The 111,095-nt window shown below is 22.3% G+C and overlaps 6 protein-coding genes across 8 annotated transcripts in view; 5 read left to right on the top strand and 1 right to left on the bottom strand.

The window, feature by feature from the left end:
• The first annotated feature begins 6,363 nt into the window (after window positions 1–6,363).
• On the top strand, window positions 6,364–35,277 carry LOC105368157 (Kinesin heavy chain 73). Of its 2 annotated transcripts, XM_011507097.1 has the most exons (25): window positions 6,364–6,679; window positions 9,930–10,017; window positions 13,140–13,303; window positions 13,383–13,651; window positions 13,730–13,977; window positions 14,072–14,186; window positions 17,219–17,431; window positions 18,668–18,931; window positions 18,989–19,381; window positions 20,551–20,898; window positions 22,567–22,722; window positions 22,812–23,334; window positions 23,421–23,645; window positions 23,724–23,990; window positions 24,928–25,302; window positions 25,378–25,671; window positions 26,258–26,400; window positions 26,590–26,761; window positions 28,577–28,651; window positions 29,408–29,550; window positions 31,780–32,352; window positions 32,420–32,606; window positions 34,330–34,503; window positions 34,584–34,760; window positions 34,822–35,277. In XM_011507097.1, exons 1-25 carry the CDS (start codon window positions 6,625–6,627, stop codon window positions 34,860–34,862), a joined length of 5,682 nt encoding a protein of 1,893 aa, XP_011505399.1. In that variant the 5' UTR covers window positions 6,364–6,624; the 3' UTR covers window positions 34,863–35,277. The 2 variants fall into 2 exon arrangements, 1 of the variants encoding a protein (XP_011505399.1); XR_913097.1 differs by lacking the exons at window positions 31,780–32,352; window positions 32,420–32,606; window positions 34,330–34,503; window positions 34,584–34,760; window positions 34,822–35,277 and having other exon boundaries at window positions 28,581–28,651; window positions 29,408–29,422.
• Window positions 35,278–45,085: 9,808 nt separating this feature from the next.
• Window positions 45,086–55,227, top strand: Vps50 (vacuolar protein sorting 50). The gene is made up of 11 exons (XM_011507479.1): window positions 45,086–45,122; window positions 47,030–47,548; window positions 47,642–48,106; window positions 48,185–48,315; window positions 48,381–48,576; window positions 48,652–48,756; window positions 50,808–51,095; window positions 52,665–53,138; window positions 53,212–53,333; window positions 53,395–53,584; window positions 55,104–55,227. Exons 2-11 carry the CDS (start codon window positions 47,042–47,044, stop codon window positions 55,209–55,211), a joined length of 2,586 nt encoding a protein of 861 aa, XP_011505781.1. The 5' UTR covers window positions 45,086–45,122; window positions 47,030–47,041; the 3' UTR covers window positions 55,212–55,227.
• A 1,552-nt stretch (window positions 55,228–56,779) lies between these two features.
• LOC105368466 (transmembrane protein 242) lies at window positions 56,780–60,533 on the bottom strand. Its single transcript, XM_011507478.1, has 2 exons — window positions 60,464–60,533; window positions 56,780–57,097 (listed from the first exon to the last, which is right to left on the bottom strand). The coding sequence occupies exons 1-2, from the start codon at window positions 60,531–60,533 to the stop codon at window positions 56,790–56,792; spliced, it is 378 nt and encodes a 125-aa protein (XP_011505780.1). The 3' UTR covers window positions 56,780–56,789.
• Window positions 60,534–68,058: 7,525 nt separating this feature from the next.
• LOC105368465 (SNF-related serine/threonine-protein kinase-like) lies at window positions 68,059–85,416 on the top strand. The gene is made up of 6 exons (XM_011507477.1): window positions 68,059–68,210; window positions 70,896–71,086; window positions 78,418–78,570; window positions 81,605–81,851; window positions 84,683–85,034; window positions 85,236–85,416. The coding sequence occupies exons 2-6, from the start codon at window positions 70,904–70,906 to the stop codon at window positions 85,414–85,416; spliced, it is 1,116 nt and encodes a 371-aa protein (XP_011505779.1). The 5' UTR covers window positions 68,059–68,210; window positions 70,896–70,903.
• A 5,975-nt stretch (window positions 85,417–91,391) lies between these two features.
• Window positions 91,392–98,801, top strand: LOC105368155 (uncharacterized). Of its 2 annotated transcripts, none has more exons than XM_011507096.1 (3): window positions 91,392–91,467; window positions 91,533–91,761; window positions 98,723–98,801. In XM_011507096.1, the coding sequence occupies exons 1-3, from the start codon at window positions 91,402–91,404 to the stop codon at window positions 98,734–98,736; spliced, it is 309 nt and encodes a 102-aa protein (XP_011505398.1). In that variant the 5' UTR covers window positions 91,392–91,401; the 3' UTR covers window positions 98,737–98,801. The 2 variants fall into 2 exon arrangements, with proteins under 2 accessions (XP_011505398.1, XP_011505397.1); XM_011507095.1 differs by having other exon boundaries at window positions 91,533–91,800.
• A 6,881-nt stretch (window positions 98,802–105,682) lies between these two features.
• dlg1 (MAGUK family member discs large 1) overlaps window positions 105,683–111,095 on the top strand; it is a 47,777-nt gene continuing 42,364 nt past the window's right edge. The window contains exons 1-2 of the mRNA XM_011507476.1: window positions 105,683–105,772; window positions 107,403–107,534. Of these exons, the coding sequence (XP_011505778.1) occupies window positions 105,736–105,772; window positions 107,403–107,534 (169 nt within the window). The 5' untranslated portion in view covers window positions 105,683–105,735. The remainder of the gene's footprint in view (window positions 105,773–107,402; window positions 107,535–111,095) is intronic.

Genomic DNA, 111,095 nt, shown 5'->3' with positions numbered 1-111,095 from the left:
CATCATTCGCTTAAAGTGAATTTTTAAAAACTTTTAATAATGATTTTAAAACACTTTGATTATTATTAATATTAAATATAACATACACTCACACACTTCTCATTTACTTTCTCGCTCACTCATTCATACACACGCACGCGCGCGCGCGCACACACACACACACGCAGATGCATACATACATACACACACAAAAATATTTACATATTGAAAAAAATTATCAGGTCAAAATTTTATTATATATGATTTACCTAAATACAACTATTGGAAATATAGTATTTATATTTATATTAATTTTTACATGTTTATTATATTTCTAGTAAAGTTATCAAAATTATATTTCATTAAAATATTTTTAAAATATAATTTATAGTAATAGTGCAATGGCAGAATAATGAATAAGAAAATTATGAAAATAAAACAAGACTGAATTTTTTTATATTATGAAGATAAAATGAATAATAACAGATGAATTTTAATGTGTCTAATTCAATATGTTTAAGTTAATCGATTTATTATTACAATAATTCCTTAAATTTATTAAATAAATTCATTAGATAATAATTTACGTATTAATATAAATTCATTTAATCATATGGTCTCGATTTATATATTATTAAGAGGAAATTTTGTATATTGTACATTATACAATGAAACGAAAAATAGAATATTTATCAGTTAAGTTACTAAATATTTACTATATTTTTAATTAATTATTATTGAATAATAATTGTCAAATATTCTTGTAATTTTTAACAGATACACAACCTGTATATTTATTTTAACAAATTATTTTATTTTAATATTTTATAATTAAAACACAAATTTATGAATTATTGATTTCGATCTGTACATGCGTGTTCGAGACTATCAAATAAATGTGAAAAACATATTAAATATCTTAATAAAGACATAATTTTATATATTTTATAAGCTAATTTTTTCACTTTTATATTTGATATTATTTTTACTTCAGCGAGTAAAAATCTTTTTTTTTATGTTATATTTCTATTATATTTAATAAGTCAATTCAAGCATAAATACAAAATTACATTGATTTCAAAGAAAATTTTTTTTATAAATCTAAAAAATTAAAAATTTTTGATATTTTAAAATTATATTTGATATTAATACAAAAATTCCATAGATATAGAATTATATTTTACTAGTTTATGTTTTTCTAAAAATTATTAAAAAATAATTTTTACAAACATGCTTTTTTATTGTAATATATTTAAAAAATATAATACTCGACAAAAATTTTATGTTAATAAAAATACTATTTAATTTTAATAAATTGCACTATATTTTATATTGAAATCGAAATGTTATATAGAAAGTTTCACACGAAACTTATAATGAAAAACGATAAATAAATAAAAAAAAAATTAAACTATAATAATAATCAGAAATTAAGCCAAGTATTAGTTGGTATACATAAATTTTAAAGTAATAAATATATGTGTGGTTATAGAATAAAATTGATAATGATATTAATTATAAGCAATAATTATAATAAAATAAACACATTATTAAATACACTCGCACATACATATAATATATTAATTATTAAATATACTTATTATCTTTTGTACTTATAATATCAGAATTATTACTCTTGAATTGTACTAAAGTCTATGCGATTTTTTTTGTTTGGAGTATGATAAAATGACATAAATGTATATTTTTGTTTAAAAAAATGCACTATATAATTTAATAAAGTTTATAACTTTACCATTGTTTTATTTAGTTTGCTTTAAAGATTCATTTTTCTTTCGATGAGATATATCATTCTGACGTTTTTTATGTACTAAGTTTAGAAGCAGAATTACGCGAACATAAATAATTAAATAAAATTCCTCTAAGATATCCCGAATTATCTTGATGCCCACTCCTTAAACTTGATCATACTAAGTTTAGTGAAATCATAAGAAAATCTATAAGTAGTATAAGCAGAACTATATTATTCAATGAAATATACTTCTCATAATTCAGTTCAAATAGATTAACTCCACATAACATAACATGGTAGACTTGTAAACCAAAAAATTAATAATTAGAATAAAATTAGGCATATATCAATAGGTACTAGTTGAAAAATTACTCTTTCTAAATTCTGCTTATTCTTTTATGTTAATAGAATTTTTATGAAATTGTGCAGAAATCTTGTAAAGAACTCACGCATGCCATCAATCTACCACATATTTATGTCTTCTATATTTCTACATAAATCATTTCTGCATCCATTTTGTATTATTCTGTTTTTTTTTACATTCCCGAACAACGTTTCATAATCAATAAAACAACGTTGATAAAAATTCCAATAAATTAAAATGTCTATAATTAAGGACTTTAAGTAAATAATTATTAAAATTCATTTATATGGTATATAGTACAAAATATATAATTACAAATACATTATATTAATATAACAACACTAAATTTGTTTATAATATTACGTTTAATTTAGCGAGACATTAGATGTTTTTGAAACAAATTAAACTAGTCAGTTAAAATTATTATAAAATTAAATTAAATTTAACAAAATTAAATTGAACTTTATTAAGATCACTTAAATAATATAATAAGTTATGTTAATCAAATATTTTTTGCATACAAATAGAGAATTAATATTACTCATCTATGAATCTAAAAATAATTTAATTTAATTTCTACAATACTAATTTTAAATCGATTGTAATTTAAAATAGAAGCTACGGACGATTTGTCCTAAATAATTTGATTATCATATATTCTAACTTTATAAATTCTTGAAAAATTAAATATTGTATAATAAACAGTTAATTTACATAGAAGCTTGTGTCCTTCCTTTTATCATCGAAAAACAAATATTATTGCACGATATTGTACATTGTTTTCCAATTATATATAAGTAGACATTTATTATCTCTTCAATTTCATTAGTCTTATAACTTTTCTTCCTCCGTAGACGATTATTATTGAAATAATTGTAAAATAAATTATAATTTTCAACCATTTTAGAATGAATATTAGAACCAAATACATTTTATCCTAGTATAAACTTAGGTATTAATATTCACCGTCTTCAGAACGAATATACGCTGTTAACCTTACCTGCTTTTCTTAAAGTACCTCTGTTTATTTCTCAACATTATTGTATCAGAAACTACCATCGTGAAAGAGCACCAGTTCTATAGCATTTCTTCAATATAATTTATAAAATACATTTAAAAAAGTACCTCGATATAATTAATAAAGAAAATTGTCTTATGATTTAATATCCATTTATTCTTATATCAAATATACAATTGAATATAGTTAAAAGTAGTCAAGCACCTGAATTTATTAACTGTAAAAGATACAAGAAAATAAAAATTTTTCATTCATAAATCTATTTTCCAAAATTTTATACAATTTTTATCAGTTGTTCTAACTTTGAAAAGCAATTTATAGTAGCAAATGGCAAATGAAAGTTATTCAAACGAATAAATAATCTTGTTTATTAAATAAATATTAAATATATTATTTAACTACAAAATAATAAAATAACTGAATTTAAACATGCATCAAACACATACTACATTGGATATTTAAGATTCGAAGCTACCACCAATCTGGTATTAATTACATTGGGTACGGCATTGTACCGTTCAACTATACAAGTGGCACTTGAATTACTTGAGATACCAGTATAGTATTAAATCGGTAAAATTTTGAATAAATGAAATAAAAATTTAAAATAGATTGTAAACTATCTCGTGTAATTTTAAAGTAGCATTCATTTTTTTAATATTTAAGATTTTAACTAATTTCATAACATGTTTAACTTTAAAATTCCATATATATCTGCTAATAAAATGAAATTATTTCTAACCTTTCGATCAAATTATCTCACTTTTCTCAATTTTTATCTTGTATTTAATTTGTATATTCTATATTTATATATTCACTTTTTATATATTCACCTAATAATAAATATAGTCTGTTACAATTTTAACTGTATACTTAATTCATGGCTTAATTCTCTTCAATGCATTCTCCTCAAGCATTAACGTTAGTAGCAACTTCACGTACATCCTTTAAAAACGGTTTTATTATAGTCCAAGATACTTAATTTTCTTATAGGTATATGATATACAATCTTCATCTAAATGTGAGTCTCAATTCTTACATACGTTAGAAAAAAGAATAACGTGGCTACCATATACTCGTACATCTTCCTACATACATCTAAATATTTCAATAGTCCTCCTCGTGGTAGAAGGTAACTCCTGGACTGATTTAATATCAACTCTTTAATTTACAATAATTCTTTATTATTATTTCGTTCTATTATTTATTTAGCAGTTTTCAAAGCTATGCAAGAACTCATTGATTTCCTTGTATCGACATCATGTACAGTATGTTTGTCTCATCTTTCAATCTAACACATACTCTATTCTATTCTATTTTTAAATTATATCTATTGAATGTGTACATCTATTTTAAGTATATATTATATATTTATTTGTTTATTTATTTATTCACTTATAAAAACTTAAATATTTCAGGACAAATTTAATAAAGAAATGAGAGGTGTATATATTATTTAATCAAATTCTATAGCGATTTGTCATAAAATTAATTTTTTATTATTTATAAGTTAAACACTACAAATTTAATGAATTTATTATTAATTAAATAAATTGAAATCAATATATTTCATTGGTTTAATTTAAAATATTATTCTGTTCAATGAAATTTAAATAATTTACAAAATATTTTGATAAAAGCAGTCAAGAGTGCTGATTGCAGTTCATGAGTGAATATTAAATAAGAAGCGCACCACCTACGTACTCGTTACACAAGTGGGGAAGACATTGAAACTTCTGTATTAAAACTTGAAAACTTCTGTGTTGAAACCTGAAACTTGAAACTTGAAACTTCTGTGTTGAAATTTGAAACTTCTATAATTAATCATCGCTGTATTCGGAGATGTTCCCTGGATTCAAACACGAAGACGTTACTGATCGGAGCTGTACTGTGGATTAAAGGTTATACGTTGCACTATACAAGGAGTGTCAAGGATTTACGCCTTTGCACTTCTCAGTGTGGTAATTTCCATCAAGCACGCTTCACCAAAAGGATCTGGAGCTTTACAACTTCCAACCTCGGATTGCAGTGTACACTATCTCTATGTGAATCCCACCAGGGAACGGAAAATCTCACAGATTTTCAACAAAATCTTAGAATCATATTTATTGTGTAGTCTGTAAATAAATAAATAAAGAGAAAAGATGCCAAGAGACGCTATGTGTTAAATATTGAATAAACACGCCATCCGCTTCCACTTGTCAGCAATCCTCCCAACGAAAACCACTGGGAGTTGTTAGGTCTAATCCTAGACATTTTAGTGAATTATTTTTCTCTTCTATCTAATTTCAATTGTTAAACTTTCTGTTGCCTTAGCTATTGAACCAAAAATGTACCAATTATTTTTAAGATAATATATTTGCACTGACCAAAGTTATCTTCTCCGAATCTGTGCTTTTCAGGAAATATGGAAACCAAAAGAAAATAAATTCTAGGTTGTAAATGAAATTGATTCATATTGAAATATTAATATTAACATTCATAGAATGATATATAATGTACTAATAATATATACTTTATTTTTTATTTTTTATCGTTTATTTTATTTTTTAATTTATTAAAATGTAAAAATTTGAATAATTTAAATAATAATTAAAACTTGTAAACTATATGACAAAAATAATAATAATAATATAAATATTTAATGATGCACTTGACAATAGAAATAAAATACGTGTAATATAAAATGCATCCGCAAATGCATACATATATGTATTATATATATATATTGTTTTTTTCTATTTTTTTTTTTTTATATATATAAGAATATCTAAAGGACAGGTCATTTTTAAGAATAGGTTATACAAATTTATATTATATAAACTTGTTTTATGAATAATAATAAATAGTAATAAATATAAATAGAAATAATAAATAATAATAAATGGGTGATAATAAATTAATATCATACCATTCAAATATTTCGTCCATTTTCATGAATATATTTATATATTTTTATTTTATTATTAAGGAATTAGTGCTTTCGTTTACGATTAAATATATTTGAGTCACAATATTTCATTATAATAAGTTTATTAAATATAAAAATGAATTTTTAGAATAAAGATATCTTTTTCTTATATTTCTACTTCTTAAAATATATTTTGTCATAGTTATGCATACATACATAACTAGAATTTCATATTATGCACTTCTTTAAGGACCAATAAACTTATATCTCTATTGCGCATGCTTATAAAAATGCATTCTATATTTTCATTGTATAGTAAAGGCCTCTAATATATTGGAAAAGTTAAAGAGAAGGTAGTTACTTATAGGTTGTAACTTCATTCTGTTACATATCGTATACGAGATGATTAATTTGCATTATTTTGTAAGATGATCAACTATGTTGATCAGTCGTGTCATGTAAGTCTTCATTGAAACGCAATAGTTTGATTTAGATTATTTTTGTGTAGAGTGTTATGGGTTGAGGAGAAGTAAATAAGTTTAAGCCGTCAGGCGCGGCAAATTTTCATCCTACTATTTTTATAGTTATAAGTTTTAAACAACATGGCCACGGATAAAATAAAAGTTGCTGTGAGGGTTCGACCCTTTAATCGTAGAGGTCAGTTTTTTAATCATTACATTTTCATATTGTTCAATTCTTACTACTTAAAAATGCTTTTAAAAATGTTGATCTCATTTATAAATAAATTGAATATATTTATCATCAATTAAATGTTATAGTCATTGAATGTTCACTTTATCGATCTCGTAAAATTTACCGAGTTCTCAAAAAAAATCACATGCTTGAATTTAGGCCAAGGATTTCAGGATACAGTTATTCAAGAACTTTAAAAAATGTTTAAATATAATTAAAAATTTATTATAAATTCTATAACTATTTTTATACTTTTCTTATATTGTTTAATATGTATTAAATATAAATTTTAAAAATGTATTAACCAAGTATTTATTAAATAAAAGAAAAAAAGTAAATTCTGTTATTTTCTTAAAAATTATTAAAAATTTAATTGAATGTACTTATATTTAGTGCTGTATATATATATATATATATATATATATATATATATATATATGCATGATGCATGCATATATGCTTGAATGCATGTATGAATAAAACTATTATAAAGTTGTTCAAATTTTTTAGATTATTTTTAATATAATTATTTTACACATACGTATAATTAAAATATTATACAGTAGATCCAGTAAATAATTTTAGGAATTTTTTATTTCATCTTCTAGAAAATCATGATTTTATATTTTATTGATTTTGCTGCAAAAATCATTTGTGTACCAGATAGAATAAAGATATATTATATTTATTAAATCTTATTAATCTCCTTACTTGTAATAAAAATATTGAATTCTATTAAATATAAACATAAAATTAATTTTATTGCAGTAATAAAATGTCATATTCAATTGGTTCGAAAAATAAATTTGATAAATAAAATGTAAAAATATTATTATTATTATTATTATTACGGTATTTTGTCTGGAATTTATAAACTTTAAAATTATCTCAATTAATATGTATTTGTATAGCTAATGATTTAGCTTCAACTCTAACTTGTAAATTCAAAAAGTTTAAATTTAAGATTGTTTTGTTATTGTATTAAATTTCATACAAATAAAATATTTGAATTATTAAAAATTATTTGTATGAAATATAAACAAAATTAATTTTATTTTAATATATATTTTTTTATGATATTGCTATTATTATTATTATTAAGTTTATCTTTATTTTTTTAATTATTTTTTCTAATGATCAATTGAATACTTCTAATTGTATAGCATGTAATAAATACAAGGCTTTATTGTAAAGATGATTTTTAAGTCACCTTCATGGTTTAATCAGAGATTGAATTCATCTTTATAGTTTTGAAAATAGTTTAAATATATTTTTTTAATCATTTATAATACTCTTCTATATAACTTTATATTTGTCTCTGCATCTAGTTTATTTATTTATTGAATAGCATATTCAACAACATGAAATTCAATTTTTCATTACTGCTTTTACACATTCCTTTTCTCTGAAACTTATATCTTCATATACTAAAGAATATTTTAATTTAATTTTAATCATTAATTTTTTATTCTATTTATATATTTGTAAATCTTTATTCTTCAAGCTAGAAATATTTAATATGGTAAAAATAGTAAATGTCATCCTTTGACATTTGTCATCCTTTCAATTATTGTGATTGAGTCTATATGTACTTAGGAATGTAAATCTTTTAACTTATCCTGATTGCCTTGATAGTCCTTCTAAGCTAAATTTTGTTTTTTTTTTATGTAATTTTGTAATTTTTTTATGTATTCTAATTATAACTTTTCTTTGTAGTATTATAAAATATTATATATATATATATATATATATATATATATATATATATATATCATTATAGTATTTTATTGTTAATTTTTAACATGAAAATTTATAATAATTATAAATAATATGAGATTAAAGTGTTTTTGTATATATTATTATGTATTTTGAATATTATTATTCAACTATTCTAAACATATAGAGGAATACATATGTCTTAAACAACCTCTTGCTAATATTTCACATAATAATCTCGATAATTTGTTTTATTAACTTTATTAAATTGTAATTTTAATTGAAACAAATATTTTTCAAAACTTGTAAAAGACTAATTTTATACGATAAAAATTTGATGTAATATATTTTATCATTTAAACCCATTTGTACAAATATTTATACTTTTATAAAGAAATATTTATTTTAATTTTTCCTGAAACTCAAGTTTCATAATACATATTTCGGTTGATTGGATCACTTAGTGTATAACTATAAAGTATTTTATTAAAGGCTAATATTTAACGATACTGAAAAAATTGTTGATTAATTATATATTTTCAAACAAATTTTAAGTAAAAATACAATTTGAAAATTTTATTATTTTAAATATTATGTATTCTTTATATATAGCAAAATAAATCTTTTATAAATTACAAATATTATTGCTTATGGATAAAGTTATAATTTTGTTTATATTAAAATAAATAAGTACATACACATAGTATTGTTACATTAAAGAGAATATTTTCATTATTTTGTGTTTTTGTCAAATGCATGAATTCCTTTAAGAATGAAAGAAATTCGTTAGACAGCATTAGATAATTATTTATACAAATCCTTATAAATGAACTCAAACATAAAATGGAATTTTATTAACAACTGTATGTATTTCATAAATGAACTGTAAAATTAAAATAAAAAAGAATAAAAACTAATTTGAGTATCAGAGAACGGGGTATCCCAATTACAATAGAAACAAATTAAAGAGTTGTTCTGTTGAAAAAATACAAAGTAACAAGTGAAAGAGAAGGTACTGAAAAGAGAGAAAGTATAAGAACAAAAAGTACAATACTGTATTAATTTTTTATTATTGTACACTAAATCAATTCGTGGTAAAATTTACAAGTATTTATGACTATTGACTATTTGTCTCATAATGTATACTAAATAAGGACAAATATTTAACTGTATATTTGAAGTGAATAAAATATTTGTTAAAAAACTAATGTACCTCTATTACTATGAACTTGCTACAATATCCATAACTTTATGTATAGCAACAGAAACATCATATATATTAGAAAATATTATAAATACCTTTGTTAATATAACAAAAGAAAAAATTATATACTACAATGGAATTTTGTAAATCAAAGACAACAATACAAAATAGTATATTGTACTATGAATAATTTTTTATCAGAAATTGATTATTTTAGGCTATTAATAGTTATTTATTTAATTAAAAGTACTTTTGTATTTTGATATTTATTAAATTGTTATTTTGGTATTTTAGAATTGGAACTTGGTACAGAATGTATTGTAGAAATGACGAAGAATCAAACTCTTCTCTATTATCCTGCATGTTTGGAAAAAGTAGAACGGTAAGTTTATTGTAAATTTTATTATATTTGTTTGCAATACTTTTTTTCAAGATATTAAAATAAGTTAAAAATAATATTTTGTTCTTCTAAAAAATCTATCTTTATTAGTTTCTTATTATATATTACAATATAAAGAATAAATATAATTTAGTAATTATAATAATATTTTAAATATGAACATAATTTTTAATGCACTCGTTAATAGGTAAATAGTTGTTAAACATAATTATCATTCATAACTGGCTTTGATTACATCCAATTCATTTTATAATTTATTTTTTTAGATTTGTGTTAAATATATATTTTTAATGTTTTTTTTTATAATCTCTCTTATTATAAAAACCGACTTCTTTTCTAATATTTTATTAAAAACATATTTTTACTATTGCTTTATTATTTCAATGAAATAATAGTATAAAATTTATGTAGTTTTAAACTTAGGTCAACATCAATATAAAATTGAATTTTAAATGGGTTGTTTCCATGGTCATAGTTGGGTCAAGGTCATAGTTATACCAATACCCTTATATCTAAGGATATTTTATTTTTGTGTAAATAATTGTATGTTATATTTTGAGAAGGTGTGATATACTAAATTTAATTTAACAGTTTCATAATTAACCAATGATTGCGAATATCTTTAAGTCACTACAATAAAAAAAACCTGATAAATAATAATGATTGCAAGAATATTACACGGAAAATTTTAGTTTATGTAACGTGGCCACTTCGATTGAGATCTTCTCAATTAAAAATACAATATAGATTTATGCTTTGCATCTAGAATAATGGCAAATACACGTATCAGTACAATATTACTGTATAAATATTGCTGATATCTTTACGATTACAAACAGCGTCAGGAATTTGAAAAGAGGAAAAGCTGTAACGAGTAAAATAATAATGAAAATTTCGCTTCGTTTATAAGCATTGTGCGTGTTCATATTAAAACGATAATAAGTATAAAATCAAAGAGAATGCAACGAAAATAATTTTTAAATAAACATGATAATCGTAATTCGAATGAATAAACAACAAGTAACTGAATAAGTAAATAAAATTTTATAAGAAGCTTCTGTGTTTTCTTATATAATTGTTACAATTTGGAGATCCTAAGATATATATCTATAGTTTGAAAATAGAAAAAATATTTCCGTATAGGTCACAAAGTACTACTGTTTTATTACTTTTTTAATATTAAATACACACTTCGAAAAAATAATTTTTGTAAAATATTAAAAGTTAAATTAAAAATTAAAGATTAATGTGCATTAGAAAACTAAATCAAATTTTATTTTATTTTATTATTTCTAGTTACCCTTACTGGCGATACATTTTATATAATTAATATAACAATTATATAGGTTCTATATTATCATCACTATTATATTATATTCACATCTTTGTAAAAGTTTTTTTTTTTTTTTAATACTATTTCATATATACTTAATTCGGTGTTAGGAATTAAAAATGTTATGTACTATGGTTAAACGTGAACTCTGTAAATTACTGTAGAATAAACACGCATCCATACCTTTTGTTTTTTATAATAGAGAACATATTTAAATATAAATATAAAAGGCGTAGATTTAATGAGAAAAACAAAAGAATACGATAATTCATCTAAGTAATCATAATTGATAATAGTTTAAAGTACCTATTGCTCTTAATTCGAACATAATGGTAAAATTAAGAATTATATTTTAAAATAAATTTACAATATTTAGATGTCTCTTTTAATTTTTCAATAAATTAATATACTATTATATCCTAAGCAAAAAATACTTAATCTTAAAATAATATCAGATAAAGCCTACTGCTTGAAACATTACTATACTGATGTAGTTTATGAATTATATTAAGGATAATACATAATTATTTGGCAACACAATTTTTTCTATTTAATAAATAGCGAATTTATGTCTAGGTTTGTAATAATAGAAATTTTAGTATTACTTGAATTTTTCTTAAATACACGACCTAGGTGATATATTATGAAAGATTGAATTGCCAGCAAATTATAATTTGTTGAGGTGTGAATGTGTGGAAAAGGCAATATATTTAAATGTTCATTTATTTAATGAGCTTCATTACATTGTATATTATAAAAGCGGTGTAAAATACAGTAAATTATCATTTTTATTATATATTCGATATTGCTTAAATTTATAAATTATCATGCAAAGTTGAGTAGACTCCTAAGCTATTTTTACCACGATATTTGTTATGAATAGATACTTTGAAAAAAGTCTGTTGTACATTGACTATGAAGTAACTTGATTATTTATTCTGATTATATATTTTTTATAATATATTGTATATAACTTACCATTATTCTGATTTTTATCTTTGTAAATATTTATTGCAATAGTTGACAAAATGAAACTAATATAATCACCAACTTATTAAAAACGGATAACAGTACAAATTTACAAAATATTTTATTAACACTACGTACTATTTGTCTATAGTTCTCTAGATACATTGTTTTATAAGAGGTTGCTGTGCTAAACCAAACAATGTCTTTAGAAGTTTGTAGTGCTACATCGAATTAAGATTTTTCAATTGAAAATTTTTAATCATTTCTATCATCAAATCATAAATTCATACATTCGATTAAGAAGTACTTAATTCTGTAACATTTAAAGCGTTTAGAAATTACTATAATTCTCACAGATTAATAAATAATTATTAATAGTAAATATTAAAAATTTACAAATATTTGTTACTTTTTATTAGATCGAAAATATTATTAAATTTATATTAGATTTAATTAATATAGTAATAATAACAAAATTATATAAAAATAAAAATCTTTTAATACTCTTTATCATTATTGAATTATATTATTATTCTACTTTATTTGTAAAATAAATTAGGTTTGGTGACTTGTATAATATGAATATATAACTATTAATGTTAATTCAATTTAAATTTATTTGTCATTAAAAAATAAATAAGATTAAAAAAATTTATAATTCTTTTAGTTAATTTGACTAATATTTATAGATATTCATTCTTTTATATGAATATTATAAACATTATATAATACTCTACAATACAAACATGTATATACGTCTAGTATCATTGAATATATTAATAGAACCACAATTTTATTACAGAATTAAGGGCAAGTCATTTGCATTTGATCATTGCTTTTATTCTGTGAATCCATTAACGGAAAATTTTGCTAGCCAAGATATAGTTTTTGAAGCTTTAGGTCTGGATATTTTAGATAATGCATTTCAAGGATATAATGCATGCATTTTTGCATATGGACAGACAGGTTCTAACATTGTTTGAATTTTATGAATATTTATAGTTATTAATATAGATATATTCAATCAATATGAATTAATTTACAGGTTCCGGAAAATCTTATACGATGATGGGAAATAGAGAAAATTTAGGTATAATTCCACGATTATGTGGGCATCTCTTCGATATGATTTCTAAACAGGAGAGTTCAGAGCTTACATATAAAGTAGAAGTTTCATATATGGAAATTTACAATGAAAAAGTACACGATCTTCTTGATCCTAAACCGAATAAACAATCGTTAAAAGTTCGAGAGCATAATGTTCTCGGCCCTTATGTTGATGGTCTCAGTCAACTTGCTGTTACAGATTTTCAGGTCAGTGAATATATAATTACAAACATGACTTATCTACGATATAATGCACTGTAATATTATTAATTTTGAAATACGCAGGATATAGACAATCTTATGGTTGAAGGAAATAAATCCAGAACAGTAGCTGCTACCAATATGAATTCAGAAAGTTCACGATCTCATGCTGTATTTTCTGTTATACTTACACAAACACTAACTGATTCAAAAACTGGTGTCAGCGGTGAAAAAGTTTCACGTATGAGCCTTGTTGATCTTGCTGGTAGTGAAAGAGCTGTTAAAACTGGAGCTGTTGGAGAAAGATTAAAAGAAGGAAGCAATATCAATAAGTAAAGTTTTCTAAATGTTTGATTAAATGGAGTTTAAACATGAACAAGGCGTTGCTAAGTTTTTCATTTATCATTTTATCTTTATTTATATTAGATCCTTAACAACACTAGGTCTAGTCATTTCAAAACTGGCAGATCAAAATTCAAGTGGAAAAAATCGAGATAAATTTGTACCATATAGAGATTCTGTTCTTACATGGCTGTTAAAGGTATTCAAATTAATGTTTTTGTGTTCAATTGATGATTTATAAATATTCTAATTTATATAAAAATTTTAGATAAAAGCTTATATCATTAGTTCAAGTATAATTTTTTTTAATTTGATTGCAAAATTTTACATTTAATCAAATAAAAACATTCGAATAATTTGTAAATAATGATGTGAATATAAAAAATTTGGCAAAAATGAAATAATTATAAAAATCTTCATATTGATGAATATATTTTCGGACTAACGTAACTTCATACATTTTATATTTGCAATTCAATCACAATTTCATAAAAGCAATCTATGAGTAGTGTACATAATTTTTTTTGTATTATTTACCCTATCCATTTATATTACAGTTTTATAATTTAACATATCAAAAGTTAGATATATATGAATTCCTAAAACTACAAAGATATTAAAATAGATCTGACAATCCAAAAGTTGTTGAATGGAAAACAAATTGTATAAACCTTATAATAAAAAAATTTTATGTGCGTGTTTTAATAATCAAAAAAGAAGAAAAATGGTGTCATGACGTAAACTTAAATAATTTAACGACCTTGATAAAGCAATGCCGCACATTACGTGAATGATGATTAATAGTTTTAAACTAGTGAAGCAATTCAGACATCAAAAAATTAAAAATCTTAGTAAGATCTGAAACAATAAATTTTAATTGTTTTATTAACTACCAAAATTCATTCGACACTTTCATTCTGTAATTATTAATTCTTTACAAAATACAATATTGAATAGAAAATTTATACTTGTCTATGTTAAAGAAGTCGATGAAGTCCTTTCGATATAGATACATTTTTTAACCATTGTTTGAGCTTTAAAACTAATTTCAATTTTTTTATTATTTATCAATATCATTACATCAGACTTAGATATAAACCAAAATTATGTTATGATTCAAACATCAATATTAAAGTACATTAATATTTTTAAATTATAATTTTAGGAAAAAATGGTTTTTGCAATTTGATAATGTGAAATATTTCCTAATGTCACTTAATGCTATATGCATTTTTTATACTATTTGTTAGAGACTATGTTAATTATAAATATATTCAGATAAAACAATTCCCTGATGTTTTTTATTAACTAATATAGTATTTTTGAAGTTATTTATCTGTATTATAATTTTAACTTTTTGTTAGTTTCGTAACTATGATGTTTTTTCTCATAATTTGTTTTTATTTCACGTATGATTTCATTAGTTTGTAATTTTTTTAAATCAAAGAATTATCCTAAACAAGCTTAGTATTTTATTTAATTATTGTTCTCTTACTATTAAATATGTGATATTATATAAGTAGTTATTAACATTTGATTAATTGCCCATTAAATTGGGTAATTTCTAAACTAGCAGATCAAAATTCTAAAATAAATTTGTCATAGAAATTGTCTTATGGTTACTGAAAATATTCAAATATTTGTTTTATAAATTAAAAGTAGATTAGTACAAGATTATAATAAATAAATATACAAAGATTTTCTAATCTTTGTTGACATTAGGCTGTTCGCAAACCGAATACAACTTTATTTTTATATTTGTCATTCTCGATAGTATAACTTTTACTTTAATCATTTTCATTTTTTTATCACTATAATTTTCACATTTTAATCATCAACCTTTTTGAACACATAATAAAATATCACTATTATTTATCAATGCGACTCCATTTATGTGATATACAAAGAGAATAATAAATTCAGCTTCTAGTTAAATTACTATATGACCTATTCAAAATGAAAATATAATTTAAATGGATAAATCCTAAAAATGTAGTAAATGTATAATGTATTATGAAAAGTCTATTAGTTAATAATTCTATTATATCATTGAAGTGTTATGTATTTCTCCATGATACTGATTTGATCAATGATTAATGAAATTTAAATAAATCTTAAAATATGAAAAAAATAGATTTGAATATTACATTTTAATCAGTTTAATGAGAGCAAAATTTTGCTTATAGAACAGTTACTGATTAAAATAAATACACTTATATATAAATGTAACAAATCCTTTATTTAGCTAATTAAATTAAACAATAAACTAAATAGGTACATCTAATTAATAAAAACATTTTTTAATTATTTGTTCCTGTAACGATTTATTTTCTTTCCATAAAACTAGATGTCAACATTAGTGCATTTTTGTTTATTATAAAATAATTGTTACTATGAATGTGAAAATTTATAATTTAGAAGATATCCATTCATTAGTGTTGTTGAATACAGTGTATAAAAATGAACTAATATGCACGAAGTAAAATGACTGAAAAAGGATTATTATTAAAAAACATAACAATTAATTTCATAACAGATTATTACGCCAAAAGGTTTAAAGTGAGATATATATATATATATATATATATACTTATAAATATACTTATAAATATGCAATTTCTACTTATTGTGGTAACATCCAGCTTTTTGTAAATAGTTTTGCAAGAAACAATAAGTAAATAAATGAATATTTTGTATTTAATAAAGACAAGCACTAATATTTATTAATATATTTTCAATGAGAAAAATAAATAAAGAAAGAAAACTATTATTGAATAATAAACATGATCAACCTAAAATATACATGTGTTCTATTTGCTACTTAATGTATTTATGGTCCTAAATAAGTAGTTAAATATTTCAAATGATTATTTCCTAAACAATTTTGTCAATGATTAGTTTATCTTATATCGATATGCAATAATATTGATTGTTAATAATTTCTGGTGCTTGTGCTAACAATTAGTATAATATAATAATTAATGAATATGTAATATATTTGTTTAATTTTGTTTTAACGAATTGTTTATTTCTAATATTTTCATAACTGTTTTTTTTTTTATATATAAAAATGTTGTCTTCCAACGATTTCATTTTTCTTGAAATTACCTATATAATCTGTAGATAAAACAATCTCTGGAATATAGAAAAAAATCAATAAACAAATATACTTTGTTTAAATGATATTCTTTTAAATTTCATGTATTTAAAATTTTTCTAATTGATTTGCAGGATAATCTTGGAGGTAATAGTAAAACAGTTATGGTTGCTACAATATCACCCGCAGCTGATAATTATGAAGAAACATTGTCTACATTGCGCTATGCCGATAGAGCAAAACGTATCGTAAATTACGCTATTGTTAATGAAGATCCAAATGCGAGAATCATCAGAGAATTACGTCAGGAAGTTGAAACGCTAAAGGAAATGCTTCTTCATGCAACGGTATATTTATCTTCGAATTTTTTTTTACTTGTACATTATTATTATAAAAACATTTCCTATCATTGAAAGTTTTTTACAGTTTTAAATATATACTATGCAGTTGTATTATTCTATCTATTATCCATTTACCACATTTCAGTAATTAGTTATAATTCAAAAAAGTTTGTGTAATAAATGTTAATTTGTTTTTACACTAGAATTTAAATTATATATAATAAATATGAAAAATACCATTATATATTCATTTATAAAATCTAATTACTAAAAAATTCACAATTTCCGCCTTTTTATTTATTTTATATCTATTTATTAATTAATCAGTTTTCCGAATTTATTAAAATATTTTTTGCCATTTTATTCTAATTTGTTTAATATATAGAGAATTTTGTTACCAAACTAAGATTTATAGGATTATTTATATTTAATTAAGTCTATTCAATAAATCAACTCGTATCTTGTAACAATTTCTTAAATAAAGTACTAAACAGTTAGCTGAGTACAATAATAGAATAAAAATCTTTCAATATTAATAAAATTTTACAATATGCATTATTCTCTGTATTACATTCTGAATTAGTTAAGGACAATTGAAATACGTAAATTCATATAATCTGCATTTGTTTGAACGTACAATTAAAAACAAAGTTGTTGCAGTCTATATAATATTATTATAATATGTACGTTACGCTACGTTAACGCTATATAGTTATTACAATATGTAATTTGAATGTAAAATTCTGTATCTTCAGTACAGTAAAAGCATATTTATCCACATGTATGGATAATTAAAATTACAATTTTTAGCTTAAAAATAGATTATTTATATTTTTCAGTTTATTAATTAAATAACAGTATGTACCTTAAAAGCCATTAAAATTTTAAAGTCAAATGTAACAAGAATATTAATATTTAGGTGACGAAAATATTATAGACTTCCAAGATAAAATAGTAAAATATAATTGTATTTTATTCGTAAAAAAATCATCGATACGAATTTTAAATTAATTTAAATCTTGTTAAGATATTATGCTTAAGATTATCAAGAATCTGATAAATTTATATTTTATGGTTCAAAATTTAATAATACAATTACTATAAAGTATAACTATTTATTTATTCATTTAAACTATTTATTCCTTCCAGTAAATTTAATATTAAATGTAAAGTTTTCCATCACATTATTATTATTTTTTTTTAATAACTTTATTGTAAAATAATAATATTTTTATCGATAAGGGTCAAGGTTCTGTATTGGGTCAGCAAAGAACAGATATCACAGAAAAAATTACTGAGTCAGAAAAACTTATGAAAGAAATGTCACAAACCTGGGAAGAAAAACTTGTTAAAACCGAAAGATTACAGCACGAAAGACAACAAGCATTAGAAAAAATGGGAATTAGTGTTCAAGCTTCAGGAATACAAGTTCAAAAAAATAAATATTATTTGGTTAACCTTAATGATGATCCTAGTTTAAATGAGCTTTTAGTATATTATTTGAAGGTATGCATTTTTATTAATATTATAATAGTTGGTACAGTTAATTTTATTATTGTTTAGGAGAAAACGTTAGTTGGTGGTCGTTCATCAAAAATTGAACAAGATATTCAATTACATGGGCTTGGTATTTTACCAGAACATTGTATTATTACTATCGAAGAAAATGGACTTTATATGATACCACTTTTAAGTGCTAGATGTTTTGTAAACGGTACACAAGTGATTGAAAAAACGTTACTTCAGCATGGTGATAGGATTGTTTGGGGTAATCATCATTTTTTTCGAGTTAATTGTCCAAGAAGTACTCAGACACATACTACCGATCCTCAAACACCTGCTCCTAATATAGATTATAATTTTGCTCGAGAAGAATTAATGTTAAATGAATTATCTAATGATCCTATACAAAGAGCTATAGCAAGATTAGAAAAACAACATGAAGAAGATAAGCAGGTTAGTCAAAAGAAAATTTATTCTATAACATGAAAAAATTTTTAAATTATTTATAAAATGTAATGATGTCCAAGCACTATCATATTTTTAAATTCTTACAAAATTTATGAAAATTGATATTTACTATTATAGTTTTTTTTAAGAAGTAAAAATTACATTATGATTGTTAAACAAGTATGAATAATTTTGAAATATAAATTCATTTTACATTCAATATGATTTATAAAATTGTGATCGATTGGTTAACATCCTTATATAAATTTACATTCTTTTACACATATGTATATACATTATTCCAAACATTTTAGTAATAAATCTTAATTTTTTAATTTGTATTTACCATTTTACATTTTTTATGATTATTTATTACGAGTGTTTCTATTGTAACATATTCACTATTAAATATATATCCGACTAATCTGATATTAAAGTGAAAAATCAATTTAAGATTATAAATAATTGTAAATCTCTTAAGAAAATGTTTTTATCACGATCATGATTAATGTTGTAAATGATATATTTCAAAAATATATTAATAGTTTAAAAATAATATATACTGCCAAATATATAAAAATTTTACGTATATTTATAAATATGTTTCTGGGAAGTATTTATTTTTTTAGTAAAATTAGGGCTTAGTTATTATTCTATAAATTTTCACATGTTTATGAATACAAAATTATGTATTTGAAATTGACTGAAGTTTATAAGTCAATGGACTTATAAATATATAAAATAGCTTTCAAAAAATTTTTATTTAATAAACATATTAATACTTCATTTTGAAATACAGAATTAACAAAAATCACTCTTCTAGTTAAATTTTTACTCCATCGTTTATTATATTATATATTACTCTCTTCCCTTTATATAGTACTACCTATCACTTACATTTTATCACATTATTGCAATACAATAATTGAAATATTAATAAAGCTTATTAGTATAATAATAAAGGTTATATAATTAATAATATGGTAAAAGAAAAATAATACATGAAAATTATAAATATAATAAATTATATTACCATGTATTTCTATACATTTTGTTTTAATAAGTTTTGTATCCTGTTGCTCAAATAATTAAAATAATAAATTATTTTTTATAATTACTTTAATATTTAAATGTTAATATAACTATAAATGTATAATGAATTTAATTATTTTAAGGTCGCTTTAGAAAAACAAAGATTGGAATATGAAAGACAATTCCAACAGCTTAGAAATATTCTTTCACCTTCTACTCCGTACATGCCATATTTTCCGTGCGATTCAATTCGTGGAAATCAAGGAAGTAAAATATTACCTTGCACTCCTACAACACAAATGAGAGTAGAAAAATGGGCACATGAACGTGATGAAATGTTTAAACGTAGCCTTGGCCAATTAAAAGCAGACATTTTAAAAGCTAATGCTCTTGTTCAAGAGGCAAATTTTCTTGCAGAAGAAATGAATAAACAAACTAAATTTAGTGTTACATTACGGATTCCACCGAATAATCTTAGTCCAAATAGAAAAGTAAGTTTTTTTTTTTAATATCATAGTTATAAATTATTTATTTTCTAAATTATCACTATTTCTGAATAACCAGTTAACAAAACATTTTAAAAAAAAATTTCAAATTCCATTGTTTAGTTCTAATTATTTTCAATGTTTCTCAATTTTGTATTAAATAATTGGTTGAATGACTTACATATTTGATAATCGATAACATAATGGTTAAAAAAAACTCAAAACAACTCATATGAAATTACTTAAATAAAATTTTTCGTTCAAGCAATGCTTTTATAAAAGAACAATCAAAGAATAAATATAATATTAAAATTATTTTATTTTATCTTATAAAAAAATAAAATTGTATAATTTGAACAAATTGAATAATTTTCGTATACAATGATAAAAACATTTATGGCTAAATCAGACGTATATATAAACAATGTACATAGTGTTACATAAAAACTATTATTCAAATAATGTATTATATATTAACTGTATTTTACTCTCATATATAAGATTAATAAGATGAGAAGGCGGTTAATTTATAGCTAATAATTCGATTTTTCTGATAAATCCATAACAATTAAAATATGTTTCCGATGTTCCCTAATTCTTCATTATCATAAAAAATATATTACTAGTTAACAAATAGCCTTCTATAGAAATGATTAATTATTACATAATGCTTTAGATTTTATTTTTAAAAGTATATATTTTATAAATATATACTTTTAAAAATCTTACAAAAACATTTGTATTTATTAATTGAAAGAATTTGATAAATAGTTTTTAAAATAAATTTATTAAAGTTTAAATTTTTTAACGTCGTATGTCAAATGGTACAATATGCGATTTGTTTATATAATATTCATAGCGACATATAACAATTTATTACAGAGCAAATGAAATAACATATGGTATTTAAAGGCAATAAATAATTTCCTTCTTTGGGCGTTTATTGGCCATAATGGTTCTACTTTAATTTACATACTTTAATCTATCCATATTTATTTCTAATTACTTATTGAAAATTGGGCTTCAATTTTTTATTAGACAATCAACAAATTAAGAAATAATTTGAATAATCTATATATTTGCTAAACAAATTAAAACACATTGATTCCATTAAAATAGTTATCGAAAATTTTTTTCATATTTTAGTACATTATAAAGTACATAGAATTACCGTTGTTTTCTGCATTTATAGTAAAAATAATTTATAAATCAGGATAAAATAAAATAAACCACATTCGCTAAAAAGATTAATCATAATGTTTTTGACATAAATGAAGCATTTGAATAAGAATTCTATATGTATACATATAATATTATACGTTTCTAATACTCCTAGATTACAGTTTTCGAAGATTCAATTCATTGATTCGATTCAGTTTATATGTTTCTTAATATTAATGGATTAAATATCTTTTGTACAATAGTCCATATCATCTTATGATACATATATGTAATTATAAGTTTTTAACAGTAATTTATTTATATATTCTATACGATCAATACAGTTTCAGTACTAATTTCTGAATTTATATATATATATTTCATTTTTATAATTTAATTTTAAATTATTATTTGAATATAATGTCTTGAAAGAATTTATTGTATTTTTAATTTTAAAATAATGTAAAAAATTTTGTTTTAACTGATATATACATATAAAGTATTTTTTTTCAGCGTGGAGCTTTTGTCAGTGAACCAGCGATTCTTGTAAAAAGAGTAAATATGGGTAGTCAAGTATGGTCGATGGAAAAACTTGAAAATAAATTAGTAGATATGCGTGATATGTTTGAAGAACGAAAAGATTCGAACTGCTCCCGTTCAGCGATTAAGGTACAAATGTAATTTTAACGTATGATAAAATAATTTAATTTAAATACATAATAAATTAAATTATTTAAGTAAAATATATTATGATACAGGATGAAGGAATTGGTAAAATACAAGATCCTTTCTACGAATCTCAAGAAAGTCATAATTTGATAGGTGTAGCAAATGTATTCTTAGAAATTCTTTTTCACGATGTTAGACTTGATTATCATACACCAATTATTAGTCAGCAAGGTGAAGTTGCTGGTCGACTACAAATAGAAATAAGTCGTATATCAGGACAATTTCCACAAGATCGTATATGTGAAGCTACATCGGAGTCTTCTAGCGATTCAACTTCATCAGAAATAGAAGATTATTCAAGTACAAGACATATCGCATGTCGTGTAACAATTAAACAAGCTAGTGGATTACCACTTTCTCTTAGTCATTTTGTTTTCTGTCAATATATGTTCTGGGGTCATCCTGAACCAATAGTTGTCCCACCTATAATCAATACTGAATTTCCATTATTAAATTCCATCAATAATCAAAAAGATTCACTTGCGTTCAAATTTAACCATACTAACGATTTTACTGTACCAATAACCGAAGAATTTATGGAACATTGTTCTGGTAAGTTGAAAAATACTTCAAATAATTATTTATTATAATTGTTATTAATAAGTAATAAAAAAATTTGTTTTATTGTGAACAATTAGAAGGTGCTTTAAGTATAGAAGTTTGGGGTCATAGAAGTGCTGGTTTTTCTAAAAGTAAACCTGGTTGGGATGTAGAACAAAAGCAATTAGCTAAAGCACGATCGCTTGCTGATCGATGGTCAGAACTAACTAGAAAAATTGAACTGTGGGTAGAAATACAAGAACTTAATGAACAAGGCGAATATTCACCAGTAGAAGTATTAATGAAACCTGATATGTTAAGTGGTTAGTGCTAATAATTAGTTTAATGACATAATATTTTCATTATAAAGTAATTTTTTAGTAAACTAAAAATTGTTTTAGGTGGGATTTATCAATTACGCCAAGGGCAACAACGACGAATACAAGTACGAATAAAACCTGTGCAAAACTCTGGCACACTGCCAATTATTTGTCAGTCGATTATAAGTATTGCTGTAGGTAGTGTTGTCGGTAGAAGTCGACTTCAAACTCCTATGGATAGTTATCAGGACGAAGATCTACATGTGCTTCGAGAAAAATGGAGCGATGCTTTAATGCGAAGAAGACAATATTTAGATGAACAAATACAAAAAATTATTAATAAAAAAGGTAAAACTCGTTTCAATAGCTATAAAATTATTGAATATAAAAACTTTAACTAAATTAATTAATTTTAATACCAATAAATCAAATATTTTTTAAGTAAAATCTCAAAATTATATATTAATTTATTATCACAATTAACATATTTAGCTCGTAGACACAAAGTTTTTAATGTTTATTTTATTTTTATTTTTTTCGAAAAGAATGTTTATGTATAGAATTTCACGAATGTGTGTGTATCTAACGGATACTATACATGTCTTTTCAAGATATTACAAGATAAAATATATCAAATAATACAAGCAATTCATTTTATAAAAAATCTACAAAGAATTCCATAAGGTTTATGTAGAATACTTATAGGACTAACAAGTGACACAATAACAATGAATGCAATACAATCACATTTTTCTACCATAATAATTAAAATTAAATTTCATTTTAAACATGAATATACTATACTGACCAAAATATGTTCTATAATAAACTATAATAGTAAATGTAATATTAATTATTCAATAAAATATTAAGCAAATTAAGATAAATATATACTTTTTGTTCAATTATTAAATTAGTTATGACTTATACGTAATATTTTGAAAGATTATTTCTCAACAATAAAGTCATTTCAAGTTAGTAATTAAATAAAATATACTGACTCGAATTCATTATAATATATAGATTGAAGCATTCAAGTATTAACTTTAATATTTATACTACTAATCCCAATTAAAAATTTCTTCTTATATTTGAATGGCATTTAAATTATTGTTTAATAATGTCGCAAACAAACATTTAATATATCATATATACATTATTATGAATATTATTATACTTAAATACGATTTTATACATCATATATAAATTTAAATATACTTCTATAATATATTATTACACAATAAATGATTTTAATAAGAAATATATTGATGGAAATTTTTTCCAGATAAAACAGAGCAAGATCTTGAACGTGAACAGAGTTTAGTTGATCAATGGGTGTGTCTTACAGAAGAAAGAAATGCTGTTCTAGTGCCAGCAGCTGGATCTGGGTTTCCAGGAGCTCCTGCTGATTGGAATCCACCTCCTGGAATGGAACAACATGTTCCGGTATTGTTTCTTGATCTTAATGCTGATGATTTATCTACTCATCAATTGGGCGAAGAAGTAACAATTGCAGGACTAAATTCTATTTTACCTAAAGAACATGGTCATAAATTTTATAATTTACCCGTTATTAAACATTTGGATAAAGATGTATGTGCTATTGCTGCTTGGGACTCAAGTATACACGATGATATAAATTTAAATAAAATTACAGATGGTAAAAAAATATGATTTTATTTAATTTGTTTTAATTATATAGCAATTTAATATATATATATATATATACATTTAGCTAATGAAAGGGTGTACCTGATACTCAAATCAACCGTGCGTTTGTCTCATCCTGTTACTATGGATCTTGTATTAAGGAAAAGATTAGCTATTAATATTTATAAAAGACAGAGTATTACAAACAGAATATTAAAAAAAATTGTACGAATAGATTTAATTACACAAACTGGAGTTACATATGAAGTAGTTTCTAATATACCAAAAGCTAGTGAAGAATTGGAAGATCGAGAAAGTCTTGCACAGATTGCAGCTAGTGGAGAAGACTGCAGTTTATGTGATGGAGAAACATATATTGGTTCGTAAAATTTCCAAGAAATGTAATATATATATATATCTGTGTATAATACTAATATCTATGATGCTATATGTAAATCTTGTATTTTAAACTATTAAGATCATTTCTTGAGATATAATAAATAATTTGCAAATGTCACTTCATTGTTTATTATGGTTTTTTTTTTTAATATAAAATGGATAAGTTTGTGAATATATAATGGCAAATCAAATACATATTGGTTATAAAAATGAAATTTGTATAATTTAAAGGAAATATTAAACTTGAAAATATTTTAAAAAAATGCAGTGTACATTTTAAATATAAATAATGTACATAATGTTTTATGCAAATTATGTTCGTGAATTTTAAAAATATATTAAAAACAATTTTCTTTAAATTTTAATTTCAAAATACAACTAAATGTATGAATATAAATGTATAACTTAAACAATTAATGTGTTTGTTAATGTGCATATTTTTATACGCGCGCATATATATATATATATATATATATATATATAAATATAATAAAAAATAATTTACTATTATATCATCATGTGCAGCACACATATATATTAATTAAATTATCTTTAATTTTTAACAGAAAAATATACACGTGGTGTTTCCGCTGTTGATAATATTTTAACTTTGGATCGATTAAGACAAAATGTTGCAGTAAAAGAATTATTACAAGCACAGGGTCAGCCCTCAATAAGAAAAACTGCTAGCGTTCCTAATTTTTCACAGGTATTGCTTTATCGAAACTTGTAAGTGTTTAAATAATATTTAAATTTAAATATTAAAAGTAAAAAGATATATATTTGTTTCTGAAACGATATAAATAAGTAAATTTATTATGAGAATTAAATTAAGTAAATATTCAACTATGTATATATGTATAAGTACCTATATATTGTTTTGTTTCTTGTCCTTTAGATAATGCGATTCGATAGTTCAATAGACTCATTAAAAGTTACGCGTTCAGAAAGTGTCGCTGATCTAAACTCTGATTTGAATAATTTGCCTAATTATATCCATAGATCAAACATTAATCACTTAAGATCCGAAGAAAATTTTCTTGCATCTCAGCCTAAACCTCTTGGAATAGGTAAATATATAAATACAAAATAAAATTTCATTAAATAAATTTATCATAAATTTTATAAGAATGTAACGAAATATAAATATTTCTTACGAAAAACAGGATTTTATTTATCTAAGTTTATCGAAACACTCAATAATGTAGAACAGTTTGAGATTCTTATTTGTTTTGTATGACATAAAAAATTTAAAGTTATCTTTCTTTTAAAAATTTGTTTTCTTTCAATCTCAATTATTGCTTATTTCCTCAACCGATATTTATATTTTAGTTTATGCACTGTAATACGATTAGATACTGATTCCGTTTATCACCAATGTTTGTGCCATCTTCAACATGATATCATTTGTCTTGTTATCAGTACACAATCGTTTATAATCCACTATCTTAGAGACAGTTAATTAATTAATACTGCTGATAATAAATTATCTGTATATAATAGAAATTTTGGGGAAATACATATTTTTTTTAGAAATATCTTTTAAATTATTTCTTATTTATCTTGAAAAATCGAGTATCTATACATATTTACTTCAATTTCTTTACGATCCACGTATCGATGCATTACACTATTCAATTAGCAATTGCTGCCATTCGAGTGTAGTAAAATTTTCGTTATCACTTTTCAACTTATTTATATTAAAATTTAAGCAGGTCAGGAATATTTAAAAAGATAATGTGTACTAGAAATTTCACAACTAGAAAATACAAAAATGGCTAATACCTATAAATTTTAGTGTGATTGAATTCGTGGTATTTTTTCACATAATAGAAATAAGATAGATCGCAATATATTTATTGTACATATTAACTATTACCATTTACTGTATCATTATAACCCATTTCTTTATGGATGATAAATCTTAAATGCAATCTACTTTAACATATAAAAGTTGAATAAGAGCAATATTTATGTATTGCAGAACAATCATTAAATTAAGATAAATTATCCATATGATCGTTCAACAAACAAGCATCCTAAATAAATATTTCAATAATATAATGTTATAATTTCTACCTATTCAATCTATAACAATCAAAAGAAAAATTAATGACCTACATCTTGTAACTTTTAATAATTAAATTTTCTCAAACTTTTCAATAGTAACCAATCTAGTAAAAAATTAATATTGAAAAATATTTATTGTTTGTTAAAAAACTAATCTTGTTAAAATATTTATCAATTTTTTACACCTTTATAATTAAAAAAAAAAGACTTGCTATTTAAGACATACATTTTAAAGATCTAAACTTCTTAAAATTTAAAAACTATATAAAGTAGATTTTTATATGAAACAGACAAAATCAGTAATAAACAAAAATTATAAATAACTCAGAACATTATTTGTTACATACTAATGGTGATGAAACTATAGAAACTCTTATTATTTGTATACTTAAAATGAAATACTTAAAAAATAATATTAGTAACATAAAGAAATACTTCAAATCAATTTATTTCATCTGTAACATTATTATGTATTTACTTAAAATATTTGTAGCAATATAAGACTTAAATTGATGGTTTATTATTCTCGCATGATAAAAAGAATAGAAGTTCTAGTATGACACTATGATAAAAGAATACTATTTAATTACGTTTACAAATTTCAATATTAATTCACCATAATGGTAATATAATTTTGATTAATACTACTTTATATTTTAGTAAAAGAAATTTTTTACTTTATAGATAAATTTGTAAAAATATTAATATTGGACAAAATTCTATTGATCTAAGCATAAATATAAATTTAGTTATTAATAACAATATTATAACAAATAATGATATATGAGATCGTAATGAATATTCCCTTGTTTCAGCCAGACCAACATTTCTGAATCTGAATCTCAATCTCAACTCATTGGCTCGTTTACAACAGTCTACAAATGTGAAATGTATGTATATGTAATATGAACTTACTATTTTACAAATTAATTACTATTCGAATATTAAGTATTTTAAAATCTTCAAATTACAAAACTTTAAAAATAACATACTTTGATTATGAACATATTATGATAAACAGTATTTATCATTTAAATTTAACAAATATTTCAAATTAATGTTTAACTTATTTATGAAATACATAAATACCTGACTATTACTTTTAAATGCATGTAAAAATATTCATTAGACATAAGATATTTGATATATACATAAATTACTACATTCTTTTTATGCAAATTTCTTGAAATCTCTCTGGTTCGTAGCATGAAAAGCAAAGAAATGTCTAGAAAACCGCCCCTTAAAAAATATTTTTAATTTTATGTTTGAAAAATCAAATGTATAATTTAATGATAAAAATAAATTAATATTTCTTGTTTTTTAATCAATTCAATGCTAATTAAAAAAATAATACTTGGGATTAAATAATTAAAATCAAAATTAAATCTAGAATTTCAAAATATAATAAATATTAAGTATTTTATTTTTATAAAATTTCCAAAATATTTATTTTATTTTGGAAAAAATTCATTTATAATTTGACTTTATTATGTAATTTTTGTATGTTTATATTTTTTAAACTGTTACGGCAATTGTATGTATAATTTATTTATCCTTTTTTATTAATATATTTTTGTCATTTTTAAATTTTGCTTAAGAATTTGAAATTCTTGGGGTATGTGTAATGTACTTTTACATAATTTTAGTATCGCCAAATGTAGTAACTGGAAAAATAAGCTTAAGAATGAGTACTCTACACGAAGAAACGTCTAATATATCAAATAACTCACCTAGCAGTAATCAAAAAGATAAAAAAGAAGGTGACTGTTATAATTATGAATCTTATCAGGTAAGATTTATGTTTAGACTTCATTTACGTGTACATATGTGTGTAAGTTGTTGTTTTTTTGTATTTTTTTAATTTTTATATTGTGTAAAAATTTACAATTATTTATCCCATATATTAGGGAATATAATTGTAAACATTTATACCTTATAAATATAATTACCATTACTTTATAAAAAACAATTTAACTAAATTATGTAACAAAATTATTAAATTCAAATAAATCATCATACAAGTATGAAATAGTTTTGGTCATAAATTAATATTAGATAAAACTTTATTTATTGAATAAATTACAGATTTTGCAAAAATGTGTATTATTTTTATTTTATATAAATATGGACAACATTATTTAGATATTGATTTTAAGGTTAATTTTTTTTTTAGTAAATATATTTGATACAAGCAGTGCTATGATTTTATAAGAATTAAAAAATGGGTACTTTGGTCCTCATAGTACAATCTATCACTATCGGTAAAAGCTTAAATTCAGTCAAATTTCTCTTACAACTGGTGATGAGAGAATACAACTAACTTCTATATTACTAAATTTTATTTCTTTTAATTATATATACCCATACTTTTTTTGTAGAATATTTGTGTGAATGCACGTAAGCATTGCTTCAGACTACTACGACGATGTTATAATCTTTGCTATTATATTTTACACGAATGTAATATTAAATTTTGTTTGCTAAAAACTAAATCGAATTTTTCGTATGGTATATAATTAAACATAATGAAAAACAAGCAAATATTTATATTTAAAAAGAAAATGTTTATTTACACGAGATAATATTTGTTATAGTTGCATATGTTTAAATATTGTTAGGGAATTATAAGAGTTATAGTACATACAAAATAAATAAAACGCAGACATCATTCGTTTAATTTATAAATGGATATATTTATAAATTTGTTTTATTGATTATTATATTTATATACATGTAATATAAGTAATAATATTTATTTTTACTATAATATCAATACTTCAATATAAACAGTTACGATCAAACATTATTGTATAAATAGTATTAATTTTTTTAAAGTTATTTAAAATTAAGCTTTATATTAATTCCAATTTTTTAACTTTAATTGCATCATTAACTATTATACTGTTTAATTTTTGACAAATATTTTTAATGTAAATAATGTTTATAAAACTAAATAATATTTTCTATTTTTATGTTTTTAAATATAAATAATACTAATAATTTATGCATATTTATAATTATTATATAAATTATTAATGATATTTTGATTAAATAATTGAACTTCGTGAAAACAAATTTTCTAGAGGATATATATATTTATGGCTCATTAAAAATTATAATATTTATATAGATTAAAAATTAATAATTTAATCTTTCATTGAAATTGTATTCAACACATATTTTTATCATTAAGTTATAATCTTTGTTTATTTTTTCTACAATTGTTAAATCTTCTAAAATATGAAGTCTCGCGAGCAAGTTTAATTTCCATTAATGGTAAAAAAAACTACTAATAAAATATAAAAAAAGATGTAATTTCAGATACGATGACATCCTGAACATTAACGAATTATTTATAAATTTAAAAAAATTATATATAAAATAATTATAATTACAAAATTCCACATTTTTATGATGTAGTTGAAAGCTAATATTATTTTATTTTAAAAATATATAAAATTGTAATTAAGCTATTAAATATTTATAAAATTCAATCAATACAAAATAACAGAATGTTTACGTCATTTAAAAAACATGAAAGAAAATAGTAAATTATTAGTTTTTGAACGCAATGAAACGCAATGAAAAATATATTTTTTTAAATCCTCATGTATTTCATATCTAGTAAAGAATAGACGAGAATGATTTTTAAGTATTGAATTATATATTGTTATTTATTAGAATATTATTGTGTCTTGTTCTATTTATTATTTTTCTTTTAAGCAAATACTGAAGAAACTAATTTTCTTAACATCAGTACTAATGCTTTCCTTTATTATAATTTTGATACAAAAATTATATATTTTACTACAAAAACATATATCGACTTTCCTTTTTGTTAACGTAAATAACTATTTTTTAATCAACATAAAACACTATATAACTCTGATGCCATTTATTGAGGATTCAATCAATGTTTTTATTTAAACGGCAATCATTTGTAGTGTTTATGTAATCATAATTTAAGTAAAATCATTGAAAATATATTTATTGTTTATGTATAAATATTAATTTTTAGATTTCATCTATGCCAATGAAGTCATTAACTGCTTCACGAACTTTAGATTCACTCGTTGAATTACAATCAACAAAAATGAATACACCAAGTATGAGTAGCAGTGGCTATGGATCTCAAGCTGTATCTACAACTAACTTAACTTCTGATGATTGCATTTCGGTAAAATCAATTAGTGTAGATGAAACGCCAGATTTAGAATACAAATATCTAATGGATAGTAGAAAATGTGAAAAACAGGATACCTCTTTAATCGAAGAAACTTTTAAAGATTACTTACAAAATGCAAACTCAAATGCAGAAAGTATACTGATAACTCAAGATGCATGTTCAAAGAAGAATAATCAAAAAATCAATATTTCAGAATTTATAGAAAATTACAATATTAATTTACCAAAAATTGAAGCTACTAATAATCAAAATTTAGAATCAAGTTTCAAATTACAGGATAAATCATTTTTTGAATTAAACAATTATAAAAAATATCAAACAACATTTAGTCAGGTAACAAATTCAGTTGATGAGCATTCTTTTGACGATTCCTCATGTACTTTTAGTAAACATTCATCTGAAAAGGTATATAAGTCCATAAATATCAACTTCAACATTTAATTTATTTAAACCAATTAATATGTTGTTTTAGATTATTCGAAGAAAAAAATCATTACTTGGGACAACATATAGAAATTCTAATTCTCAATACAGAGCATCTTTTCCCATTATACGTTCACATGTATCAGATACAATAATGAATAATACTTCAGATACATTGATACAACGGTCTGCATCCTTTGAGAAAAATAGAACAAACTCTTTAGAAAGATTTAATGGTATGTATAATATGTAGATATGTGCTTCTTTAATTAAAGTACATAAATTTGCATACAAATTTATTTATATTTACTTTATTTTTAAATGATATAACAATAATCGGAACAACAGTTAATCAGGAATCTTTAACTATTATAAATTATCAAAATTGTAGGGTCGAGTTTTAAAAGCTACTTTTTCTCTACTTCAACATTCAATTACATTAATCAATTTCTTACTATAAATTATCCAGCTTATTAATTATTATTATGGTGTAATTATTTAGTAGTGTTCTTCTTGTCTAATAATCTAGTAATCTTTACGCATTAAAAACATTTGGCTAAAGTCTACGATATTCTTCAGTTTTTAATTTTGAATTCATAAATGGCTTGATTTCGAAATTTGAAATTGTAAGGAAACAGATTGTGGAATAAATCTATATTTTATAATGAATGAATACCATCAAAATAAAATTTAGCTTATTATAATTCCAACAATGGATTAAAATCAATGTTATCTGGAGCATGTGTAAATAAATAATCACAATAAATTTCAATATTTTTATTATAATTTACACTATTAATATATCAAGTTACGTAAAAAGAATAGTTTTAGATTTAATTAAATTATTTTATTTAAAAGGTAATAAATGTACAAAATTACGTAAATCAATCGATGCGTAAGGTATTTCGTTAACACGTAATGAAATTTGAGCTCTTAAACTTCATTACAAAATCAAGTAAATTAAAAAATATTCAAATAGCCTTTTCAATATTTTTGTTATCAATGTGTTTAATATTAAAATATGAAATATAAATTAAAATTATAAGATCATGTTATATCATTGAAATAAATTTGTTTCTTTAAAAAAAATTTTGTATACAATTATTTAGATATTTATATTTTTAACATTAGTCCAGCTCAAAGCTCAATATTTAATTATCTAGGTCAATTTAATTTGACTAATTAAACAATAAATTAATAAGATATCGTCAATATCTTTTTCTAAATTACATTGCTTCTTAAACATAATTATAGACACTATTGACCATTTTAAAAAATGATATATTAATACTACGAGCTATTGAATGGTAATATTCAAATTTAAAAGTGGAGAAAATTTATATAAATTTTACATTGTTTTTTTAAATAATTGTTAGTTATATTCCTTAAATTCTTTAAATGAAAACAATTTTTAATACGTTTTAAATTAGAAATTAAATAATTATTAATTTAAAACAATAAATTCTAAGCTTTCTGAATTTAGTAATACGTTTTATTGTATTTTGTTAATTTTATTTTTTTAATTATGTAAAAGATACAAAAGTTTTTATTTAATTTAGTAATTTAATAAAATTTAGTAATTTGATTATAAATTCATGATAAATAGTAATTTTTACATTTTTGTGAATTAATTTGAAAGTTGAAGTTGAAAGAATTAATTTAAGAGTATAGCATGTTTATTACATAATACGTAAAAATAAGATAAATTTTATTTTAATATCGCAAATTTAAATATAAATCTATTTAATAATTCATTAATTATACTTATAACAATAAATTATATTCCCATCGCATAATTATTATAATTGCAAATGCTAGAATTTACTTAGATTATAAATATGAATGCCATTCAAATTTAAACATACAGTAAAATTAAATAATATATATATATATGTGGGGGGGGGGTAATTTTAATTATTTATAATTATAGAAACTATAAGCGATCATATTTTATTGCAGACGATGTCAGCAACAAATGTTCAAATTTTGTCTTGAAATCTGATTTGATGAAAATTGAGATAGGCGAGTCAGTTTTAGTTAGACCGTATAGTTACTCTGGAGTTGTTGCGTATATTGGACCTACAGAATTTGCAACAGGTATTTGGATAGGAGTAGAGCTTGATACACCAACTGGTAATTTACTATAATTTATTATACAAATAATTTTTTGAATGATTTATTAAATTCTCATTAAAAAATATAAAATTTTGTAGGAAAAAATGATGGAACAATTAACGGTCGTCGATATTTTTCATGTCCTAATAAATGTGGAATATTCGTAAAAATTGATAAATTGATTCAAGATAGACGTGGTCGAACTTTAAGAAATTATACAAAACATGAAAATTTACCCTTGCCTTCTACAATAGTTCATAGAAGTACAAGTAAAGGTATATTAAATTTTTAATTTAATAAAATATTTGATATTTACAGATAAATATTTTATTTTAGGAGAAGATCTTCAGTCACTACATCGTAATCGACATCGTTGAGAAGACCTTCCAATCAATGGAATACGATTTATGTTTAAGATTAAGTAAAAATTATATAGATAATAGTTACCTTAATTCGATTTTAAAAATGTCTATTGTCATGTACTAACATTTTTAACAGTCCTTTAGCATTTAGAACAGTTATTAATTGTTCATGCATATAATTACAGTTGCAGGATTTTGAAGTTAATATAATATATATATCTTAGTGTTATACTTCGAAAAATAAAAAATGTGCTTATAAATCGATAAAGGGTAATGAAATATAGGGAAGAAATATGCCACAAAACACTTCGTATGCATTCTGTAATCTATTTTAGTTGAATGACAAATGAGTGAGTGCTTAGTTTGTTTATTGTAGGAATTAGTTTTCTTAATTTTTAAACTTTTCCTGTTTAGACAATCAAAATTTAATTTCTTCAAGTATATATTAGCAATATTTTAGAATTGTTGATTTTTAGTAATATCTAACATTCTTATAATACTACTAATATATAATTTACATGTATATTACAAAAACATTCCATTTAAAAATTTTGTTTTAAATTAATTTTTTTATATTGTATTTTTGAATCTTAGATATCATTATAAAATATTTATATTGTATTATTATTTTTGTATTAATTATTTGAACATGCAATAATAACAATTTTATCTTTTATTATTTAAATAAACTCTTTAAATTATTATTAGTGATATTACATTATGAAAGATTATATAATTACCATGTAATATAAGTAAATTATAGATATTGATATAAATTAGATATATTTTTATGAATATATGTATTGTACAATTATATTTTAAACTACTCTGTACCCGTTCTGTACACAAGGCCATAAGACAAATTGCATATTGCTTATTTTTGTTTATAATTATTTTATTATATGTTCACTTGATACTTATTCCAATACATATAAGTAATTTTTATTAACAGACATGTTTGTTTGACATATCAGTTTTTTTATTATAGTCTAAAAGACTAGATTTGTATATATTTTTATTTTTAGAGAATAATTCTATATTTAATATACTAAATTATTTGCTGTATATATATATATATATATATATATATATGTGTGTGTGTATATACTGCAAATGATTAAATAAATATTTATGAAAATGTTTTTTAATATGATATGACATTTGATTATAAAATTTAAATAGATTGTAGTATTAATTTTTTATATAATATCTTTTATATAAAAACAATATATTTTTAAAATTAGTATATTCAAAAATAAAATGTATAGTAAGCATATAACTTCAAATCTATAATCAATGTCAGTTTTTACATTACAACTTTCATTAAGTCTGAAATTTAGTTGTCAGTACAATTATTTTAAAATGTCAACAAATTATAGAATTTTACTCTAATTTTGATGCTGTAATTAATTCTGATTGTTATTTAACTTTTGAAAATACAAATGGATTTGAGAATTGTAATTCGATGATATTCTATATCAACATAACAATTTTAAAGTTATGTAAATTGCATTATTAAATTGTATATTACAATACATTGATAAAAAATTACATTTTCACTTATTCATATTTATAGCAGTATATTTAACTATATTTCTTTTTATTTGTATTTTCCTGCATTATCTTTTATCTACTTTTTCAAATACATAAATTATTTGTTTTGTTTTCAGTTATATAAAAAATATGGTGTTTTTACAATTTTCTAAATTACTGTTTGATAATCTTTTAGTATATAAAGTTATATGAATTTAACGTTTATAATAAAGTTAAATGAAATTTAAATAAAATTTAAGTAACTCTTATCTATAACTAATATATGCTGAATATACATTTTACAAGTTTATACATAAATAATTCATTACACTTTGATCAATTTTGTTTTAAGTATTAAAAGATTAAAAAAAAATATTATTTACATATATGAAATTAATAATAATTTAATTAAAATATGTAAAATATATTCATATTTTAAGCTATTTAAAATTTTATCAAATGTACATATTTTACTAAATTAAATATGATAGATCAATATTCAAAAATATATTAAATTTGTCATAGGATTTTCCATATTTACATGGTATTCATACTAATGTTATAATCGTTTACTTGTATTTTAATTATATATAATATATAATATTACATATTACCAGTGTATTAAATTATATTATTAATGTACATTAAATTTTTCGTCTATGTTACACATAATATATACTTTCAATTTCTATTGAAACTGTAAAATTAATTTATTGTTATAAAAAATGTAGTCTTAAAAATATAATTTTAATAATTGATTTTAAATTTCAATAAATTGTATTATCTTGTAAATCATTGACCTTCAATATACTTCCTTATTCGTTACTAATTTCTTAAAATGTGCAGTGATATTAACTCAAACTAGCATGTTACAAGGTCAGTTATACATTATAATATAAACAGAACTTAATTTTGGAAATAACATCCAGAAAGTAGCATAAAGAGAGAAACATTTGATTAAATTATCTATTGTACTTTGTTTATTATGATATAAATAATGAATATATTATAAAATAATCACAAAATATAAGTAAGTAAAATAACTGACTTTTTTATTATTGATCGATATTAAAAGATTATTTTCAATAGTTGTGTTTATATTTTTTATAAAATACCTGATAAATATTTTTAAATATCTTTAATTGAATCAATGAATCTTCAATATTTTAATTTAAAAAATATGTAAAAAAATCATTTTTTTCGTGTAACTGTTTGGTACCATATTACATAAATTTATCATAATTATCGTATTAAAGAATTAATAACCTTAAAAAAATTAAGTATCAAATAATTTTAGATATGTTCATGTCGAAAATTTATAAGTTATTATATTTATTATCATTAATTTTATATTTTATGATACATTCATTATAATCTTAATAAAAAATATTTTGTTACACATAATAGTTAAAACCATTTTTAAAGTCATTCTAGCACTAGCATAGGAAACCAACAAAATGAGAATACTTGGGAAAAAGATTCATATTTAAAAGTCCCTAAAATAAGTTTTATATGAGAAATGGAATCAACATTTAATTTTGTATATTATCTGGTGTTCTATGAATAAGGACAATAATCAAATTAATTAAATATCATTACACTCGATTAGTTAATTAATGTTATCAATTATAATAATAATTTTAGTAATAACAATGATTTAAAATTGTAAGGTATATGATGGCCATAATTTAAACATCTAGTGCATAATTCATATTATTATATTACATAATACTTATATTCATAAACATTTTTAATATATAGAATTCATGTATACATGAAAAATTCCAATATAAAATTATATATTTTTATATATATAATACACTTTCTAAGTATGTCCACCATAAAATTATTAATAAAATTAATAAAAACCTTATTAATACTTATTAACTTAAAACTTGTCAAAAAATATTTATATCTTCAAGTCTAAAATTTTATTGTAACTGGGTGTATTTGATCACAATGATCTCAAACTATTCAAAATAAAAAGGCAAATTGAACTTAATATTTCATTTCATAGAATCATTTGCTAAATTTATTGTAAAGTGACTAAATATTTTTTATTAAATTAATTAAACTAGCCTGCAGAATGTAAAAGTAAAATTAGGTAATAGAAATTGATCATTATTATTATAGATTACTATAGAAATTGATTATTACGTAAGAAAAGCTAAAAAACTATTAACCTTATCAGATTAGATTTAAATTAACATAGACAGTCCATATTCATATTCAATTTTCGAACTGAATAACCAATTGAAAATTATTGGTCACAAAATACTAAATTTGAAAGAAATTTTATTTTTTAAATATTTATTTTAATAGTTAACAAATTCCATTTGAAATAAGCAAACTAAGTTTACTTGCTTTTTCTACTAAAAATTCTACTAAAATAAATACTTTATTTTACAGAAATTAATATAGTTAATAATCTATGATAAATATAAAGTATGTCAAGAGATATAGTTGTGTAAGAATGTATCAATTATGGAAGTGGTTCATGCGTGGAGTGATACACAATTCTATCTCTCCTCTCAGCTCCTTTCGTGTTTGTGGTATATACCACTGAAAATATGGTCAAAAACTACTACTGTACAAGTCCGTCTTCTCATTGACACAGGCTGTGAACTTTCATTCGTCAACGAGAACTTCATCAGATAACTCAACATCCTTAGAAAACGTTCCATCATTTACATTCATTGAATTGGGGGAGCTTAAGTAACTCAGACAAAAGGTGTTGCTGTACAGGCTCATATTCTTAAGATATTAACATCGGTAATTCCTTCTTTCGAACCAACTTTACATGATTGGCTACACTTGAAAAACTTAACATTGGTCGATCCGAAATATCTTACACCTCGATCAGTAGACATTATTCTTGGAGTAGAAATGTATGGGCAGATCATTAAGCTCCACGTCATCACTCGTTGTCCATCCATGCCAATGACGCAACTATCCATTTTTGGATGGCTCCTGCTAGGATCTGTCAATTCGGAAGTTTTTGGTTTAGGAAGAAGTACAATAAGCGATGCTCACAAGTATATACTTGAAGAACAGCAGTGCGAGGAACACTTCAAGAGCACTCACTCACGTGATTAAACCAGGAAGCACATGGTTCGGATTTCTCTAAACACATCTAACAACCGCCTCGGCAATTCACTAAACACTGACCGTCGTTGCTTATAGAGCCTATTAAGAAAATTTTCGACAGACGAGGAATATCACCGCCAATATCAACAGTTCATGAAGGAATATGAGGATCTTGACCACACGACGAAGGAATTAGTGTCCAAGCATCAAATTCAATATTGTCTGCCACATCACGGTATGCTTAAACCAGATAGCATGACAACCAAATTAAGAGTGGTATTTAATAGCTCCAATACATCAACATCAGGTCTGTCAATCAACGACTTCATGCATGCTGGACCCAATCTGAATAAAAAAATATCTGACGTCTTAATTTGGATTAGAAGGCAAAGGCATTTGTTTGCCACCGACATAACAAAAATGTATAGGGAGGTAAAAATCCACAAAGATGATTGGGAACTTCAGACAACCCTGTAGATAGACGAACAACAGGCAAAAGTGCCATACCATTTGACAACAGTCACCTATGGAACAAAGGCTGCCACGTTTCTGGCAGTCAGAACATTACTGCAACTAGTGGAGGATAAGTAAACCAAATTTCTTCTTGCCGTTTCATCCATCGCCTATGGCAAATAGTTCGACGACATCTTCGGAAGTTCTCGACACCTCAGAACAGCTACTAATGTCGCACTCCAATTACGAGACCTCTGTATGGCGGGTCGTTTTCCGGTGGCAAAATGATATGTAACACATCCAGACGTTATCACCGTACTCAACGCGGATCAAAATAACACCTCAATCAAGTTCGACGATTGCCCTACCAAAATACTTGAATGTTAACATGGCCTTCGAAGCAAGACAAATTCACATTCACGACAGGAAAGAATTCGGTGGAAATTAATAATTTTACTAATAACTCATTTTATCTGATGTAGCTCAGATATTCATGCAAGAGCTGTGGTTACACATGCTCCAATGGGACGAGGCACTGCCATCGCAGATTTCATCATAATGGTTAATCATCAGAAAAGATCTCGTCAACTTGATCGAAATATCAATACCACGTTAACTCAATACTAAGATGACCTCATCCATAGAGCTACATGGGTTTTCTGATGCATCCCAATTAGCCATATCAACAGTCATATACATCTCCGTCCATGAATCAGATAGCATTATGACCTCCTTGGTCTGCTCTAAAACTAAGGTGGTGCTCCTCAAATCATTATACCAAGTTTGGAACTAGTTGCATCATTACTCCTATCAAAACTAATGCATTACATCTGTAACACATCTGTGGACAGAGTCACGGGTAACACACACATGGATAATATCCCATCCATCAAGATGGAAGGAATTTGTGAAACCAGGACTTCAATCATTTAGCATCTCACTCCAGATGCTGCCTGGAGATATGTTCCTGGCACATCGAACCCAGTGGATCACGCCTCACGAGGCACAAATGCATCCCAACTTCAAGAACATTCATACAATGGTACTTGTTCGAGAATGCGAGAACGTTTTCTTGCTACGACTTCCCACGGTCGCTGGACATTCGAAATGGTCAATACATCTGGAAAACTCAAGCTTATTTATTCTTGCTTATCTAAAAACGTGCTCATGCCTTTCCTGTGCAGTAAAAACTAATATGTTGTGTACTGTTAAGAAGACGTAGATTCTGATAGAGTATCAGATATACGTAAAAGTACCGATTACTTACAGTTCCTAAAATTCGCTGCAACCCAAAACCCCGCACGTGCGCACACGGCTTTTTAAGACAATGCTTGCTTTGTTCTTAACTATGCCGCATCTAGTCGATCGCAATGGAAGATCGACCACGCCGAATAGGACCCTTCGTCTACCCAAGTCCCAGAGAAGGGAGAGGCTACCAAAGAGAGGTGACCAAGAGTAAAACCTCCCCACTTTCCCGATTAGTATATTCGGGACTGAGCCCGGATGGAAATGGAAATGAAGGCGTGCATAATCCATTGTGCTGCCCAAGGTCAACCTCTGATTGGATAATTAAAAGAAGAAGGAATCCCAAGTGGAATTGGGTCAGTGAACTATTTAAGACGGGCAATGTAATGTACCACCACTTATTCTTATTCTTACTCATTCTTCTTACTCTTCTCTTGATTGAATTGGATAAGTCACGACTTACTCTCACGGAGGAGGACCACAGACAAAGTCGTTCAGCTGAGTCTAGTAAAAGTTCTTTCTACGACTGTGAATCAATATATATTCAACATTGATCTCATCAAGATTAGATTGCATAGGATAGGCCTTTGTAATCTCACTTGGAGACAAGGAAGGAACTTAAGAGCTACAATTATTGAAAGGGAACTTCACATCAAGCCAACGAAGAGAGACTGGAAAATTCACGATCCACTGCAAGTAAGTCCTTACCGCTAGTATTGTGGAAGAATCACGCTACATTGCAAGTAAGTCATTACTGCTAGTACCGATTTTATATCTCTCGGGTTTACTCTGAAAACGGACGGCTGAAGTCCGATTAGTGAAGATTCCTAAACATAGTCTAAAAAAAAGACCAGCAATAGACGCCACACTGTGGCTTTTCATTTCCTCCAACAAACAGCTATTCGCGCCACGCTGTAACGGCACATCGTCAACAACGATCAGTTGTTGACGCCACAGGTGGCCCACAGCATCGCATAAACTCTAATCTTAGGTTCTTACAGGACTCATTGTTTAGAGGCAACTGCACACGTGTTAGGTCAAAACATAATAAAATTGTAGTGTTCGTTCAGGGCACTACAAGGATCATAACCTGAGAAAGTGATAATATTCAATAGATTATAACATATTTCTTTTTACAGTAAATCATAATCTCACCGGTATATGCAGAGAATAAGAAATTGATTATCCTCTAGTTCTCCAATAAAGGGATATATCTCAAGCCAGAAGAGTATTAAGAAATATAAGGGTCATTTGTAATTTCATCATGGTTAATGATTCCAACTTGGAATTAAAGTAAAATAAATGGAATAAACAGCAATAATAAAGATATGTTGATAATTATTGAATCGGTTCATTAACCCTTTACTTGCCCAACAATCCCACACAACATCAGGTGGTTTTTTTGTTCTAAGTTGATTTTGCACTTTTGGCTGACGAGTCAGATCTGCGGAATTATTTTTTGAACAGGTAGCATGTACTACATGTCCACATAGCAGGTTGTAAATCTATGGATCCTTTTGATGTAATGCGATTGGTGGTGGGTTACTATACTGAGAAGTGAGAGGTCGTAAATTTTGTTATACCTCTTAGTGTTGTGCTACTTGGTGGTGTCTTGTTGCGAGGCTTTTCTTGATGTATTGTGGAGTGGTCTGGTTCAACCAATGGCTTCATATTATACATACAAACGATTCACAGCTCTTCGAGGAATTACTAACACATTGTATTCGGATTGTGGTACGACCTACATAGGGGCTGATACAGTGCTGAAAAGACTATTCGCTCAAGGTACCCTCGAACATCAACAGATAGTAAATATGCTCTCACAAGAAATTTGTATAAACAGTAAAAAAACAGTGATGGATTGGCAATCTTTGCTTATCTAATTCATTGCATTTTTTTACTGTTAGATTCCTAGAAGCTGAGTACAAATTAGATTCTACTTATACTTCTATTTATGCATTGAGTGACAATTTCTTATTGGGCCCTTCTATATTTTTCTATATTCATCTAAAGACAGACATGCTGAAAATGTAAATAAGAATAAATACTTAAATTTCCAATACATAATTGGATACAAATATGAATTTCCGTAAACCAATGCTTAATTATTGTTAAAAAATGTTTATTTTCAGGATTCAAAATAGAATAATCCTGAAAAAAACTTATAATTTGATATTTTATACTAAAAACTAATATACAATATTAAATGGTTTGAATTAATCAGTAATATATATTTTAATTATCAGAATTTAACATTTGTCAATGTTATTCTCCTATGGTATTTGATGTTTATATCTTATAATTTTAAGGTATAAATTTTATAATCTTATAACATTAGAAATAGTACTTTTAGCAGTATGAGATCAAATGCAATGATATGAAAATAATAGTTTAATGTTTAAATTAAAAATGTAATAATAATGCATAAATTGCAATTTGTATTATTTATATAATTTTTTAGGCATTTAATAAGCGATGTTTTGACTTTTATTATAACTTTATTACGGAATTTCCTCATTCCTCGGAAGTAAAATAAATTAAGATACTTATAATTTTGTATGCCTGGCTTTTTGTTAATACACGTACTTGTTCTACAGAAATTTGTATACGAAATTTTACTTTTACTAATTAATAGAAATAGCCTTTTTTAATAAATGATAAGTATATTTAATGTAATAAGATTTAAAAGATATCAATTTTCTTATCGATAATGTTAAAGATGAAGTAATAAAATTAAATAATACAACAAAATATTTAAGTCAGATGAAATTTGGCAAAATCCTGATTTCATACAATATTTATTTAGTAGATTTGTTAGATAGCAATAATTAAATATTTTCTACAACTAAAGTGATGTGCCTTAAAAAGTAAGAAGTCCGTAAGTCATATTTTATATAGATCATATTTTATATGGATTTATATAAATTTTTATAAACACGTGTATAAATTATATTTTATTTGTATAATGTTAATAATTACCGTTTTTTAAATGTATTAATTACAATATAAATTATAATATATTTACTTCTTCTGAGTGCATGTGTGTAAGATGTAATATTAGTAATATAAAATCCGAACTCAACTAATAAAATAAAATATAATTATAATTATCTATTTATTGGAAATCTTGTAATTTAAAATAGATTAATTAAAATATTTTTAAATCAAATAACACACAAATAATAATAATAATATTCAAAGATACTTATACAAAATATATACACGAAAGTAACAAATATATTATATTTATGTGATTTTAATTTAATTCAAATAAAAAATAATTCGAGAATATTAATTAAAATATGATCTTAAAAATTAATTCAAAACGTGTTTTTATTATATTACATAATGTATTATTAAACAATATGGTTTCAAATAATAAAAATAATCAATATATAAATATTGATTATTGTAGATATATAATATATAATAATATACTATGCATATAGACATAGAATTATATTAATATACATTGTATTTTGATTATTAAAAGTATATTAGTAATACTGCATAAAATATTAACTTTATGTTATAGTTTATATATTTCTAAAATAATTAATACAATATTTTATTATAAATTTTAAATGAAATATTTGACACATTGATTCAATGACATTTAAATTGAATTTTGTTTGAAAGACTATTTTTTATGCTTGTTAGAACATTATATAAAACTTCATATTAAAATTCGTGCATTTGTAGAAGCTAAGAAGCTTAAATAGTTATTTCGCATACTTTAAATTTGTTATCTTTAGTTTCGTTTGTACGAATTGAACGTGGGAAGAGTTAAAATATACTCCACTTAATGCACTCCCAGGATTGTGAATTACTGGGCACCTATAGATATACAGATGCGTGTGCGTGTGCGCGCGCGTATATCAGAAAATGAACAATTTTGTTAAATAGTATATTCATTATGAGAAATATTATTTCATAACATTTTATTTGTGATAATAGGTAACTAAAATAACATTATTAATTTGAAATAATAATTATTGTATATTACAGTTTTATTATTAAAAGTGCACAATTTTATCAATGATAAATAACCTTTATTGCAATATTCAAAAACAAGAACGAAAAACATTCATATACTTTGTAATCATTCCCTAATTATAACAAAGTATATTTAATTTCACGTATAATTTATTTGTGATATAATAGCTAAACTGATATATTAAATAAATTCGTAATTAATTGTGATATAAATGATATGGTAAATTATTAAAATTATGTTTTACATTTTATATTCATCTTTTCATAATATGTAAAAGATAACAATACATAATTAGGTAAAACTAAGTTCACAATATATGCATTATTTACATTTTGTATAGTAGACTCAAACAATTTACAAAAATAAAAGTGAAATCATTTAAAAATATTTTATTAAATTAGTAAAAATGGTATTCAACTATATAGAAGTCATATTTGATATACTTTGAATAACTTTCTAACAAAAATTGGTTTATAATTCTAAATTCTATGTTACATAAGCTATTATAGAAAATTATATGGAAAAATATTTCCATATAAATTTGTTTTATAAATTTGTTTTCTAAATTTACTTTATATACAATTTATTATATTTTAATTTACTTTAATTTATAAAATAAATTAATAAAAGTTTTGATTTTTTAATATATATTTATTTGTATAAAATATTTTAACGAATGTATGGAAAATATATGAAATATAATAAAATTATCCTTGTAATTAAGTAAGGAATTATTATTATATGATATGTATAAAATATACATTAAAAATAAATAAATCTATATTGAAAGTTATTAAATAGTTAAGTTAAATACATTTATTTGATCGAAAAGAATTTAAATAAATAATTTCATATAAACCAATAGTGATACATTATTAATAAATCAAGCAAAATTTTATAATTAAATTTATTTATATTTCTACATACAGTATTTGTTACTCGATATATCTGGATCATTAAAAGTATTTAATAAAATATTTAAATGCATATTGGAATATATTCTTATAAAATAAAGATAATAGTAATTAATAATATTATAATAACTGGAGCTAATATTATTTAGTTTTACAAAAAACAATGATAGAGGTGAAATTTATATTAAATTGATATTAAATTACAAAATGAAAATAAACTTGCGTTTTTTTATAGTATTCTAAATAAGTAACGATAAGTTAGTTCATTAAGAAACGTTATAAGGAATGTAATCCATATTACATATAAATATATATAAATACATATAAAGAAATAAATATTAATTAGTATAAATTATATATAATATGCAAATAACATAAATAATTTGTTTTATATATATAAACAAAAAGCGATTGTAGTTAACAATAGTTAACAAACAAACAACAGTAAAGGAACAAAATGCAAAATTATAAACGGTTTATAATGTAATCACATCACCCTATTTTTCAGTAGTACTAGTTATTGCTTGTTACTTTTAGATTAAATAGTTATCATTTGATGACATCAATATAACTTCAATCAATTATTAATGTTTAAGAGACTTTTAAAAATATTTATTAAGCATTCCAATTAATATATAAAAAAATAGTGTCCAACCAATAAACATTTAGTATTCAATTTGAAGCTCTATTAAAAAAGAATAGTTGTAAAATTGAAAATGCAACTTATTTTTCAATATATAATACTTTTCTTTAATTTTAATATTACTTATTTTTACTAATACCTGCATAATTAATTTTTTAATATAATATTATTGTATTAAGTTATACTCCATTTATTAATAAATATAATATTAACTAATTTAAAGATTAAGCTGTAATATTAATTGAAAGTTCTTTTAAATACAATTATTATTTATTACCATTCATTTAAATAAATTAATTTTAAATTTCAGAATGTATGAAATATGTCTTTCTCAAACAAAAATTCAGTTAAGGTTACAAAAAAACTTGATCATTTAAACCCAATTAACCAAATACTATTTGAATCAAATATATTGGAAGTCGATTTAGTTCCTGATCGAGATATGTTTGAGTCCATTCAAAGAGAATATTTTGATGTAGTAGGAAAATTTGATATATGTGGACTTGAGCTAAGCAAAATACCTAAATCATTTAACTCAAATGATATAACTGAACATTGCAAACATTTAATACAACAGCATTATATTGTATCAAAGAAAGTCTTGTTACTTGTTTTACAAAAACAGTCAAAATGTAAAGAAATATTTGATAAAATTGTAGAAATAGAAAAATATTTAACAAATACTGTCAAAATATGTAAAATGTGCAGAAATGATTTAAATTTAGCCACTCATCAATTTATATCTTCAAGTTTACACATTTTATATCATTTTAGAAAACAAAAAATTCTTGAAAGCATATTAAATGTGCTATACAGTATTAAAACATTGGTAAGTATTTATAATGAAACAGTTTTATTCAATTGTTTTATTTGAAATTTGTTTAATCATAAAACTTATTAATTTAAAATACATTATATATAGTATCAAACAAAAGACAGACTTCAACAATTTCTTAATGAAGAAAATTATCCAAAAGTAATTTCATTAATATCAGAATGTCAAAAAGCTGCTATAACTTACAACAAGTATCACTGTGTTATTTCCTTGTATAGTAATTTAAGTGATATTCTTGAGCAAGTTGAAGAAAATCTAGATTTATCATTGTCTAAAATTTGCACCAATTTTGATATTAATAATTATTCGTCTATTCAAGTTGCATATAATTTTTTGGGTAAATCACAAACAGCAATGGACCAATTACATATGCATTTTACTGCTGCAGTTCATAATACAGCTTTTAATTCAATTCTTAAATATTCCCAAGAAAATGAAAAAAAACAGTATAATTACATATGCAACTCTATTTCATTATCTAATTTTTTACCTTGTTTGATAGAGCTTTGTAGATCATTATTAGTTATTTTACAGTCTTATTATCTTATTGTAAATTGGCATAATAAAAAATGTATTCAAGCTAATGGAAATAAACAAATGATAATAAATTATGAACAACAATATATTTTAGATAAACTTAGAAATGGTATTATAAAAGTGTTTAATGAAGTAGAAAATAAAATAACAGTATATCTTGATGGATTTGATTTAATTCCACTTAAATTTGAAGAGTTTATAGAAGCTCTGGGTATAATTGATAGGTATTGGAATGTTTTTTTAAATATACAAAACTTTAGTAACAATATAATATATTTGTATATTTTAGGGTGTCAGCAATAGGAAATAAAATTTTTGAAAGGAATATGACAAAATTATATATTTGTATCAAAGACAAATTTATAAATTATTTCAATTTTTATCATACTTCTAGATTAGATGAATTAAAAATATTTTTAGAAAATGATGGATGGAAATTATGTCCTGTTAAATCTAATTTTAATATTACACAACTATTAGAATTTAAAACATTTAAATATATTTTCAATTCATCCGAAGGTAATAAAAATATACTTGAAAATTTAATGGAATATACAAATTATGAAACAAATGTATGGACTCAAGATTTTATTAATGGTATTGCATTACCTTTTAATGTAATTATGGATGAATCTACAAAAGAAGATTTTCTTCAAACTACGGGAGTAAGTTAATTTATTTAAAATAAACTAGGTTTCAGTTATAATTATACAACTAAAAATGATCATGCATCAAATATGAGAATATGACATCTTACATCACTACATATATGCTAAAGATTTCATCTAGTCAAATATTTTCTTCAATTTTATTATTTTTTACTCAATTGATCTAATTAATCCTATAGTTATCACTTTTAAGAACTAGTTTAGTAACTCAATCATATAGAAAAATTGGTGTGTGTATGCTTTAAAATGTTTCATACTTTTTTATAGAAGTAGATGATAAATTTGTACAGTATTATAAATTATCAAAAGAGAAAATCTTAGTGATACCTTAAATATTTTACTATTATTACATTCTTATACATTAAAATATGTATCTTACAATAATTTAATCTACAAAACAAATTCTCGGTAGAAATTAAAAAATATTAATGAAATTATAAAAATATTTTTGACAATTTTTTTTTTAATCTGGATGTTTTTATTCATCATTTTACAACGAATAATATCAAAATTTCAACAAAATTCTATAATTTACATTTTCTTATTCAGTTTACATAATTAATAATTAAAAAATCTTTTAATTTAATAACAAATATGTTCATTATGGACAATAATATTAAGCATTGTATTTTCTCACCTTAAATAGTATTTGAAGAATAAAAATATTTGTTCAAGAAAACTAGAAATCTATTAATTAAGAAAATATTTCATATATCTTCAAATATCTTAATAAGAATAGTCTACTATGTGGATTGTATATTATTACAAAAATTTAAAAACTTGATAGATTCTTAATACCATCGCGATTTTTGTATTTAAAAGTAAAAATTTTTATTTTATTTTAGTATAAATATAAGGTTAAATATATATTTAATTGTTGAATATAATTTAATGAATATTTTATTATTTTTAAATGCGTATATTCTATAATCTATAAAAAAAATGTTTCAATGAAAAAGCTTTTATAATTATATGATTTTTTCTATATAAGTAATTTTATTTAAAATTAGTAATAAATTGTAAATATAAATTTCATACATTATAAATATATTATTATATAGAATAGTACCCAATTTTATCAATAAAATTTGTAATACTAATAATTGTTTGAAAAAGATATGAAAGGATAATTTGATATGAAATTAATAAAAATAATATTTGTTCCTTTTAATTAACAAATTGAAATAAAAATTATTAAAAATTTTGTTATAAATTCAATATAAATTTAATTATTGTTTTATTTGTTAATATTTATTTGTAGCTTTTCATTTTATAAATCTACAATAAAAGAAACGATTATTTTAAATTCCAATAGATTGAACAAAACTATATACCTAATACAGAATACTATAAACAAATTAGAGATCAATGAAACAGGAATTGCTGCGTTGCAATACATTATATAATATAATTATGAGATACGAATTACAAATAATAATTTAATGATCTAAAAATTTTGATTAAGATGATGCAAGTAATAGATTGGATTAATGCAAATAATATTGTAATTTAATTGGAATAATTGATCAAATATATTATCAAGTTATATATTTTTCAATTCAAATGTCTTGTATTTATTATTTATTATCCACTTTATTTAAAATAATAATTCTAATAATTAATATAAGGAATAACATTTAAAATACAATAGAAATCACATGTATTTATCTATGTTTGCAAGATAGTAATTAATTATATCACTTTTAAAAGTATAATTAAAAGGAATTCTTAAGATTTACCTATTCCTTTAAATGATAATATAATTTATAATAAATTTATAATTAATTTATAATTATTCACTGTTAAATTTACTAAAAAATGGTAAATTATAATTGCTTTGAAATTGAATATTTTTTGTTAAATGTCTATGATAAGTAAATATTTATGAAATATAATATCAGGTTTAAATTAATTTTAATGTAAAATAAAATTAAATAACGTAAAAGTTCTTGAACATTTTATTTTCAAAACATATCTATGATTTAAAAATATGTACATATAGTATTATTAGAATAAATTTTGTATTTTTCGTATAATCATTATTTCAGGATTGTCCTTTAAAAGATTTGTTCGAATATTCAGATGATGACGAGATCCCTGAGGAATTAAAGTATGATTTTGTAGATGAAATAAATAAGGAAAGTACTATAAAAAAAAAAAGGAAACATATTGGTCCTATTATAACCAATACAACATTGAGTGTTCTTAGAATTTGTGGAAAATATTTACAAGTTACAAGACTTTTTAAAGATGAAACTAAAATCGTTATTCAATATATGATTCAAATGTTTGAGTTGTATTTATATGCAGTGTATAGTTTTTTTGCTACTGACCTTGTAAGTACATTTTAGATATAATTAATAATTTTGTGTATAAAATATTAAATTTTCACTAATGATTTATATTATATATATTATATAATAACGTATTATATTATGTTGAATATATAATGAAAGTACAGATATAGATAATAAAACGGTTAAAAAGAACATATTTAATTTTTATATAATTCAATATAAAATGTTCTTATATTAATTAATATACTCATATTTTCAAAATTTACCTAATTTTTAAAAAAATATTTACCTTTCGTTTAAATGTTTTATGTTCTATGTTTCAGAGTATAGGTGTTTTTAATATTTATCTTTCTGTTATTATTTAGAATTTAATAAATACATTGAAATAAACAATTTATTTAAAATATATTAATCTCATTCATGTTATGAACTTTAAAGAAATGAACTAATAATAAGAAATTCCACATGAATACAATTATTGATATAAAATAAGATATAAGTAAGCACAGTATTATGGTAGGAATAAAAGGTAAAGCAAATTCAAAGTAGATGATTTAGTAAAGAAAAAAATATCAATTACTATAAATATTGTGTATATTAAAAATATATCACTAAATAGAACATAATTTTGTAACCAAAGTATAAAGATAACTAAAAAATAAATTAATTATTTTAAAAATATGTCACGTAGAAATTAATGCTAAATAAATAAAAAAAGATAAATCATGTGAATAATTAAAAAAATTAGAATAACCATAGAAAACAAGAGCAAAATATACAAATGAAATTAGAGAAATATATTGAAAAAAATATAGATTATTAACACTTATATACTTTATGCAAAAAGTAAAAATCGAAAGGTTATAAAGATTAAAGCTAATTAAAAAAATAGAGAATATTAAAAATTTCTAAAATTGTGAGTTTCGGAAACGTGGGAAAAAAAACAGAAGAAAAAATAAATGTAGCTATGTCATAACAAGAAGAACGCAATAATAAGATATTCAATAAACAATATATTTAAAGTATTGAACAAAGGATGAAAAATAAGTTTTATACTAGAAACATTTAAAAAAATTAAAAATAAACGTTACCTTATTAATAAATATTTATCAGTTGCTAGTTAAAATATAGGTAACATAATAAATAATAACATAATAATAAAAAAATTTTATTTCTTATTTTTTCACTATATTTAGTGTAAATATTTTTTATATTTTTCATTTTTAAAATATTCAATTTTGTTAATTTTTTTACATATTTTAAATAGCTATAAATAAAATAATTATAATATTTTAATAATTGATATGAATTAAGTCAATGCATTTGATTTATTATAATTTAATAAATAACTGTAATTATTTTAATGCATTACAATTAATAATATACATAACGAGGTTTTTATAATGATATGCTAATATTCTTATATTAGTTTAATTATAATTGAATTATTATATAATGTAATTAAAAAATATTTAAAAATACTAATCAATATTAAGGCAGGTGCATTATATTATTTTATTTAACATTTAAAATTGTGTATATAATTTTTAATTTATCTAATATAATATTACTGTATAATACATTCTAACATTGTGTGTATTTCTACAGCAAGTAAGCAGCGATTTTGGTGCAATGTACGGTACTAACTTAAAACGAACGATTTCACGTATAAAAGATAGTTTAATTATTGATACTACAGATATTTCAAGCGATGTGTTTTCTGATCGAAAAATTCATCAACCATATTTGTCATCTATCATTGATTTGAATGATTCGAGTAAACTATTTTGTATGCTCGAACGGTTTGTCGCAGTAGAATCTTTAATATTTTTAGGGCAACAATATGAATCCTTTAAATTTTATTTGGATTCTATTATATTTCATAAAGAAGATCAAAGATATTTAAATCAATTTTATCTTCAGACTGTTACATCAACTACAGCATTAAGAAAACCTGTTTACATGGCAGCAATTTCTAAAGCTTTTGATGTGTCCAATATTTTAATTTTAATGAATAAAGTAGATTGGGAACTGAAGGATGTTATATCTCAACATAGTGAATATATTGATTATACCATACAAGTGAAAATCCTTTATACATAATTTATAGTATGAAATAATTTTTAACTTATCTAAAAAATTTTATCATTTATAGGAGATTGTTTCGATTAAAACAAAATTTTTGGAAATTCAGAATCATGTACCTTTATCTAAAGATGTTTATCAATCATTATGGGAAAGTATAGCTCATTTGATTACTCATACATTTGTTGAAGGGTAAGTATTGATATTAACACTATGAAAAGCATTTTATTATTTTTTTTTGTAATACCTATAGATTTTCTAATGCTAAGAAGTGTTCAAATGGCGGTAGAGCTCTAATGCAACTTGATTTTACCCAATTAATTTCAAAATTTGAAACGATAACCTCATTAAGGCCTATGCCTTATCAAGAATATGTAGCATCATATATTAAGGCATATTATTTACCAGAATCCGGTATGGAGGCATGGATAAAAACACATACCGTAAGTGACATCTATTTGACATTTACATTGATCAATTTTTATGAAATAATTAATAAAACAAAAATAAAAATATTTATCAGCAGTGTTTTCAAGAGATAAATGAATTAATACATGTATTGCAATTAATAACTAGCATTTAATAATTATAATAAGTGTTTTGTACCAAGTTATTTTAGGTGTCCAATAACAGATTTTATTCTTCGTAAATTCAGTTGTTTTTTTTTTAACTACATACAAACACGTATTATGAATGTAATTCACGTACAATTTAAATACGATTTGATTTCATTAAAGACCAAATACGAAGTGCAGACTCAAGTTAAGACGTTCGATTAAGTCTTTGTCTATAGATTGATTGTTAATTCGTTAAACTTAATTGGGATTTCTTAGAAAAAATAATGTGAATATTTAGAATTTATTATCACGTAATAAATATAAAATTGATATTTCACATAGATATGATTTTGTGAACACTACACAGTGATCAATAATTTTAATATTGGATTTAAGTAATACCAATAATTCTATCAAAAGATCGAAGAATTATAATTAATTACTAATTATTATCTGAATTGAGTAAGAAGAATGTCTATTTTGCAGTAACGTAGGGGATAGTAAATAATTACCTAATCATATCTTATCGTACATTGTGATTATACATATGTAGTATTCGTATATTATTATGATTATAATATAATTAACTGGATTTGACATATTCCAGAGTTATATCATATCTACATTGAAGGAAATTTTAAAGATCAATAGATTTGTATTAAACATAGATTAATATACGCGCCCTCATGCACAAACACACACATAAAATACATATATACTGAAATCGTATATTTCATAAAAGTCTGCTGTCTAATATTTTATCTATACTGTTTTATACATTTATACATCCTGAGAGTTGAACGTAAATATATATATATGCAACGTAAGTTAAACAACCGAATGGATTATCTGCTGAATTATATTATTATCAATACATATTCTGCTTCTGCGCTCGTATGAAGTCTACTAGAAGCTTGATAATAATCGACATGTTTATGCCAGACCAGTTTCCAACCAAAAATTCGAAATTATAGCTATTAATGATTATGCAATACAAGCTTTAGTCATATGTTGTAATACACAGTATAATATCCGTTTCGTTAAGAAATTATAATTTAATAATGATGCAGTTTTTTTGTACTACATTGTTAGATAATTTTTTTTTTTAAATAAATTAATTCAAATAAAATTTTTATGAAAAAAAGCTTAATGAAAAACCGCCATAATTTAAAAAAACTACTTTGAGCTTTTTTAGATTTAATTTAGAAGTTCTATTTGTTCATATCTATTTTTTTTCCTATAAATCATTACTTTAGTGTATTCTGCATGTAAGATTGTAATATGTATTTTGATATATATCGAAAAGTTCACCGAAAGAATATTGTCATTACCATGTATTAGCATATATATATATATATTTATCATATTTAAATTTATTCTAATTTTTATTAAACTTTTATTTCAGGAGTATTCTGCTAAACATGTTATTGGATTAATCTCATGTATGTATCAAAATAGAAAAGTAAAACAAAGATTATTGACCTTTATTGAAGATCAACGCCTTACTAGATAATGTGCCTATCCAACGATTCATTAACAAAGGAAAACGATATAATTTCAAATGATTTTTATATTCAATATAATATAATGTTTATAATAGTTTCAGAATTTTAATATAATTTTTAATTGTAATTTATTAATTTTTGTACATAGATTTTTTAAATTTCTAACTTGTATAAATTCTCTGATAAATCTTTTAAATCAATTTCAAATATAACAATGCGTATTTATTTTTATTATTTTTGCTTTATTCATTTATTTGATATTTTGAAATTAAAATAAAATAATACAATAATCTCTTTAAGTTTGTAACTGCTACAATTTATTCAATGATTATTCTTAGCAGTCATTTTCAAGTCATGTTTTCTGTTATATTCAGACCATGATCTCCACCAAAATATATCTGACTGTATAATTAGTTTATTCAATTATTCTATCAATAATTAAAGTTATTTATGTAATAATCATTTATAGTTAATAATACAATTTTATAATTTATACAAATTTAATGTTTGTTAGAATTTTAAATATTTCTTTCACTTAATTTTATCCAGTTAATAAATCAACACCTAGGATCAAAAATAAATATAGACTGAAATCTTACATGTTGCAAAATGATCTAAATATAAAACAAAATTATTAAATTATTTTTATTAATTTTTATATCTGTTTTAGCTTTTTAAATAATTAGTCATTCAGATTAAGTTTAAAAAATAACAGTTTATATGTAATTTTGCAACTTTACATTTTAATGCTTTAATAATTACAGTATTTATAAATTATAATCAAGTAATAATTTTAATACAAATAATGTATGATAGTTAATTAGTTATTATCATTAATGAAAGTACATTCTAACAAAGATTTTAGAAGTACAAGACTGACTATACATTCCACATTTATAACCCATTTTTTAAAAATTGTTTTGATGTAAATTACTTATTTTATAACATATTTAATTAATAGAATGTTACATATTTATAGTATTGTCATAAAAGCATTATATGTTTTTAAACTAGTCAAAACATTTATATTTTGTATTATTTATATTGAATATGATTACAATCTTGATGCCTATATTTTTTCCTGCTTAGCCAAGATGAAAAATGAATGAGGCTTCATTAAGTTAAAGATATTTTTTAATAAAAATATTAGTGTTAATATATAACAATATTTTTAAAACCATTTTTTCTAAACAGTTGCATAATATGTGCAAATAAAATGGAGTATGTTACACTTATGCAATATTATTAATCTTACTAAAAATAGAAAGTGATTAAATGCTTAGAATACTTAATTGGAATTTACCGAATTAAAAAACACAGTATTTATAAATGGAATATTTTATTTATAATTATATAACTATAACTGAATAGTGATATACTACTATTTTCCATATTTACAGATATTTTGATGAAATTTTTCTAAATAAATTGTTTGGAAACAAAAGTAAATTAGCTGTACAGTAATTATTATCATTGAGAATGATTAAAATGATCTTTAAAAAGTATAAAAACCATTATTTTAATAAATGTGTTGATATATATGTATCTTCTGTAAACATACACTTATAAAGTAAACAAGTGTTGTCTTATAAAGATGAATTCTTTTTAGAAACTGGTGGCAAAAGTTTTTCTACTTTTTGTCGAAATTCTAGAACAGAAATGATTCCAGACATTTTCCAAATACCATAAAATAAAATACTACAAGTTGTAATAGAATAAAAGGTACCCCATCCCAGTGCCCTTAATGCTAATTCCATTCCTGTATCATTATACTTGTTATTTACTGTTGAAGATTTCATAAATAATTTTGGACTTTTTTTCTTCAAAGTCGATAATGCACTGCCAAACCCACTAAGCAGAAAGATTCCTGCTATTCCAGTAAGATAAACTGCACCTGAAAAATATGCAATGAGAACATTGATAAAAGAAAATGAGTAAATAAATATTATATTAAAAAATTAAAATGAGTTATCAATTTAATTTAAAAAATTTCTTTCTAACTTATGTAAAAATAATATCTAAAATTCTATGATAAATTTTTCAAAATGAATTTATTTTAAATTTTTATATTAAATTAGAGATTGATAATATGATTAATTTATATTTAGAAATTATTATTTTTTGAAGTATGAACATTCTTATGATGAACAAAAATTCTTTTTTAATTTAAATTATGGTTGAATTTCAATATTTGAACCTCATCAATATATTATTAGCAAAATATAATTGACGATGAAATAAATACAATTAGTTAAGTTGCATTGAAAGTATTTTATTTATTGATATGTAAATTATTCATAAATTTGGTATATATAATATTAGGATACACTGGAAGACTAGGATGCATATTTAAAAACCTTATGTATCCTAATTATTGAGTATACTATTATCCAGCATATAAATAAAAAAATTAAAAAATATTTTTGATCACAATTTTTATTTATATATTAGTTTTAAGTAATTCAATAAATATATATTTTAATTAATACTTTTATAATATTATGATAAAATTATCAATTCAAATTTATATAATAATTTATCATATTTATTCTATCAAATATAGAAATATAATTTATAAATATAATGATTAAACAATGATTTTATAACATTTAACAATGAAATCTAAAGACTTATATCAATTTAGTATTATATATAAAATTGAACCATTGAATAAAATCATAGTCAACAGTTTTTAAACAAATAATATAATCAAACTATTGATATAAATTATATAATACTCTAGAAATAGAATATTATTTCCTATTGTGATACAAAAATAAAACTATATACAGTTCTGGAAGATTACACCATATTATATATAATTATAAATTAAAAACGAACCTTTTAATTTTGTATTTATATCTCTGTTATATCCATTTTTTATTGTAGCTCTATCTGCAGGATTTTCACAAGTATCGATTACCATTGTATATTGTAATTATCAAGCTTATTTAATTGACATAAAATCAGTTTTTAGATTTATTTTTTTATTAATTACTTTATATTATGGCGTACAAAAATAAGTTTGCCCTCATCTTAGGCATGCTTAATACAAGATAGACTTCAATTTAGCTCTTTTAAATACGTAACATTTCAATATGTCGCATTATTTAAACAATTACAAATGATACTAGTACATTATTTGAAGAAAAATAAATTTTGCATTATTTCTAAGTTTATTAATATACAAAATATTTTTAATATTTAATGATTAAATCTAAAAAAAACTAATATTCTCTAAAAATAATTATTAGTTCTATGTAATTGTTTTAATATTTTTCCATAAACATGGAACTCATTAATATCATTATTTTTAGTTAAATATAATTTAAACTGTACTTTATATTATAACATGTACAACAAAGTTTTTCATGTTATATCTGTACTACGTACATTCAATACACCAATAAGAATTGATATACTTAAAATTTGTTTATTCCAAAATAAAAGTATATCAAATATCTAAATAAATATAAATATAAAAATATAAAACAGGTAATATAAATATAATATAAATATTACAAATAAACAACATAAATATAAAATAAGAAATATAAATATAAAATAAATATTATCAATAAACAATATATATATCTATATTTACGTACATATTTATAATCAATTTATCTATCTAAATGTAATTACTATCGCATGCGCAATAGCGTATTATGTTTGCTGATATAATAGGATTGACAAACATTTCAATATATTTGAATAAGGATTATAACTACTTCTCAATAATTAGATAATTCTTTTTTTTAAAAAAACTAAAACAATTACTTCAAAATGTTTTTACCTATATTATTATTTTATAAATATAACAATATTTAAGTATTCTTGCAAATACTTTAAAATTAAATTTGTCAGATTGTCATATGTTTCACTACTAGTACCTGTCACATCCTGTATGAACTTTGAATATTTGAATGTATATCAATTGTTATAGTACAGCTGGAATAATTATTCATTGTGGACTGATAATTTTTATTCAATTCATATACATCTGTTACCTTTTTAAACCAAATTAATAAGTAACTCATAAAGTATTGTTATCTTTAGCAGAAACTTTATAAATCTCAATGTTATTCAGAAAACTTTCAACTTTTATATCTTAAATCATTTCAAATTATACTACAATTTTTCAGTCTCTGTTACGATGAGGTTATTATAGAAAATCATTAGGCAATACATTTTTAACGAATCTATCCAAAAAAGATAATATTTTTAAAAATGTTTATAAAATATTTTGAAACTGTTAAAGATAGGATTATTTCAAGGAAATAAAGATACAATTAATACGATAATATTTTTAGTTATAGGTATTATTTCTATAAATATTGACCGAATGAACGTATTATTGAAACACTAGATAAGCATATGTTTGTTCACATTGAAATTTTATATTGTTTTTTTTATTTTATATACTATTTGTTTAGTCTAAAGTTTAATATTTATCTAGATTTTCTATTCATTACATACATTTTTTCATAATATTACATTGAAAATGAAAAAGGTAGAACAAGGAATCCCCTAACGAGAAACACTATTTTTAACACTTTGAAAATGTTGTTACTTATTTATTATCATGTATTAAATGTATGACTTTATTTTACCAACCGATGCTAATAGTAAATAGCTACAGTAATTCCTTCGCAAAAATTAAAGAAGAAAAAATACTTTATAATAAAATGTATAAAATACTTTATAATAAGATTTATCATATATTCAAATAATTACTAAAAATAGTTAACTAATATGGTTGTTTGATAAGTTAGTCTATTAAATAATATTAATAAGAATATGAGATGAAATATAAAGAAAGAATTAAGAATATATTCTCTAATAGCATTTAAAAGTAAAGGAAAGTTCTCAGAGCCTTAGGTAATTTTATTTATAATTTATGGTATATAGATTTGCTTTTAGAATTACTATAAATAAGTTGTGCAAAAACAAATAAATAAATAAAGACAGTAATTGTTAAAATGTTCCTTATAATAAATCAATTAAACTACAATTTATATTAGCAGATTTAAGTAACACAAATATAAAACGAGAAAACTTCCAAATAATCCACGTTAGTATAATTTACGATATTACAGTATGATATAATATCAGTTTATATATAATATTAATTTACATGCATAATATAATGATATATTATAATATTAATTATAAAAAGAAAAATATTTTCATTGAATCTCCTTTTACAGATGTCAAAAAATTTGAATTTAGCGCTGTTTAAAAAAATAGATATACTTACGTTTATTTTTCGACGTTCCTTTAATTTCTGACAGAAATGTAAACCTTAATAAACCTTCGACCAGTGTCATTTACCTAATATTAATTTATTGTACTAACATCTGATTATAATATGAACTTACAGGAATATAAGTTTACAAAGATGATTTCCGTACCAATGACATTTTATATTTAAATAAATTTGAATTTTTGTTTATAGCTTTTATTATTGACGTAAATATAATTATGAGAATTTTAAGCAGATTATGTGAAAGGTATTCAAATTAGAAATAAATTTATGACAGTTATGTGAAAGACGATAATAAATTTATGTTTGCAATTCTTAGCCTTGATAATTTAAAATTTTGTTTTTCCATGCTTCAGTTTTATGCATGAATTACGTACGCTAAAAATACTTAAAATTGTGATATTAATTTTATATTATTTGAATTTTTAAATTTAGCTTATAATTGAATAAATTGTAATATGATTTAAGCAACAGTTATTTAAAAAGATTTTCGTGATTATATATCAGTCATTTCATTTAATTCAGAAAAATATATCATTGATAATACTATCATATTTTAATTTACTATTAATTGTTTCTTACAACTACATGAAATTTAATAAATCTACAATAAAAACAACATTTGTAATTTGAACAATTTATTAGTTAATCAATTACTTATGATTTATATATTTACCAAATATAATATATTTTTTTAGTATTATATTGTTTATATTATTCTTATATAGAATTAAATAATTCATTAGCTGAAAGTATATAAAATAAAATTATATTCAAAGAATATAAACTTGATCAATCATTTTTTTAATTGTCATTATCAATGTAATATTAAATTAAAAAATTTCCTTTATATTTAACTTAAAATTTATAATATTTTTTATGGTTCGTATTATAAAATTAGGTAAGTTATATTTTTCAATTTGTTTATTCAATGTTTACATTTATAATGAAAAAGTTTTTGCTTTTTAGATTTAAACATTTTTATGCAATTTACAATAACTTTATGATAAAGTATTATCCAAAAGATTATTTTCAATTGAAATTTTTTAAATTCTATTTACATTTATAAAGTTATTGCTTTTACTAGTCATTAATTTTTAAAATAAAATCTTTAATAAACAATTTTAATATTTATTTTTATGTACAATTTAAATTAAATAATGATATTAGATTAATATTTAATATGCTCTTATTACGCATATTACCAAATTATTTTAGGTAAATTTTATGTATTTATTAGTATATTAATTATAATCTCTTGGGTAATAATAAAAAATTACTTTTTTTTTTAATTTTTATTGGATAAACTAAATCTAGACATTTAATAATGTAAGAAATCATTTTCTTTTGTACAAATATATATATTTAATGTAGTCTTGAATGATAGAAACATTCATTATTATTTTATTGTTGAAGCAACTATATTTACAAAATGTTGAAGTTCATAATATACTTTTATCAAATATGAATAAATATATGTAGTATGATATTTTACTTGTTATATGATAAAAAATTTTTTATATCAATGTACTTATTCACAAGTATGAGTTGTAATTTCATAAAAAAAAGTATAAGTTGACATATTAATTTTAATAAAAAAATAATATATTATGTGTTGCAAATACTTTAAATTAATGAAATTTAGTATTAATAAAGTTATTCTGATAAAGTAATTATGATCCGATAGTATGCATCTTATTAATTCTAATTAATAGGGATTCTAATTTAATAAATTTAAATAATGAAATTCGATATTTGATGTGTATGTATACATATAAATATAATTTATGAAATGAAGTATTCTATGTATGGTTACGTAAAATTTTATTTTTTTCAAAAAACATTACCTATATTATATTGCTTTTATTAGGCAGTTTATAATAATTTTAATGTAGTAACAATTTTTTTAGTAGTATATTTTATGAAAAAAATTATTCCTGCTAAATTACAATAAACTGCTTAATTTTGGGAATCTCTTGAAGCATATTTTATTAATATTTTTATTGATATATTTTTATTCTTCATGTCAATAATGTATTTAAATAAATATGTTCTTAATTTATTCAAATTATTAATTTACTAATATGCATGCGCTAATATGTGTGCATATATTATACATGTACAAAATAAATGTTTAAATGTATAAATATACTATTTTAAAAACTATATTTTTAACACTAGCAATATAAATACTTATATAGTATAATATAAATGAAACAAACAATTAAATATATAAATATGTAAATGTAAATTAAATTTTTTTAGAAGATTATAAATGTAGTATTAATATTGGTTTTTAATAAAAAATAAAATAATATTTAATAACTACATATTATATTTCAAATGAAAAAATTTAATTTGTAAAATGCATTGTTTAATTAAATATTTAATTACATTGTTTAAAATTAATTTATAATGGGTAAAAATTGAGTTAAAGAAGTTATACTTTTGTTTATCTCACAAACAATACATCTGTACTTTCTAAAGAACTAAAACTTCATGTTATAATTTAAAAATAAAGTCATCCCATGGTTTGTAATATATTTCATGTTTGTGTTTAAATATATAAATAAAAAAAGTACTAATTCAGTAACAACTAAGATATTTTTTATTTTATAAGTTCCATATATTAGTTATATAGTAATAATATATTCTGTATAGTTGTTCTTCATAACTATTTTTATTTATAAATATTTTATTTATGAATAGAAAATTTTGAGAAAATAACAATATTTGTCTTCAAATTTTCATATACATAAATATATAATATTTCTATCCAATTTTTAATTTTACAATTGTATAAATTATTATATAAGTTGTAAATTGTTTCGTAAATTAGACATGTCAACAGTAAAACATATTCTAGAAACTGAACTTATACATAAATTATATCGCTGACTTAGTAAATAACATTGATAGATAGAATGCTGCTTTTTAAAAATATTTTTAAATTATTAAAATTATGCCATTATTTTAAGTAAAAAATTTAACAAAAGTTTATTTAATTTATTATTAATTTTATTTTTAATTACAGAATTATTGAACGGAATTAAAATATTTTAATATTGTAAATATTTATAATTATTTGGTATCGATTTAATTAACTAAAAGTTTTTTATTTAAACATACACAATATTGTGATTATGTTTATTACAATAATGTGAAAATAAACGTTAAAGGTTAAATATTAGTCTTAATATAATAGTTATTACGGTATTTCTTTTTACAATTAATTAACATAAATTATATAATATTATTCTATGATAAATTACATTGAAATATAAACATCATAATAAAAGTTAGTATAAAAAAATGATAAGCTTTTATAGTATTAATAATTTACACTATTTATTTGAAAGTAACAGTGCTACTTTTATACAAATCTGTGTACTACATATTTGTCTGCATTCTGAATAATACTTAAATCAAGAAATTTATTATTTTATATATGCCATATTTATTGAAAATTTTAACAAATAGATTCAGCAACAATTAGAATTAGTATATAATTTTAGAATTTTCATATTGAGAAATTAAAAGCTAAATATCATTATCCTAAATAATAGTAAGATATTAATTTACGTTTAAATAAAATGTTTTATGTCTCAAATGAAATTGGTAATTTAAATGACTATCGATTATTTTTTTGAGTTATAATTTAACCTAATCTAACATGATTTACCCAAGTTCTAATATTTTACTATATATTTTAATTTTTTAAATCAAATCTTTATCCAATTAAGATAACTTTGATTTTGCAAATTATGCAATAGTACATCAATATTTTCAAATAAATTATCATTAAACAAAATAAAAAATAAAATTTTAAATTAATCTAATAAAACTAGAATAAGAAGTTTATGCTGCAGTATGCAGAAATGCTTTATATATAACACGATTGAAAGTTTTCTCATTAATTTAAATATAAAATTCAACTCTTAAACTAAGTAAGTTTTAAATTCTATAGTATATTTCATCATATAATGAACACTAATTATTTTTCAATCAAAATTACTTTGGATTTTCACCATTTTACACAAAATTAAAATTTAGTAAAATACTTAGTAATTAATCTAATGTTTTGTTAGATAATTCTGGTATATGTGGTCTTGATAAAAATTATTAAAAAAATATATTAAAGTACTAAACTCATTTATGCTAATATTGACATAAAATATTTAAATATTTTTAATATAAATTATTTTAAATGAATATGTAACTTTTGGTTATTCAAATCTAGATTAATTTATCTAATTTTCACTTGCATCTAGATAAAAAATATCGACAGTTGTTTATATTATTGAGTTTAATTACAATGAATATAATTCATAAATAAAAAAAGTATGGTTGAAATTCATGTGTATATATTACAGATTTTTTTAATTATGTGATTTAGGTACACTATTCGGATTCAAATCAATTCTCTCACCTTCAAAATATTGATAATATATGATTTTTATTTGTTTATATTATAATTAATAATATAAAATAATAGTTATTAAACGGTTTAAAAACGTTATTTTAATAATTTAGATATTTAAATTTTACGTATTACGATGTGATCACTTTATGATTTTATTATAATAAGTACAAATTTCATTTTTTGTAAATTTTGTTTTTTTTTATTATTGAACATGTTCAGTCTTTTAAAAAAATATTCATGATTATCATTAATCCAGTATGGATTTAATAATTGCATAAAAAATATTTTTTGTCTTTCCCATCTGATTAAATCCAAATTCTTATAATAAATAAAATAATTTTTTGATATTATATTGCATATTTTTAATATAATAATTATTATAAAATTTATAATATTTAATCAATTTATATATATTAATATTTATTCAATGAAATTAGTTTGGTAATTAAATTGCACATTTACTATTTTTTTAAAAATTTTTTATAATAAACAGATCGTCTGATTTTAAAATATATAAATAAAATATAAATATTGTTTTAAAATATATTTTTCTGATTCATATGTTTCTTGATATATATTACGTTGTAATTCATAATTATTTGTAAATAAACATTATTTTGTCCTCAGTCTGTTATACAGTAAATTAATGTCAGTCTCTTTGTAATAAAAGATTATAATTTTTAAATTATAATAAGAAAATATAATTAAATATAATTCAAATAATTTCATATTTAGTGATTAAAGTGACTACCCAACATTTGTGATTTCAGAAATTTGTTAAAAAATATAGGAAATAAATCGCTATATTATATAAAAACATTGGGTGTGCTAGAAATTTTACAAAACGTCGATAAAACACATCCACATTTTATATGAATACTATTTGTAAGTAAAACTTTTACTTGATGTTGGGTTGTTACATCATTATCGATCGTAAGTTTTTGCAACTATTACTAACTAGTATTTTTATAAAAACCTACATATACAACAAAATAAAATAATTGATGAAAAGGCTAAAGCAGATATTGAAGTAATTGCAAAGATGGCTTTCATTATTTTATAATTATATATCTTATATTTTATTTAATTATTTGAAAATATGGTATTGGAGATAGTTATTTTAAAAATGAAGAAATTAATGGCAGTAATAATATTATAATATTAATAGCAATTATAATTAAAAAAAAGTTTTAATAAAATTCGAAATATAAAATTTTAATCGTGCACATTTGAATGTGGATCATTTATAATATCAAATAATAGATAAAACTTGTGTTTAGGAGAAGATAATTTAAATTATTATAAATCACCGTATAATTTTATAATGATAATTGCATAATTGATGACGCTATACAACAGTGGATAAAAGTAGTTAGTAATTCCAATAATTTTTTTTATAATAAACAAAATTAATGTGCTTTACATAATTTATTGTTTTATTTAATAATTCTTTCTCATAACACATAATATTGAATTAGCTTTGTTTTATTTCATACCAAATATGAATGTAACTTGAAACAAATTTATAGATATTATAATCAACATCATTGAAGTATAATTAACATATATTATTTAAAATTCTATTTAAAATTAGACGATATAATATTTTCAGTGATAATAAAATTGCAAAAGATTTTATACGTATTAATTATTTAGTATTTTAATTAAATTCTTATTTTACTAAAACTATTTAAAATAAAGAAATTATTTACATATCTTTCAACAAACTATTTCTAGATGTTTAAATATTTTATAGATCTTTCTAATTCAATATTTGAATATAATTATTTTATTTTAATAATTTTGTAAAAAAACATTTTATTGAAGATTATAACAAATTATTTATTAAATCATATTATGTGATTAGTTTCTTATATAAAGTTGTTTGACATATAGGATGTAATATTTTTAACTAATATACAGACAAACTTTTTTAGTCAAATACTATTTTATTATTTCTTTACTGTAATTTAATTATCATCAAATTTCAGCTTTTTATTATAAAAGTAGTATAAACAATTAAAATGTATATTTATCACCCTATCTGTTTTGTATTTATCATAAATTATAGCAATATATTTATATTAATAGTTAGAAAGTATGTATTGAAAAAATAGTATAACTGAACGGAATCTACACCTTATTGAATTCGTACCAAATATTGTACTAGTTGAGCTATTGATAATTTTTCTCTTTTTTTAGTATTATTAATATAATTTTTTTCTATATTTAGTAATATTTGTAATACTATTATTTATACTATCTATAATGTTTTTCGTCCATGCAATTTCGATAATGAACACAGCGCATAAACTATTCTTAAAATATTACGGTATTTATAAATGCAAATTTATCATGATTTTATAATTATCATTTGAATAAAGATGAAGTAAATATAATTACAGTTTAGACTTTATCCATTACCAGCTACATAATAAATAATTCATAGAATTATTGTTAAAAAATAAATGTTGTTTGTTTTTTTCGTATCACAGTAGTGAAAACGAACTAGATTTATATGCAATGAATTATCTTTTTTAAAGCTTTTAATTATGTGAATCATTAATGTCCAATATATTGAAAAATCTACAATTTATAAAATACTTAATCACTAATATGAAGTGTATTATTTTTTTCATTAATTCAATTTTATTATTTCAAAGATTTATATATAATAGTATCGTCTATATTTTAAATCTAGGATTATTTAAGATAAATTAATTAAAAAAAATTTATTTTAGAGTTTTCAATTTATAAAATTATTCTCTAAGAAATATTTATAATAATAATTATTATATATCACAGTATATAAGGTATTATATGTTTAGTACTATAAATGTATCTTCTAATACAATATATTATATATGCAGTAATTAAAATCGCTTATAAACAGAAAATATAAGTATAACATTTAATATTACATATTAAACAAATATATGTAATGTGACCTAACCTATCAAAGGAATACGACAAATTTAGGAGTTTTACTACGATATGTTAAAAAAAATTTATTGGTACATTTGTAATTGTATACGAATACTGTTTAATTGTAAAAATTTCAATTTTTTTAATGACGATAAATAATTTTATATTTACAGATTCATCATAAATAAAAATGCACTTATATTTGAAATATATTATTAAAAACTATTACTGTTATAAATAACTTACATAGATAAATAATATGTGATGAAGGATAATGTAATATGAAGTTTATAAACCAAAATATCCTATACTAAATAAAATAGTTAATAATTATTATTAATATTAACCAGGAAATAGCTTTACACCTAAAAGATCTGTTATTAACTTCAAAAGGTATTCATAATTCAAGTATATGATTTCATTTTTAAATTAGTTTTACTATAAAAAATTATTAATATAATATTTAAATGTTATTTTAATTTTAAATTTATTCTCCTAAAAATATTCATTATAATTAATAATATAATAATGCTTAGTTTTACTTATTTAATTAATTTTATTGTGCATAATGATAATATAGAATCCAAGATTTAATTAAAAACAAATATTTGCAAGGAGATAATTCGTAGTGTCTCACGTAATAGTAACACAACAGATTCTTAAAATTACGGCAAATTAAAAGTAATTAAAACCTAGTAGTTCCAATCATAATTTATTAATAAGAGAATAAAAGAATTATTTTTGCAAAACACGCTTATCTTTATTTTATACCTTTTCTCTACACCCGTATTGTTTACTTACAAATATTACGAGATTAATATTAATATTCACATTTATGTTTTATTTATATATTCTATTTATATTCCTATTCTTATCATACATCTTTATCTGTATTCATTTGAAATTTTTAAGAGAATACATATGGAACACTTGAGAATATTAGAAAACTTCAAATATAAATTATAAAATATTTTAAAAAGCAATTGTGTGATTTTAACTTTTGTAGAACGAACCTTTATTTGCAATTTATGAAAATATATCGGCTGGATTAACTTAATCAATGTATATTCTTCTTTATTGCATGAACTAATTAATTATTAATGATTGGCTTAAAATTTTCTTTAAAATAATGATTGATTTGTATTGAATCACTTGTACAATTATAGTGTTGTTTAAATTTAGCAATGCTGTTTACGTGAACCTATACCATCTTTTAAAACAAATATTATATATTGTCATTTATATGCTGCAATACATATTATAAAGTATTATCACTATTTATAGTAGAGTATATAGAAAATTTACTTTTACATGGGCTTTAATGTATTCCACTGTAATGTAGACATTTCTGTGTTTAATTTTATTCTCTTCGGGTACTATTTCATTTTTTATGTCGTATTTAAATTTTATTTAGAGATATTCGTTTTTATATTCTTATCTCTTATAATTCTTTTTATTAACTTTTCCATTTCATTTTTTATTCAATTATTTCCATTGTATCTTTTTAGGTTTTTAATTATCCCTTAACCACAATCTTCTTATATTTTTTTATTGACCATACATTTTGCGCAATTTTAACTCGGTGTACCTATTTTCATTATCGTGTATTTTTACACAATTTCGCAGACCATTATTTCAATGAAAGCTCGAATATTGTAATATATATTTATATATTAAAATAATTTAAAAATTATATATTATTGAAATCTCAATTTAATGTAATAGAAATAAAAATAAAAGCCCAAAATAACTGTTAATTAACATAAGTAATTATTTTATATAAACTGACTTATTAAAATTATATGAGAACTAGTATTACTAATCTAGTAGAACAAAAAAAATTACTCAAAAGAAAGCTAAATGAGAAAACTAAACCATTAATAAAACATACATCCCACATTTCAATTTTTAAAAAAGTATTTTTGTTTGAATGTCAATTTGATCAAATTTAAGATATATTAAATACTATTAGAAGACCTTTACATAATTACCCAGCACATCTCATTTTGATATAATGCTAAGAGATGAGGCACGATGATAACAAAATTTAAAATAAATATGATTAGGTAACTACCAGATTATCGGATTTTATCTTAAATCTATGTCAATTTTGATTACTGTATAATTATTAAAGTGCAAATATTAAATAAAATTGTTAAACCAATTTTATCTATGTGAGAACTAGAAGTTTGTTCAATTCATATTTTCTTTTCATACTGATGTAGATAACTTGTCTATAACAGGATAATATTAAACATTCTTCCATACAATAAATTCAAATAAAATAAAAATTTATGAAGAATTTATGTCACATATAAAATTAAAAAATTATTTAATTTAACATACTGTATTTGTAGCTTACCCAAAATTTTGCTATAAATATGCATAGAAAATTTTTTACAAATAAATAACTATAACTGTACAAAATTAAATAAAAAACAATCCTTAAATAGCACTTTCTGATATATTTATTAATATTTTTAGCCCCGTATTATATCATAATTATTTTTAAAGTAATTTATTAGTTATAATAGCATTTATTAAAGAAATACCAATAATTTTCGTTTAGAGAGTATCATATAAAATCATATATATATATATATATATATATATCTTAGTTTATGTAATGTTGTATCTATTCATAGATAATTATATTGCTATTGAATTAATTTTTTTTAATATTCTGTTATATTATCAACTACCATTTTGGAGATTTGATCTTTTGAGATTGTATTTAAAAAAATTTCAATTATACTCGTTTTTGTAAGTTCCGTTGAATATTTGTACGCATATCTGAGATAGTTGTAAATTTGCTTATATCGTTCACTGATAGTAACTTGCAGATTGTTTTTCTAATTTATCATGGCCCATATATTTATTGAGAAACAGATATTTAATTTAAAGTTTTCTTGGCCAGTATGGATATATTAAACATATTCAGGTTTATTCGAAAGTAATTATCGTCAATAATTGATAGAAAAGTATTTTTTTAATGTAAGTAAATATAATAAAAACATGCACTTGTATATTTGACCTCAGTTTTAATTTGTAAATGTATTTTAAATAATATTATTTTAGAAAGCAAAATGAATAAAAATAGCTACGATGGAAAAATAGCTGGATTATATGATTTAGAAGAAACATTGGGGAGAGGACACTTTGCTGTAGTGAAATTAGCCCGTCATGTATTTACTGGAGAAAAAGTAGCAGTTAAGGTTATTGATAAGAGTAAACTTGACGATACCTCAAGAGCACATCTTTTTCAAGAGGTATGAGTTTTTAATACAAAATTTTATATTACAAATTTTTTTTTGGCCTGTTCCACTTACCTTTATTATATAATTTAAATATATTCGATATATTATGCAAAATTGAAAATCATTTTCATGGGGCAAATCGTAAGTTGCCTGAATGTAAATACCTAATGCTACATGTATACATCGGTGTTAGAGTAATATGCTGTCTCACTGGCGATATATAACTATTGGCTTTTATTATTGATGGTTCGCGTGCGCGATTGTAGTGTCGGCTGCTTAATGATCATGTAATTTTAACGTATAACAGCTCATGGAGTTTTCAAAAAGATTTTGTTGCACTTCTCTTTTTTAGTGTATTGAAATGTGTTATAGAGTAAAAACGGCAGGTAAATATGATTTCAGGTAAGTTAATTAGAGCTTTGTTCTTAAGTCGTGTATTAGCTACTTATGATCCACTTGATAGCATTATTTTTTGTTCATATTTTTTTTAATTCTTTTGTTTCCTTCTTTTTGCTTTCACTCTACTTTTTCATGTCTCCTATAAATAAATAAATAAATATATATATATATATATATTAATATATAGTTTGCTTTCATTAATAATATAATCAATTTTATTGTCAACTGAATGAAACAGAAATTTTTTCTATTATTTACAGTAAATTTGATAGTAATTATATACTATTGAACATGATTATTTATGTTCCTGTTCAATTCATCATAGCGGAAGTTCGATATTCCTTGATGAGTGATGGATTGGTATGTTCTAATAGTTGACTAAAATGATGATTATGTTAAATTATTCATTGATAATGAGTCTGGGAGAATATTAGTATCTAACTCAGCAATTTCGCGTTGATTCTATTATATTCTCATAACCCAAATAAGGAGTTTTTCGAAGTAATATTTTTAGAATGAGCAGTCGTGATCACGATGTTGATATCTCTGTTCCTTTTTTATTCTTGTTCATCTTATTTTATTGTGATTTATCAGCTTACTTACTATGTATTGAACTGAATAATATGACATGCAATAGAAATAGAATATTAATACCTAAAATGTCAAGATTCTTATAATAATTCTCTTAAGATATTTTTAAAGTATTATAAATAATGACCAACTAAGTTTATGTAAACTCTATATATATAGCATCATCTGTACTTGAATATCCAGATAATAATGGGTATTTTATTATATAAGACCTCTTTTTTATACATTGGTTTAACAAATTATTGGTATATTGTATTGCTATCAAGATTTGTTCAAGATTTCTTTTTCTAACATAGCTCACGTAATAACGTGTTGTATAATACATATCTCATTTAATTTTAGCTGATGAATGTAGTTTATTTTTCTCGAAAATTTACAATCTTACCCCACAATTCTATTATTTATGTAGTATATCTACTAAGAAGAATTTATACTTTTAATTTAAACTACTAATTTCAATCAAACTAATTAGCATCACGAATAGAAATATTGGATCTGTTTATTTTTAATAATTTATCTTTTCACTCACATAGCTCTTATTGTAATTATCATAAATTTATTGATACAATTACTATAATTTTATTATTAGATAATAATAAACGTAATAATCAATAGATGAACACAATGCAGTATGTATCAGTTTATTCTGCATGTAAATGACGCTTTTGGTGAAGGTAAAATTGGAAAGCTTATCTATCATTTGTTATTTAAATATTTTAAATCTCATCAGTTTACAGTTATAAATTAAATAGGGATGTAAGTATATCTTTAATAATAAATGGATCTCATTATATGTAAAAACTAACTTGCTATAGTTTTAAAATTTCTCTGGATTTTAGACAATCGTACATTTTAATCATTAACAAGAATAAATTATAGCTTTTTTAATCTAAATTATTTTTTTATTATCTTGATGCAACGTAAAATAAATTTTGCTAAAAATTACTCTATTCTGTTTCAATGGGTTAATCAAAGAGTCATCTATTTTTATCATCAATTTTAGTTTTGATAGTACGTGATTCTTTTTCTTGGTAATAAAATAATTCTACTTTATATTTAAAATTTTATTAATATAATCAATTGTTATATTTTTCTAATTATTTTGAAATACGACTTATAAATTTTTATTGCTGAGAATTTTATTTAAGGTAAAAAAATGCATCATAAAATATGATTCTTGTTGCATTTTATACTACTTTTGTTTCATATTTTACAAAGCACCTTATTACCGGAAGCAGTAATGATGGTTACGTTTGAAATAAAATGTTTATTTCAATAGGATATAATTTGTTGAATAAGCAGAGCTCTCTGACTTTTATCAGTGATTTTATTGCGCACATAGCGGTAATATTATTCAGGTCGGTATAAATAAATCACTAATTCTTGATAGAATTTTTCAAGCATATTAAATATTGTTTGCATCGGCATCTTTTCTAGTTTTATTGCAACATGACTTTTCAGAATAGTACTTCCTGTATGAATTGTAGTTAATATCAAATGTTCACTGTGCCAACTAAATTACCATTCAAATAGTACGAGTTGCGTGAATTAAGAACAGGAATAATAACCTAAATGATTACGCTACAGAGCATCAGTGTTGAATATATTTTCACACGAATCACAACAAAATAGATACGACCGCAACCACGGTAAGTTGATTAGAAGCTTACCTCTTTTAATTAGTGATATCACCTAACTAATTTTATATTCGATTTTATATTAATATAAGGGGCCTGACAACAAATTTTATCTAGATTTATTATAATCTAGTTTAATTTATAGAGTTCTACATAAAAATTTTTTTTTTACTAGACTTATTAACCAATTTTATAAGCGGAATCATAGTTTAGATCCTTCTTTATCTAAATCTTGGCCATATATTATATAATTTTGTACTCTGTTTATTGAATGTTTTTATTTTGTATGATCAAGGTAAACCTCTGTTGAAGTTATCGGGAATTATTTATTTAATAGAATAATTTTAAGCATAACTTTTCAAATAATTCATTTATAATTGAATCTGTCTCTTCAACGCTTTCACAATATTTAGTAAGTAATATATACACATGTTGTTTTCATTTGCTATCCAGTACTTAAGTTATTAATTTGATTTGATTACCATGGATGCTAGATGTTAATTATTATGAATTGGTTATTTGCTTATCATAGCTTTGATATACATTAGTTATATACATATGAACAATTTATTGTTTTCATTTGTTCAAAATTATTATTGAAAATAAAAGCTTTGATTAGCCAACTATTTTTATATTAATGTCGGATGAATACATTAGCGACAATTCATGGCTGTCTAGTGCAAATATATTTTCTTTTCGATTTTAGAGATATTTTTCAGTGGCGTATTCAAAGTTGAATAGATTTTAATTTAATCAAGTCAACTCACTCGAACTTGTACATTTATGTAATATATACTTTAGATAAACTGTAATTAATAGTTCACTAAAGTTATTTATTTCATTTTATTTAAATTTTATATATTATATTTCTATAAAAGTAAAGAAGTTTCTAACTTTGTTTATGTTATATTTTTAGTTGAATATTTCGTTTTATTATTTCTTTTTGGTTAATTTTCCTACGGCCTTTATTCAGATATATAATAATGCATTTTACTAAATCAATAAAAATTTAATTATTTTCTAGGCATCTGAAATAAAGAAGACTGTTAAAAAAACTTTCAGTAATATAGAATAATAAATTGGAAAGAATTAAAATTTTTAAAAAAGAATGGTATCCTTTTTATTGAATAAAATCAAAACAAAATATAAGAAAGATCGATTAATTATATAAGTAATACGAAATAACTCATATAAAAATATAGAAAGAATTGTTATAAATAAAAATTAGTTTAGTGACTCATATAGAAGTAATGTGGTATAAAGTATGATTATGAACTTCCGAATAATTTAATTGTATTTCTGTTTCATCAAATAATGATGTTGCAATGGTGAAATAAAAAATAGCAGTATGAAGGGAAAAATATTTTTAGTAATAGACTGTAGTTTCAGACTAAATTGAAGAATTATTAGATATGATTAGATATGATGATTATTTCGGTATTTGAGATATATGAAAGTACTGACAATAACCCTAGCATTAATAATATTTACAATTTTAGGCGTTCGTATCGTTATCGATATTCTATTTGTATTATTGATTGCATAGCATTCATATACTCATACTTTTAATATTTTTATAAAGTTTTCCAAAAATCTATTGCAATTACAATGATTAAAATCAATATTATTAAAATATATTATGAATATTATGAAACTATTACTATTCATATAATTAAAAAACTATAACGAAGTCAGTATCTTCAATTAAATGTTTGCCTAGCTGTGACTATTGAGCCTTCTGAAAAAGTTATAAAAGATTCGCATGTCATTAGAAAATTTATGAATAATAACCACTATATCGCAATTATAAAGTTAACTTACTTTATGTAAATAATCGTTATAATGCCACTGACTATCCAGTATATAGCTGTTGATTTGATTATATTAAAATTATTCATTGATTTCAACGGATATCCTTATTCAAAGAAAAAAAGTGAAAAATTGAATGAATAAAAAATCAATGGTACCATTATACTACTCATTATTTAAATGGGTATTAGAATAAATAAGCAAAATATATAAACATTGTAAATTCCTTCAATTACTCCAAAAGCCTTATATCGCTGCATAGATAAAATATTACATAAGTTAAATTTATCATAAGATATTTATTAATTTCAAATAATTTAAATTATATTTTTAAAAGATTTTTATAAACAGTAGAAATTAGTATAAAGTATATATAGGTATTCATAGATATATTTTTAAAGGATTAACCTGAAATATTAAATCTCTAATATTTATTTATAATATACTTCAATAGAATTAAGATATTGTAATCGTTTTAAAAGATTACTATATTCTATTGCATAAATAATTTACAAAATAGATACTTATATAATTTAGTAAGAATCAATTTACACAGACTAAGAAAATATTGAGAAGTTTTTGTCAAACATCTTGATAAGATATTGCAACTATTTATCGGATTGAAAATTATACTTGATAAGTGTCTGGGTTCAGACTAAATGCCCTCTTTTTGATGTTGGGTGGAGGTGTTGCTAGCAAGTGGAAGGGGCAATGCAATTATTGAATACTACATGCGGTGTTTCTTCTCTTTCCTTTATTAAATATAATAACATAATAACTAATTAATAATCATAAAGTTAATTAATCAAGGCGTGAGCGAATATTTGGGGAAGTTTCTTCAATAATTTTACGTGCTGAGGACAGTGTGTATGCTCTCCGTGATGTGAGGAGTGACTCCTTCCCTTCCGAGAAGTGCCGCTGTAGTAATATGCGTGAGAGCCGCCGCTGTCGTATCGATACTGCCTAAGTGAAACTGGGTCGCTCCTGCTTTAGTGTCGATGCATAAGAGCTGCCACTGTCGCACCGAAGCTTTCTAAAGGAGGACCGTTTTGCTGCTATCTTAGTGCGGTGTGATCCGTTAATATATGTAGTATGATTTGATAATTTCACTCTCGATTATGTTATTACTAGCGCGTTATTCGTTTAAGTTTGATTAATGGATTCTGATAATGTGGCTTCACTATTGTATTGTTAGATTGCTTACTGTTTGAGCATTACGTACGTGTATATCTACAGTGAGTGATGACTATAGAAAGAAGCTTGAAGACTGAATAGTGAGCTCGTTGTGTTACTGCGTAATCGTTATTACGTTAAGCTGAGACAAAGACTGACTGGCGCGTGGCAAGCGCAGCCCTTAAATATTCTCGTGATAATTTTTAGGCGCCGGTAGCGATCAGGTATCTGTTGCTATGCCGTATTTGTCGTGACGTCAATAAGGCATAGTTTTTTGGAAATTTCATTGTTATAATTCTTCGGAATTATAGTCGTATATTCGGGTTTGCTGCGTAGAAACATTATTCGAGTCGTTGGCTAGTGTTTATAAACAACTGTTCGCGCGCTCATACCTCTCCCACTTTTGTATTCCACTTTCAACTGTTTCAATCTGTAACAATAAGTAATAAAAGTAATAATATAACATTACTGTAGTTCAAAAGATAAATCAAATTTCCGCAAATAAATGAATAACTAGATGTAAATCTTTTTAGTGTTTTTGTCAATAAAATGAGACAGCAATAGCTATGCATCTGTTTAATGATGATCTGTTGTTTACAGCATTGAAGAATAGATCCAAGAATATCTGCTAAATGGTACGATATAAATAACCATAAGATATAAAATTTAAACTTTTATATTTGAAGTATTAACTTAGATCGAGCTCTCTTCATGTGCATTATCTTCCTTTTTCAGATACAAACATTGATCCGGTTACGTTTTACACCCTCTCCATCTTTTATATGTTCTATTCCTCGATTAGACCATTATCTACAATTATAATGTTTACATTCTGTATAATTGAATAATTATATCGATAGTAATCTACGTTTTAATACATTATTTGTACTACATGCATACATATATACATACATGGTAAAAGTATAGAAACTACTTGTTGATAATTAGATCTTCGACAAGTTATAATATTATCGTATTAAAATATACGATTAATCTAATATATTTTTATTAAATAAATATATTTATTAAATCATATATTTAATCGTATGATAAATACAAATGGTCGAATTCATCTACAGATCAAGTATAAATTCATTTCCATTTATATATATGGATTAGCTGTAATCTCTATTATACATTCTTTATTTTATATAGGATATTATATATAACGATAAACTGGGATCAAACTTGATTTTAATAATAAGATACTTGAAAGATTCGATTATGCATATTTTAATATAAATTTATATACAAGATATAATATCATATGGAAAATCCATAGAAAAAATATTTCTTGTTGCATTATTCTTTGCCTTAGTTTTTTAAAGTAATTTTTTATTATCTTGTAAAAATCTAATAAAAATGTTCATATATCGTATCATTTTATATTTGCTTTAATTTTTAAATATTATATGGAATATTATTATTTTTAATTAAATTTTTTACTTATACGAGAATTTAATAAACTAATTTTAATCAATATGCAGACATGTGGAAATTATGTTTTATTCAGTGAAAATATATAATTGAACAAATTTATATCAAAAGTATAATAATTAATATTATTTTGAAATGTAAAGTATAAATTATGAAAAATAATTGTTAGACTAGGTTAAGTACGATGTTGAGTTTTTAAAAAATAATTTTTTTAAAATTTTGCAATTTTAGATCTTGATCTGATATTCTAATGCTACATATTCTAATTTCAAAGTATAGTATGTTTTATTATTTTAGGTTAGATGTATGAAATTAGTTCAGCATCCTAATGTAGTAAGATTGTATGAAGTTATTGACACAAATACAAAATTATATTTAATATTGGAACTTGGTGATGGAGGTGATTTATACGATTATATAATGCGACATGAAGATGGTCTAACAGAAGAGGTAAAGTTTATTTTAAATTCACAAAAATAAAACTATATAAATTAAACTTAAACAGTTTAACCAATTTTTATTATGAAATTTTATAATTATTTGAAAGATAGACCTATATTCTTATGATTTTTATCGTTATTTTATTGACTAGAATTAACTATTCATATAGAAAATATATAAATACATCGTACTCCAAGACTGTATGATGCATAATACATTCTTATAAACATTTTTAATGATTAATCAATGTTAATCAGTCCTATTACTATCAACGATTTTTTGATAATTACTTTTATAATCTTAATTTGTAGATAATTGAGGAATATATTGTATACGAAAAAATAAACCTTTTTTTATAATTAGCTTAAGGATTATACCTCTTGTACTAGATAACGATTCTGCAAATAGTATTTACATTTGTAATGATCATTATTGTTAATGAATACATTTTATAGTATTTACAGATATTCTAGACACGTTTCAAAATTCAGGTAAAAAAAAATTGAAATGAATATTCATTATTAAAAAAAAGAGCTGATGTAAAATAATGGTTATTAATTCGATTATCTATTTTTTATTTTTTTTATATTCCAAATATTAAAAGTTATACAAAAATGTTGTAGTTTAAATCATCTGTAAAATATGTAATTTAATTAATCTTAGCGAAGAAGTATTTTTAGATATCATTCACATAGACAAATTGAATATTATAAAACAGTATTTATATAAGTTGAAGAAACTAAATAGTCTATTATGTTAATTACAATTACAATTTCGATCATCCAATATGACTTTTTCCTGTTTAGATGTTAATATTTTAGTTTTGTCATTATGCAATTTGATTATAATCATGTTATTGTAAAACATATTCATTCACTATGCATTCTATTTTAGTAACATCATATACATTTTCCTTTTAAGTAAAATCAATTATATAGGTGTATTAATAAAAGTGATATGAAAAGAGATAATGGTAAAAAAATTATAGTAGATGAACAAAGTTACGAACTACAATGGAGTAATAAAAATCGCTTATAATTAAGGTTTCCTTACTTTTCCTCCAGAAGTATATCAGAAGTGTGTCTATGTAATCCGATGAATATAAATATGAGTAAAACTTTTTAAAGATTGAATATGAAATACATATATAAGTTACTAGTTCATATTTAGTTAAAACTATGTATATTTTTTAAATTATATTTTCATAGAAGTATATTTTGATTTCATATAATATGACTATCCAAAAGATTTATTTGAATATATTAAAATGATTAAACTGTATGTTGTAGTAACTTTAAGTATTACTTATTTATTTGTCACTTGTTTTATAATACTACCACCTACATTAAAAGCATATTCTAATTAATACCATGTATTTCAAGCAAATATAAAAGTAAATTGAATAAATATATTTAATATTACATAAGAAATGTGCTGCACTTGATAGTTTATAAAAATCAAATTTTTTATTTTTTATTTTAGAAATATATTTAATGGTAATATAATTTTATATTGAAAATACTTGATTTCAAACTGCTTTATTTAATATTTTTTTCATATTATAGAAAATTCGACAGATCATAGTTTCTATGCAAGATTTTTTAAAGGTTCTGAAAGAAAATCAAATAAAATTTGTATAACAATAAAGTCTTCTTTGTAAATATTATTTCAAATTGATAAGTAATGTTTATATTATTGAATAAAATATCAATATATAAATAGGCCATTTATAAATTAAAAAATACAATAAATATTATTTTGAAATTCAATTACAATATAAGTGTTTTGGTACGCATAATCAAATTTAGAGTTTCATTAACAGTAACTTAACTATAGAACATCGATTTGTTATTACACCAAAGAAACCCCTATACTATACTAGATACTATAACTGGGTAACTATTGAAAAGTGATCATATTATTAAAAATTAGTTAATCTATTTATTTATTTATCTACTTAACTGTCTACAAACACCTATTTTAGTACTGTCTAAGGATTGTAATAGGGTCTCATTATTCGAACATATACGTTTCTTTCAGTATCTCACAAGTATTAATATATTCTACCCTATACGCTCTTATTTGAAAGTTAATAAAGTATAAGGTTAGCGTATGTGTCTTTCTATAAATTATCCTGTTCATATTTTACCACGTCATTTTTATAGTAATCTTTATAATATATAAACACTTCATTTTAACGAGTTATGGATTTTCTACCACTTTCTTTTTGAATTATATTAACTATAGTTATCACATATTATTTCTTAGATTTAATAATCTATTCTAATTAGTACCAACTTTTACTTAAATATCTAATTTGATTAGCCAAAATTTGGATGAATACATTTTCGCAAGACTAAGAATTAATTATTTAAGAAAATCGTCGTCTTCAATTCTGTATTACATCTGTAAAAATTTGAAGCTCTGCTCTGTTGGTAAAAATCAATGAAATGTATAATAATTAAAAATTACTCTTAGTTTTCATATTAATAAATTAAAATATTGAGTTATTATTTATGAACCACGTATATGTATTAAGAATACATTATTTAGTGAAATTACATTATTAAATGAACTTCTACATTAACCAAATAAAGGAGCATTAATTTAGTATTTTATTTAAAAAATTCTTCAATTTAAATTACTATGTAAATATAACTTAAATTCTTTTTGCAATCATTTTACTTTAGGAAATATAAATTTTATTAACATACATGTTTAACATAGCATAGAATATTAGTCCAAAATTTTTAAAGAAAAGTATGTAACTTTCGTAAATTATGATAAATAATTTTTAATGAACTCCATACAAGCAAAATTAATTATTAAATTAACTTTCTATTAAGATAATGTGTTCATAAAATTTGAATGATTATCACCGATTTTCAATTTCTGTGAAACACGTACGAAGGAGATTGAATTATTTTTTAATGGAGTTTGTAGATTACAGGGCCTAAAAATTATATATTTCATAATTAATATTTACTTTTATAAAATATTTAATTGTTTGTTTATATATATAATGGTTTTATTTGTCTTTTAGGTTGCACGGATATATTTTCGACAAATAGTAACAGCCATTTCTTATTGTCATCATCTTCATGTAGTGCATCGTGATTTAAAACCTGAGAATGTTGTATTCTTTGAAAAATTAAGTATTGTTAAACTTACGGACTTTGGATTTAGTAATCATTTTTGCCCTGGACAGAAACTTGAAACATCTTGCGGATCATTAGCATACTCGGCACCTGAAATTTTATTAGGAGATAGTTATGATGCTCCTGCTGTTGGTAAATACTGTTTATTATTAAAACATATATTTACGTTATTTTTACTAAGGATAATATATATATATATATATATATATATATATGCGTATAATATAAATAGTGAATTCTATATATTTATTTTAACTTAATTGAATCACAATTAATAGTTATTTTATTAAAAATGTAGAAATTAATGTTATTAATTTCAATTTTATTTAGTTGCGAACATAATTATGTAGAGTAAAGTAGAAATTATATAATATCATACTAATAAAAATAAAAAAAACTTGATAAAAAATATTAATTATATATTATATTGTTTAAAAGAAATTCATTTAAGACTTTATTTTATATTAGGTAATTAGTAATAATAATGGTAAATAATTACTTATATTATAAGAGTAATTAAATAAATAAAAATTTCTGATAAGATCACACATAAATTATATAATTTTTTGCATTCATTCGTAAATTAAATTTTAGTTTGCTAGATATAAAATTTTCCTATAAAATATTAAATATGTTTTCAATAAGAAATTGTTTTACATAAAGATATTTTAAATTCTGTTCGTCAAAAACTATAGATAATCGTCTAAAACTTTACTAAAGATGTTGGTTTTGAAATATATAACATTAAGAATATGTCGATCTTGATTAAATATATAGAAACTTTCAAATATATATTTTGTATGATAACATTAGATGTAAATTATCGAAATCATTTTACAAAATTATTCCGAAGAATCAGTAGAAGTAAATACAATTTAATGTATTTATTAATAAAATATTACAGTGAATAAATACTTTGGATATAGCAATGAATCATACTAACTGTTATGAGTAAGATGACAACGAAAAAAATTATATGAATAAAAATACAGTGCATGTTCTTGTAGAGAAGAAAAACGAATTAAATTAAAATTTTTAAAACATAAATTATATCGATTTTATATAAAATGTATATTCTATACAGAATTATAATATTTGTAAATATACATAAAGAAATATATATGTATATATTTAAATTTATAGACAATGTACAAAAAAACTATACATATTACTTCCTTCTTTCGTACTCTATCAACAAAAGTAAAATCATTTAACTAACATATAATTGTAGATACACAAAATAAGAAAATGATTAATTATGTTTAAAATTGAATGTGATAAATAATATAATTGAATAAAGTAGAAAACTGTTTTTTTAATGTTTAGTAATAATTTACTAAAATATACATTGAATATATTATTGCTACCTCTATGGTAAAGAATTGAAGTTACAGTTACATGTTATTCAGCTTTCGAAATCGTATTTATTTAGTTATATTACAAAAATATTTTTTATTTTCTTTGCATTCTTTTTTATGATTATATATTTTTTCATAAATTGCTCCATATAAAATAGAACACTTTTTGTATGCCACATATTTTTCAAACCTCTTTTCTATCCCGCTTTTATTCTCGCCATCCATGCAAGTTTTAATGTTAAACACTTTTAAGAACTTAAACTTTCATTTAAAAATTTATAGTAGTAATTCTAAATATAACTGAAATTGTATAAAAATATGTGCACAGATTTTTTTCTTTACAAATTATGTATCTTCCTTAGTTTATATTATGTACAGTAAACTATATTTATAAAAGCATAATTTCAATTTTCATTAAAAACATTATTTAATTATGTTTAACATACCTTTATTATATGAAGTTTATATAAGTAATATTAGACATATTATATTATTAATTTTTTCTTTATAAATCTAACTAACATGTTTGCTATTTAGAGAAAAAAACTGTTAATTTATTTATTAAATAGCAAATAGCAATAATACTCTAATAAAAATGTTTATATCGTTACAAATTGAAAATTTTAAAAGCCATTAGTGTATATAATGATTTGTATAAACAAACTTCTCACTAGCTATGTGAAAAAGTATAAGTAATATAACAACATTTTAAATGCTAATAATTAAAAATATCGTATAATTACAATTAGTAATAATATGAATAGGATTAGTTCTAAATAGTTGTAATAATTTTTCATAATTAATTAAATGAGTACAAATTAAATGAATCGTTTAATTTTTCTGAAATGAGTAATACATACTCTGCATTTCTTAAAATAGTTTCTGTACAATTACAGCTTTTTACTTAATGAGTTCGTAGAAAAATTTGTACATCAAATTTTAACGTTCTAAAATCTGTAATATATAATAAAATATTATTTAAAATCCTACATATAACATAACATTTTTTATTTAATCAATTGAAATCATATTTCAATTAATTGACTAAATTAATAATTTTGGAATTGTCTAATATTTATAATTGGTATGTCCTTTAAAATTATGTTTTTAAGTACATGCGTTGGTGTTTAAAAAATTAATAATGCGCTTGAAAAATTGTATATAATGTAAAAAATTAATTTACGTGAAATTTTATATCTATGTAAAATTATGATAGTAATAATATATTAGAATAAAATTGATCGCAAAATATTCTTTACGAAAAAGTAGTTTCTTTTTCAATAATAAATCTAAAAAAATATTCGTGAATATTATTCAATTTAGCAGTATCAAGAATTATTGACGAGTAGAATTTAAATATATGAACATTTTAGGGATTAAAAAAAAAGAATTTCCTTTATTACACGTATCGATAACATTTATGAGTGATATTATTAAAAATAAAAATATTGTACATGTAATTCATGCAGTTATATTTTCTATAATTTATATTTTGTAGATTTTATTTGATTCTTAATAAATTATATATATATATATATATATCTATCTATATATTTATAAATCATAAAGTATATAAACTTGTAGTTTCCGCAAAATTATTTTTAGATGTTTGGTCATTAGGAGTTATTTTATATATGCTTGTATGTGGTCATGCTCCATTTCAAGAAGCAAATGATAGTGAGACTTTAACAATGATAATGGATTGTAAATATTCTATGCCAAAACACATATCAGACGATTGTAAATCATTGATTGCCAAGATGCTTATTAAAGAACCTAGGAAAAGAGCTTCACTAGAAGAAATAGCAAAAGATAAATGGTTGTTATTTAAATCAACTCAGGACAATCTTGAGACTATACCTTTAGTATCTCGTGAACAAGTAACAGAAGATAATCATAATCTTATTATATCTAAAATGGTTAATGGTAATATAGCAACTAAAGAAGAAATTCTTGAGTAAGTAAAATATAGTTGATCCAAATTTAATAAAAAATAGATAAAAATTTTTTTTGAAAATATAAAACCCCGATAAATTTAAAGTTGAAAAAATTTTTATTATTTTCAGATTCATATTTATTTATATTTCCAAATCTAAAAATTATGTTTATTTGTAACTACATTTATTTGTTAATTAATTACGTTAATTATAATTTGCAGGGCCTTAGATAAAAATGAGTATAATCATATTACAGCAACATATTTCTTACTGGCGGAAAGCAAGTTACGAGCACAGCGACAAGATTTTTTTGTTAGCACTGGTACAAGTGTGTACACAGCTTCAAGGTACCTTAAGATAGCAATCATAGCTCATAAAGAAATCATTATTGATAATTTTTAGTGATTTTATATTTAAGAGCCTTAATATTTTTTATTTTATTGTCAATCATAAATGGCCTCTATTTAAAACAACAATACAACACTCGAAATGATTTGAATATATTCTGAAAATTTTGACGTAATATATTCGATGCGTTCATTTAAAAAAAGATTTCATTGAAGTGTAATATGATAGATTTAAATAATAATAAAATAAAAATTTTAAAGTATTTTTATAAATAGCAAATTTGCTAAACGTTCTAAAAATATTATAAAAATATAAAAGAAGTTATTTTTTATTAAAAAGAATGTAAGAGGTACTGTAAATTAAATTAATGAAATTAAAGCAAATATTTATATGAATAAATATAGACTATACGCAACAACAAAGTTAACTAAAATATATTTTAATGTTCTATGATGATTTAAAACATTTGTCTACATCGGAATAGCGATGCAAAGGAAAACCATTTTTATTTATTTTTTTTCAAACAAGAAGGATATTATATTCATAACAAAATGGTATAGGTAATGTTTATTTTACTAGATAAAAAGTTTTTTTATTTATTTTTTTTTTAATATAAAAGATACTTCAATTAAAAGCCATCTTTTCACATGATTTTGATCAATTACTTATATTAAAGTATAAGGAGCTTTAATATTATTTATTTTTTATTTATTTATTTCCACTTACACTAGATAGTATATGAATCATAAATTTATTTACAGGGTTGAATCAATTCTCTTTTATTATAAATTTTAACTTTAAATTAATATTTTATTTTAGCTACACGAGATTCCTGGCATTACATTTGATCTATATCAGTATGTGAGCAAAAATGCAAAAATGATTTATAAATTATATGCTTCAAATCGATTTATTAATTCTATGAAATAATTTACTACATTGTTTGATATGTCAAGATTTTGTCTAAGATTTTACTAATACTAATTAATTTATCGACTTTTAATGTATCGTTATATTTTGATTTTATCTTCGTGTTTTAGATGATTTTATTACCGTGTTTTAGATGAAATTAGTTACATATCAAAACTACTTGGAAATAATGCTTCGGATATTAAAGTTTTAGATAAACTGTTTTATAATAAGCCATTTAAGTTCAAAAAATAATTCCGCAGATCTGACTCGTCAGCCAAAAGTGCAAAATCAACTTAGAACAAAAAAACCACCTGATGTTGTGTGGGATTGTTGGGCAAGTAAAGGGTTAATGAACCGATTCAATAATTATCAACATATCTTTATTATTGCTGTTTATTCCATTTATTTTACTTTAATTCCAAGTTGGAATCATTAACCATGATGAAATTACAAATGACCCTTATATTTCTTAATACTCTTCTGGCTTGAGATATATCCCTTTATTGGAGAACTAGAGGATAATCAATTTCTTATTCTCTGCATATACCGGTGAGATTATGATTTACTGTAAAAAGAAATATGTTATAATCTATTGAATATTATCACTTTCTCAGGTTATGATCCTTGTAGTGCCCTGAACGAACACTACAATTTTATTATGTTTTGACCTAACACGTGTGCAGTTGCCTCTAAACAATGAGTCCTGTAAGAACCTAAGATTAGAGTTTATGCGATGCTGTGGGCCACCTGTGGCGTCAACAACTGATCGTTGTTGACGATGTGCCGTTACAGCGTGACGCGAATAGCTGTTTGTTGGAGGAAATGAAAAGCCACAGTGTGGCGTCTATTGCTGGTCTTTTTTTTAGACTATGTTTAGGAATCTTCACTAATCGGACTTCAGCCGTCCGTTTTCAGAGTAAACCCGAGAGATATAAAATCGGTACTAGCAGTAATGACTTACTTGCAATGTAGCGTGATTCTTCCACAATACTAGCGGTAAGGACTTACTTGCAGTGGATCGTGAATTTTCCAGTCTCTCTTCGTTGGCTTGATGTGAAGTTCCCTTTCAATAATTGTAGCTCTTAAGTTCCTTCCTTGTCTCCAAGTGAGATTACAAAGGCCTATCCTATGCAATCTAATCTTGATGAGATCAATGTTGAATATATATTGATTCACAGTCGTAGAAAGAACTTTTACTAGACTCAGCTGAACGACTTTGTCTGTGGTCCTCCTCCGTGAGAGTAAGTCGTGACTTATCCAATTCAATCAAGAGAAGAGTAAGAAGAATGAGTAAGAATAAGAATAAGTGGTGGTACATTACATTGCCCGTCTTAAATAGTTCACTGACCCAATTCCACTTGGGATTCCTTCTTCTTTTAATTATCCAATCAGAGGTTGACCTTGGGCAGCACAATGGATTATGCACGCCTTCATTTCCATTTCCATCCGGGCTCAGTCCCGAATATACTAATCGGGAAAGTGGGGAGGTTTTACTCTTGGTCACCTCTCTTTGGTAGCCTCTCCCTTCTCTGGGACTTGGGTAGACGAAGGGTCCTATTCGGCGTGGTCGATCTTCCATTGCGATCGACTAGATGCGGCATAGTTAAGAACAAAGCAAGCATTGTCTTAAAAAGCCGTGTGCGCACGTGCGGGGTTTTGGGTTGCAGCGAATTTTAGGAACTGTAAGTAATCGGTACTTTTACGTATATCTGATACTCTATCAGAATCTACGTCTTCTTAACAGTACACAACATATTAGTTTTTACTGCACAGGAAAGGCATGAGCACGTTTTTAGATAAGCAAGAATAAATAAGCTTGAGTTTTCCAGATGTATTGACCATTTCGAATGTCCAGCGACCGTGGGAAGTCGTGGCAAGAAAACGTTCTCGCATTCTCGAACAAGTACCATTGTAACAAATATTTTTTAAACAATTAAAAAAATATAAAGTTTAAAATTTCTTTAGTTTAATTTTTATGCAAAGTATAAATAAATAAAAATTTTATATTAAAACAATCGAAGGTAATAGTTTATAAGAATGTGTGATGACAATGAAAGTTATATTTATTAATTTTCATTCGGATAATTATGATAGTATAGTAAATATAGTAAATATCATATACATTTAATAATAAACTTAGAACAGAGATAATAAATTTTTTTTTAATAAATATTATATAACATTATTTTAGCAAGAAAAAATTTAGAAATTGAGACAAAAATGAATTATTTAAGAACAAAATATTATTAGAAAATTAAGAAACAACAAAAATGAAATTGATGCGACTTTATGTAACGATCTTTAAGTAAATCATTGTTTAATTCCATCATTAAATATAACCTTGATGAAGTCATACTTTCATATCTTTTATTCCAACTCTGAAGCTCAAACGCTGCAAATTATTTATTTTTGAAATATAGTACTGTTTATAACCGTCACAGAAAATATTTAGACATTCAAGACTTATGAAATGTAGATTCTTATAGATTTTAGTTGATTAAAATATGTTATTTTAATGTATAAATAATTTATTTATAGAGTAATAATATATGCCATTAATGATTATAAATAGTAATTAAACGTAAATTAGTATGTTTCATTAAATTATTTTGAATGAACATAATAGGTATAAAATTAAGTTCGATGGAAACATTTTTCAAAACTTGACAGTTATTGTAAGTCTTTTTAAAATAGTAAAGGTAATGATATTAACTCGAGTATAAATTTTTTAAGTATTAATTTTATGTATATTTAACATCTGATTTATAGTAAACTTAATACATGTTTTTCCTTCATTTCTAAATTGAAAAATAAAAATAAAAAATGAATAAGTATACTATTTAATTTGGGATCTTATATTAGCTTCTCTGTATAATATTGGTCACTTGTAGGTTTTAAAATACTATAAAATTTATATTGAATATATATATTAATTTATTAACTTTTCAGATGCAAGATATTACCGAAATCCGTAGTAATAAGGTCGTAAAACTCATATGGCTAAGATGATTACAATCTTGAATGTATTATTGATCTACAGGCACGATAAAAATATGTAATTTTATAGTTAACATAAAAATTGATAACCATCATTCTTATATATTGAAAATTATAAAAGATCAACTACAAAAGTAGTTTTAAAAGGTCCTATGAGGGGTTAAATTTTTAAAAAAGTATATTATGCATTATTAACGAGAACATAAACCAAATAAGTGCCTTACATATGCTTTACAGTTAAATTATTAAAATATGAAAATATAATTACAAATGTAATCGAAAGAGACTCTTATCTAACGCTTTATTGGCATAAGATTATTACAACGGTGTAATAAAGCTACTAATGTGATTTATAATACTTAATTCTTAAATATAGTACCTTGATTTTTTTGAAAATACCAATAAAATTAAGATAGAAGCATCAAATATAAACAAAATTTTTTAAATAGGTTTATACAAATTAATTAAGTACGTTGACTAGAATTACCGGTGATACAATGTTTCAATTAGATTTAGATACCACATAAAACAGTTTATAAATTAAATCTTTAAAAATTCAACAAATAATATGGAAAGATTTTAAAAACAAAATTTTACAACAGTAAATTTTAAATATCGCCAAAGGTTATTCTGATGGTCTTCAAGATAATCACTGAGTTTAAAAGAATAGATTCAAGAGAGATATGAAAAATGAACGACTTATATGATGACTGTAGATAATCTATTAATAGAATAAGATCACCAAAATAAAAACTGTTGTTTTAATCATTTTTTAACATGTTATTATATTTGACAAAATTGTACATTATACCGTTAAATGACAGAAATACTTTTATTTTAGACTGACGTAAATCCTTTAGGATAAAATTCATAATTTTATAATTAATACAAAAGATTTGTGTCTTTTCTTAAATAAATTAAGAAAATTTATGTTTTGAAGTATATCTGAAATAGATTTTACAAAGTTATAAATATTACATTTAAATAAAGTGCAAACTTATTGGTGAAGATAAAGGATTCTCCTTTAACATTATAATATTAATTAACAATAATGTATATAATCTACTTCAAAGTGAACAATGATGTTAATAGTACATAGATAGTAAAGGTTTATTTAATGATCTTAAATATTGTTAATATGTTTAGGTATAATTTTTTAATGAAAAATTATAACACATTAACACTAATATGTAGCAAATCATTTTTGTATAATGATATAAGGTGAAAAGCTAGTCTAATACTAAATTAGAATAGATACTATTTCTCGAGATAAATGCTTGTGCAAAAGTGCAAAAATGTAATACTGATGTGCAATATAATAGCCCTACAGTTAATTTCTTTGCCTTGAAATATATGAAAAAATCTTAATGAATAATTTGATTTTAAAAACAACAATGGTAAATATTCTTTACATTTTATTTTTTAATTGCAATATAGGTTCCTGAATTCATTACTTTCGAACAGAACGAGTGTAAAATGAAGTTTTTCATATAAACTAATTCTATGACGGTGTTGAATGATAATACGTAATGGTAGTAATGAGGATGATTGGTAGATAGAATAATTTGTATATATTTATCGAAAAAAATTGTTATTTTCCTGCTTAAAACAAGACAATTTCACAAAACACGTGAATTGTTGAACTGAATTGTTCTAGAATCAATGAATATTCTATGAAAAGTGTTGTCAAAGATTTAAAAAAATGATTTGCAAGATATTCAACATTTAGGGCTACAAAACTGATAAATTTTATAATTGTTTTAAATTTTTAATCAAAACAGAGAATATATTAACATATTTATGTATAGACTAAAAATAAAAATCTTTTTATATGAAAATTAAATAAGGTATTTTTTCTAGGTAATTCATATTGATCTACTACTAAAGTATTTATTTGATAAATAGTCTATATGATGTTATACCGTGTTATTTAATACAATATTAAATCATATCATTTTATTATTAGATTCTGATATTTTCGTTATAAAAATGTATTATATTTAAAAATATATGTAATTGAATTCTTATTTCCAAATTTCATAAGTTGGAAATTTATTTGTAGATATATTAATTTGCAGATTTTTTATATTATATACATATAAATTATAAAAGCATTTTTTCCTTAGTGAAATGAAGTCAAGTAATATGAATGAGTCATTCTTAAAAGTACCCTGTTATTCTGGACATTTATTACAAGTTAGTATAATTTACATTTTCCATTCTTTATTAAAATGGTATTTTATTGCTAAAACTTTTTTTAGAATACACGTTCTCGAAAATGTAGTATTGTACGAGAAGAAGAAGATGAAGATACGTCATCTGGAAAAGATGATAAGTGTAATAGTGCTTTTGTAAACGCACTTGGTCGACGTGGTTCACGTTCAGAAGGAAAATTATCTCGTATTTTTCAAGATAGATTGGCGCAATTATCAGGTGAAGATTTGGAATTAAAATCTATGCGAAACGCGCACGAAGATTCATCGATAGAATGTAAGGAATTACCTTTATATCAAATGAAAAAAAAACCAGGTAATGTTTATTTTATTGTCCCGAGGTTATATATAATATACGATTTCAGTATAAAATTGAGTAAATATGGAAAAATTGTAGTAATAACTATTATTATATATTCAGATGCCATATACATTATATACATTTTTTAATCAAACAAATCAATCAATTGTGAAAGAAAAAAAAATGTAAACTAGTTTTATTAGTTAAGAATAAGTAACATAAAACTTTTATTCCATTATAATTAAGTGATATTTATGCTAGAATATTAAAATAGAATATAATGGCATGTGCAGAATCATTTTCTATTAATGTTTCAAATAATAAACTTGAATCAATTTTAACTTAATGTGAGTAATAAAATGAACTCTATGCACAATGGAGCAAATTTCCATTGCAGATAAACGAATTTTAATTTAATTCGTCATCATAATAGAGGTCTTTAAAGCTCCATTAAATTCTTTTAATTAAAGAGTATTATAAAAATGATGGCAAGTAAAAACATGATTAAAATCGTATTAGAACTATATTAGGTACATACAATTATATTTTTCACGATTATATAACATATTGACTACTATTGCTTCAATGAATAGGATAATTGCAACTGTACACAGATCGAACGTATTATATAACAATCTAATGAAAAAAATGAAGCTTAAATTTAATTCAATTTGATTAGTATTAGATATACATGTTTTAATAAAATAAATTCATATCTAAAAACCGATTAGTGACAGTGAAAGTACATATAATAGAATACTATTCATGAAAGAACTGTTTTGTGCTAAATTCTAGAATATACACTTTATAGATATTTTATATAAATTAATAAAATTTATTTATATATCATTTATTATACTTTATAATAAATTTTTCATACGAACAAATAAACCAGTAATAATTTTAAAATTAATTTATTAACGTAACAATTGTAAAATTATTGTAAAACTGATAACTCAACTCTGCATTTTTGTAGAATGAAATAAAAATTTATTTATAACGTTGTGCAAATGATTGGAACAAATGATTTTTGGCACTTAGGAATAATAAAAAATTTGCAGAATCTAACTATATAACATAGCAAAAATACTAATGCAAAAAATTAAAACAGAAAAATACATTATCATATAAAATAAAAAATTATAATAGATTTAAAAAATAAAATGCTACTTATAATTCTAGAAAACTGATAAAAATAAAAGTACCTTAAGAAATATTAAAGTTATTATTAAAAAAAAAAATACAGTTCATAATGAACTCTAGATTTATATTTTAAGGTTATTAAACAATCATAATTTTATAATTCAATGCATAACTAAATTTTTAACGATCAATCTGTGATATTAATACTAGAGAAGAAAAATGTTAAAATTACCTGAAAATTTAGTGTTTCATTTTATAATTCTTTTCTCACAACTACTTACTAAATATAAATATTATTCTTATTTTACCAAATAGATTATAAATTTACTATTATATCTATTATTTCTAATAATCATTTATCATCTTTTATTCATTTGAATTTCGTTTCACTGATTAAATTTTAAGTAAACCCTTATTCCCTACAGATTACATATTTAAAAACTAGAAATTCTTATATCATGGATATACATTAATCCATATAAATAAGCAAAGATATGAGTAATTTAAATTAATAAATAGAAAATATGTGATCGATAAAATATACTTTTTCTAAACATGCACTTGCACAAAATAAATAGAGTTTTCAGAAAAATTACTTTGAGGCATAGTTACATTTTCATTATTGGAATATAGTTTTGTACGGAATCTTTAACAAATTATTTTCTAATTTTTAATATTATAATGGTTGCCTATTATTCAGAATTTTAATGATTAAATATAAATTATTAAAATTATATAAAAATGCAATTAAATTAATATTAAAAAAATATATTTTCAGGTACTCGATATTTTGCATATCGTTCTGTTTAATATCAAATGATATTAAACTTATAATATCGTAATTCGTAATATTAAACTTATGATATATTTTATACTTGTACCAGTTATTTAATAGAAAAATTCCCAAGAATCCTTAGAAACAAAGGCACGAGCATGTTAAAAAAAATAAGAAATTCCCTAATTATGGTAATTTATTTATAATTTTAGCATTTAGAGATTTGTAAAATAAAATATAATTTAATTAACAATATTTTTATTAATTACTTAATTTACTTAATATTAGTTTCTTAAAACTATATAAAACAATTGGTATTATGTATTCGTTGTGTTAATATTCTTATATTAAAAAGTATATATCAACAAATTATCAGAATATATGATACAGGTGCCAATGAATTCTTAGTATTTGCTTTAATTGAAAGAAATCAATTCAACGTAATTTATAAATCACTTTAGATAATTGAATTCATATATTTCTTAATTTATAATAATACGAAAAAAGAAAAAGATAAATGTATTAATTAATGGAAAACGTAAATATGATAAGATAAATATATAAAGAAAATCAATTATAACATTAAGGTAAATATTTTAATAAAATCAATTATAACAGTGAGACATTCAATATAAAAATAATTTTGTATAGGAAATAATAATTTAGTTCATTGCTAAAATAAAGGATTCTCATACTAATTATATAGATATCTATTGTTCATACACTAGTTTGTGCTCCAAATTCATTTGCAGAAGTTACTTTTTATATTGATTTAATGCAATTCAATCACAAGCACATGAATTTGAGTAATATATATGTATATAAAAAAAAGTCAACATTTTTTATTATTAATAATGTAATAACCCTTATCACATTTTGGGATTTCTAGTAAATTCAAGTAATTCTGTTCTTTAGTAAAACTGTTTTGTCTTCATTTTTATTTTATTTTTTTTTTTTCATAAATTTTAGTTTATATTAATTATGAACAAAATACAATAAATAAATATGTCATAAAATTAATTGGATTATTATTATTATGAACAATATTCCTTTAATAAGTTTCATATATACTTTTCAAAATTTCATAGACAGAAATATCTCATAAAAACATACGAGTAAATGATATAATTTTTTATGTTAGAGGGGGATGCTTATAATTTATATAGATTATATTAAATATAATATATTCAGTTAATACTACACGCTTTCAAATAGCAAACAATTGATTAAATATTCAATAATTTTTTTTATTATATACATGGATACGTGAGAATTGTACAATATAATATAAATATAAATTATAGTATTAGAACATAAATTTATTATAAAATTAAATAAAGAGAGCAAGGAAGGTGTGGATACAGTCTAGCAAAATATTGAAATAATAAATAAAACAAAGTTATATTTATATTTTTTAGCATTTAACATGACAAGCCTTAATAGTTTATTATGTTTGTCTTATAATGTCTTCTTCCAGGAAAGATGAACACAATTATTTTTTTAAAGAAATTAAGGCAAAGAAATAAATATCTTCAATAATCCAAACGGTGACAAGCTATACTCTTATATTTATTAATAAGTGTATTGTTTATAGTATATACTGACATATTTATGGAAAAAAAATTATTTAAAATACTTGAGTAATAAACATTGAATATAACTATAGCAATTGCAAAATTTACGTTTGCATAGTGTATTCATTGTATATATAAGTGTGCAGTGTGCTGACATAATATACAGTAAGAATAATGCAATTAATTATTATATTAAGGTAAGTATTGTACAAAATTTTCAGTATAAAACAATTAATGCGCAATTACATAATTACAATATTAACTTTTATAGTTTGAGTATTCACGCTCAGGAAGCAGAACGTAGGAGGACATGGAGAATTTTTGCAATTAACACAGAAAAACAGCTGAGATTCGACATATCTAATTAAACTATGATATGGTGTATTGTGCATTAGTATCTTTGTCTTCAAAAAATAAAAGACATGCAGTAAATTTTAAAATTCAACCAGAATTGTAAAATCAATACATTTAGTTTTATTAGCATCATATCTATTATGTACATTCATTCCAAGCTCCTGCCAGCAACTATACATATAAGCCCAAAGAACATTGTAAATGAATGTAATTATCGAATTAATTATAAAATGATAATAAATTTATTCGTTGAAACATATATTTAATATCCTTAATTTATTCGTCAAATATAAATTTTTGTTATAAGAATAAAATTAATATATGCTTAAAAAATATTATATAATAAAAAATAAATTTTTTTATTAAAAAACTGAAAAAAATTTAGAATTTCAATTCATATAAATACTTTTTAAATATGATTTCTTTATATACTGATTATATTATGTGATAAAATTAGAACGCAAAAACTATTAATGTAAAAAAAATTGAAGTTTTTATGAAGATTATCAGTGACTGCTTACAAATTTCATTTTTATTTGCTATATGATAATCATCTCTCCTTTTATTTCACACACACACACATACTTATATTATATAAAGATATAATTACATGAATAATAAAATTAACAAGTATGTTAATGTAAGAAATATGACGTGGTCCAGAATAACAGAAGTAAAAAATAAGTGAAATACAAAAGCTTATAAAAAATTATGCTGGCTTTTATAATTGTGCTTCTTTCGATAGGATACATACTTAATTATGAACTGTAAATCATTTATAAAGTTAATCAGAAGTTTATTTAACTGTGTATATCATATTGAATAAACATTTTATCCAAATAAAAAATTTAGAGATTTTTGCTACCGATTAACAGAATTCATAAACATTATTGCCTATTATATTATTTTATTCTTATTAAAACATATTAAATATTTTCGTTTCTTTTTGCTATAAGCTTCACCACAAAACTATCATCTGATAGTATCGAAAATATTTAAATAATAAAATAAAATGAGATAAAAATTTACAGAAAATCTTAAATTTTGTAAAAATTCTAAAACATTTGATAAATAGTAGTAAAGTATAAATTAAAACAATTAATGATATTTCTTTTAAATGTTATTTATATTCGTATTATCATGCATATATTTTGTTATTAATAAAATAAATATTGATCCAATTTTTTTTTTATAAATATAACTCACTAATGTAGTTAATTAAATATAATGAACTATATATGCAAACTATATATATAATTTACTAAATATACAATAATGTTTATAATTGTTAAAAAATGAATGTAAGAAATATATGATTTAATTATAGCAATAACGATTTGACATAAGAAGTACTTTTATCTTCTATAATTAAATAATTTTGATTATAAAATTAATAATAATAAAATGAATAATGTAATAAAATAACAAATAAAGCAGTTATTAAATTAAATTAAAAGATATAAAAAGGTGCTCTATTTACTAATGTAAAATTAAATACAGAATATTTAACAAAATGTTTTTTCAGAATTATATTTATCTTGTATGTATGGGGTTTGATTACATAGATAGAAAAAGAATGAGTTGTTAGATCTTCTCAAATCAAATGTTGCCCAATTATTTAATTAATTCGTATTCTAATACTTCAATTAAAATAAATCTATATTGCATCATTTACACAATGTGTTTTTTTCTTTTTTAAAGATATGTTATTTTTAAATATTCTGATCTTAAAAAACAAATTTATTTGAATAAAAATTCAGTTAATATTTGAGTAACTAATTATTTTTAGTTAAATCAAATTCGTAATCGTTGAATCGCAGATATCTAGTATTTTATGACAGAAACTTTCATTTAATGTGCAGAAGTGTATCAATATATCTATTTTTTACTATTTTGCATACTTATCACATTATTTGTTGCTATATATATAGAGCCAATGATTTAAATTCCTATCATTATTATTGTAACATTGGTAATTGTTTGTGTGAACCATAATTAAAAAAAGAAATACAAGATATTAAAAATTTTATAAAGAATTTTAATTTATGTAAAAATTAATTTTAAAGTAATACAATAAAATGAATACTACCCGAACAACAGATTAAGGTATTATAATAAATCAATGAGGCAATGTAAAATTAAATATCAATAGACATAATAAATGAATCACAATGAAATTAACTTTGAAACGTAGTTAAAAAACATTAATGCAAGAAATTTGAGAATTGAATATTAAATCTATTTTAAAATAGAATGTTTAATCAAATGTAATATGTAATGTAATTTAATGCTTTTGAGTTTGTACCACTTGAAAGTATCAATGAACATGGCAAGCTTCTCATTTAATATGTTAATAATAAATTTTGTAAAATAAATATTAAGAAGATAATACACACTAAGAAGATACATACTAAAGATGCATTTGAACAATTTATTGTCATTTATTTAAAAATCGTATGAATAACAGAAATATAGTTTTCATATCGGACGTATAAATTGTATACATTTAATCTTAAAAAATAAATTGTTGGTATAGGCATAAATATTTCAAAAATACATGCATACTGAAAAATCTTATGGTGATAAATACAATAGTGTTATATATTAAATTGAATGATTCGATTCAGTAAATGTACCATTTTTGAAAGGCGTACTTATATATGGATGTTTCAATACACATGTGTGAACTATGAATATAGTTATTCAACATTTCTAGATTAATAAACAAGGATTCATGATACATATGTCCAATAAAAAAGTAATAAAATGTGAATCGAATTCTAGCTTATGAAAATGGTGATAAATTTTCTGATAAATCGTAGATTAGCTTTTCAAAATTTTATCATTATAAAAACAAGGTTGAAGGGGTGACCTATGATAAAAAGTTAAATAGATGAAATTTTTATATTATTGAAATTTTAATGTTCTTTCTTACTGAAATATATAAAAAAAAATTTATATAGATTTTTACAGCGCCTAAAACTGTATGAATGATGTATCAAACTACAATTAAATTTCTTATAAAAAAGAAATAAATACAAAAAATCTGATTGAATAACAATAATGATTTTATTGTTTTTTTTCTTTGCAGGTAGCTATGGGTAAAATCAAAACGGCAGACGAAGTAGTATACTTACAGTGACTACTCTGCAAAATGCAGAATCACAACTTCTACGTTCGTTATTAGGGAATTAGCCAAGCAAAATCGCTGATTATTAATAAACAGCATTAGTGAAGTTTGCCATCAAGCTAACTTAAAAAGAAAATAATTTTATAAATAAGAACCTGCGTAAAAACTCTTGAAATTTATGTCACTATAGTGAAATACAAGTAAACAATCTATGACAAAAAAATGCAAATAAATCAAAAGTGAAAAATATCAGGATAAATAAATAAATTCTTTTTTCAAGCAAGTACGTGGAGTTATTTCATATTTAGAGTATAAACTATGACTAAAACTTATTGCATTAATTAACAAATTTTTCTAGTCTCATTTTTTTTAAATACACCTAAAATGTCAAACTGGACACTACAGATTTGGATTTCCATCTTTCTCCTAACTCTGTGATGTAGCTTTTTATAGTATCAGGACTTTCAATAAATTTAAATATATTTAAACTTTCTCGAGAATTTCGAGCTCCCGAATTATATTACAAGTATAGAGAACGAGGGAGAAATTATAACTCTGATCAACTTTATCTTTAATTTTGCTGACTTTAACGTTAACTTTAATGACGTTTTGCTGCTTCATCACAATAACTTTATTCCCATTGGTTGGCATTTACGATGTTATTCAAATATGTACAAATTTCTAATGTATTACCGTGCCTTAATTACATTATATTTTACTTCTAAAAATATATGTGCATGTTTATAATATTATTAGTAAATTTATTTATTCGATAATACAAATGCGTACGTAGTGGCGCTACTATTGAGTACGAGTTTTTGTGATACCGCTTGTTTTTATTTGATATATGTTATAAGTTAACAGCTTATTATATAAATCACAATAAATCAATTATGTAAGTATATTAGATTATATCGTGCATGTATTGAAACCGATATCTGTCATTGTCATATAAAATACATATTATGCCCATTATTTATATTTACTGTCCTTTAATAAAGAGAATAATAAAATTGTCAGTTTAGTTGTATTCGACATTTTACTTATAAATAATTTAGTAGCAATGTAATAATTAAGCTATGTATTATTTTAAACAATCTTCTGTATAAATAATTAATAATAAATTATTTCATTTTGATCAATACCTTATTTTTATTGTTCTATATTTAGCTAATGTACTGTACGTGTTATATTGAATTTAATGTAACTGTTTCTTTTAATAAGTATTATTATCATTAAAGATAATTTCTCATTCATTCATTATAATTTATCATTATGTATTTCGTTCTTAATTCACCATATGAATTTACTATACGTACGTACTATAATAGTTTACAAGTTAAACTATGTATAAATAATTTGCAGTTGAATCATTCTTTACATATAGATTTTGTGTCCGTCGCACTATTATAATATTGAACATTATAATAAGTATAATTAAATTATTCATCAATAAACCATAAAATAGCAGTTAAAAATTATCACAGTTTAAAGGTGTACATTTATTTCATTTAAAACTAAATATATTACAAATTATCAATTCACCATTATTCAGTTAAATAAAAAAAAGAATATTTCGAAATAAAATAAATAATTAAGCATGTAATTTTAAGTGAAAATAATTGATTAGAGTTATAATAGAAATATATAAATATTTAAAATTAGTTAAATTAATTTATTACTTTCATATTTTTTAATTTCGAATTTTTTAGTTTTCATATTTGATTTTTATTGAAAATAATTCAAAATATATTTATTAGAAACATTAATAAATACGAATAATTAAAGTTTAATGTGACTTTATTATGAAATTCAAGTAATAAATTGTTAAAATAATATATTGATAACTGAAGAAATAAGATTTGAATGGCTTTTTAGCTTAGTCGGTAAATATGATATTCTTGATTCCCGTTTCAGAATCAATCGTAATTTTACGTCACAGATATTTCAACTATTATACTCTTCAATTGTAGTGAGTGTATATTAATTAGTTATTAATTATTGATCCATTTTTGATTTATTGTTACAGTATATTTATTACAAGAAAGAATAATAAACTACAAAGTAAAAAATATATTTTGCTAGTGTTTTTATGTTTATTCATATTCCGTACTTATAAGCATAAACATATTACATATCTTATTGACTATTTAATTATTGATTCAAACCACAAAATTTTGTTATAAAATTAAAACAATTTAATAATTATTATACAATACTGAATAATATAATTAATGATTTCAAATTATTTCATTGTTTGGTAACAAATTTATTTAAAATATGTTAACCACTAGCATTTTATTTTTAAATATTTTGATGTAAATTTAATTTTGGATACTAAGTATATTTATATGAAAGAAGCAAAATATTCCTAATATTATCCTCAATATACCATCTTTTCATAGACTTTGATTATTCATTCTTGAACAATCAGGTTAAATATTTTGTTTTAAATTTTGTAAGTTTTTTTTAATTGGATTAAATATTTAATTTACCATATACTTTCACATATTTAAAATTATTTCAAAAATATTCTTGTATATAAAATTTCATTTTATATACAAGATATATAATTCAAAATATCAGTATTTCTAGTTTATCATTAATATCAGCTTATTTAAATAATATTTTAAAAATATTGTGTATTATAGATTAAAGTATAATTAAAATTTTTTGTCTATCTAAATCTAAAGTAATTTATTTTTTATATTATATTTAGAAATAATCATTTAATATCACAAATTCCAGATGAATAAAATAATGATATAATGTGTTAAGAATATTAAATATATTTAGTATACCTGTTTATCTAACAGATATCAAAATTTTAATTCCAGATTAATATATTCATATTTCATTTATATTTGTAAAAACTTTGTCTTGCATTATGAGAATTAAAATTTTTTTTAGAACCTCATTGAATTTAAACGTTCTCTGTAAAAAATAATAGTATTAAAAAATTATAATTTAAAATAGAAGTTTTTATTATTTCTTATTTATATCGTTGAGTAAATTCCTAATTAGTAATAAATATTCTGCTAATTAGATACTTTCTTTTTGGAGTTTAAATAACCGTAAGTTAGTATAATTTATGTAATGCAATTATTATACTACATAATATAAATATAAAATATTTTTAATATTATAATTTTATGTATAGTTGTATATAATAACAATACAGAAAAATAATAAAATTTATATTATTGAAAAATGTATTTAAAAAAATACTGCAGTATATAAATTTAATATTTTGGTTAACAATAAAGTTTTTTTAATAAAATAATATTGTTTGACTAAAAGTATTTAAGTTATAAGTATTAAGATTATCATTCTTATTCAAAAGATCGAAAAATTTATAAATCAAATAGATTATTAGAAAATTTTATAAACCGTAAAAAGATTATTGAAAAATTTAAATCAACTGTAAATAGATTTTTCAAAATTCTATGCATAACAGTAGTTAAAATTTATTTTATTGTTTTTTTCAGCAAAAAACTAAGATTGTAATTTATGAACTAATGCCACAATTTTGATTAATGCCTAAACTTTTTTTACTGAACAATGAAGTTGAAGCAGTAGTAATCATTTTATTATTAGTAATATATTGAATATATTGAAACTCTTCAAAAATGTGTAATTATTTTCTAAATTTTTTCTAAATACTCCACATATATATTCTACATATATTGACTTAATACCTTTTTACGTTATGCTTTACTTATTTTTTACAGTGTTTTGTATAATTTTTGTAACTCTAATTTTATAATTTTGTATCTTGTTTACATTTTTACTATTAAAACCAAATATATTAAAAATTTCGGAAGCCTTTTACATATTTCCTAAAAAGTAATATATCCTATCCAATTAAAAACAATAATATCTATTTCATATTTAACACACAATTGTTTTATATAAAGATGATTTTAAATACTTAAAGGATCTATGAAAATAATATATATGTATGTGGAACTCAGCCACAGTATTGAAACTCCTAAAATTCATCCTAAAATTTTCATTATTTGTTAAAAAAATTTGTTAGTTAACTGTTTATTTTTCTTTAATAACATGTGACTATATTTGTATTTAATTCAAATCTGATATAAAGGTAAAGATCAAATATAAAGTTTGCTTAAATTCATTACAAAATTAATCTTTACTAATGTAAAAATGAAAAAATAGAATTATTTATTGTTATGATATTTGATTTTAAATCGTAAACCAGTTTTATTATTATGAAGAATTATTAAATTAAAAAATTTGAAAATTTTTAGGTTTATGTATGTAACACAGGTTGAATCAAAGAGTTTTTCTCTTACATATGATCTATTTGTGCGTTACAATTCTCAAGTACAGTGAAATGAGTATTCTATTTATATTTATATTCTTTATTTATGTATTATATCATTCATTGTCATATAATATACAATAATTATATTAGTAATATAATTATCTGTCATTGTTCAAAGTATAAGAAAAATTTTATTTTAAATTCATTTCAATATTTTGATTTTTATTTTGCATATATGTTAGCAGTTTTATTATTTGCCCTATTTAGTATAATCAATTTTTCGGTAACAATTATTAGAAAATGTTTAATAATATACAAGTATATTTTTTAATATAGTTTTTATTTTTAATTACTTAATTTAATGTATATGATAAGAATGCTTATTTTGCAGATATATTATAAATAATTAATAGACATTGGATTCAACTAAAATTCATAACTATTAAAGATAGTATACAATTTGTGTGTATTACAAGTAAATCGGAGAAAAACGATAAAATCCATCTCCTAAACCGATTATTGCCCACTGCATTTATGAAATAATATAGTTTTCTTCTTTAAATTCCTGATAGATAAATTCAAAAAGAAAATTTATCATTATTTCAGATTATTAAAAATTCTTTTATTAACTTTAACAAAATGATTTTGTTATTCACATTTGGGTTATATTCTCTATCTTTTATTAGATGAAATTAACATTTATGGTTTGTGGATTATTCACTCTTAGGCATAATTAAAAAATTTATGAGTGTATATAATTTGATATTCTTTTGATAAAAACAATTTTACACATTATCAACTAAATACAATCCAAAATAATACAAAATCATTTTTATAAACTATTAATTACTACTAATTAATATTTCGATCAACTATTTATATTTATATCATTTACGATTAATAGTTTATATAATAAAGAAATTATTCATAGATTTAATCAATACTACATGCTCAAATGTTTTTATTAATTAACTCAATACATTTTTATTTATCAATTTTATAAGTGTTATTTTATATGCTTAATTATGTAACAAATATTTTCCATTGGGATAATGATGGGTTCTCAATAATAGTATTATTATTAACATTCATAAGAAGATATGTCACAATAAGAAGATTCAATTATACCATTAGAATAATGAAAATTGTTATCCGAATAATCCTGATGTCTCTGCACTATATCGTTACTGATTTTATAACATGGATTATTGGAATAGTCATTTAAATATTATCTTTATTTAATTATTTAACTTTTTCGTTTTCATTATAATTGCTATTTATGCAAATGATGTTTTATTGCAGTCTTATTATAATAATTCTATAAAAGTGTTATTAATATTTAACATTTCGTAATTTAAATCACCATTTTCGAAATATAATATGCTACATTAGGACAGGCCTATAGTTGGTGATTTATTATGAAGTTGATATTATGTTTGTATGTAATCTAATTGTAAATTTAATAATTTGAATAATTTTATTAAATTAAGAAATAGAATAACAAATAATATATATAGTACCTCTTTCTATAATAACTTATCTTCTTTATCCATATTATAATATAACAATTATATTATGAGTTTAGTTATCTGTACAGAAATTAAGTAAATTGTTTCTTTATGCGAAATTTTAATATCATCTCATGTTTAGATTTGTTTTATTTAAAGTATAATATGCAATATCCTAAATTGTTTACAAAATGATAAAACTATGAATCTGACGATGTATCTAAAATAAACTATATTTTGAAGTCTAATATTTTATATTATTTTATTTCATAAAATTTAATATCTCAGAATATCATTCCAATGTGCGTAGTAACAGAACTAAGAAATTTAGTGAACAGTTTCTAGTTTAGGTAAAGACACGAAGCATATTCAAAACCTACTACTCTACTATTTCTTCCTTGAAACACATTTAATTATATAACAACAGAAAGATTAATTTAAATTGAATTTTCGTACAAAAATTAAAATAAAAAATAAAAATTAAGTAAAGATATTTTTATCCTAAAATATTGACAGAGTTCTCAAACTTCTAACAAAACATAAACAGCATAATTTATTTTTTAATTAAATACTTTTAATTTTAATTAATTTAGAATTGTAAAAAATAAAATTTCTAATAAAAAATTATACAGTTGAATTAAATGTATAATAAAAAAAATAATAATTTATTAATTACAATTGTTTAAACCTATTTTTAAACAACTAAGAAACTTATAATGAAAATTTATAATTAAATAATTATCAAAACAAGCCACATTTAGTATAAATTTGGTTATTTATAAAATGTGTACTTCGATTACATATTGTAGTCAAGCTATGTTAAGATTATAATATTACATTGAAAATGTTAATTACCTATTATTAGATATGAGCTTATTTCTTATTCTGCCTATAAGATTAGAAGAACAACACATTTATTTTAAGAAGATACTGTCAGCATATTATTTACAATTTTACAAAAGTAGCTTTATAGTTATAGTAAATATTTTAATATGAAATTTTTTAATTTTACTACTTGAAAATCTATTAATTATAATACGTTATAAATTTTTAATGTATCTATAATATATTTTAAATCTTATAAAATAAAATTCTCAATAAATAAAATTTTTATTCCAGGTACTTATTTGTAGTATAAAATAGCTAATTAGAATTTAATAAAATATATAATTAATAAAATGCTTCAGTCAACGTTATATAATCAACATAGAATAGGTAATTATTCCATTTAAATTGATTATAATCGATAATTAAAAAATATATATATATTTGTTAAATGTCTTTAAAAATTGTAATTAAAAGGAAAATATTCCCCAATATATAAATATTTTTTAAATTTTAATATTTATTATCTAGTTATAATTATAATTTTTACATAATAAGTTAAAATAAAAGTGAAATTTTCTTGCCGAAAATAGAAGAAAACAAATTATGCGACTTATTATTTTTATCAAAAATCATATTTCAAAATATATACTCAATCCGTATGTATTTCTCTAAACATTAATACAGAATAAGTATCAAAAAATTTTAATTATATTTTATAACAAGGTTTATTATGGATTTTGTATATATACAGCTCAAATTTTAGATACGCAACACATGAAGTTATGCAAGACGTTAATAGTCTGTTGCGACAAGCACCAATTATTAAAATAATATTAGAGAAATAGAAGTAGAGTATATAGAAGAAGCTAGTGTATAAGCGATTATAGTTATATAATACATTGTCTTTCAATTGAATAAACTATTTTAAATAAAGCACTGTTGATTTCATCATAATAGCTATTTTGTTGCTAACAAAATAATACTATTTTTTTTCTAATTATAATTCTGAAATACTTGCTTCCAATTCACAGTTTATTAATAAAATTACAATAAAATAAATAAATATCTCGTCATCGTGTTTGTTCAATATATTTATAACATATATCTATTGACCTAATAGTATTATTATTTATATTTGTAAAAATGTATTAGTACTAATATTTGTGTAATTGTTATTCGTATCTTTTCATTTCTTTGTCAGATAACAAATGTAATAATTATATAATATAAAGCTACGAGAATCTATAAAAATTTCGAAAATAAATTTTTTTTACAATAACGAGAATAACCATATCATAGCGGATTACGATCCTACCAAAAATAATATAAGCCAACCATAGATATTTTACAAATAAAAAATTAAAATTCATAAAATAAAACTTATTATTTAATAATGTTTTTATTAAATTTAAATCTTTAATCTAGGAACTTAACTCTAGTTAAAGGATGAATCGTTTGGATTAAATTGATTTCTGTAAATAATATACTTATATTTATTGTAATTTAAAGTATTTTACAAATTCGTATGAACCTCCGTAAGGAATTTCAACTAACCGTTATAACTAACTGTCTATAATCATGTACTTGGAAATAATTAATTTTTTATTTGAGTTTCTATCTGCTTGAATGAGTATTCTACTATATATAGAATAATAATAAGATATATATTATATTTATAGATTTATATATATATATATATATATATATATATATATAAATTCAGAATTTGTATATAAATTTTATGTTATTATTGTCTAGAAAAAAATACATTTATTATTTCATTACAATTATTAATAAAGAATAATTAGTATCGAATAATGTGTGAATAATAAATGTGGATGTTTTTTAATTTGAATTTTAAATTATATTTACTGATAATTTCATTAATTTTTACGTATACAATATATTTTATAAAAAATAATATTTATTAATCCTTATTGAAATTTCATATTTCAATATTTTATATTATTTTAATTTGATATATTGTTTCATATAATGAACTAAAAATGATTTATAGAAACACATAGAGCTTTAGAACTTCTGGGAGATTATTATGCAAAATTAACAAAAACGCACGAAAAACAACTAACTCTGGAAATAGAACGATTGATTCGAGTACTTAAAAGTAGATTTTTCCAAGCTCTAATAGGTAAGTCATTATTTCTTAAATTATATTCTTAAATAAGAATTTAATGTATCTATTTTATATTATGAAATTACTTCAATTAACTTAAAATATACTTTTTCTCTTTTTAACACTATATTTAAGAACGGATAGTTCAATAATATATTTGATAAAAATTATTTTTGTGCTAGTTTCTATTAGTAGGAGTTTATTACTTAATTATTTAATGCATAAATAATGTAGATTTTTTTATATTTAATGCAATCTAAATTATCATGATTTATATCGTGTTTTTATTTAGGGGCGTTACTTTTCGATATATTTCTGGTGTATTAAGGTGTATTAAAGTGTATTGAAACTTCTTAAACTTTTTATCTATCTATATTATTATATTATACTATTTTGTATATACATGGATACTTATAAAACTATCGAGATTATCTAAGTAAAACTAATGAGATAATTAAGATTAATTAGAAAACTGTCTAAACCTGAGAATTTTTATAAATTTATCTTTGCTATGGCTCCGGAGAATTTCTAAATCTTCTTTACCGGATCAACCGATAAGATAGTTATTTTCGATTATATTTAATTTTATAAATCGGATTTGTTAATTGACTGAATTTTTTACTCTCTTTGTCTCAGATATTTGGAGTTCACTATTTTCATTTAATAGTAACTTTCTTCGCTAAAAACTTCCAGCTCATATTATGTCATCGATTAACTCATGCTTTATATTATTTTTTTACTTTTATTTAGAATTCTGATACTCCCTTTATATAATTCACATTTGATTTATTATTATAAGTATGTTCGAGAATGCGAGAACATTTTTCCTTTTTTGTCAGTGCAATAAAACATCTGGCAAGTAACATCGTAAAATTTGTATTCAAAATTCTCACGCATTAGTGTCATAAAACGTCTGGAAAAACAATACCATAAACACAGGAAAACCTATAGTTTAGACATCTGCATTTTCGTTCCGCTCGGCAACTACATCAAGCATTACTGCAAGCGGACCTTCCTTCCCCTTCCCGCTGTCTACAAATTGCAATGCTGTCACCAGATGTGTCAACGATGCCCCCTCTTTCCGCTGCCAACATGCTGTCGCATGCGGCAGCAGTAATGAGAAATCTGCTCATCATAAAGACCCAGAGACGACTAGGCCCTTAATTAACTCCGAAGCCAAAAGAGGCGCTGCCCTCGCACTATAAGGGAGGAGTCTCTGATTGGACAGAAAATAAGGGAAGGGGTTCAAGTAAAATTCATGGTCAGCAAATGTATTTAAGGGGCGCAATTTGCAATACTTATTTACTGTTGATACTTAACTCTCTTAATACTTATCACTCGTGATATTTAACTGTCTTGATATTTACTCTTGATACTTTTCAGTTAGTAGTATTTTCGTGATATTACTCCTTTTTTTGATATCTCTATTTTAGTAATACTCTCTCAATATATTAAACCCTTGAAACATTTCATACTCAGTTAAGTTTAGTGATAGTCAATTTAACGCTATTTCGGGAACGACTTACACTTCTTCGGATTGTCCATTAACACTGTTACTGGAACAGTAATTACTGCCCCGGAAGAACTACGACATAAACCCGTATGTCCACTAACGCAGTTCAAGAAACCGTAGTTACTTATTCCAAGGGAGCTACGACAAGCAGCCTATCAAAGTCCGAAGACGAGTCAACTATTAGTCTTTGTAAGTAGTATCTACTACAATAATACATATATATTGAGATTCAAAGTATTACATCGACAAGCACTAAGGACGAGGAAGCTTCTCTTAAAACGACAGTGCGGAATAAATACCAGTACGCGTCGTCAAGTTTCGCGCCCTCCAGGGGCGTCTCATTTAGTAACCCTCATCTTAGTTCAAGTTCGGAAGCTTACGAAAGTAAGCAAAACCCAGCGCAAGTGTCGACAATCCAGTTTCGCGCCACTTTGCGATATCTTTCAATCCTAAAGCCGCATTCATAACCTCAACCACACACGTGCTCGTTCAAAAGGCGCTAGTGTCGACGAACGAAACGTCGCGCAATTCACCATTCGTATTCAACAATCAAGCTGCATAGATTATGGTACAGTTGTCTCCGCAACGCATCACTTCAATCCAAGAATTTAGTTCTACAAGTAATAATAGTAATACTAGTCAACCTTGTCATTAATAAATAACAATAAATAGCATACTTCAGCCATATCTTTATTGTGTTATTATAATATCCCTTCCACTTGTGACCTGCCATCGCTACTACAAACACAACACCCGTGGTCTCTGAGTTATCAACGGCATCAAATTGTATCCGTCGAACCGGCCTTGATAAAACAAGTCTGAACGACGAGTTGCATTTTGTACAAAGTATTTAAGTTTATTACTTTACACAATAATCGTTATGTATGTATTTCAAAGTAGTACCGTCAAATTTTTGTCGCTTCCATCGATATTATAATTTTTTTTATTTCGAACTCTAAATAAACTTCTACATTTGCTATTGTATATATATTAAAAGACAAAAAGGATAGCCTAATATTATGTTTTTTATATTTTTACGAAACCTAGTTCTTTCAAGTTGTACATTTAAGACCATGTTGGTTCGTTATTATTATTGGGATGATTTTCATTCCTATTTGTCAGTCTGTCAACTAATATAAATTAACAATTTATATTATACTATTACTATTTATCATTGATATTAGTTTTTCAGAACACTTTAGTACTGAAAACTACTAAATATATATGGTCTATTTTCAATCAGATATTGTTAATGCATTTAAAGTACTGCAAAGTAATTTTATTCGAACTTTCATATAGTACATACCGGTTCTCATATAATGATCTGTGCTCTAATATGCCTTATACAAGTGCTTAACAATCATTTTTTTAAATTATATGATTCTGATTATAAGGCAGCCAAAGCCTTGATTATTGTTATACATAAGATAGCATAAAATATTTTTATGCGGTGTATCATTTTATCTCTTAAAGAGAGAAAGAGAGAGAGAATGAGAGAGATTTTTATTTCTTATTTTTAACCAATGAGCTGGTGACTTATTAACTCGTAGATTCACACGAATGCCCATTTACTTTACATCAATGATATTAATATTTTGAAACCTTTAAAAAGTATGGAATAAAATGCTCACCCTTTCAGTACAGAGAATTTTTAGCGATATTTTGAAATAATTCAAGGTAATGAGTCCATTCTTTTCATACAATGTTTTCTGGATAATTATGAATCCACTGTTTGTTTTTGTTTGTTTTAGACAATCAATCAAATCCCAACGCACAACCTATATTATAGAAAGAAAGTTAAAATAAATCTAGTCTGTTCAAAAATTGAATAAAATAATAATTAATCCAGCCACTATTCTATACAAATAAGGTATTTAGTATATTTATAATAATAGCTGTTCATTATAAGCTACTACAATAAAACAGAATCACTATGTTTCCTAGTAAAGTTTTTAAACAAGTATATAAATATACCTCTAGGTTTAAATGTGTAATTTATAATTTGAATGTAATTTATTATTTTTTTCTTATTAAAATTTTTTAAATATATTTGAATAAATATT

This window comes from Ceratosolen solmsi, unplaced genomic scaffold, assembly GCF_000503995.2.
Source record: "Ceratosolen solmsi marchali unplaced genomic scaffold, CerSol_1.0 scaffold6, whole genome shotgun sequence".
NCBI lineage: Eukaryota > Metazoa > Arthropoda > Insecta > Hymenoptera > Agaonidae > Ceratosolen > Ceratosolen solmsi.
This window is presented reverse-complemented; position numbering and strand designations above follow the sequence as displayed.

Excerpts from the sequence above, each read along its gene's own strand:
- LOC105368157 (XM_011507097.1), top strand. The coding sequence starts at position 6,625 with ATGGCCACGGATAAAATAAAAGTTGCTGTGAGGGTTCGACCCTTTAAT. Across the intron at positions 13,304-13,382 it reads TTTTGCATATGGACAGACAG|GTTCCGGAAAATCTTATACG; the intron begins GTTCTAACATTG and ends ATTAATTTACAG. Across the intron at positions 26,762-28,576 it reads GCCTAAACCTCTTGGAATAG|CCAGACCAACATTTCTGAAT; the intron begins GTAAATATATAA and ends CCCTTGTTTCAG.
- Vps50 (XM_011507479.1), top strand. The coding sequence starts at position 47,042 with ATGTCTTTCTCAAACAAAAATTCAGTTAAGGTTACAAAAAAACTTGAT. Across the intron at positions 48,316-48,380 it reads GCTCTGGGTATAATTGATAG|GGTGTCAGCAATAGGAAATA; the intron begins GTATTGGAATGT and ends TGTATATTTTAG. Across the intron at positions 53,334-53,394 it reads ACTCATACATTTGTTGAAGG|ATTTTCTAATGCTAAGAAGT; the intron begins GTAAGTATTGAT and ends TAATACCTATAG.
- LOC105368466 (XM_011507478.1), bottom strand. The coding sequence starts at position 60,533 with ATGACACTGGTCGAAGGTTTATTAAGGTTTACATTTCTGTCAGAAATT. Across the intron at positions 57,098-60,463 it reads AGGAACGTCGAAAAATAAAC|GTGCAGTTTATCTTACTGGA; the intron begins GTAAGTATATCT and ends CATATTTTTCAG.
- LOC105368465 (XM_011507477.1), top strand. The coding sequence starts at position 70,904 with ATGAATAAAAATAGCTACGATGGAAAAATAGCTGGATTATATGATTTA. Across the intron at positions 71,087-78,417 it reads GAGCACATCTTTTTCAAGAG|GTTAGATGTATGAAATTAGT; the intron begins GTATGAGTTTTT and ends TTATTATTTTAG. Across the intron at positions 85,035-85,235 it reads ACTAAAGAAGAAATTCTTGA|GGCCTTAGATAAAAATGAGT; the intron begins GTAAGTAAAATA and ends TATAATTTGCAG.
- LOC105368155 (XM_011507095.1), top strand. The coding sequence starts at position 91,402 with ATGAAGTCAAGTAATATGAATGAGTCATTCTTAAAAGTACCCTGTTAT. Across the intron at positions 91,468-91,532 it reads ATTCTGGACATTTATTACAA|AATACACGTTCTCGAAAATG; the intron begins GTTAGTATAATT and ends AACTTTTTTTAG.